The sequence below is a fragment of the Balaenoptera acutorostrata genome, chromosome 13 (genome assembly GCF_949987535.1).
Source record: "Balaenoptera acutorostrata chromosome 13, mBalAcu1.1, whole genome shotgun sequence".
In the NCBI taxonomy this organism is placed as follows: Eukaryota; Metazoa; Chordata; class Mammalia; order Artiodactyla; family Balaenopteridae; genus Balaenoptera; species Balaenoptera acutorostrata.
This window is the reverse complement of record NC_080076.1, coordinates 37,535,043-37,679,221: the sequence shown is the minus strand read 5'-3', so window position 1 is coordinate 37,679,221 and position 144,179 is coordinate 37,535,043. Positions and strand designations below refer to the sequence as shown.

The window sequence follows — 144,179 nt, the reverse complement described above, 5'->3', positions numbered from 1 at the left end:
CTAAAAGTAATGGATGCTCTTCATCCCAGAGGCATGTGCACATGAACCAAGTCTTCTTGGAGGTAGAAACTTTCGTAAGACACACAAAGGTAACATTTAAGTGGTGAAATACTAGATCCCAGACTGTGTATGTGATAGTATTAGCTATTTTCTTAACTTCATAATATATAATTTTCATGAATTTACTTTTTTAGTCATTATCCAAATTAAGTAGACTTACTTAAATTGTGGCATGTGACTGTAGTTCATTTTCACAAATGTATACTATTCCACTGTGTTATTATACTACAAATTGTATTTTCTTGTTGATGAGAATTTGTGTGTGTGTGTGTGTATGTGTGTGTTTCCCGGGTTTTTGCTTTTATAAATGGTGCTGTTATTAACATTCTGTTGTATATGTTCTGATGCATATGTGCAAGCATTTTCTCCTGGGTTATGTATGAAAGAGTCAGATTGCTGGGGTTATATTTTACATGAGTGTTCAATTTTACATGATAATATCAATCTGTGTTTCAAAGCGGTTGTAGTAGTTCTTACTCCCACCAGCACTGTTTAAAAGATCCTATTGATCTTTCAACATTTGGTAATACAGACATTAATTTTTGCCAGTCAAAGGGCACTAAATATCACCCTGCTTTGTGTTTTATTTGCATTACTCTCATTACCAAGGTATTTGAGTACCTCTTTCATGTATTTAATGACCGTATGTGTTTCCTCGCTGTACCTATATTTCAGTGAGTATGCCAAATTATCTTTAGGTCTAGTGCTCCTTCTTAGTGCATTGTCTGGGTTACAAAAGTCTGGAAACTCATTTTCATTTCTTTGGATTTTCCCAAACAGTGTCCACAGAAGTCTTGCCCGCAGCAGTTTCCGCTATAAGATGAATGGCTTCTGTGACTTCCTGTGTCTCCCAATCGGAAAGCCTATAGGAAGAGCTAGAGTTTATATGATGCTGTGCTGGGCACAGCATGCTGTGTTACCTAATTCTTGTTTTTTAGGAACTTGAAATTTTGAACGGACAGTCACATTGACTTAAACCCTCACCATTTCACTTACTACTTGTCAGTATATTTTTTTTCTTCCAGGTTTTGTTTTATTCTGCCCAAAGTTGAAATGTATTGTAATTTTCATTTATAACCCTCAAAAAACTGAGACAATTATTAACACTTATTTTTAAATATATTAATAATACTTTTTGCTTTTAGTAATAAACAAAATGTGGAAAAGATTACTCTGACATATTCAAAGTGGTCATCTCCAGGCAAACTTTTCAACTGCTCATTTGACTTCTCAGATACAGCCTCTGTCTGACCACTTTCCGTATCACAGAGACTGAAGATGTATACCACATTCAAGATTCCTGAATTATACTTCAATTTGAGGCTTTGCAGAATCTAACTTCAAAGCTATTCAAAAGAAGAACTTTGTGAGTTACCCAACTTCAAAGTGTACTTGAGATTATTTGACATCATTAAACAGAGCAATCTAAGAGACATAGACACAGGCTAAAGTCAAAGCAATTTTAAAGACATCACACAGGATTGTCTTTGCTATTACTTTTCCTCTCAAATTACTAAGGCCTATCATCCATCCAAACATATGCTCAAAGAACATGCTACAGGGTGTGTGTGTGGGAGCTAGGGGTTGAATGCACAGTTTGCCCTTATCATTTCCTTAGCTTTCTTTTCTCTTTCTTAAATGTTCCTTGATATATCTACCTCCAGTTCATTGACTAAGCATATGGATTTCTTTTCAAACAAATACAAGAGCCTATTTCCAGAAGTAATACTATGAGACATAGTTGTCACAACATCTGACAGATATTCATAGTCAAGGATATGACCTAGCAGATCTGAATGCACTCTCTCATTTTTCTCATATTTTAACATTTATCTCTCCTTCATTCAGTAGCATTTGTCACCCTGTCTCTATCCATGGCAACCCTTCTTATTTTAACATTCTCACTCTTATCCACAAACTAAATTTACATTTCTTGCAGTTAATAAATTTTGCTTGTTGAGAAACATTACTTCAAGAAGACTGAAGCCCAATGAACTCTCAAAGACAAGACTTTCAGAAGAAAGAGCGCTCCACTTCCTTATAGCCTAGAAAAGACAAGAACAAATAAAAAGAAAAAAGAAAAATAAGGCTCTACATCATTCTGGGAGGTTGCTCTGCTTAATCTTATCTATCTATCAAAGAGCATTGGTAGAGCATTGGAGGGGCAGTAGAGCAATGAGCTCTCTGAGTTGAATCTAATTCTGCAAACGTGTTTGGAGTTGTGAATTTATTGCATATGAAATATAAAAATGTTGGTTCAGTGTGATATTCAAATATATAGTATATATTTAATTGTGTCTCATTTCAGATATGTTTTCTTCAGTTAGTTAAAATTATAGAAATTTATGGAAGCAATAGACTTCATAGATTATTTGTTCATGATCCTTACTTGAAAAGTAGCGACCATACAATTTATTATCAAAATATGGATACTTTTGAGAATAAAAAGGGATACTATTAATAATTAGACATTGACAGCAGGCATAAACAAGCACTATGACAAGCAATAAGGTGCAAATAGTCACCCTAGTCTTAAGGTATAAGGGAGTTAAGTGGCTTAGTCACATGCCTTGTAAGTGCCACACAGCACCAGAAACCAGGCTCCTAGCATCTCATTAGGAATGCACTGGAACTGAGTGAGCTACAATCTGAAAATGTGCATTGATTATTTTACCTAAGGTCTGAAGATGAGTCACATCTAACCACTGGCCTAAGATAAATGGAATTAATGTTGCAACTGCATTCTCCTATCTTCTCACTAGACTTAAGATGGTAAAGGATTCTGACAGCATGTCTTCCCCTTGGGCAAACCAAACCAAGCTGACATGATCCACTCTGCTATGGTCAACTTGTTAATGAGAGGCATGATGACCTTCTGCACATATGTACTCATCTCACCAACTCCCTTGGTGCAGGATAGGTGTGTCCTGGGTCTGATACAGGGAGGAGTAATCAGTTGAGGTGTTCTTCGTCCTTCATTTTTCCTGTTTCCCTATTTAGCACTGTTAATGAAAGGTATGTTTGCTATTCTCAATTCTGTTGTCTTTAGCATATACTGAACACCTACTGGGTACGAGAAATATGCTAGGGGGTTTCACATACATCACTGTTATTTATTATATTTTGAGATTTGAATAATTTTTCTTGCCAGTGATTCATATGAATATGTTTTTGCATCTTATATCCTGCCTGCCTCAGTATGGGTCCTAAGGTCACATGGAAAGCCCTCTACAAGGCTCTTTCTGCCTGTTTTCTCATAGTCAGGGAAAGACTTCCTAAAATTTCTGTTTCAGAAATGACTCCAGTTATATTCCTACCTCCACTCACAAAAATAAAGCAAAAAGTGAAATTACTGCTATTTAAGAACAGTGAAGACACACTTGGATTTTCTTAGATACATTTTGTCAAAGGAAATTTGTAGAGGAGGAGTGCAGGATGAGTCTTTGGTTCATACTGGCAAAATCTATTGAAGAGTTATGGGGGAAAGCCTTCCCTAGACCTCATAGGGAACTTGCGGGAAAGAACATTAAAATCTGTGAGAGGGAATAATTCAAGGACATAAATGACTGTATCATAAGGAGCAGGTATGTTGTAACATAAAGAAATTCAAAGACTGTGTTTTCAAAGTTTCATGTAGCAACAAGGAGACAAATTTTTCATAGAGAAAATTAAATTTAAGGTGGGACTTGAAGAAATGAGTAAAATTCTGACAGACAAATACAAGGCAAGAAACTTTTCAAGCAGAAAAAATAGCATGAATTGCAGCATAGAAACAGGAAAACATACAAAAGATATGATTAGGGAATAGGCAAAATCAAACCTTAGCTGGAATTTGCGGGCAAAAAGCAAATGGTGCAAGATTAATGGTAAGTCAGATCACTTGTAAATCCCTTCTCAGGAGAATTGTAAAAGACACATTCTAGCATATTCAAAACAAACACTATTTTTTTAATACAACTTCTAAGACATGAGGCTTTATTCTTTTAAAATCTGTGTCATGAACATTATTTCATTTAAATTTCATAACATATCTATAGTATAGGTAAGACCATTATTTCCATTTTGTGGGTTGGATAGCTGAGATAAACAGAGGTTTACTGTTACCCTGGTGGGATGGGTAATGTTCTCTCCTTCCTTCCCTCTTCCACTAGAAGCAAAGTGCTTAGTCCAAGAGCAATACCTTTTCACATGCAGAAGACTTGTTTTCCTGTTGAGATTTTATCTGAGTTTTGAAAGTGGGACAATGTATTTGTCAGGAAACTTCATTGGATTAAGCCACTGCTTCAACCATGCTAATAAGGCCACTGCACTCAAAATGTGAGCAGAACTTTGCCAACTCCAAACTGCTGCTGCCCAGCCATCTCATCAGTCCACCTGCCATGCACCTAGCATTTCAGTCCCAGCTCCTAGGGCCAGTAGAATAAATATCAGCTCTGGCTTCAGGCCTTGGCCTCTTCTACACTGATGCTGCTGCCTACAGGCCTCTTTGCCATCTTCAGGCCCATCATTCATCCACCTAATGCCATTGACCAGGTTCTGAGCTCACAGAGACCATTGTGCAGATGGGGTCAGTATGAATGTCAAAGTGGCAAATTAAAGCAAATGCAGATGGGAACACAAGGTGTGGATGAGAACCCTGGACCCAAATATAATGGGGTTCAGAAATATTAAAACTGCTCATTAGTGACATTGGAACCAACCTCATTGGCTAAATAATAAATAAAAATTTATGTGAGTTGGTTTTACTAGTAAATTTAATTCAGGGACTATGGCAAAATGCAATGGATTCAGCTAGTTTTAATCCCTGGTGCTCATAGGCAGGTGTATGAAGTAGCGGGACCATACGTTATTTGCATGTAATTAGCATGTAATTTACACTCTTTAATTTAAACTTCACAGTTTGTTCTCAGTCTCTTTTTAAGTGAAAACTTCTTTAATTTTCTTCTTTGAGGATGATTTTGTTTACTTCTTCCCATGCTTTGTTTTTTTCCCCAAGTCTTAACAGAAATACTCAGGTGGAAGAATGTATCATGGAATCAACATGATATAAAGCAAGCCTCCTAGGCTTAAGTTAGTGAACATCATGAATGTTCTGAGCTCTCTGAATTCCCCCTTCCCCAAATCTATTCAGAGAGCATCCATAAAAGTACATAACAGTCAGCTGGAGTGGGAACTATACTCTTTTGGCATAGGATTATCTAGATTTGCAGTTCTTTATGTTTCAAGCAGATGAGTGAATATCTGAGTTTCAACTGTCCATGGCGATCACATGTGAGTAACAATTACTGTCTTGTGTTCCTCATATCTTGACAGGAGCAAATGAGATAAGACATGCAAATACTTTGATGAATATTGATCCTGTCTTTATTTATTTTTTGATATTTTTTCATATGGAACTTTGCATTGATTTTTACTTTTTAAAATATTACACTGAAATAAATATTTATCTTGATTACTAAATTTTTCCGTGCCCCCTAAATTTTGTTTTTGAGTAAACGCCTTGCTTGCCTCATTCTAGTCCTCAGCCTGGGCAAGTGCTGCTTGGTGGTACAGCCATAAAAAGGTTTCAGCCAACCAGATACTGCTGCAAAAGGATAGCTGAAGAGAGCTATTGAGTGCACCAGATGTCTTGGTCAGTTCAGAAGAAACACTGGCACCCTAGGACATGTCAAAAAAAATATTGACACTGTTAACACAACATTGTTAATCCTGAAGCCCTCTCCAGAAGAAATGACTAAATCTGGCCACTCTTTTCCCTTGAGAATGAAGCCCCAACTTCTTAGTCAAGCTTCCAAAATCCACTGCAGTATAGCTCTCTGCTGCCCTTTTAGCATTAACTCTTAAATCCACAATTGATCTGTCCTTTCAGCTGCTTGTCATTACTGCTCAGATCCCACTCCTAATTGAAATTCTATGTTCTTGACTTCCTTGTTCATTGTTCCTGCTATTTCCTTTTTTTGTCCTATTGAGCAGAGAAAAAATACTAACCAGCTTGCAATTTTGAACTGAATCTTTACTTCTCTGCCAGGCCTTTCCAGATGATTGCAGTCCACGATGCCCTCCCTTCCTAATATACACCTAAGTAATGCCTCCTAGTATAGGAGTTAGGGACATCAGTTTCTACTGCTGCTTAAGTCTTTTTGGCATGTGTTTTATTTTTATTTTTTTTAAGTTTTTTTTTTTAACATTTTTATTGGAGTATAATTGCTTTACAATGTTGTGTTAGTTTCTGCTTTATAGCAAAGTGAATCAGCTATACATATACATATATCCCCATATTTCCTCCCTCTTGCTTCTCCCTCACACCCTCCCTATCCCACTCGTCTAGGTGGTCACAAAGGACTGAGCTGATCTCCCTGTGCTATGTGACTGCTTCCCACTAGCTATCTATATTACATTTGGTAGTGTATATATGTCCATGCCACTCTCTCACTTCGTCCCAGCTTACCTTTCCCCTTCCCTGTGTCCTCAGGTCCGTTCTCTGCATCTGCATCATTATTCCTGTCCTGCCTCTAGGTTTTTCATTTTTATTTTTTAGATTCCATATATATGTGTTAGCATACGGTATTTGTTTTTCTATTTCTGACTTACTTCACTTTGTATGACAGACTCTAGGTCCATTCACCTCACTAAAAATAGCTCAATTTCATTTATTTTTATGGCTGAGTAATATTCCACTGTATATATGTGCCACATCTTCTTTATCCATTCATCTGTCGATGGACACTTAGGTTGCTTCCATGTCCTGGCTATTGTAAATAGAGCTGCAATGAACATTGTGGTAAATGACTCTTTTTTTTTTTTTTTTTTTTTTTTAAATGACTCTTTTTGAATGATGGTTTTCTCAGGGTATATTCCCAGTAGTGGGATTTCTGGGTCGTATGGTAGTTCTATTTTTAGTTTTTTAAGGAACCTCCATATTGTCCTCCACAGTGGCTGTATCAATTTATATTCCCACCAACAGTTCAAGAAGGTTCCCTTTTCTCCACACCCTCTCCAGCATTTATTGTTCATAGATTTTTTGATGATGGCCATTCTGACTGGTGTGAGGTGATACCTCATTGTAAACATGCATGTGTTTTATTTTAATGTTTCTCCAATGAGATAGTAAAGTCCCAAAAGGCAGAGAACATGTCTTAGAATTTAATTCCCCCCTATGAATTTTTACCTATGAATTCTTACACACACACTCATTCACTCACATACACATTTTCTCTCTTTATGAAGATATATATCTATAACACTCTCATATATTTCAAGCTATATCATTCATATCATATAATTTTTATCTTCAAGCATTTAATTTAGGTTATGGTTATACCTTGTTCTAAAATCTTTCCAGTGGTTTCTTATGAATTAGTTGACTTCCTTAACTTGAATACTAGCTCCTCTATGGCAGGAAATATGATTTTCCCTTCTCTTGGGTCATCTTTACTAACCTGCAAAGGCCACTGTATGTTTCTGACAATGTACAGCTCAGACTCCTGAGTAAATAAACAGATACCTCTGGCTGGAGTATGGAAAAAACAAACAAACAAACAAGCAAACTATCATTAACTTTACCATGGGTATTCTACCTAAAGTTGCTCCATATTTGAGGAATTCATTCTTCATAACTTGATTAAATGTTTGCCTTCACTGTGAACTTTCTTGAACTGTGTAGATAGTTACTAAATTAATTTTATAGGCTAAAACAATTTTCTGATGTAGAGACAAAAAAACAAACAAAAAAAACTAACAGGAAACTTTAGAAACATATATCTTTCCTTTATATTCTAATTCTTTTTAATATAGTATTTACAGAGTATAAGCTCTCAAGAACTCTTTTGATGTTTCATAACACTTATAAGAAAAGCCATTTCATAAGTTGTGCCCATTTTCATCAAGAGTTAGCCAAGGCAGAAAAACATGGGATTGGAGGGTGTTGGTAAAGTACATCTATAATCAAACATCAAAAAATGTAAGTTATTCTCAAACTGGAATAGAATCTCAACAACAGAACAATGCATGGGGTTGCAAGAATAGTGGTCAATCTATTAATACTGTCATGGTTGTCAGGCATTATTTGTATCATGTTTATTGCCAACTTTCTTACAAATTGTTTTTCAGACTCGATGAGTTGCTGTGAAACCATTCTTCCAGAAGGAAATATGATTTCCTAAATCCAGTCAAGTGAGCTCATTTTAAAAAGAAATATGAAAGAGCCCTCAAAGATGAATTCTTATGCTGAAATTTTACTTCCAAATTTGCATTGCATCATCTTAAAGTATGCAGCTTTTAACTGGAGCATCACTTTTCTCCCATAGTGGGATTCATCTTTCTTATTAGTGTGCTCCCATTTATTTATATTTTCAACCAAATTATTAAATGAACCAGTGGTGTATGGGATATACTGTCTCATAAGCACCAATTTTAAAATTTTCTGTAATATTGAAAGCCAGTCATTAAAGGCATCTATTCTTAAAAATTAAATTGCATTCTTTTCTGATTTGGATTCCTTTTATTTCTTTTTCTTCTCTGATTGCTGTGGCTAACACTTCCAAAACTATGTTGAATAATAGTGGTGAGAGTGGGCAACCTTGTCTTCTTCCTGATCTTAGTGGCAATGGTTTCAGTTTTTCACCATTGAGGACAATGTTGGCTGTGGGTTTGCCATATATGGTCTTTCTTATGTTGAGGAAAGTTCCCTCTATGCCTACTTTCTGCAGGGCTTTTATCATAAATGGGTGTTGAATTTTGTCAAAAGCTTTCTCTGCATCTATTGAGATGATCATATGGTTTTTCTCCTTCATTTGTTAATATGGTGTATCACGTTGATTGATTTGTGTATATTGAAGAATCCTTGCATTCCTGGGATAAACCCCACTTGATCATGGTGTATGATCCTTTTAATGTGCTGTTGGATTCTGTTTGCTAGTATTTTGTTGAGGATTTTTGCATCTATGTTCATCAGTGATATTGGCCTGTAGTTTTCTTTCTTTGTGACATCTTTGTCTGGTTTTGGTATCAGGGTGATGGTGGCCTCGTAGAATGAGTTGGGGAGTGTTCCTCCCTCTGTAATATTTTGGAAGAGTTTGAGAAGGATAGGTGTTAGCTCTTCTCTAAATGCTTGATAGAATTCGCCTGTGAAGCCATCTGGTCCTGGGCTTTTGTTTGTTGGAAGATTTTTAATCACAGTTTCAATTTCAGTGCTTGTGATTGGTCTGTTCATATTTTCTATTTCTTCCTGGTTCAGTCTTGGCAGGTTGAGCATTTCTAAGAATCTGTCCATTTCTTCCAGGTTGTCCATTTTATTGGCATAGAGTTGCTTGTAGTAATCTCTCATGATCTTTTGTATTTCTGCAGTATCAGTGGTTACTTCTCCTTTTTCATTTCTAATTCTATTGATTTGAGTCTTCTCCCTTTTTCTCTTGATGAGTCTGGCTAATGGTTTATCAATTTTGTTTATCTTCTCAAAGAACCAGCTTTTAGTTTCATTGATTTTTGCTATTGTCTCCTTCATTTTTTTTTTTTTTTTCATTTATTTCTTATCTGATCTTTATGATTTCTTTCCTCCTGCTAGCTTTGGGGATTTTTTGTTCTTCTTTCTCTAGTTGCTTCAGGTGCAAGGTTAGGTTGTTTATTCGAGATGTTTCCTGTTTCTTGAGGTAGGCTTGTATTGTTATAAACTTCCCTCTTAGCACTGCTTTTGCTGCATCCCATAGGTTTTGGGTTGTCGTGTCTCCATTGTCATTTGTTTCTAGGTATTTTTTGATTTCCCCTTTGATTTCTTCAGTGATCACTTCGTTATTAAGTAGTGTATTGTGTAGCCTCCGTGTGTTTGTATTTTTTACATATCTTTTCCTGTAATTGATATCTAGTCTCATAGCGTTGTATTCAGAAAAGATACTTGATACGATTTCAATTTTCTTAAATTTACCAAGGCTTGATTTGTGACCCAAGATATGATCCATCCTGGAGAATGTTCCATGAGCACTTGAGAAAAATGTGTATTCTGTTGTTTTTGGGTGGAATGTCCTATAAATATCAATTAAGTCCATCTTGTTTAATGTATCATTTAAAGCTTGTGTTTCCTTATTTATTTTCATTTTGGGTGATCTGTCCATTGGTGAAAATGGGGTGTTAAAGTCCCCTACTATGATTGTGTTACTGTCGATTTCCCCTTTTATGGCTGTTAGTATTTGCCTTATGTATTGAGGTGCTCCTATCTTGGGTGCATAGATATTTACAATTGTTATACCTTCCTCTTGGATCGATCCCTTGATCATTATATAGTGTCCTTCTTTGTCTCTTGTAGTATTCTTTATTTTAAAGTCTATTTTGTCTGATATGAGAATTGCTACTTCAGCTTTCTTTTGATTTCCATTTGCATGGACTATCTTTTTCCATCCCCTCACTTTCAGTCTGTATGTGTCTCTAGGTCTGAAGTGGGTCTCTTGTAGACAGCATATATATGGGTCTTGTTTTTTCTTAAATATATTACATTAAAAACAAATAAAAGATACACACCACATATCTTCCTGAATATTTTATTGCATGTTACTATTTATGCTTTTGAGGATAGTTATATTTATTTTGTCTGTACACTGGAAAAGCCATATAACAGTGTGCTACTGCTCACCTCTTCCCAACCCCACATTCAGTTGCATCATATCCATAGTTTGAAATTCATAGAAACCAGCAAACACTACAAATTAGGGCTTGATTTATTGCTTGTTGACAGATAGTCTGGAATTAAAAAAGTGATGGAGCAAGCGTTATTAACACAGATTAAACTTTGACATGTATCATGCCAGTAGCCTTTACATTGTGAATACTACAAAAACTGAGGAAATATTTTTCCAGTATTGAAACTATTATCCAAATTAAGTAAAGAATGCCATTTCTGAAGGTGAAGTTTCTGTATGTCTTCATTATTTTTGTTTATTGTTACTTGTAAACAGACACAAAGTATCAACAGTGCAAACCGTATTCATTAATCATTTGTAACCATAGATTGACCTCAGCTAAAAAGATCAGCAAAATCAACACCACAATCACACACCATTCTAAGTGTATCAGTTGCCTATATGGAATATGCAATAATTAGTACATATTTTGTTATAATTTGTAACTTACATGCCATACATATTTATTTTTACTTTTAAATTTTTTAAGATAAATATATATGTGTACACACACACACACACACAAGGTTTGGGTTTTTTGAAGGGAGAGGAGCCAAACCACATGTTTAACATTTGCCAGAACAGCACTGCTGATAACCAAAGTATTATCAGATAATTAAAACTTTTATCTAATAAAGATATAAGACGTGACATCCTCATCAACCCCACAGATATATTTTGATTGGATTAGTGAATTTTGGATGTCTTAAAAAGCTTCATATAATTAAGCTTTATTGGTGAAATCATAGTAGGGAAATTTCCTATTGTTGGATAGTAAAATTGGAGACCTTCTCCAACGCCTTAAATCAAGCCTTATAAAATTTGACTATGCATATGTTACTTAACTAGTAACAGAGGATCAGAAAACAAGTGTATAATTTGGTGTAATTTCTTATACAGCAAGAAAAAGACATGATCTTGACTGCCAGCTCAGTTGTAGTTAAATGTTGTCTGTTGACAACTAATTTTACTTTTCTGCAAATGCAAACTAAAGGAATTACATGATTTTACTAGTTCCCAAACATCATTACATATCAAAATAACCTACAGCATTGTTCAAATCAAATATTCTTTTTCCTCTAACAAGATCTACTGAAATGGAAACTCTAGAAGTGGTGCCAAAAAACTGGATCATTTTAATGATCCCATATGGCTTTTATGCTGGATCTGGAACCCCTCTATCTCCAAAAACCTTTGAAATCACACAGTCATAACAGTAAGCTGACTAATACAGGTGAGGGTGCCAGATATTTATATTTACACATTGTCCTGATCATGTCTGTTTCTTCTCACACATATTTCTTTTATATTTAGCATGCTCTCCAAGTGATTTTTGTATCCTAATAATGCCCCCACAACAGCATACATAATCAGTGCTGTTTGTAAGTAATTATTTAGCTACTTATAAAGAAGCAAAATGTATGTATGTCAATATTTCTAAAATCTTATGCATAAAACTATGAGAAATCATGGCAAATCTTTATTAAAACCAAGATTTGCTATGGCTAAGGCACTCACCAGATCAATAGATTGATAACAATATAAATAAAAGACAATGAGTTTTGATAAATTTGTTAGTGTAACTTGGTTAGCTCTTAATTCTTTTTTTAACATTCAGTGCTGCAATCATTCTAATCATTTAAAAAATATTACTAACAGTGATACTGAAAATATTTCTTCATTTTCCCTTAGGTCTTATGATAGAATTCCTCATATTTATGCATTATCATTATAACAAATATTTAGAAATTACTTTAAAATTTTGCACATCTACCTCCCATAAATTATTATATATATTTAATTTTTATAACAATCTCTAGCCAAAATATTATCTCCTATATTTTTTATGAACGGTAACTAAAGCTCAGATAGTCATTATAGAGAGTCAGTTACAGAGATAAACTAAAAAAAAAACGTAGGTAGCTCCAGATTGTGCCACAGAGTGCCAAAGGGAGGACTAGTAAGATATTGAAGAGGATAGAAAATCCCTTCTAATGGCTCATGAAACTTGTCACAGCCATGTGGCTGACTGGGTCTTGGTGCTCTGGCTGGGTGTTAGGCCTGAGTCTCTGAGGTGGGAGAGCCAAAGTCTGGACATTGGACCACCAGAGACGTCCCAGCCCCATGTAATATCAATCAGCAAGAGGCCTTCCAGAGAGAGAATCCTAAAGACGCTACCAGAAAACTATTAGAGCTAATCAATGCATTTGGTAAAGTAGCAAGATACAAAATTAATGCACAGAAATCTCTTGCATTCCTATACACTAATGATGAAAAATCTGAAAGAGAAATTAAGGAAACACTCCCAATTACCACTGTAACAAAAAGAATAAAATAACTAGGAATAAACCTACCTAAGGTGACAAAAGACCTGTACTCAGAAAACTATAAGACACTGATGAAAGAAATTAAGGGAGATACAAACAGTTGGAGAGATATACCATGCCCTTGGCTTGGAAGAATCAACATTGTGAAAATGACTATACTGCCCAAAGCAATCTACAGATTGAATGCAATCCCTTCAAACTACAAAGAATTTTTCACAGAACTAGAACAAAAAATTGCACAATTTGTATGGAAACACAAAAGACCCCGAATAGCCAAAGCACACTCAAGAAAGAAAAACAGAGCTGGAGAAATCAAGCTTCGTGGCTTCAGTCTATACAACAAAGCTACAGTAATCAAGACAGTATGGTACTGGCACAAAAACAGAAATATTGATCAATGGAACAGGATAGAAAGCCCAAGATAAACCCATGCACATATGGTCACCTTATCTTTTATAAAGGAGGCAAGAATATACAATGGAGAAAAGACAGCCTCTTCAATAAATTGTGTTGGGAAAACTGGACAGCTACATGTAAAAGAATGAAATTAAAGCACTTCCTAACACCATACACAAAAATAAACTCAAAATAGGTTAAAGACCTAAATGTAAGGCCAGACACTATAAAACTCTTAGAGGAAAAAACAGGCAGAATTCTCTTTGACATAAATCACAGCAAGATCCTTTTTGACCCACCTTCTAGAGAAATGGAAATAAAAACAAAAATAAACAAATGGGACCTAATGAAACTTCAAAGCTTTATATGACAAAGGAAACCATAAACCAAAAAGACAACCCACAGAATGGGAGAAAATACTTGCAAAGGAAGCAAGTGACAAAGGATTAATCCCCAAAATATACAAGCAGCTCGTGCAGCTCAGTATCAAGAAAACAATCAAATCCAAAAATGGGGAGACGTCCTAAATAAACATTTCTCCAAAGAAGATATACAGATTGCCATCAAACACATGAAAGGATGCTCAACATCACTAATCATTACAGAAATGCAAATCAAAACCACAAAGAGCCATTACCTCACACCGGTCAGAATGGCCATCATCAACAAATCTACAAACAATAACTGCTGGAGAAGGTGTGGAGAAAAGGGAACCCTTTTGCACTGTTGGTGGGAATGGAAATTAATACAGCCACTTTAGAGAACAGTATGGAAGTTCCTTAAAAACCTAAAAGTAGAACTACCATATGACCCAGCAATCCCACTATTGGGCATATATGGTGAGAAAACCATAATTCAAAAAGAGACATGACCCACAATGTTCACTGCTGCACTATTTACAATAGCCAGGACATGGAAACAACCTAAGTGCCCATTGACAGATGAATGGATAAAGAAGAAGCAGCACATATATACAGTATTACTCATCCATGAAAACAAATGAAATTGAGTTATTTGTAGTGAGGTGGATAGACCTAGAGTCTGTAGTACAGAGTGAAGTAAGTCAGAAAGAGAAAAACAAATACCATATTCTAACACATATATATGGAATCAAAAAAAAAAAAAAAAAAAGAGGTTCTGATGAACGTAGGGGCAGGACAGGAATAAAGATGCACCTCTCTTTGTGGAGGTGTAGTTTCATATGCATCTTGAAGGAGGCTCAGACTGTCCTGTCCTGTAACAAATTTCAGACAGCATATTAGCAAGCATGGTAAAAAATAATGGTGAACTGAATTAGTCCTGCCTCCTTAAATGTGGAATCAGCTTTGATCTTAAGCATTGGGCACTTCTTGACTTCTGTAGCCTTTGCCGTGTTGGCTTTTACCTGAATTTTCTAGGAAGCTCATAGGTTTCCACTGGAGTTGCTTTCCTGTGTTGAAACCCAGTTAATTTGACTCACGCCTTGGCATCTGAGTTGGCTTTCTATAATCCCTGCCCTCGCTGTTTTAACTTTAATATAGACTCATCATCTAGCACTAGAACTTTGCCTACTTATTTAAATATTGTACCATGTGATATATCTCTCCATGACTATGAAATTTCCTGCCTCATGGTACGCCCCTATCAATACAAAATAAATGTGGGTGGACTTTATGTCCTCTACTTTGTCTGAATCAACTGGAACACAGCCCACATATAAAGGGATGTAGAAATTAGGATTTTATATACTGTCACTTAATGTCTATTTCCCCAGTCAGACTATAATTTCTCTAGGGTCAGGGACCATGCCTGTTTCTTGTTCATTACTCTGTTTCAAAATTCTAACATAATGTCTCTACAGTAGGTTTTAAAAATTGTTGAATGTTATCATAATTAGAATAAAGTTTTGTAATGATGTATTTAATTTAGTCTGTGTAGACATGGCAAATTCTAAAACATATATATATATATATATATATATATATATATATATATATACACATCTGTATATCTATGCTTATGGATATACATATAGATATATAAATTTGTTCTCTCTCAGTTATAGGCTATTAGCTAAGCTTACATTTGTATTAATCAGAACCATCTACATCATTACATACCAGCAAACAACACAAATCTCAGTGACTAAAAACACAGATATAATGTTTTTACTTATTATTCATATTACTCAGGTTGGTTAGAAGCTGTGCTGAGTGACATTCCCACTTGGAAGCAGTCTGATGGAGAAGCCACTATTTAAAACATTGCTATCCCTGTGACATAGTGAATGAGTGGTAGCTCTGTAGGGTCTCAGATGTATAATTGAGTTATCTGGCCTTTACTACTCAATGACCAGAGCTAGTTACATGGCCCCAATGAACCATAAAGCCAAAAATACAATTCTACAATGTGCATAGGAAGAAAGAGAACTTCATGCATTTGGAAAATATCCTAATGTCAGCCAAAACATCTGCTCATGCAAAGTAGAGAAAATATGCAACAATTTAAAATACAACTTTACTTTAAGAAATTTTGTCCTGGAATATGCTAATGATGAAATACAACATTTTAAACATCTCAAAAAATAGATATTTACTTTTAACATCTCAACTCTGTAAATATAGATATGAACTGAATCTCAGCTTAGCTTAACATAAGATCATTCAAACACAAGTCTCTTCCATTTTGGGAAAAATGTAATCCAAAAAATAATCATTCAGATGGTTAACCTTCTCACTTAGATCAAGTCCAATCCCAGGGAAATATGAGACTTGGTCTGGAGCAAGAGGAGAAGGTAAAAACATTATCTGTATGCAAAGTATACAAATAAAAGATCTGAAAATACGTTATACAGAAATGCATGAAGGAATTAATGGTTGTAGTCAGAAGTCAGTTAAATACTTATTGAAAAGAAGGCATTATCCTCCACAATCAAAATTTAAATACATTAGGTGTCAGTGTTAATTTCATATTATTTCATAATTCTAACCATTGTTATGATAATTTAATAAAAAGAAAGGTCATTTTGCATGTCTGTGTAAATCAGCAACAGCTCCTACTTGGTTAGAGGGGATGGGGGGTATTGATTCCTATTAAGGAAGTACCAAATGTGGGGGGGTGATTTATCCTTTCTTACATAAAATCCTTTACCATTAAGGAACTCTAGATATCCAAGTTCATCCTTTTTCCCCTTAGTTTTTTTTTTTTTTTTTTTTGATTACTTTGTTGAGGTATGATTGACATACAAAATACTGTACATATTTAATGTGTACAACCTGATGAGCTTGAAGGTAAGTATATATCTGTTAAACCATCACCACAATCTATGCCATGAACAAATCCATCATCTTCAAAAGTTTTCTACTGCCCTCTTTATTCATGATGATGGTAAGAATGCTTAACTTAAGATCTATATTTTTAGCAAACTTTTAAGTATACAGTACAATTTTGTTAACTATGAGCATTTTGTGGCACAGTAGACCTCTAGTTTTTATTCATCTCATATAATTGAAATATTGTAACCTTTAACTAATACCTCCTCATCTTCCCATCCTTCCAGAAATCGCCATTCTACTCGCTGCTTCTGAGTTGGACTATTTTAGATTCCTTATATACATACTATCATGTAGTATTTTTCTTTATGTGTCTGGCTTATTTCTCTTAGCAAAATTTTCTCCAGTTTCATCCATGTTGTTAAAAATGGCAGGATTTCCTTATTTTTTAAGATTGAAAAATATTTTATTGTATGTATATTTTTTATTCATTCTTCCACTAAATATTTAAGTCGTTTCCATGTTCTGGTTATTGTGAATAATGCTGCAATGAACATGAGAATGTGCATATCTCTTTGAGATCCTGATATTAATTCCTTTGGATCTATACTCAGAAGTAGAATTGCTGGATCATATGGTACCTCTATTTTTAATATTCTAAGGGGCTTCCATACTGTTTTCCAAAATGAACACACCAAATTACAACCCCACAAATAATGTGCAAGGTGTCCTTTTCCCTACGTATTTGCCAATGTTTATTTTTTTAACTTTATTTTTTTAGAATAGCCATTCTAACAGATGTGGGGAGGTGGTATCTCATTGTGAGTTTGATTTGCATTTCCCTGATGACTAGTGAAATTGAGCACCTTTTCATGTACCTGCTGGACATTTGTATGTCTTCTTTTGAGAAATCTCTATTTGTTCCCTTGACCCATTTTTAATCAGTGCTTTTTTTGTTTTTTTTTCATTTTGGGGGTTTTTTGCTATTGAATTATATGAGTTCTTTATATATTTTGGACATTAACCTTTTATCAAATATATGTTTTGCAAAAATTTTCTCACATTCTGTAGGTCGTATTTTCATTTTGTTGATTTTTCCTTTGCTGTCCAGGAGTTGTTTAGTTTAGTTCAAAAATCATTGCCAAGGACATTATCAAGAAGCTTTTCTGATATTTTCTTCTAGAAATTTTACAGTTTCAAATTTCATACTTAAGACATTAATCCATTTTGAGTTAACTTTCTTGTATGGTGTAAGATTTTTTTTTTCTTTCTTTCTTTTGCATGTGACTGTGCTATTTTCCCAACACTATATATTGAAGAGGTGGTCATTTCCCATCGTGTATTCTTGGCATGCTTGTTGAAGATCAGTTGACTGTACGTGTGTGACTTTATTTCTATGTTCTCTATTCTATTCCATTGGTGCCTATGTCTGTCCTTAAGCCAATACCTTACTGTTTTGATTACTGTAGCTTTGTAAAAAATTTGAAATCAGGAAGTAAGATAGCTTCAGAATGTTTCTCTTTTTCAAGATTATGTTGACTATTTGGGGTCTTTTTCATATGAATTTGGGGTTTCATATGAATCTTATTGTTTTTCCTAATTTTTGTACTAATTTCCTATGCAATTTTGATAGGAATTCAATTGAATCTGTAAATTGCTTTAGGTAGTAAGGATATTTTAACAATGTTAATTCTTCTAATCCATGAACATGGGATGGATTTCCATTTATTTGTATCTGCTTCATTTATCAGTGTTGTATAGTTTTCAATGTACAAGTTTTTTACTTCCTTGACTAAGTTTGTTTCTAAATGTTTTATTCCTTTTGATGCTACTGTAAATGAGATTGTTTACCTAATTTACTTTACAGATAGTCCATTGTTAGTGTACAAAAATACACTGACTTTTGTATTTTTATTTTGTATCTTTCAATGTTACTGAATGTATTTATTAGTTCTAACAGTTTTGTTGTTGTTGTTGTTATTGTTATGTTTGTGTAGAGTCCTTAGGGTTTTTTACATGTAAGACCATGTCATCTGCAAACATATAATTTTACTTCTTTTTTTTTGACTTTTTATTTATTTTATTTTATTTTATGTTTTTTACATCTTTATTGGAGTATAATTGCTTTACAATGGTGTGTTAGTTTCTACTTTATAACAAAGTGAATCAGCTATACATATATATCACCTTATCTCCTCTCTCTTGCGTCTCCCTCCCACCCTCCTTATCCCACCCCTCTAGGTGGTCACAAAGCACTGAGCTGATCTCCCTCTGCTATGCAGCTGCTTCCCACTAGCTATCTATATTACATTTGGTAGTGTATATATGTCCATGCCACTCTCTCACTTCATAGCAGCTTTCCTTTCCCCCCACCCTGTATCCTCAAGTCCATTCTCTACTTCTGCATCTTTATTCCCATCCTGCCTCTAGGTTCATGAGAACCTTTTTTTTTTTTTTTTTTAATTTCATATATATGTATAAGCATATGGTATTTGTTTTTCTCTTTCTGACTTACTTCACTCTGTATGACAGACTCTAGGTCCATCCACCTCACTACAAATATCTCAATTTCATTTCTTTTTATGGCTAATATTCTGTTGTATATATGTGTCACATCTTCTTTATCTATTCATCTGTCAATGAACACTTAGGTTGCTTCCATGTCCTGGCTATTGTAAATAGTGCTGTAATGAACATTGTGGTACATGTCTCTTTTTAAATTATGGTTTTCTCAGGGTATATGTCCAGTAGTGGGATTACGTCTTCCTTTCTGATTTGGATGCCCTTTCCTTTTTTTTGCCTAATTATTCTGGTTAGGATGTCTAGAATATGATCTATGTGAACAGAAGCAGTGAGACTGGGCATCCTTGCCTTGTTCCAGATATTAGAGGAAATATTTTCAGTTTTTCATAATTAAATATGATGTTTACTGTGGTCTTTTCATACATGGACTTTGCTTTGTTGAGGTAAGTTCCTTCTATACCTAATTTGTGAGAGTTTTTATCATGAAAGGGTGTTGAATGTTACCAAATGTTTTTCATGCATCTATTGAGATGATCATGTGATTTTTATCCTTCATTCTGTTAAAGTGTGCATTATATTGGTTTGCTGATGATGAAGCATTCTTGCTTCCCTAGGGATAAATCTCACTTCATCATGGTGTATGATCCTTTAATGTGCTGTTGAATTTGGTTTGCTAATATTTTGTTGAGAATGAATCCATGTTCATCAGGGACATTGGCCTATAGTTTTCTTTTTTCATGGTGTCTTTATCTTTCTTTGGTATCAGGTTTATGCTGGCCTCATAAAATAAGTTTGGAAGCATTCCCTCTTCTTCTATTTTTTGGAAGAGTTTAAGAAGGTTTGGTATGGGACTTCCTTGGTGGCACAGTGGTTAAGAATCCGCCTGCCAATGCAGGGGACACGGGTCTGATCCCTGGTCAGGGAAGATCCCACATGCTGCAGAGCAACTAAGCCTGTGCACCACAACTACTAAGCCTGTTGGTGAGCCACAACTACTGAGCCCACATGCCACAACTACTGAAGGCTGTGCAACTAGAGTTTGTGCTCCATAACAAGAGAAGCCTCCTCAATGAGAAGTCTGCGCAGCACAGTGAAGAGTAACCTCTGCTCACTGCAACTAGGGAAAGCCCACGCACAACAACGAAGACCCAATGCAGCCAAAAATAAATAAATAAAATAAATATATTTTTTTTTTTAAAGAAGAAAGTTTGGTATGAATAATTCCTTTTTAAATGTTTGGCAGAATTCATCAGTGAAGCATGGCCCTGGACTTTTCTTTTTGGAACATTTTTGATTACTGATCCAATATCTTTATTTGTTATTGGTCTGTTCATGTTTTTTTATTTCTTCTTGAGTCAGTCTTGGCAGATTGTATGTTTCTAGACATCTATTTCTTTTTGATTGTCCAGTTTGTTGGTATATTATTGTTAATAATAGTCTTATGATATTTTAGAAAATTATGTAGCTTCAGTGATAATGTCTACTCTTCCATTTCTGATTTTACTGCAAGCCTGATAACTGTCTTCAATAGGAAAACAAATAAGAGCTGCATTTTTGAAAATGTGTGAGTATGAGATGTAAGGCAGAAAGGTGTGGAATTCAGCCTTGGACAAAGGGATTAAAAAGTTCTAGAAATTTCATCATCAAATTTTGATAAAATTTAACACCAGTTCATGATAAAAATTCTGAGTAAACTAAGAATAGAATGGAACTCCCTCTACCTGATGAAAAACATATTAAAAAATCTACAGCTAATATCACACCTTACCTTAAAATATTGAATGTTTTTCTCCTATAGTCTGGGAAAAAGGCAAGTACATGTCTTCTCAATCCTTCTACTCTTTGTTGCAGTGGAGGTATTAGCTGTTGCAATGAGATAAGAAAAATATATAAAAAGCATAAATATTTAAAAGGAAGAATTAAAATCATTTCTATTTGCATATAACATGCTTATTGGTGCAGATAATCCAAGGAAAATCTACAAAACAATTATTAGAACTAATAAATGGATTTATCAACATTATACAATATAAGATTAATATACAAAAAGCAAATGAAGATTTTTAAATTAGTGTTAAAAACATAAAAATATAAACTTATAAAATTATTCCATTTATAATAGCATCAAAATACTTTAATGGTGTATGTATAAATTTAACAAAAGATGTACAAAACCTTTCTACTGAGAGCTACAATATATTGTTAAATAAATTATGCAGGACTGAATAAATGGTAAGACACATTATAGTCAAGGAACAGAAGACTCAGTATTGTTCAGATAAAAATGCTGTCATATTTGAATGTAGATTTAACACAATTCTGATAAATATTCTAATAGGAACATAAAAATTTACAAACTTATTCCAAAATTGACATGGAAAGGAAAGGAACCAAGAGTTCCCAAAGCAATCTAGAAAGAAAGAAAGAAAGAAAGAAAGAAAGAAAGAAAGAAAGAAAGAAAGAAAGAAAGAAAAAAGAAAGAAAGAAAGAGAACTTACACTACCTGATTCCAGTACATCATATAAAGCAGCAGCCTTCAAGAAACTGTGGTATTGCAATAAAGATTGACTAATAGATAAAAGTACTGAATAGAGAATCCAGTAATAAGTTCACATTTATATGGTCATCTGCTTTGCAATTGAGGAGCCAAAGCATTTCAGTAAGTAATGAAAATCTTTTGTCAAAAAACGATGCTGGTATAGCTAGATATTCTTAATAGAAAATATACAGATAAAATATATATCTATACCTATATATATATATATATATATATATATAGATATAGATAGATAGATACATAGAGAAAAAAATATATATCTATATCTCATACCATATATAATAATTAATTGAGTATGGATTTTAGAGCTAAACACAACAGCTAAAATCACAAAGATTTTAGACAAAAATAGAAGGGACTATTTCCTGACTTGGGAGTAGTCAAAGTTTTCTCAAGCAGGACACATACCAATAACGATAAGATTAAAAAAAATATATATATATATTACTTTTGGTTCATCAAATCTTATAGTACTATTAATCAAAATACACTGTTAAGAAAATGAATCAACAAGTCACAAAGTGGGGTAAAATATTCAATAGAAAGGTATCTGCCAAACTACTGGTATCAAGAAGAGATAAAGAACTTCTACAACCCCAAATTAAAAGACACACAACTTAATTTGTTATACGGCAAAATCTTTGAAAAAAAATGGAAATGGCTCTTAAGCACATGGAAAAGTTCTCAGCACAAATTAGTCATCAGAGAAATTAAAATCATAATGAGACACCAGTACTTACGCACAAACATTAAAGAGATAGTAAACAGGGAGTGCTGACAAAAATGTGGAACAGCTAGAACTCATTGGTTTAGAGTTGGGGACCCTGGGAGGGTTGGGATAGAGGCAGGGATTGACTAAGGAGGGTGTGGGAGTACTTTCTGGAGTGTAGCTGATGTTCCATGTCTTCGTAAGTTAAGGGAATGGATTACAAAGATGTATCCATTCATCAAATCCAGTCAATGTATACTTAAGATCTCTTTAGATGTCTTAGCTCAAAAGGAAAAATCTATTAAAAAAATTGAACTATAATTAACCATTTGAATGATGAAATACTTGGGGAACGTGTATTGATAATTGAAATTTACTTTAAAATGCATCAAAAATCTTGATGGTTGATATAAGGAATTCACTGTAAAGCTCTTTCAACTTTTCTTTATGTTTAAAATATTTACTCTAGAATGTTTTTAAAAAGCTAAATATATAGCTCTAGCTAACAATCAATAGATCACTACATGTCCTTCATTATCTAAATGCTTTACATATATAAGCAATTTTAAACCTTACAAGGGTACTTTAGGATGGAATCTGTCATTATTCACTTTGCAGAGGAAGAAACAGAAACACAAGTGGATTAAATGAAAATTAACAGGGAATTCCCTGGTGATCCAGTGGTTAAGATTCCGTGTTTCCACTGCAGGGGGCACAGGTTCGATCCCTGGTTGGGGAACTAAGATCCTGCATGCCATGTGGTGCGCTCTCCCCTCAAAAAAAAAAAAAAAAAACATAAAAAAAACAAAAAAAAAAAAACAAAAAAATGAACAAAGGTAAGTCTTCATCTTTGTAATAAGGAATCTACATGAAATGGTATAGGATACATAGAAGAGCAACGTGTACATTAAAGAGGTACAGATACTGGAAGGAAAGAAATATAAGCCATTTTCTGTTTTTCCTACATTGAAACTAGGTAACATAAGAGTGGATGATTCTCCCCCCGAGAGCATAATAACGTGGGAAATTCAGACAATGGAGTGTTTGTTAGTTCTGAAATATAGTACCCTTTGACATATTAGGATGGCTCTCTTTTTAGGGATACCACCAACCAATTAATCCCATTAACAATTTTCTTCCCCGTTTCACTGTCTCACTGGGTTACTTGTAACCCAACCTATTACCTGGAAAGTTTTGCAAAAACAGAAGGAGTGCACTGGTTCAGCCTCGATAGAGTGGCCTGCAAAGAAATCTTTCCTAGGTCTCATTCCCCTGCATGACTGTCCATGTGTCCCCAATATCCTAATTATCATCAGAAAAACCACAATAAGCAATAGCATGAATGTGCTTCTCAAATTATGGTATCCAAACCAGCAGCAGCAGCTGGGAAACATGTTAGAAAAGAAACTCTCAGACCCTATTCTAGACCTACTAAATTCTGGGAGTGGGAATCTGTGTATAAGCTCCAGAGATTCTGATGCATGTTAAAATTTGGAAACCACTGATATATAAGAAGCCATTAGAGCTTTCTGTACTCTCTTTTGGCTGTCATTCAGAACCATTCAACTTTACAACAGGAGAAGTTTCTAAATCTGTAAGAAAATGACTGCAAAGTCAATTAGCAAGGCCTGGTCCGGTATAATTTCTCATATCTTTTTTTACTTTTCTTCAACCTGTGCCACTCTCAGGGTATTTACTTCAAATGCCAGTTTCTCATTTTGGGCAATACACTTTTGGGTAACAAAGGTTGTGTCTGTTGAATCATTTAATAAATGAGTGAGTGAGTATGCCTGCATGTGAGTGATGGATTTCTGACTGGGAAATTATTGCCCTCTCAGGATATAAAGAAAACATCCCCCATTGATTGGATCCATCCTGGAGAATAGCTAAGGTGTGAATAAATGCATGACACCTGGTAATATCAGCTTAAGAGCCCTCCTTTATTAGGGATAAATCAGAAAGCATATGCTTTGGACTATTGCTCTGACCCTTCTCTCCAGACAGTATGTCACCTGCATGAGAGGAAGTATAACTGAAGAAGAGGGTATGACCACTTAGAGGTGGATCAGAGATCCAATCGCACTAGGGATTCTGACACCCAAATGCTGTCACATATAACCTGAGCTCTGTTTGTCAAGAAAAATGTTTTTTTATAACTTTCTTCTATTAATATAAAATTTAAATTATTTAATGTAATTTGTTATAGAACCAAAACTACATTTAAAAAATCAAGTTCATACTCTCAATAAGAAAGTATCTATTGATGTTTAAAAAGTAAATTATTCATTTTTAATATAACACATACTTTCTTAAAAGGAAGAATAAAATTAATATTTCTAAGAGAAATTTTACCTCTCAACCATATTATTATCCTAATCTGCCCATACCCTGTTTCTTTTTTCACTTTTAGAAACTAATTGAGTTGTCAGGTTGTGTAAGGAAAGGGAAAAGAGTCACCTTATATTTGCCAGTCAAATCAAAGTAGGTTCCTTTAGTCAACACTCCTTTCTCTTTCTCAGATGCGAAAGGAATATAAGGGCTGGGGAATCACATAATAGTTAATATTTAATGACTTTATAACAATAAATATAAATTTGCTGATACACAACTTGATTTATCTTTCCCAATATTTTTTCAAACATTCTGATCATAAAATAGCCTGCATCACATAGGTCCAGAAAAAGTGGGAGAGAATGACATATTACATTGTATATAAAGCCAGACAAAACTACAATTTAATATAATATACAGAGATTCATTGATTTGTATAAATTCAATTAATTTTTAATTAAATGACATTGTTATCAAGAGCATATACTGTTATATTTTTGACTGATATCTACTAAACATCATAATTCCTATTGTTCTAACTTTAATTTTGAGAAAGAACGTCTGGAAAGGCTTTCTGGAATGTTTTTCCACAAAAAATTGCCCTGTATATAGATGGTTCCAGAGTTTGCTTACTGGTTCACCAATATCTTTGTTAGGATCTTGTTCCATCTTCCCATTTTGTCCTCATAATTGAGTGATAACTTCTCTTGGTCACTAGACAGCTTCTACAGCAACCCTCATCGTGGCTGTGTGAAAATGTCCAAAGAAAGGGTCATGGGTGAGAGTTTTTTTGTGTTTTCAATGGAGGTAAGCTTTTCCAAGAAACTTCCAGTAGACTTTGCTCCATGTCTTGTTGACTAGAATTGGTTCATATGGTCACTACTACAGAAAGAAAGGGCTGGGAACATGAGTATTTGGCATTTTCAGCCTCCATCTTGGGAGGCAGACTTTCAGAAGAAAAGAGAAGGGAATGGTGTCTACAAAACTGGCCAGTAGTAGAAGAATGTGCCACATTTCTTACTTATAAGAATGAAGTAACTACTGGTGCAATTTCAAGGTTAAAGACCATGAAAACATATTTTTTAATAAGGAGGACTTCCTAGTAACCCTAAAATTATCTATTACATTAGTCCTTCAATGGGTCCTTTCCTTTCTATTACTGATTTTCATTTCATTATTTTTTCTGAATTCTCCTTAATTCCTAGAATAAAACTGGAAAAGCAAAGGAGATGAAATGTGACAACGAAACTGCAATAGGCAGTTACAGGTAAATATAGACTTAAAATTATGGCGAAAAGTCCACTCTTGCCTCCCCCAACAGAATAGTCTCTGGATTAAGGCAAGATCCCGATCAGTAACTATAACTGATAAGTGTAACAGAGAGAAACAGAATATGTGAGTTTTCTTCCTTTGAGTTGAGATTTGACCCTCAGTTTTTGAAAATATTTAAATATTCTGTGCTCCCTGAAAGAAGTAAGAAAAAACTTAACTATATGAAAGCAACTATATATATATGTGTATGCACATATCCATAGAGACATAGTCCTGTGTATATATATATATATCAACAAAACGTCACTCCCTTGATGACAGCTTGGTGAATATTTCTTTCCTTTAGCAAAATTCTGATGAACTGACATTTCAGGTTCATGCAAACAAATTCCCCATGGAATTAATTTATTATTTGTATCGTTATTCATATTACTCAGCCTGAGAATGATGCCTTCAAAATATTCCACTGCCCTTTGTTGTGTGCAAGTTATGTGAATTTGATTAGCAAACCTGCACACCTAATCTAAGTTCCCTTCTGAGCTTGTGCAGTTAAAATAATTATAATAAAATCTATTAACTGCTTGTTACTGCAGGGGAAAAAGGCACTGCATCCAAGCTTCCACCTGCAACCATTGATTCTGAAGAGGTGAGTGACAGTTCCCTACTGCCTAAGTAGGTTATAACAAGCTAGCTTCAGGCTGCAACAGCCAGTAGAGTGCAGAGGAGAAATGACTGGCCTCCAAACTTGTCTTAAGCCTCAAGAAAGAAGGAAAGGGTGGGGGGAATCTCTGCCAATAACTGCAGTGCCTATTCTCACATTCAGCAGTGGGAGCTTTGTAATTGCCAACTTGCTTTAATTCCCACTCACACCTTGGGGGGACAAGGCAGAGAACTCTCTCTAACAGATAGTAATAAAACTATTATTCATCTAATCATCCACAAACATATGTGTTTCTTTTGTAACGACTCTGTCGCCCTCATCCCCATAAAACACACTCACACACATCAGCCGACTCATGCAAATGAAAACACAATAATGCAGACAACGTAAACCAAAAATCACGCTGCTTTGCAGACATACAAAAATTCCACCTCACATTCATTCTTTATACATATAATTCCAATGAATTCCTATCTACCCACCCACAATGGATAATGCCCCATATGTAGTGATGAGGAGAATCGACACTTTTATATCTTTCAAATGAAATCACCCCTTTTGCTTTAGTGACCTGGAAGTTAGAGGTGAAAGTGCATTTCCAATTGGAAGCTGACCTCATTTCTCTCTTAGATTTTTCATTGGTCCATCTAGATGAGCTATAAGCCGCACATCATCACTACTTGACTACAACCTTCTTTTTGTGTTTCATTGTGTGTATATATCATCGTACAAAAATTATCTAATTTATCTCTGTCCATTTCTGTCAAACAGACCTTCACACATCTCTCCTTGTACCATGCTCCACAGGAATTGTATGTGTGCACACACATTATTTCTCCAGTATTTCTTATTAAAGAATAATAGGTCAATTCTCTCAACAGTGTGAGAGTATAAAATAATCAGCTTATGATATGGTGTGGGGAGGGTACCAGATACATAAATACAGATGAGTGCTGCCCTCTAGAAAACAATTGGGGAAGATTTGCTTTTGTTACAAAACTAAAGTTTTATATCTTCGGTTTATTTTTTACAAATGTTTTTAAAAATCATATTGACAAAAAAACTGACCAACTAAATTAAATTTGATTCAAAATGATATACCTTGTTAGTTTTAAAACTTGTCTCTTAATAAATGTTCAGCATTTTTAAATGAAATTTATTATTATTATTATTTTTTTTTAAAAAAATATTTATTTATTTATTTATTTATTTATGGCTGTGTTGGGTCTTCGTTTCTGTGCGAGGGCTTTCTCTAGTTGTGGCAAGCGGGGGTCACTCTTCATCGCGGTGCGCGGGCCTCTCACTATCGTGGTCTCTCTTGTTGCGGAGCACAGGCTCCAGATGCGCAGGCTCAGTAATTGTGGCTCACGGGCCTAGTTGCTCCGTGGCATGTGGGATCCTCCCAGACCAGGGCTCGAACCCGTGTCCCCTGCATTGGCAGGCGGATTCTCAACCACTGCGCCACCAGGGAAGCCCATGAAATTTATTTTTAAATAATTTTTTACCATTGTGGTTTCTCAAGGGAATGTGCCATTGACTGTTACATAAATTTAATTGTATGCAACTATAAATATATTCTTATTGGACATTTTAATAGGCACATCTCTATGAGAAGAATATTCTAGAAAATTGGTACAGTTACATGGATAATTCAAACAAATTATAACAACAATCACAATTACAATAATCAGTATTTCAACCAAGAGTAGGTTTGTAACAGAGGTTTGAATGGGCCAGTTAATTTCTGTAAACATGTTATGACTTTTTCACAGGTAAACACACATATTCATACCTTTGGACTATCTTCACTATCTTAGAATTGTTGAAAGTTTTCAATATCCAATACTATTTCCATTGTTGTGCTACTATATTGTATTGAATATCATTTTACAATAGACAGATCAGCAGGATAAATTTACCAGAAATGAGGCTCTCCATTTATTTTCCTGAACTCCAGGAGGTGTCATCAATTTGAACATATCCTGACCTACAAATCTAAGAGAGTTAGCCAGTACACAAAAGGAACTCACAGGTGGTTAAATACTTTTTGTTCACCTTTGATAAGACCAGCATGACATCCCTATTTCCCTCCATAAGCATATGGAAATTTACAGCTCAGAGTTTGGGATACATTGCAGTACTTGTTGCTTCCTATTCAGCCTTGGTCATAGGAAACCAGAGGTTGATACCTTGATCAGTACAGTTGGGTGCACAAAGGAAAATCCTTATCTTAAATATGTCCATTAGACAGTGAGCAGGGATAATATAGGTAATAAATAAACCCTACAAAAACCTGTGGCTATAGACAGTATAGCAATGGTTCATATTTTCATACATACATATATTTTAAAGGTACTTCTGCATTGCCTTAGTAAGATTGTTTTGCCCAATTTCGAATCATGAGAGAAATTATGACAATAATTACCATCCAATCTAATATTCACTGAACTCAGCATGTATTTGCCATTCATTTTGCCAAATACTTCACAAGTGTTATTTTACTAAGTCCTCACAAAATAATCTATGAAGCAGGTATTATTGTCGCTTCCATTTTAAAGATAAATAAATGGAGGTTAAGAGTAAGTAACAATCCCAAGGGCACACTCCAGATAACTGACAAATCCAGACTGTCTTAGTTTGTGTTCCCTTACAAAGAGACCCTAGTCAAAGATTTGAGTAAAAGTAGTCAACTGGGAAGTGCAGGAAATAGTATTAGAGGAGAAGGGAATTGAGAAGATTAAGGGAAGGTGGTCAGTAGTAAGTGCCTTGCCTTATCTAATAGGTCATCACTATCCTTTACTGGAACTTTATCTTGTGGGGGAACTCTTGGAAACAGAAGACTACTTTCCTCAGACTTATCCAGTCGAGGTGGATGTGAACTGGAATGTGTATACATCAATTCTGCTGAGTTATTACTTGAGGGCTGCTGGGAGGAGTGGCAATTCCCCATAACCATAGTCAGAGTAACCTTTCTCTGCTCCAGAGAAAGCCTCCAAACAAATGATGTAGATCCTGGTACTTAGTTGCCAATCTTCCTAACAGCACTGAAATGGCAAGTTTCCAAATAAATGGATCGGGGCATTGCAGCCAATTAAAATATAGATTTCAACAGTGGCTCCATGATTTTATCTAGGACAGAGTTAATCTGGTTGGTGTACTGCAGGGTAAATGTGTCATAAAACTGTATTTGCATAACAAACATACTGTTTTTACTAGTATTTTTATTTGGGTTTGTTTTGATTATGAGAAAAGAACTAATAAAGATTTGGTAATTTTCAAAGCTTCAAATGACCCCTTGAGCCATTGCGGCTTGGTTTGTGCCCAGATCTGTCTACAGAGCTCATGCACTTAACTACCCTACAAATATCTCTGATAAAAGAACATCTCTCAACTGGGGAAAGTTGACTCCAATATCTCCCTTCAGAGGCTCTCAGGCTTCTGAGAGCACGATGCCCTTCAGGCTTCCCTGCATGGATTAAAGATCCTAAAGCACTTTAGGCAGTGACTACAGTAGAAATGTACCCATTTGATCTGTTGGGAGAAGAAGAGGTCAGCGGCCTCAGGGGAAGACACTTGTTAGCAAAACTAACTCCCCTACTGGTCTGACACAATACTTGAAAATTCACCAGCTGGGTTTGGGTTCTTAGGGAAAAACATGTTGTCTGTGGGATTCCCCTCTGCCTGGTTGGTAATACTTTCATTGTAACTTCTCCCATGGGAATTTGCGTTTTATCACTTTATTGTAAATTAGATTTTTAGGTTAGCAAGTTTCTATAATTGTCCTGATGTCAAGAAATAAAAGATGGGGAAATTATGATGGAGGTTACTCAAGAAGGAAAACATGGGAAGTGGCTCAAAGACAGTGAGTCCTGCTTTGATGGTAATATATGGGCTCTTGGGCAGAATTAGAGCAAGCAAGAATTGCATCCAGAACAATGATTTCAGAACAAGAGTCTGGAAAATAAATGGGAAAGGTAGCCCTAAAAATACATTCCACCTAGCTTTCAGGTTTTCCCAAGGGCAAACCTTTCTTTAAGACTTATCCTAGAGGATACTTATACACATGGCAACTTAGACTCATGGACCACTGGGCATAAATATGACATGAGACCACGAAATTCAATTGTAATTACAGAAGAACCTGAAACCTTGAGAGGGTAAGTTAACTGTTCATAAGACTGGCATAGATAAGGATTCCAGAGAAAGGGGACCCTAATATTTCTCTGGCCCTTCTACTCATCCCTGTCCATGAATAGAATTACAAGTATTTTCTTTTTTCTTTCAGATTTTCAACATAAATATAGGGAGAGATAGAAAGAAAAAGTAAGTAGGAGCAATAAAAAGAAGAGAGATGGACAGAGAAAGAAAAGGATAAACAAATAATGCATCATGACATGGTGGCTATTCTGTTTGTAATTAGTAATTAATGTATACTGCCTTTGAAAGAGCCTCAGATGAAAGGACTCTTGATTAAGCACCTTATGATCATAATATTAGAAATCAACTACTGAAAGCTTTCAAGAGCTGGGATCTCCCCTTTGGCTTTCAGTAGTACTCAAGGTTGAAAGATCAGAGGCTGTATATTAGGGAGATGGGGGTCATCAAGTAGGCATTGAATAACTAATATCCTATAAAAGGTCATCTCAGGCAAGTTTCAGAAAAACAAAAGGCTAGATGACTTCTAAATCTCACATATGTACAGATGTTTGAACTAAAGGAGCTTTTCCACTCAATGTAAATATTTTCTCATTTTGCTGTATTTTCTGGCTATGGATTTCTCTAGGGACTTTGATCCTATGGTGAAAGAATCAATTAAAAAATCATACAAAATGCCTACTGGTAGGAAAATCACTTACTCTAGTAATTAAAATCTGGAAAACACAACTTACAAATATTCTGGAAAATAAATGTCTCCATTCAATTCAATTATAGTTCACTCAATTTCATTCAGTTCACTTCTTCAACTATGTATATCATGACATATGACCATATCTGTGTTACGTGCTATGAGGGCCAAAGAACAAGTACTCACCTAATACCTATTTTTGAGGAGGTGCTAATTTAATTAGTGGGATCAGGCACAAACACAGCAACCATCTGCCCGACAATGTGAAGTCAACACCATAGACCAGGGGAGAGATGTCAAGGTCAGAGCAATGAGGAGAATAACATGGAGATGGTGGACCTCAAGTTGACTTTGGAGGATGAATTTGATTTGAAGGATGGAGTGAGGTCTTTCTGGATTGGGAGAACATGGCCAAAGGTAAATAAATCCAAAGAAGGTATAAGAGTGAGATACGGTGAAAGCGAGTTATTAACATTAGGTAAGGTTAAACACCAGTACCACTGCATATGAAGGTCCCATGTATTAATGAAAGCCAAATTAAGCACTTTTTGAAAGATGCACAAAATGAATGTAAAGACCTGAAAAGAAATTCATAAGTTAACAATATAGTGATTCAATATGAACTGTTTCTTAGAATTGTGCAATTAACGGTGGAGTGTGAAAGTTGGATAATTATACCTTTTCAAAAACAGCCTGATGACATGTGGAATCTTCTTAGAGGATTGAAAATATCTCCTGTTTTTTGCTTCATGCACCTCACAATAAACCACTGAGAACTGTGGCATTTTGATTTAGATTCTTAGAAACCTCAGAATTCATTTCCAAATTTTACAGCCTGTGCTAACAATGGATAAACATTAATGAAATATAGCTATTAGGATAAAAATGCCTTTCAGTACAACATCTACCTGTGTTAGGGAAAGAATTGTGTTGTTCTTTTGTTCCTGTATTTCAGAATTGCTCAGCATTTCTGGGCATCTTTTATCTAAGGGCTATATCTACACAAACACTGAAGTGAAAAGTTGGAGCAATTGCCCAGTATTTGAGACAAAACAAAGGACAGCAAACTCAAAATAAAGTTTAAAACAAACATTTTTAGATTGACTGTCCAGTCACCTTGGATGATTTGCCTATTTCACAATGGGCAAGTTCATTTTGTCTCTCTAATTAGGCACAAGTGAAACTTCACCATTATTAGTCAATGGCAGAAGAAAGACATTAAAACCTACTAAAATAAATCCTAAAGAAAAGCAGTATTGAAGCACAAAGTTTATAACAAATCTAAATGCAAAATTTCATGCAAACTCTAGACCTCTCTAATTTTACTTTTGCTAACTATAGTGATTATTAACTAGGAACACTTAACCCCTAAATCAGAAGCAGCCTGCAGAGCTCAACAGCACTGGGCTTTTATTAATTTTGTTTGTTTACTTTTCATTTCTTGCCATAAGTTGTTTTCTCTTAATAACATTAATAAAAATGAAATTGGACATTGTGATTGAAAAATAGTCTCCTGCTTTGAAAATAAATGTGTCCGCTTCACCTTGATACTTATTTTCACCAACCATAGGAGATCATTATCTGGTCAGAGCATTCAGTTCTGTCCTTGTTACACAAGCTATTTTTGGTCTTCGTTTTTAAGAAAAATTATTTGTCAGAAAATCTGTGTTGACCAGGTCTCAGCAGACCATGGAGGGAAGATCAAATATGCCAGTGTGCTTAAGAATCATGAATTAAGCTTTACACAAAGCACATACTTTACAGCTCTTTTCTGAATTCAATTAAATATAGACTTTGAGAGTCTCTCACCAGTAATAGACCTTTATATCATGTGATTAAACCTGTTGAATCTCTACTGTCTCTGATTTGTTTCATTAAATATGTTTCTAATTTTAACACTGTATTTCTGAGTTATTTTGGCTTGCAACAATAGCACAATGTTGAATAGATGTCATATTGGTGGAATTTTTTATTTCATATTTTTCTGTAAACATTCTGTGCATAATTAATTCATAATCTATTCTAATATCTTTAATACATAAAGTCCTTAGAGTTTACATTGGTTCTGTTATTATTTTTGTTATTGTTATTACTCTTACTGCTGGTGACATGTATGTTTGGTGATTTTGAGTTAAGAATTATATTTTCTTAAAATTAATCTGTGGAATTCTGTACCTTTTACTCCAGAGAAGTTTTGATTTGAGTTCTGTTGGGAGCAAGAGTGTGACCCTGGACTTACCATTACTTTTATTCCCTTTGAGTAAACCAGATTAATTTTTCATCTCAAATTCAGCCCCTTAACATCACAGAAACCATACACTTTTTCTGTGACTCCCAGAACTGGTGCCGCTTACCTTGGGGATATAGTCTCCTCTGTGTGCAATTCCTTCTTGCTTCAAGCCACTATCATTTATTTATCTAGTTAGTTTTCAAATTTACTTATTTTTCCTTAGAGATTCCTTTTGTTTTCTTGTGAGCTCAGCAATATTTTCTGAATTATGTTTGCAGTAATTTTTCCAGAATATTTCTTCAAATTTCTTAGTCCTCCATGTTTCTGCCGTACACGTATACAGATTCATTATTCTTCCTTAAAATAAAAAAAAGTCCCTAAATAGTCTTAATCACCTGGTCCTTGGAAGATGCTGAGTCGTTTTCTGTGCCAAATTAGTGATGACTGGGAAAAATGTTTGTTTATTTTGAATTATATTGAGGACAAGTGTGTGCTTTCTGTGTCTTAAGCTAAAGACTCAAACTTAATTTGCATACAAATAAAACAGACAGTACCTTTAGAATTCTGATTTTTGAGTACCCTGAGAGAGACACATTGAATAGTTTTAAGGACAACTTGAAAATGTGCATTTCTCATCAACACAGGTTATTCTGATAAAAAGTTTGTTCAAAGATCACACCTTGAAAGCCAACAGCCTATACCTATCACATACCTGTGCTCTCTTTCACTGTTCCTTTACCTAAAATACCCTCAATTCCACCTCCTCCTTTTCCTATTGTTTTTCTTAACTCATCACTCCATTTTTCATAGTTAATTCTACTTACCTGATACCTCAACTCAAATACCACCACCTCCAGAATGCTTTCTTTCAATCCCTTCTAAAAAGTGATATTAATGTCTGTAGCACCTCATTGATGCACTTCTGCATTGTACAGGTTATTTAGCAATATATGTTTATTCACTTGGTTCATCACCAGGCAAAGTGTTCATAGCGGACTTCATTTTCTTGTATTTAATTTCTTACACCCAGACTTAGCAGATTGCACAATGCATTGCAGACACCCAATAAATATATTGTCATTGTGAATACTTCTTCTGACAAAAAAATAAAACACATAGAGCACATTTCTTTGTTTGAAAACCTAATTCCATCCTAACAAACTGAAGTAATTTTAGTATCAGAGACATAGCTATAGGAGATCCTAATCCTATTTTGCATAGCTCCTGCAAGGAGTACACCGTATCTGTCTATAGTCATCTGATTTTCTTAGAAACTATTGTAATAGGGAAAAAAAGAGACCTCTGTATAACTGGGCTTAATTCTGAATACAGCGAGGACATGTGGGATTTATAACCAACAAGCAAAATGAGGTGGTCAGTGTATGGAAAATTACTAAGAGGAGACATCAAGGGTAGGGAAATTCTTGCTAAACAAATTTAATAAGATTCTTGCTGAAGATAACCCAGGGCTATCAGATATCCAGGGTGGGTGATGAGGAATTGATCAGATATCAAGGGTACGGGATTCCTGCTAAACTGACTTAGCAGGATCCTTGCTAAAACTGTACTCAGCAGGCTGAAGACAGGATCCAAGGATAAGGCCTAGTCAAAAAGAAGACTTAGAGGAGCTTTTCTAAGGTTTGGTGGAAGAGAGACTCTTTTTCAACTTTACTGATTTTTCTTAATGTTGTTTATTATAGCTGCTATCGTATTATATTAAACATCTAGGAGAAAAATTTACAGTTAAAACCATTACGTATTTGTAATGGTTGCATCTATGTGTTCCCAAACACACTTCCAGAAAACTGTAGCCAAAGGCTAATTTTCTATGTCAAAGGTGAATATTAGCTCTTTAAATTAAAGCATTGACAGTATATTCAGCATAGCTGAGGCACACAGTCTTTCATCTCTTTGCTGCTGCTGCATGTAGCGGCTTCCTTTGTGTAGAAAGATGAGTGTCTGACTTCAAAGGACTAGGATTCAGTAGGACTTCAAAGGTGATGTGACAGATGGTACATGAGGAAGCATGGCCCAATGCCTATTCTCACATTAAAAGGTGTTTTTTTAAACATGAACTCTGTTGACATTTATACATGATAATGAGTATGGCATTTCATCTGCCCATGCTTCTCTGTTGTAGTCCCACGTTAGTTATCCACTGAACACGAAAGAATGCTGGGAGCCATCTTGAATAAATAGAAAGTTAGACAAAATGGCATTCAGCAACCTTTCAACAAATATCAGGCTTCATTTATGCTAGTGTCTTCTTGTCAATAAGGCAGACAATTCCAGGATCATAAATAGCAATTCTATTTAATTGATCCAATTCAATATCTCTTTACTGAATGCTGGTCATGCATGAAACATTATATTAACCGCTATTAGAAAGAGATTTATTTGAAAGAAAGATATTACATAGTTCCTACCTAAGGATATCTATGTGAGATTTTAAAGACACATACATGTGAAGAAATTTGGGGACTAGCCAATGTGCTCAAATCCATGATACACTCACTGGGACTTCACCAAGGGGAGGTGCATGGAAAATATATTTTTCAGAGCTTTCAAAGAGAACCCTCTGCTAGAAATCTCATATCAGGAAGCCGCTGAGTTACTCTCTATCCTAGGCAGATAGAATTCATGAGGGAAAGAGAACTGGAGCAGAACCCAATAGAAAGGAAAAGATTCAAATAATGATACTTTAGTTTTCTGCAAAATCACAAAAAGACAATTTAAAATTGTTGACCTTGTTTTTACTTTACATATTACTGAAATCCAAGCTAAAAGTTTTCAAAAGGAAAGAAAACAAAAGAAAATATAACTTTCTATAAAAATACAGTTTTAAAGATTAGAAATTTAAATAAACCTTCCAGTTGTGTATTCTTATTGTGTTCCTGGCCATGGTAGGTTTGTAGGGAAAAGGGTAGCTTCAAAGTCTCAGTGTGCAGTTATTTCCCCTCCTTCCCTCCACACAAACACAGCAACGGTAACTAACACAATCTTCATTTTTTTAAAGCATGAAATGAAAAGATCATTCATGCCACAGAGCTTATGCATATGGACCATTTAAATTGTTTTCAGTTGATATTAAAAAATATCATTCTTAATTCATTTGGCATTTCATTATTTTGGTTCATCTAAATAAATGAATTCTGAAAGGTTACTGTGGCGACACCTATCAAACATCTTATCTGGAAATGAATTGAAGAAAAAAATGGAGGCTGTGTACATTGCAAACTCTAATATAAATGTGTCATAAGACCAAGAAAAAGTTGTTAGTGTCACCCTTGAAGTCAACCTTGTCAGAAAGAACTATAGACAGTGCTCCACAATCTTCAGTCTGAACTATCTTCCAGACACTCCCATCATCCTTCTCCCAATGTGGAAATACATCACTACTCTTAGCTAATGTTCAAAACATACCAAGCACACACAGTTTTTCAAACCAAGGGAATTATTGTGGCTACAATGACCAGGAGGTGACACTGTCTTTAAAGGAGTATTTTGCTCAATGACCAAAATAAACAAACTATCTCCGTCTATGGAAAACTCCTTGAATATATTATAGGATTATATTATGAAGGAAAATATAACCTACATTTATATGTAAAGCCAGCCTGAGGTTAAAGGAAAAAGTTTGCGACAGAAAAAAATTTAAAATGGTCGTCATGTTTGAGCTGAACAGGTGGTCCAGCTGGGAAAGAAAATTGTGTGTAAACTGACTTTTCCTGACTGCCATTGAAGTATTTGGGCAAAACACGTCCTCATACATATTAGAGAAACTGAATCTGAGGCATAATCTATCCAGGATGAAGACTGAATCCTCTCTAAATAGAACTAGTGAGTGTTTTCTTAACATGTTAACTATTTTCAAGTTGCTGTATGTCTAAATACCGATGTACATCTGAATGTATTTATAATTTTAGCTGCTGAAACTTCTTGATGAATGTTTATAAAATTACCTAAAACATTGAAGAAGTAGCCTGCAGATCTGGGTTTTAGAACCTTTTCTAAACTTTAGAACTATATGGATTGAAAAAGTAAATTATACTGTGGCTTCTGTTTAATCACTAAAATTGTGTAGTCATATTAAATCTCCTTAATCCTTTCACTCATTTCTTTAACAAATGTTGTATTGTACACAAAGTACTGAGCATAATTACAAAATAAATATACATAAAATTTGTTTTCATGGAGCTTATAATCTAGTGATGGAGACTAACATTTAACAATCATACCTATAAACATATAAATATGTTATTGCAGAGACTGGCAAACTGTTCATCAAGCAATTTTCTATTCTTACTAGACCACCAGCTAGATCATGTCCATACTACCTTGCAGTTAGGTGGCCAGTATAATATAAATGAAAGCCATATACACAACTTCCTTTCCTGGCCCAAAGAACTTTCCCATGCATAAAATTGTGCACATAATTGTGATTTTTCATGATCTTTCAATATTTACCATATTGACAAAAATGATATAGTGATTTTGGAATAATGTGTAGAAGATAAATGGTCACAAAATGAAATGACCCTGTGTCTTTAAATTACTGCCTGGAGAAAAGACACTTGCAGATAGAAACATCTACTTTGGACTTCATATTACTGGAAATTATGTATTAGTATAAACAATTATAATTTTGAGTTAGATTGATTCTGTAGGTAATATTCAATAATCAGTATATTACCTAGCAAAGCACAGAAGTTTGTACCTTCAAGTCAGTGGCTGCCATAATATAAAAATAATAATAGTAAGATGTGTGACACAGGCTTAGTAGCTGAGCACTTGAGTGCTGAGCAGTGATAAAACATGTTTCACAAGCTAAAAAGATGGAGATCCATTCTGTGCAGTGGCAAAATATTTGGTAAACCTCTCTTTGAAATAACTTGGAAGGAAGATCATGTGTGTATTGAGACTGCAGGTGTAAGGCAAGCTGTTAAAAAGAGCCTGAGAGCTAGTGTGGCATAACAATTATTCCCTGCCTCCAATAAGATGTTATGATAAAGATGAGTTCAGGCAAAAATTCACTGATTTTCCAACAGAATTAGAAAGGAATACAGATATTACCCTCCTTAAAGTGTTGGAAAAGCCAACAACTTCTGGACTCTGAAGAGAAAGAAGGAAGATTGAAAGTGAACAGTGTACCGTAAGACTTTTCAGCTGAAATAAAAGACTCAGCTCTGGATCAAATATGAAAGCAAGAGTATTATTTTCATAATAAGCCTTTTATTTCAGATAGTTTATGTCAAAATTAAACTGAGACAGTGGTAAGGGAATGAGGAAGCAAATAAATTAATCAAGCACGAGAAATGTGTTAGAGAAAAACATGGGCAGAAATATTGTCTACAACTGAAGGGTCTGAAGTTTTATCTTACTTAGAAGTTGACAGGTTGGTCACAGTTTCGTGGATGCTAGCAGAAGATGCAAGAATTCTGAGTCAAAGGCAAAGAAATGTTTACTTATAGCAATAGCTATAGCTAAAGATTTAGCTTTTTTTTTTTACACCAATTCCCTGTGTCTCACTTACCACAAGGCAATGTAAAGACATCTGCATGCAAAGTGGGTTGCATTACAATACAGGAACCCCAAGCTTTGGGAATCCAAATATTTTATAATGGGTCATAAGCATGCCAGACCTGTGCCTGGAAAGAGATATTCTATCCTTAAGGCTATAAATAAGCCTGTTCTTTGGTTCAGATCTAGACACTATCTCCAACTGCCAAGGCTCTTTGCTATGCAAACATCCTTGAAGAGACAGGCCAGGAGCAAAGGCAGTCCATGACTCTGGTGGCAAGATGTGTAGAATCATGACATTCTTATAGAGAATGATTTTCCAACATGTAATGGTACATGAAAGTCTCTAAAAGCAAATAGATCAGAAACCTACCAAATTTTTGAGTGAATTATATTAACAAAGAAGCAACAAACCTAGACTGGAGAGGAAAAAATATTTTTATCCATTAGGAAAAAGCAAACAAAAAATAAATAACAACAACAAACTTTAGACCATCAAACTTTTGGAGTGTGAAATTTCTGTGGAGATCCAAGGAGGACTTTTTGCAAAATTCCTACCTCTGATATGATTATAGGAATTAATGAAGAACAATTTATCTCCCAGAGTACAGACATAAGAGACATGAAGAATATTAAAAAGAGTTCCACCCAAGAAACAAAATCAGTCTAATTAGGAAGTATCTCTACCTTTTGAACTCTTATATTTTGAAGATTTGTTTGTAAAGAAACAGCATTTATTACAACTTTGATAATTATTACATTATAAACATAGAAATTGAAATGATATTATAACTGAGGAAAGCAATTGAAATCAGGGGGTCAGATGCTTCTCCTCTGAAAATTAGCCCTGATCTTAGAAAGGTGAGTAGGAGTTGGCAAGAAGAACAGAGATAAAACTACTTAAGGTGATTAAATATACTGCATTAGAAATAATCACAAATAAAACAGAGATGAAAAATAATCAAAAACAGAAAAAAAGTAACTGAACTCTAGGACATATTCAAGTAGCCTAATATATGTAATTGGAGTCCCCTAAGAAGAGAAAAGGAGGGAATTTAGAAAAATATTTGAAGAAATAATGGCCAGAATTTCCCCCAATTTGTTGAAAAATATAAAGCCACAAATTGAAGAAGTTCAATGAACCCCAAGCAAAAGATATATGAAAAAAATTACATTAAGGAATATGATAATCAAATTGTTCAAAACCACTTATAAAGAGCAAGTCTTAAAAAGCACCTAAAATATGTCACTTATTTCAAGAGGAAAGAGTAAAAGGATGACAAATATTTCTCTTCAGAAAAAAAGCAGTTGAGAAAACAGGGAAAGCATCTTTAAAGTACTAGAAGAAACACTCTCAACCTAGAATTCTATAGTCAGCAAATATATCTTTTAAAAAGGGTGAAAATGTATAGCACTAAAAGAGTATATTAGAGCAAAATCATTTTCTCAAATTAATAAGCTTACCCCTTAAGAAACAAACAAACAAAAAAAAGGAAAACAAATTAAAAATAAACAGAGCAAAGGAAATAATAAAAATCAGAACTGAAATATAAAATAGAAAGCAGAAAAACAATAGAGAAAATCAATGAAACCAAAGGCCAATTCTTTGAAAAGAATCAATAAAAATGATACACCTCTAGTCAGACTAATCAGGAAAAAATTAGAAAAGACACAGATTAACAATATCAGGGATGAGAGATGGAACATCAGTAATCTTTCTAGTGTTTTTTGTAGACAAAAATAAAACAATCATTATACCATTATTAAAAGAATAGAAAATATGATGAGCAAGTTTAAGCCAATATTCAATAATGTGGGTGAACTGAAAACATTTCTTAAGAAACGTATAATACCAAACTAACTCAAAAAACAAAAAGGAAGCTAAAACTGAATACCTCTATTTCCGTAAAATAAATTGAATTTACAGTTTAAAACTATGCCACAAAGACACTCTAAGCTTAGATTTTATTGGCAATCTCTACCAAACATTTAAGGAAGATAGAATATCAATTCTACACAAACTACCAGAAAAATAAAGAGAAGGGAATAATTCTCAACTTATTCTATAAGACTAGCATTACCCTGGTAGCAAAAACAAACAAAGGCATTATAAGTAAAATAAAGTACAGAGCAACATCCCACATGAACACAGATGAAAAACTTCTAAACAAAGTTTTAGCAAATCTAAGCCAAAAATATATAAAAATGATAATATAACATGACCAAGTGAGCTTTATTCCAGAGGTTCAGAATTTAACACTTGAAAAGTAATTCAAGATAATTAATGAAATTAACAAACCAAAAAGAAAAAAGAAAACATATAATTCAACATTCATTAATGATAAAAACTCTGTTTCCTAAGTATTGAAGAAACTATCTTTGACTTGATAATGAAAACCTATATCTAACATTATACTTAATGTTTAAAGACATATATGCCCTTTAAAGAGTAATACTTTTTTAAAGACTAATGTTTCCTCTGATGATCAAAAACAAGAAAAAGATACAAGGACCTACTGTATAGCACGGGGAACTAAACTCAATATTTTATAATAACTTCTAAGGGAAAAGAATCTGAAAAAGAATGTGTATATATATATATATATATATATATATATATATATATACATATGACTGAATCACTTTGCTGTATAAAATTATAAATCAGCTATACTTCAGTAAAAAATGAATTGACTAATTTAAAAAAAAAAAGAAAAAGATGTCTGCTTTCACCACATATATTCAACATGTGGTATAAATTCTAACACGTGCAATAAGGAAAGAAAAAGAAATGAAAGACATCCAGATTAGAAAGGAAGAAATAAAAATGTCTTTATTTGCAGAAAGCTACATATCTACATAGAATATCTGATATTACTACATAAAAGTTACCAGAACTAATAATTTCTGTTAGAAAGATTACAGGAACTAAGATTAATATACAACATTTAATTTTATTTATGCATGATAACAATGAAGAAACAAATTTAAATAAAAATACCATTTACAATAACATTAAACATATGAAATATTAGGAATAAATCTGATCAAATGTGTGTAAAACTATACATGGAAAACTTCAAAACTTTACTAACAAAACGTTGAAAAGTCCAAAATTATTGGAGAGATGCACCTTGTTCATGGATTGTAAGGCTCTATATTGTTTTGATGTCAGTCTTCCCAAATTGAACTATAGGTTCAACACAATGCCAAACAAAATCTCAGCAACCTTTTTTTTTTTCTAAGAAACTGATAAGATGTTTCTAAAATATACAAAAATTAGGGGAGGGCCTTCAAGATGGCAGAGGAGTAAGCCATGGAGATCACCTTCCTCCCCACAAATACATCAAAAATACTTCTCCAAGTGGAACAACTCCTACAGAACACATACTGAATGATGGCAGAAGATCTCAGACTTCCTAAAAGGCAAGAAAATCCCTATGTACCTGGGTAGCGCAAAAAGAAAAAGAAAAAACTGAGACAAAAGAATAGGGACAGGATCTACACCTCTGGGAGGGAGCTGTGAAGGAGGAAAAGTTTCCACACACTAGGAAGCCCTCTCACAGACAAGAGAGACTTGTCTGCTCACCTGCTGGGGTGAATGGGGGCTGGGAGCTGAGGCTCAGGCTTCAGAGGTCAGATCCCAGGGAGAGGACTGGGGTTGGCTGAGTGAACACAGCCTGAGGGTGTTTGTGTGTCACAGCTAGCCAGGAGAGACTCCAGGGAAAAGACTGGAACTGCCTAAGAGGCAAGAGACCATTGTTTTGGTGTGTGAGAGGAGAGGGGGTTCCATTCCCGTGTGCCCAAAGTAGGCAGAGCACTGCCTAAGCGAGCTCCAGAGAAGGGTGCGAGCTGTGGCTATCAGATAGGACCCCAGAGATGGGCATGAAATGCTAAGGCTGCTGTGACTGCCACCAAGAATCCTGTGTGCAAACACAGGTCACTATCCACACAACCCCACCCCTGGGAGCCTGTGCAGCTCCCCACTGCCAGGGTCAAAAGATCCGGGACAACTTCCCTGGGAAAACACAGGGCACGCCTCAGGCTGTTGCAACAGCCTGCTGGCCTCTGCCACTGTAGGCTCGCCCCACATTCCAATTATAACTAACATACCCCTCCCTACCACCAGCCTGAGTGAGCCAGAGCCCCTTAATCAGCCGCTGCTTTAACCCCCTTCTTACTTGGCAGGTAACAGATGCCTGAGGGCAACCTACACACAGAGGTGGGGCAAAACCAAAGCTGAAAGCCAGGAGCTGTGCAAACAAAGAAGAGAAAGGGAAATTTCTCCATGTAGCCTCAGGAGCAGCTGATTAAATCCACACAATCAACTTGATGTAAATGGCATCTGTGGAATACCTGAATAGACAACAAATCGTCCCAAAATTGAGGCGGTAGACTTTAGGAGCAACTGTACACTTGAGGTTTGCTGTCTGCAACTGATTTGTTTCTGATATTTATGTTTATCTTAGTTTACTTTTTAGTGCTTCTTATCATTGGCGGATTTGTTTATTGTTTTGGTTGCTTCTTTTTTTTTAATTATATTTTTTATGTTAAAATTTTTTCTTTATTTAGTATTTTTTTTTTTATTTTTATTTATGTTTTTCTCACTTTTCTTCTGAGCCGTGTGGCTGACAGGGTTTGGGTGCTCCAACCTTGTGTCAGGACTGAGCCTCTAAAGTGGGAGAGCCAAGTTCAGGACCTTGGACCACCAGAGACCTCCCAGACCCACTTAATATCAATCTGCAAGAGCTCTCCCAGAACTCTCCATCTCGACATTAAGACTCAGCTGCACCCAATGGCCAACAAGCTCCAGAGCTGGATGCCCATGCCAAACAACTAGTAAGACAAGAAAAATTCCCACCCATTAACAGAGAGTCTGCCTAAAATCATAACAAGTTCACAGACACCCCAAAACACACCATCAGACAGACAAGATCCAGCTCCACCCACAAGAACACAGGCAGCAGTCCCCTCCACCAGGAAGCCTACACAAGACACTAAACCAACCTCACCCACTGGGGGCAGACACCAAAATAAACAGGAGCTATGAACAGGCAGCCTGTGAAAAGGAGACCCCAAACACAGAAAGTTAAACAAAATGAGAAGACAGAGAAATACACAGCAGATAAAGGAGCAAGGTAAAAACCCACCAGACCAAACAAATGAAGAAGAAATAGGCAGTCTACCTGAAAAAGAATTCAGAGTAATAACATAAAGATGATCCACAGTACTGGAAATAGAACAGAGAAAATACAAGAAACATTTAACAAGGAACTAGAAAAACTAAAGAGCAAACAAACAATGACAAACAACACAATAAATGAAATTAAAAATTATCTAGAAGGAATCAATAGCAGAATAATGGAGGCAGAAGAATGGATAAGTGACCTGAAAGACAAAAGAGTGAAAATAACTACCACAGATCAGAATAAAGAAAACAGAATGAAAAGAATTGAGGACAGTCTCAGAGAATTCTGGGACAACATTAAATGCACCAACATTTGAATTATAGGGCTCCCAGAAGTAGAGAAAAAGAACTGGTATGAGAAAATATTTGAAGAGATTATGGTTGAAAACTTCCCTAACATAGGAAAAGAAATAGCCAATCAAGTCCAGGAAGCACAGATAATCCATTACAGGATAAATCCAAGGAGAAACTAGCCAAGACACATACTAATCAAACTATAAAAAATTAAATACAAGGAAAAAATATTAAAAGCAGCAAGGGAAAAACAACAAAAAACATACAAGGGAATCCCCATAAGGTTAACAGCTGAGCTTTCAGCAGAAACACTGGAAGCCAGAAGGGATTGGCAGGACATATTGAAAGTGATGAAAGGGAAGAACCCACAACCAAGATTACTCTACCAGGCAAGGATCTCATTCAGATTTGATGGAGAAATTAAAACCTTTACAGACAAGCAAAATCTAAGAGAATTCAGCACCATCAAACCAGCTTTACAACAAATGCTAAAGGAACTTCTCTAGGCAAGAAACACAAGAGAAGGAAAACACCTACAATAACAAACCCAAAACATTTAAGAAAATGGGAATAGGAACATGCATATTGATAATTACCTTAAATGTAAATGGATTAAATGCTCCCACCAAAAGACACAGACTGGCTGAATGGATACGAAAACAAGACCCATATATATGCTGTCTACAAGAGACCCACTTCAGACCTAGAGACACATACAGACTGAAAGTGAGGGGATGGAAAAAGATATTCCATGAAACTGGAAACCAAAAGAAAGCTGGAGTAGCAATTCTCATATCAGACAAAATAGACTTTAAAATAAAGACTATTACAAGAGACAAAGAAGGACACTATATAATGATCAAGGGATCGTTCCAAGAGAAAGGTATAACAATTGTAAATATTTATGCACCCAACATAGGAGCACCTCAATACATAAGGCAAATACTAACAGCCATAAAAGGGGAAATTGACAGTAACAAAATCATAATAGGGGACTTTAACACCCCACTTTCACCAATGGACAGATCATCCAAAATGAAAATAAATAAGGAAACACAAGCTTTAAATGATACATTAAACAAGATGGACTTAATTGATATTTATAGGACATTCCACCCAAAAACAACAGAATACACATTTTTCTCAAGTGCTCATGGAACATTCTCCAGGATAGATCATATCTTGGGTCACAAATCAAGCCTTGGTAAATTTAAGAAAACTGAAATTGTACGAAGTATCTTTTGATACACCATATAATGAATTAGAAGGATAAAAAAACATATGATAATCTCAATAGATGCAGAAAAAGCTTTCAACAAAATTCAACACCAATTTATAATAAAAACTCTCCAGAAAGTAAGCATGGAGGGAATTTCCCTCAACTTAAAAAAGGTCATATATGACAAACTCACAGCCAACATCGTTCTTGATGGTGAAAAAGTGAAACCATTTCCTCTAAGATCAGGAACAAGACAAGTTCACCACTGTCACCACTATTATTTAACATAGTTTTGGAAGTTTTAACCACAGAAATCAGAGAAGAAAAAGAAGTAAAAGGAATTCAACTTGGAAAAGAAGTAAAACTGTCACTGTTTGCAGATGGCATGACACCATGTGGCTTACAATAATAGCTGGTAGATACTCTAATATCAGGCTGATGGAGCATCTTCTAGTGTTGTGACAGAAGTAAAAACAGACTATGTGATGTGTACTCTTAAAGCGTCCATTCAGAAGTGGCTTCTGTTCTCATGGTATTTGCCAAAGCAAGTCACCTGATTAAGCCTGACAACAAGGGTAAAGATAAATATAAACTCACAGGTTGGAGCACCACAAGTCAAATGGCCAAATATAATGCCAATGTGACAGGAATATATAAATAATTACAGTGCATGACAGAACATGTGTTTAAACCCAATCATCCTTTTTAATAAAAATTATTTACTTACCCCATCTCAAGAAGAAACCACAACTATCCAATCCAATTACAGTGCCAGATTCAAATCCAGGATCTTAGGATGGTATCTACATTAGACCCAGATATGTTTCTTTTGGCTCCAAAAGTCATCTAGTCCCCTCATATGCATTGTTGAAACAAGAACATAATAACTGCAGTAAACACCCCCATCTGGAGAGGGGGAGTGGAGGCATGCAGTGTCAATGCTCTGTAATAGCTCTGACATTCTGCTGAGCAGAATTATGAGCGGGCTTTGGGAGTATCCTTAAATAGCTGATTTTGCTGTCTGAAAAATCTCTCCCCATTCTACTTTTCTTTGGAGAGTACATACTTATTGCTGGCTGAAAAGCTCTCTCATCCTGCTTCTTGCATTTAGAAGGTCAGAAAACCCAATGGTCATTTTCAGCCTCTAATATTTAATCAGTGTTTCTTTAAGTTGTGACTCTTTTTCAAAAACTTGTTATGTCTCAACTCTTATGTACTAGACAATTCTGTTCACCAACAGTCACACACGCGATTCTTTTTGTAATATTTCTCTCTCTTTTCACTTAGTCATGAGTACATTTTGATTTCCAAAGGCCTCCTTAGCTTTTACTTACTTGTATTGGTGGAAGTTGGCACCCTATTGCAGCTTCATTATTAGAAGCTCTTAAGTTTCTGGACACTTTCTAGTTCCTTTTTCTCTTTTTTGCACTCAGCCCTTTTTGGTTTGTTTGTTTTTTCTTAAGTCATCTCTTTCTTGTAGTCACTTGTCAAATATAGTTCATAGCAACCAAAGCATGCTAATACAATTCTAGCTCCCAGAATCAGCTTATTTCAAAGACCAGGATCATATCTTCCAAGGTGACAATTTTATCATGTTTTACTATTTCATAATCATTTTTATTTCTTCAATAAGTGTTTCCTTAACTTTGCTACCATGTCCTGAGAGCAATAGAATAGCTTTTAGGTATTTGGCTATAGCACAAGAGCTTTCCTCTCCTGTTATCAATTTATACAGCAGTAAGCATAGGCTAAGTGATGCTTCAGTAGCCAACAGCTCCTCTATGCTCAGGAACCTGCAACAAAACAGGTTACTTGTTCACTGTGGGTCCGAGGTGGTTGTGTTTCTCAGTGTCTTCACTCAGATGATGGAGTAATCTCTGTCTATGACATTGCCAGGTTCATGGCTGAGGAAAAGTGAGTATAATGCTGTACATAAATAAATAATTACACACACTACTTTAGTTTCCATTCCTTGGGCAAAAGACAACAAGGACAAATAAGACAAAATATAACCATTATCCTAGGAGAGTTAGCAAATATTGTAAACTATTAAGCAATCTACTGAAGGGTATTATGGAAAGAAAGACCATCCCCGGATTGTAATGATAGAACATAGAATGTAAGTTGGGTAAGAAAGGATGTAAAGCAAGCAAGGGGAGGCATCTTAAATCAATGTATTGAGAACTATACTTGTCCTAAAACCAGCAGGTGTTATAATAGGGCTATTTGAGAAAAGGAGCTAGAAAATACATGAGAATTTGATTAGGAAAAAAAAAAAAAGGTTAACATTTTTTGGAAGAAGTATTCTCTGATTAAATCATAATATCTTTCTCTTGGATTTGGCATTCTATTATTTGTCACTATCTTAGAAATTCTGATGTTTAAAATATGTCAATTTGAGTGCAATTAATGCACATTGGCATGCTGTTATTCCCTTGTGGTTTTCAGAGAATCATAGCAATCAATATAGAGCTCTAAATATCTGTTTGAATGGACTGATAGATATTAATTGTAAGGACAACTGAAATTAGTATATTGATCAGACAGAATTCTTTTTCATTTTTGAGGTACAGTTGGCATCCTGATTGGGTTAATCCTACAGAAATCTCTAGAGTATAATCAGGTTGACAACTCTCCATTTCTTTTTCACTCAATTGTCCCTTTAAAAAATAAATAAAAGTAAAATGTGAAGGTAATGCCCCAGAAATAATCTGATTACTAAATCAAGGGCTAGCTTTAGAATTTTCTTAAGGCATGAGGTTTTGAATCTTATTCAGCAAACATAATACAAGTGTGTTCCAAATTTGCACTTCCTGAAAGACATAGAAAAGCAGCACTGGTTTAAAAAAATTAATCCATAAATGTCAGAATAAAGTCACAAAATAGCTTCTTTTTTCTCTATAGAAAAGATAATTGTGAGAAAGAATAAAGTAACTGAGAGGAATTCATTGTATTTCAAGACCAAGAAAACTTCAATTGTACTATTTATTAGTTTACACTGTGGCAGCTCTGCCCCTATTTAAAAGGACATAGAACTCATTGTGTAGCACCCCAGAAACATGGGACACTGTGAGAAAAAGGCAGACATCGTCTAGAAAACAAACACTGAAATGAATTGCTATTTGTCACCTTTCTAACTGTTCTATTGACCCTTAGTCCCCATCTACTCTGAGTGGTTTCATGCATGATTCTTAATAGAGTACAAAAGAAAAAAGCAATGCCTGCACTTTTAGAATGAGAGAGTCATCCTGCAAAGGTTGCCCCTTAAAGGTAAAGAATTGTAACTGTCATCTTTGTGGTTAAATTATTTTTCCTCTTGGAAATAAAAGAATGCTCTTTGAATGCAATTTTCTTTCTTTCTCATAAGCCATGAGTAATGAAAGACAGATACTAACAAATGGAATTACACTCACTCTGCCTATCCCTAGATCAGAAACTCCAGAGGTAAATCAGTTTGCTAGCCATTTCCCCCTGCTTAGAACAGAGAGCATAAACTTTACATAATTCCTGATAAACTGCCACCTCAGCATAATTAGGGGTATGAATAACCAGCTGATCAGCTCAACAGTGTTGACATGATCTGTAGAACATATCAGTAATCCTGCCTGCATGCTACATCCAATCCATTTATGTAATCCTTTTCAAGAAGGTGAGGACATGGGTAACTGGTGCATGTTATTTGTTTTTCACCAAAATATAGAATTTTTAAAGGTCTATCATGAGCCAAAACTTTTAACAGTTACGTAATTCATCAACCATATTCAGCAAACATTTTTTAAATCCTACTAATGGGCAAATCATCAGGAGACACGTAGATGAAGAAAAACTTTATGGATACTTTTTGTTTCTACCAATTGTCCCATAGAGCCAGGCCTATAAGATAAGTATCTTGTGGATGAAGGATGGTGAAGGTCTCAATTCTGTTCACACAGGTGTAGGGTGCCGGTTAAATACCCACAAAGAACTGAAGGGCATGGGAGACGACATCTTGCGCAAGCAAATTCACGTAGGAGAGATATTTCCTAATGTTATCTATAGTACAAGTAGTGAGAGTTTTTTGTTTGTTTCACATTTATTTGTTTTGGTTTTCCTTCTTTAATGGAAAGAATGACTATATACTGATACCACACTTTCTTCTCTTATTGACCCATACACTTCTGTGAGGTTTCAGACTTGGTTAAAGTTCAGTTTTACAGGCACAATTCATGTTTAAGCTTAGAAATATATTTTGGCTGAAATTAGAATGTAGTCTATAAATGAATTATAGTAACCTGTATGGATATTCAATCCAAGATTCAGAACCCATTTATGTTATCGTATAACCAAACTAGATGCTCAGTCATAGGGATACAAAAAGAAGCCCTGTCAATTGACACAGTGATCACTTTCTAGGGTTAGTCCACAGTGACCTCTTACTTTAGGTGATTTTTTTTCTTCCTTATTTTCCTTTTCTTTATTTCTTTTCTTCTTCTTCTTTTTTTTTTTTTTTTTTTTCTTTTTTTGATGATCAATTTGAAGTGAATATTCCCGCTCCAAATTAATTCTCACTTACTTAACAGACAGGTCAGTTTGTCTGAACCCCTTTTCTTTTAGTAATAACCCACTATTTGTTTGACTACATTAGTGCTAAATCAATTTGCTACTCTTTGGATGTCACATAACTAAGTTTTATTAATAGTTGACCCCTATGAGATGTGGGATTACAAAAGGTTTTGGAAAGTAAAGAACACTGAGATTTTATTGTAAAACAGTTTTGTGAAGGGATAAGTACAGATCCTCATGAAAAATGAGGACTCATGAAAAAATGAAGTCTTTCATGAAAAAATGAAGACTCAATGCTATTGAATTCTCAGTAGTGATACATATGTTTTAGTTTGTTTTATTTTCTTGTATTGATCCTGATTTTAAAATATCTTGACGAATTTGTGTTAAGCAATTCACTCTTTCTGACTAAGGAGCTTGCCCGGATTCAGGAGTTATTCTGTCTGTGTCAGAATGGAAGCTTAATAACGAGGGACACCCAAGAATCAAAGAGGAATTTGGCCTCATCAGACGATTGATGATGAAATTAAAAATGGTTAAAAAAATCTATTCAGCAACAGACCTAGATCATTTTTATTATATTTTAGAGCAGTAATTCTCAATATAAACTCCCATAGAAGGGATACCTATTAAAGGAAGTAATTCAAATAAAGGCCTTCATCTAATTCTCAGAATATTTAATAAATGTAAAATTTTTCTTAATTTTAACATTTCTTTCCATAATTTCCCCCTTAAAACATTAGAGTGGGCTATACCTGAACAAGCCTCTTAAACATATTGTATTTCCTCTCTTGAGGGAAGCATGAGTAATTGGTTGAGATGATAAAGTACATATACTAATATATGACCATATGTATTGTTTTGTTCTTATAAATATACTTAAATTCATATAAAAATTATTGATTTTTTTATTATATTTAATACAAAGCAAAATGAATTTAGGGCTACATGTCTAATCTGAAAGCATTTGTTCCAGTTTTCCAGGTATTTGCTTATCTAAAATATGTCTTCCAATTCCTTTAAATGTGTGGTCCAGGCTAAAACTGAGTATGTTCTTTTTGAAATAGCATTTAAATTAAAAGTGCTACATATAAAGATGGGCATAGTCATACAACTTCTCTACAAAGAATGAAATTTTCAAGATCAAACTGGTAGGATTAATATAATCAACATTACAATACATTTTGAATAGTCATGATTACATTTTCACTCATGAGAGTAACAAATTATGAGCAATTGATTGACCACCCAGAAACTGCCCTTAAAAAGAAGGAGAAAGAGACAGAGAGAAAGAGGGAGAGGAGCTATTTGGAGACATGGTTCATTTCTATTGTCAATAAAATCTATTGCTATAATGTACATAGTCTACAATATTTTCCTTTTTAAGAAAAATTAGCAGCTTACATTAGTATAGTTTTCATATTATTACAGTTACAAAAGCTGTGAAAATACATTATGTGATTACTTAAATATTGATTAAAATAAATAGAGATACACCAACATTTAAAATGTTTCTTCTCTTTTTTTTCTTATAAATCCAAATGCTTTTTTGTGATTTTGTGATGACATTTGTTGTAATGATATATATATACACACAAGAAAATTAAGGTACTTACCAGTTTTTAAAAAGTGTCAAAAGTGAAAATTAGACACTTTTACTTTGCTTGGAGAAGTTGGCAGGAATTGATCTAAATTATTGGAAGCATATATCTTAAAAACAAAAAACATATTAACTGGTTGATGTGGTCTGAAAATATGTACTGGCAGATCAATTTAGCTCAGTAACTAGCCAGAAACCCAAGGTCAATAAAGAGATTATATTTAAGTTTTTATATCTTCTTAAAATTTGATTAAGTAATATAAAAATACACTTTAGAAATAATAGAATATCTGGTATGTCACTCCTCACTTATCCTACAAAGCTAGCAAATTAGTTTGTGATAACTTTATCTCCTGATTACATTACAGTAAGTTTTTGAAGCACATTCCTATAGCACAAAAAACAGAATGATACTTAAAAGGATGTGTAGTATGTAAGACACACATCTATATATATATATATATATATATATATATATATATATATATATGTTTATATATACATATGCACACACACATATATATTTGTGTATATCTCACACGTTTACATGCGCACAATCCTGAAGAAAAATGTTTTACATGTTAACATACATCATCCATGCGTTTTTATCATGACACAGAAAAAGACTGGGCCAAAGCTTTCAGAAATCGAATGTGAACTCATTTTGAAATACCAGCAGTGTTTGAATTTTAAATTAACCTATTTACAATGAAACTATGCCTGCTGATTGCCATCATCTTCAGGAAAATTAACAGTAACGATCATTGGTGTCATAATGCAATTTCCCCGCAAAAATCACATAGGCTTCATTACTGTTTACATAAATTGTCATAAATACCAATTATGGCAGAACATAAAATGTAATGCTCTTTTTTTAATCATAATCAGACAATTGTTCTTCTAATTCATATGCTAAGGGAATAGGATTTTGATTCAACCTTTGTTGTAGAGGCAGAGTTTCGATGGTAGTTAGCTTTGCTCGAAGTGCTGGTTGACTTCTTGTCAAGTCACTCACTCTCCATTTGGATCATGTAGTCCTTGTCCCCGTTCGGTGTGTCCTCTAATACACTGGGAAGAACGTGGAGCTGTGCTAATGGCAGATGAGGGAGATATACACTGAAAGTGGCCTCTAGACTTCAGCCGAGAGGTAGTTTCCTGTGGGATTTATAACAACATTTGGTGTAATTACGCAGAGGCCCCCATAAAGGAATAATGCAATAACAGACCTGTTAAAGGAGCCCATTTGCAGCGCTGATTCCAGCTTCCCCCATAGGTCAGCAGAACAAATAACCAGTAAAGGCAATGCCCTGTTAAATGGCTAATTTTCAAAACAAATAAGTGTTAAGTTGCTGGCAGGGGAGTAGAGGAAAGGCCAGAAGAAAAGATTCAGCATCCTCATCATTTTGGTCTCTAAGAAGGAGATACATCAGCTAGAAAGGTTATTCACACAGAAAGTCAGAGCAGGAGACAATTCTCTATGAGGACAAAAGCCTTGTCTTTGCTTTCCATCATCTGGCAAAGCAAAGGTGAAAATCACGCTGTTTGGATCTATTTTATCTCACCATAGAACACTTCCTACTTGTCTCCTTGGTTATTCTTTGGCCTTTCTTCTTCTCCTCTTGTTTACTCCTAAAGTTTTAAAATAAAGTCTGCATGAAGTTTCCACGCTCTTCTGATTCAGAGCAATCCTTAACAATTAGAATCAGAAGAAAAATCATTCCATTGATTCTGTGAGCAAAGCTGTCCATGTATGTTGATGACCACACACAACTGCACGTGTCTGGGAGTGGTAGTGTTTGATCTGTCCTTCCCCACACCTCAAGATTGGGCCCTCTCTGTTATTTTAATGAAGCCTGGCAATTTGTCCTAGTTCTACCTGATTCTATCCTAGTTGATTAAAGCAGGCTAAAGTGATACATCTAGTCAAGTTTAATGAAACAAAATTACAAATCTTGATCTAAGAAGAAAATACAAAATAAAACTGGTAGGGATTTCATCTGTATGAGAAATCAAAGTGGAACAAATAGAAATCCAATAAAATTAGCTGCTGTTGTTTCACTGTCTAAGCTGGGGAAATGTAAAAGGTAAACAAACAGCATCAGTAGGGAAGAGAAAATGAGACTTCTACTTTTTTTCATCTTTCATAATCTCATGCACTATCAGTAACAGGGTGAGACATTTTAATAAGGTGTGATAATCATTAAAAGGCAGATATTTATCTTATCAAAGTGCATTAAGCTCCCAAAGGAAGCAGGAAAAAAGAGAGAGCAAGTGAGAGACTCTCATGAACTATTTAATGAAACAATATGGTTCTGGCTTTTCTTGATTATTTTTCTTTAAAAAAACAAAAAACCTGATGTTGGACAAAACTGGTTCCAAGCACAGACTGCACCCGGGGCCCATGCATTTTGAGAAGTCTCTACTGTGTTCTGACTTTGTTTAATAATTTCTAATTATGTTCTACAACACAAAATTAAATATTTCTATCTCCATTGTGTGTACTTATTCATGAGCTGGGCATTAATCGTAAAACAATGTATCTTGTTGTTTATTTATACCAGATGTGAGAATTTATGTTGCTCTGTTCAGGGTTCCCATCTAGGTCTTTATTTGTATACTGAGCCACCTGGTTTTGCATGAAAATGGTTTCTGAGCTCTGGAGTTCATCTCCACTCTTGTGTTTAAAACAACAACTTTTTAAAAAAGAAGAATTTATGAATAACTAAGAGATTTCTGCTGTGGCTCCCTTGGTCTCTCACCAGCAGGTCAGTCAGAGTACGTTTTGCGGACCAAGAAAATTCAGTTTGGGATTTGCTTTACAGTTTAGGATGCTTGCTTCTTGCAAAAAAATCTGCCTGGGCCATGGAGAGCTTTTCTTCTGAAATATATTTGCATACTGCTAATTTTCTATTTACTTACTGAGTTTTAGAAGCATATGAGTTTGTTGGGGTTAGAGGGAAAAATACTTCCAGTATGTCTTTCTGTGTCTGCCTTCATGTGATCTAAGTCAGTGATCATAATAATCCATGGCAGATTTTTTTTTTTTATAAAGGATATCTTGTCTTGATCATTTTATTAGTATAAATGACAATATAATAAACCTAACTTATGGGTTAAATTTATACAAATTGTAAAAAGCTTCCTCTTACGATGTCCCTTACCTTCCCAATTCTCCTGTACAGAGAAACAGTTTTATCAATTTGTGTTCTTTAAGTGATTTTTAATGTCTACAAAAACTGAAAATATATATTTCTTTTCCATTTTAATGACAATTCAGCATATTTACATCCTTCACTTTTCCCCACTTGACATTATATCTTGGAGATAGTTCCATATCAGGATATATAAACCTCCTCATTCTTTTTTACAGCCATATAATATTCCACTGTATGGATTTGTATAAAGCACTTAATAAAGAGCCATGTTTTATTTCTAATCTTAAACCTGCTATACAGAGCACGATAATTGTCCCATAAGACTTCTTTAATTACCATTTGCATAGCTACACAGGATGAACAACTGGTTATGAATAGGAAATCTAGTGACAAGATTCTTTGCCAGTGTGATTGCAAATCAGATAAACATGGACCATTCTTAAGTCATGTGCTTAAAGATAAAGGGTTACTGATTTAATTATTTTCAACATGGAGAAATAAATTAGTCTGTAAAAAGCATCAAAGTGGGGAAAGTACCTACATCTTTGCTATAAAATAGAGGAGGCACAATGGGGGCCCCACCAAGGCTTGTACCTGATGATCTAGCAGGAACTGGCCTGACTTCTTTCAAAACAATAACCACCTGGAGCTGAGTAGTACTGCCCTCTTCAGGCAAGAGCATGAGTGCCAGGATTCTCCCAGAGGTACCCGGGATGACTTAAGTCATTATCTGCTTGGACCCAGTATGCATTTAAGTTTTCTATACCTGAACTCAAGTATTTAAACCCACAGAGAGACGTAGAGTCAAAAGTCTAACACCATGTAGGATGAGTGTTCCAATAATGGCAATGATTACTGAGATAGTAATACTAAGATACCTGGAGAACATAAATTCCTCATGTTACATAAGAGCAACATGAGCCCCATTGGGCATCTTCCCTCCTCCCAACAACTTCAAATACATTTGGTTTTACTCAATCATACAGAAACCTGGTATCATTTCCAGGTCATGAGTGAAAACTTCTGGAACTGACAATACAGAAAAAAATGAGGAACAAAATACAAGTGCATCATTATGGAGAGTCTAGTGCCAATCATATATGATGAGAAATTGGAACCATATTAGGCAAAATAATGTAGGAATACCAGAGGACTAAATCAACATGAACGTTGAAAGATGTCATACTTCCAATTTCTATTCCAGCATGTAAGGAGCTTGGAAGTTGTCACTCCATCTAAGAACAAGTAAAAAGCTGAACAAACTGAAAATCAACAACCCTCCTTATATCTGTCAGAGAACTGAGGTCACAGGGCAAGCAGCTTTCCCCAAAATTGTAGAAACAGACAAGCAGATACAGAGAATTACAACTTACTAGAGTAGGAACCCATGAGCCAAAGCTCCATGGGAACTAAGACCAACATAGGAAAGCCTAAACAGGGGCTGCTGTATTCCTGGAAGCTCAGTACAGACAAGTCTGAGAGTTAAAGCTTTCAAGGGGCCTGTCTTGGGCCAGAGGTACACAATTATGAGCCCTCCAGAAGGGCTTTTGTTTACTTCCAGGAAATCTATCAGTTTCTCTCAGTAAAGACTGGAGAAAAAGTCCCTCATTCTGCTTGCAGGGGAAGAGAAAAAGTAACCATTTTGACATTTGCCAGAGCATTCTGTTCTTAACAAGGCCTGCCCTCAAGAGAAACTTTACCTGAGCCTAACGTAAAGGGGTTTTATCAGAGGTTAACCAAACTGGCAGAAGGGAATTACCCAACTCACACTAGCCATCCTGTCCCACTGAAAGGAGTGAAAACCAAACCACACAGAACAAAACGGAGAAGCATTTGTGAAGTTCATAGGCCAGGGGCACAGGTTCACTAAAAGACTGAGACCTGGGTATAAAGAGCATGGCCTCTGGAGCCAGCCTGCCTGGGAGCAGATTCCAACTCTATTTCCTAGATGTATGATATGGGACATCACTATCATTGCTAAACATGTAAAGATTTTTGCATGGACATTCATTTTGGACACAAATGAAATATGGGACATTTAACATTTAAAAATTATTATTGTGGAGGAGACCTTCAAGATGGCGGAGGAATATGACATGGAGGTCACCTTCCTCCCCATAAATACATCAAAAATACATCTACATGTGGAACAACTCCTACAGAACACCTACTGAACCCTGTGGTGCAGAAGACCACAGACTTCCAAAAGGCAAGGAAATACCCCACATACATGGGGAGGGCAAAAGAAAAAAGAAAAAGAGACAAAAGAATAGGGACAGGACCTGTGCCTCTGGGAGGGAGCTGTGAAGGAGGAAAAGTTTCCACACACTAGGAAACCCCTTCACTGGTGGGGACAGGGGTGTGTGGGGGGTGAGCTTTGGAGCCACAGAGGAGAGCATAGCAACAGGGGTGCAGAGGGCAAAGCAGAGAGATTTCCACACAGAGGATAGGTGACGACCAGCACTCACCAGCCTGAGATGCTTGTCTGCTCACCTGCCGGGACAGATGGGGGCTGGGAGCTGAGGCTCAGGCTTCGGAGGTCAGACCCCAAGGAGAGGATGGGGTTGGCTGTGTGAACACAGCCTGAAGGGGGCTAGTTCATCACAGCTAGCTGGGAGGGAGTACAGGAAAAAGTCTGGACCTGCCAGAGAGGCAAGAGACCATTGTCTCAGGGTATGCAAGGAGGGGACCTTCCTGATCCGTGTGCCCACAGATGACAGAGGAACGCCTAAGTGAGCTCCAGAGATGGGCATGAGCTGCGGCTATCATCTCGGACCCCAGAGGAGAGCATGAACCACTACTGCTGCCACCACTGCCACCAAGGATCCTGTGTGCAAGTACAGGTCACTACCCACACCGTCCCGGATCCTGTGCAACACACCACTGCCAGGGTTCTGTGATTCAGGGACAACTTCCTCGGGAGAACACATGGCATGCCTCAAGCTGTTGCAACGTCACACCAGGCTCTGTTGCTGCAGGCTCGCCACACATTCCAATTATGACTACCATACCCCTCCCTCTCCTGAGTGAGCAAGAGAGACCTAATCAGCTGTGGCTTTAACCCTCACCTATCTGGGTGGGGAAGATACATCTGAGGGTGTCTTACACATAGAGGTAGGGCCAAACCAAAGCTGAACCCCAGGAGCTGTGCAAACAAAGAAGATAAAGGGAAATTTCTCCATGTAGCCTCAGGAGCAGTGGACTAAATCCCTGAAATCAACTTGGTAAACCCTGCATGTGTGGAATACCTGAATAGACAACAAATGTTCCCAAAATTGAGGAGGTGGACTTCGGGGGCAACTGTGGACTTGGGGTTTGCTTTCTGCGTTTGATTTGTTTTTAGGTTTATGTTTATCTTAGTTTAGTGTTTAGTGGTTGTTTTCATTTGTGGGTTTCTTTATTGATTGGGTTGCTCTCTTCCATTTGTTTTCCCCTCTTTTTGTGAGTGTGTGTGTATGATTCTTTTTGTAATTTTGTCTGTTTAGTTTTGCTTTTAGCATTTGTTTTGGGGTTCTGTCTCTTCGTTATTTTTTCCTTTTTTTTCTTCTTTTCTCCTGCTTCTTCCGAACCGTGTGGCTGACAGGGCCTTGCTGCTTTGGCCAGGAGTCAGGCCTGAGCATCTGAGGTGGGAAAGCCAAGTCCAGGGTGTTGGACCACTAGACCTACTGGCCCCATGTAATATTAATCAGTGAGAGCTCTCCCAGAAATCTCCATCTCAACACTAAGATCCAGTTCCACCCAATGGCCAGCAAGCTAGAGTGCTGGATGCCCCATTCCAAACAACTAGCAAGACAGGAACACAACCTCACCAATTAGCAGAGAAACTGCCTAAAGTCATACTAAGTTCACAGACACCCCAAAACACACACACGACATGGCTCTGCCCACCAAAGGGACAAGATCCAGCTCCACCCACCAGACACAGGCACCAGTCCCCCCATCAGGAACCTTACACAAGCCACTGAACCAAACTCACTGACTGGGGGCAGACACCAGAAGTAAGAGGAAACTACGAACCTGCAGCCTATGAAAAGGAAACCCCAAACACAGAAAGTTAAACAAAATGAGAAGACAGAGAAATATGCAACAGATGAAGGAGCAAGGTAAAAACGCACCAGACCAAACAAATGAAGAGGAAATAGGCAGTCTACCTGAAAAAGAATTCAGAATAATGATAGTAAAGATTATCCAAAATCTTGGAAATAGAATGGAGAAAATACAAGAAACATTTAAAAAGGACCTAGAAGAACAAAAGAGCAAACAAACAATGATGAACAACACAATAAATGAAATTAAAAATACACTAGAAGGCAGCAATAGCAGAATAACTGAGGCAGAAGAACGGATAAGTGACCTGGAAGATAGAATAGTGGAAATAACTGCTGCAGGGACAAATAAAGAAAAAAGAATGAAAAGTATTGAGGACAGTCTCAGAAACCCCTGGGACAATATTAAATGCACCAACATTCGAATTACAGGGGCCCCAGAAGAAGAAGAGAAAAAGAATGGGTATGAGAAAATATTTGAAGAGATTATAGTTGAAAACTTCCCTAATATGGGAAAGGAAGTAGACAATCAAGTCCAGGAAGAAAAGAGAGTTCCATACAGGATAAACCCAAGGAGAAAAAGCCAAGACACATATTAATCCAACTATCAAAAATTACATACAGGACTTCCTCGGTGGTGCAGTAGTTAAGAATCTGCCTGCTAATGCAGGGGACATGGGTTCGATCCCTGGTCTGGGAAGATCCCATATGCTGCAGAGCAACTAAGCCCATGCACCACAACTACTGAGCCTGTGCTTTAGAGCTCACGAACCACAACTACTGAGCCCATGTGCCACAACTACTGAAGCCCACGTGCCTAGAGCCCGTGCTCCGCAACAAAAGAAGCCACTGCAATGAGAAGACCATGCACCGCAATGAAGACCCAATGCAGCAATAAATAAATAAATTTATTTATTTAAAAAAAATTACATACAAAGAAAAAATATTTTAAAAGCAGCAAGGAAAAAGTAACAAATAACCTACAAGGGAACAGCCATAAGGTTAACAGCAGATCTTTCAATAGAAACTCTGCAAGCCAGAAGGGAGTGGCAGGACATATTTAAAGTGACAAAAGGGAAAAAACTACAACCAGGATTACTCTATGCAGCACGGATCTCATTAAGATTTGACGGAGAAATTAAAACCTTTACAGACAAGCAAAAGTTAAGAGAATTCCATACCACAAAACCAGCTGTAAAACAAATGTTAACTGAACTTCTCTAGGTGGAAAAAACAAGACAAGGAAAAGACCTAAAAAAAAAAAACCAAAACAATTAAGAAAATGGTAATAGGAACATACATATCGATAATTACCTAAATGTAAATGGATGAAATGCTCTAACCAAAAGACATAGACTGGCTGAATGCACACAAAAACAAGATACATATATGCTGTCTACAAGAGACCCACTGCAGACCAAGGGACACATACAGTCTGAAAGTGAGGGGATAGAAAAAGATATTCCATGGAAATGGAAAACAAAACAAAGCTTGAGTAGCAGTTCTCAAATTAGAAAAAGTAGAGATTAAAATAAAGACTATTACAAGAGATAAAGAAGGACACTACATAACGAGCAAGACATCAATCCAAGAAAAAGATATAACAATTGTAAATATTTAAGCACCCAACATAGGAGCACCTCAAAATATAAGTCAAATGCTAACAACCATGAAAGGGGAAATCAACAGTAACACAATAATAGTTGGGGACTTTAACACCCTACTTTCACCAATGGACAGATCAACCAACATGAAAATAAATAAGGAAACACAAGCTTTAAATTACACATTAGACCAGATGGCCTTAATTGATATTTATAAGACATTCCATCCAAAAACAAAAGATTAAACTTTCTTCTCAAGTGCTCAGGGAACATTCTCCAGGATACAAAATATCTTGGGTCACAAATCAAGCCTTGGTAAATTTAAGAAAATTGAAATTGTATCAAGTATCTTTTCTGAAAACAACGTTATGAGACTAGAAGAAAAAAACTGTAAAAAATACAACACATGGAGGCTAAACAATAAGCTACTAAATAATCAAGAGATTACTGAAAAAATGAAAGAGGAAATCAAAAAATACTTAGAAACAAATGACAATGAAAACATGACAACCCAAATCCTGTGGGATGAAGCAAAAGCAGTTCTAAGAGAGAAGTTTATAGCAATACAACCCTACCTCAAGAAACAAAAAAAATCTCAAATAAGCAACTTAACCTTACATCTAAAGCAATTAGAGAAAGAAAAAAAAAAAAAAACCCGAAGTTATCAGAAGGAAAGAAATCATAAACATCAGATCAGAAATAAATGAAAAATAAATGAAAGAAACAATGGCAAAGATCAATAAAACTAAAAGCTGGTTCTTTTAGTTTTATTGAGAAGATAAACAAAATTGACAAACCATTAGCCAGACTCATCAAGAAAAAAAAGGGAGAAGACTCAAATCAACAGAATTGGAAATGAAAAAGGAGAAGTAACAACGGACACTGCAGAAATACAAAGGATCATGAGAGATTACTACAAGCAACTGTATGCCAATAAAAAGGACAACCTGGAAGAAATGGACATATTCTTAGAAAAGCACAACCTTCGGAGACTGAACCAGGAAAAAATAGAAAATATAAACAGACCAATCACAAGCACTGAAATTGAAACTGTGGTTAAAATTCTTCCAACAAACAAAAGCCAAAGACCAGATGGCTTCACAGGCAAATTCTATCAAATATTTAGTGAAGAGCTAACACCTATCCTTCTCAAAATCTTCCAAAATATAGCAGAGGGAAGAACACTCCCAAACTCATTCTATGAGGCCACCATCACCCTGATACCAAAACCAGACAAAAATGTCACAGAAAAGAAAACTACAGGCCAATATCACTGATGAACATAGATGCAAAAATCCTTGACAAAATACTAGCAAAAAGAATCCAACAGCACATTGAAAGGATCATACACCATGATCAAGTAGGGTTTATCTCAGGAATGCAAGGATTCTTCAATACACACAAATCAATCAATGTGATACACCATATTAACAAACTGAAGGAATAAAACCATATGATAATCTCAATACATGCAGAAAAAGCTTTTGACAAAACTCAACACCCATTTTTCATAAAAACTCTCTAGAAAGTGGGCAGAGGGAGAACCTACCTCAACATAATAAAGGCCATATATGACAAACCCAGAGTCAACATGCTTCTCAAAGATGAAAAACTGAAAACATTTCCTCTAAGATCAGGAACAAGAAATGGTTTCCCACTCTCACCACTGTTATTCAACATAGTTTTGGAAGTTTTAGCCATGGCAATCAGAGAAGAAAAAGAAATAAAAGGAATCCAAATTGGAAAAGAAGAAGTAAAATTGTCACTGTTTGCAGAAGACATGATACTTACTATACATAGAGAATCCTAAAGATGCTACCAGAAAACTACTAGAGCTAATAAATGAATTTGGAAAAGTAGCAGGACACAAAGTTAATGCACAGAAATCTCTTGCATTCCTATACACTAATGATGAAACATCTGAAAGAGAAATTATGGAAACACTCCTATTTACCATTGCAACAAAAAGAATAAAATACCTAGGAATAAACCTACCTAAGGAGACAAAAGAACTGTATGAAGAAAATTATAAGACACTGATGAAAGAAATCAAAGATGATACAGACAGATTTAGAGATATAACATGTTCTTGGATTGGAAGAATCAACACTGTGAAAATGACTATACTGCCCAAAGCAATCTACAGATTCAGTGCAATCCCTATCAAAATATGAAGGGCATTTTTCACTGAACTAGAACAAAATATTTTACAATTTATTTGGAAACACAAAAGACTCTGAATAGCCAAAGCAATCTTGAGAAAGAAAAACGGAGCTGGAGGAATCAGGCTCCCGGACTTCAGACTATACTACAAAGCTACATTAATCAAGACAGTATGGTACTGGAAGAAAAACAGAAATATAGATCAATGGAACAGGATAGAAAGCCCAGAGATAAATCCACACAACTATGGTCAACTAATCTATGACAAAGGAGGCAAGGATAAGCAATGGAGAAAAAGCAGTGCTTTCAATAAGTGTTGCTAGGAAAACTGGACAGCTACATGTAAAAGAATGAAATTAGAACACTCCTTAACACCATACACAAATATAAACTCAAAATGGATTAACGACCTAAATGTAAGACCAGACACTATCAAACTCTTAGAGGAAAACATAGGCAGAACACTCTATGACATAAATCACATCAAGATCCATTTTGATGCACCTCCTAGAGAAATGGAAATAAAAACAAAAATAAACAAATGGGACCTAATGAAACTTAGAAGCTTTTGTACAGCAAAGAAAACCATAAACAAGACGAAAAGACAACCCACAGAATGGAAGAAAATATTTGCAAATGAAACAACTGACAAAGGATTAATCTTCAAATTATACAAGCAGCTCATGCAGCTCAATATCAAAAAAACAATAACCTAATCCAAAAATGGGCCAAAGACCTAAACAGACATTTCTCCAAAGAAGATATACAGATTGCCAAAAACCACATGAAAGGATGCTCAGCATCACTAATCATTACAGAATGCAAATCAAAACCACAATTAGGTATCACCTCACACTGGTCAGAATGGCCATCATCAAAAAATCTACAAACAATAAATGCTGTAGAGGATGTGGAGAAAAGGGAACAGTCGTGCACTGTTGGTGGCAATGTAAACTGATACAGCCACTATGGAGAGCATTATGGAGGTTCTTCAAAAAACGAAGAATAGAACTACCATATAACCCAACAATCCCACTATAATAAATGCTGGAGTGGGTGTGGAGAAAAGTGAACCCTCTTGCACTGTTGGTGGGAATGGAAATTAATATAGCCGCTATAGAGAACAATATGGATGTTCCTTAAAAAAGTAAAAAAGGAACTACCATATGACCCAGAAATCCCACTATTGGACATATACCCTGAGAAAACCATAATTCAAAAAGAACACGTACCACAATGTTCATTGCAGCATTATTTATGACAGCTAGGACATGGAAGCAACCTAAATGTCCATCAACAGATGAATAGATAAAAAAGATGTGGTACATATATACAATGGAATATTATTCAGCCATAAAAAGAAATGAAATTGAGTTATTTTTAGTGAGGTGGATGGACCTAGAGTCTGTCGTGCAGAGCGAAGTAAGTCAGAAAGAGAAAAAGAAATACTGTATGCTAACACACATGTATGGAATTAAAAAAAAAAAGGTTCTGATGAACCTAGGGGCAGGACAGGAATAAAGATTCAGACGTAGAGAATGGACTTGAGGACATGAGGGAGGGGGGAAGAGAAGTTGGGATGAAGCAAGAGAGTAGCATTGGCATATATACACTACCAAATGTAAAATAGATAGTGGAAAGTAGCTTCACAGCACAGGGAGATCAGCTCAGTGCTTTGTAATTACCTAGAAGGGTGGGATAGGGAGGGTTGGAGGGAGGCTGAAGAGGGAGGGGATATGGGGATATAAGTATATGTATAGCTGATTCACTTTGTTATACAGCAGAAACTAACACAGCATTGTAAAGCAATTATACTCCAATAAAGATATAAAAAATAAATAAATAAAGTACAGCCAGCATAATTTTACTAATATTTAAAGTAGATTATAATTATAGTGTTAAATCATGTAATATTTTTCTGGTAAGTTTTTTAATTAATGGAAATTAGATGAAAACAAAGCTTGGCATACATTTAAAATTGTTCATCTAGAAATACATAGTACCCTAAAAATAAGGTATTGTGAAAGGAAATTCCAAGCCCCTTGTTTGTTATAGTATAAAAATATAATACATCAGAGTATCATATGATAAACAGTCTATTTCTATTAGAGTTTCTCCTTGAAGTGTACTACCACAGATTGCTATTACTACTATGAAAAGAATGATTCTAAATCATTGTTCAGTTTTTTCCAAGCATTTTCCATTTCAAGTTCTACTATAATTTGTAATTTAAAAAATACTGAGACGTGGACAAAGGACTACAGAATACCTCTGCCCACCACCCCCCGACACCTCACCACCACATCACCGAAGGCCCATTACAGCACTTCCTTTTACCCAGTATATCATGTCCAGCTTTCAACAAAAAATTACAGGGTTTACTGAAAGGCAAAAACACAGTTTGGAGAGAGAGAGCAAGCTACCAGAACCAGACTCAGACATGGCAGGGATGTTGAAATTATTAGCCCAGTCATTTAAAGTAATTATGATTAATATGCTAAGGGAACTAATGAAAGAGGATGTTGCTTGATAATCTGGAATTTATGAATTGGGTAGGTAACCTGTATCTTATTGTCATATACATTTTCCACTGTGCATTTTTGACTGACCTTGGATACCCAAGGTCAAAGAATCCCACTCATTGTGGAGAGAAAGGAAGGTATTCAGATAGGGAAGGAGAAGAGCTATTCAAATGTGGGCACCCACAAAGTCATCTTAGAGTGTGAGTGTTCTGAGGCAGAGATGGCTTCACAGACACCTACTGCTAAAATCATCCTCTTAAATACAGGGTGAGTGTAGAGATGGCCCTGCCACCTGAGAGCCATAAGGGGAGGTACCTGGGAGCTGGGGCACCAACCTACCATTCACAGGAATTGCACTGTGTGTCTCCCCCTCCCTCAATCCATACCTTAGATAGTTCACTTCCTTTCTCTTCATGTAAGCTTCCTAGGTCTTTCTGAAGATCTACTGCCTGGACCCCCTGGAACTAGAATCCTACAGAATACAGGGATTCCACATGCAAAGAAAATCCCTAAATATTTATTTCCACATAACTTAAGTGGTGTGATTTGAATTCTCTAGAAGACAGGTCACCAAAGCAAATCCCTTGTGTTCCTTTCCTCCTGCTACTCACCTCTCAAAGGAAAGGGTGCCCCTTATTGCATGCTGTCTATCACTGTACCCTCATAGCCACACTCCTTCATGGAGGAGGGCAAGGAAAGAACCTCCCTGGGCATGCACCCCTAAGCTGGCTCTGGAATGAGGGGGAAAGCTGTGTAAAGACTCACCACATTTTAAGAGACATATCAGAACACAGACTGTTTTATTTCTGGCATCTTTTACTAGTAACAACTTCAGTAACAGTCAGGCTGTGAAGATGAGAACTATCAAAAAGGAATGCTAATCCCACTTCTGGGAATACACCATGACAAAACTATAATTCAAAAAGATACATGCACCCCTATGCTCATAGCAGCACTGTTCACAATAGCCAGAGCATGGAAACAACCTAAATGTCTATTGACAGAAGAATGGGTAAAAAGATGTGGTGCATATATACAATAGAATATTACTCAGCCATAAAAAGGAATGAAATAATGCCATTTGCAGCAACATGGATGCAACTAGAGATTATCATACTAAGTGAAATAAGTCAGAAAGAGAAAGACAAATACCATATGATATCACTTATATGTGGAATCTAAAATAAGGCACAAATGAACCTATCTACAAAACAGAAATTGATTCATAGACATAGAGAACAGACTAGTGGTTGCCAAGGCGGGGGGGGGGGAGAGGGATGGACGGGGAGTTTGGGGTCGGTAGATGCAAACTATTACATTTAGACTGGATAAACAACAAGGTCCTAACATATAGCACAGGGAACTGTATTCAATATCCTGTGATAAATCATAATGGAAAATAATATAAAAGAAGAATGTCTATATGTGTATGACTGAGTCACTTTGCTGTACAGCAGAGATTGCCACAACATTGTAAATCAACTCTACTTCAATAAAAAAAGGGAATGCTATTCACCCCTACTCAACGAATCAGCTCTGGAAGGGGCTAGATACAGAGGGGCTTTTACCTCCACACCTCTGGTTTGATTACAGATATAAAAAGACTGACCAAACGTCACTCTAATTAGAAGGCAATAAAGTTCCATGGCAAAACAAATTCCCGTTTGAACTCACTTCCAGGGGACATTTGTCTTCATTATGGGATGTGCATACTTGGGGTTTGGCGGGCATTTCTGCTTTAAAGAGGATCGTGCCATAATGAGTATGAAGATGGAAAACTTTTCTCAGTTCTGAATGCCCAGGGCTTGCCCTGAACATGGTGTCTCGGCCTCCAGGTGCCATTCAGCCAGGCCTGACTACCCTTCCAGACTGCTTTCCTATAATTGTTCCAAGAGAAGAAAGGAAAGAAAAACAGTGCTGACAGATTGTGGAGGTGATAAAGTTCTTGAAAATTAGACCTGCTAATAGGGTAAAAGTCTATTATTGCTTGAAATCTCCTAAGGTTTCGTACTTTTTATCCCCCTTCTCTCTCTTTCTCTATTTTTAATTGAAACACAAAATTCTGTAGGGGATATAGCCAATTGAGTCGATAACGATTCAAAAGCTTAGGTGTGCAGCTTATTTTGTTCATAATAGATCTTTTTTTTTTTTTTTCCTGCAGCTTCCTGCAGGGTCCATCCCCTGCCCAGTGGAATGGTTGTCATGGGATGCAGTGGCTTAGCCTTCTAGAATAATTTTTGAGCCACTGAATCACTCAGGTACAATAGCTTCCAGTAAATGCTCCCAATGGCAATAGAAATTTCCTTTTTCCCCATTTTCTCCAATTCTGCCTCACTCAGAGCTACAACTTAAACGAATGCATCCCAGTCCTCTTTCAGATATTCTGCATCTTGAGAGGACCATGTCAGAGCCAGATATAGAGACAGAAGAGAAAGTGAGAAGCACTGAGACGGTGGCATCTCTTAGTAGATTGTGATTCAGCCAACTGACAGTGCATGAGAGGCAGTAAAAATCAGAGAGCAAAGTTGGTACTTCATGACCCCAGGGTATGTCATTTTATTCTACTTTCCATTAAAATAGGAATTGTAGCTGCTTTTTCTGTATTACAGGACTCTAGTAAGAAATAAATTCACTGTAATGTGAATGTGATGGGTAATTTCCTTTTTAATTGGGGTATAGTTGTTTTACAATGTTGTGTTAGTTTCTACTGTACAGCAAAGTGGAGTCCCCTGTGCTATACACCGGGTTCTCATTTGTTATCTATTTTATACATATGAGTATATGTATGTCAGTCCCAATCTCCGAATTCATCCCACCCCCCTTTTCCCCCCTTGGTGTCCATATGTTTTTTCTCTATGTCTGTGTCTCTATTTCTGCCTTGCAAAGCAGAAGTAGATGGACCTAGAGACTGTCATACAGAGTGAAGTAAATCAGAAATAGAAAAACAAATATCATATATTAACGCATATATGTGGAATCTAGAAAAATGGTAGAGATGAACTGGGTAAATGGATTAAAAAGGCAACCAATCACTACCTTACATCAAAAACAATGCAAGTACAGTGAACTAAAAGCCACAAATACATTCAGAAGACAAAAGTAAGAGTATGTAAACTGAGGCTGTGTTCTAGATTTTTTTTCACATGTATACGTATTCCACCTCACCAACGATTGAAGAAGTGGTGTGGCATGGCAGTAGTTGACATGTGCATCAGCTCTGGATCCAGGCTAACTGAATTTAAACCATTGTTCTGTTGTGAAACAGTGAGTAATTGTTTCTTAGATCCCTTATCTGTAGAAAGGTAATCATTCTGGAAGGACTTTTGGGATGCTATCTGGACAGAGTAAGCCTCAATTGACATTAGGTATTCTTTATTCCTCAAGTAAATCTCATATATTCCTGCTTCAATATTTTTATTACACTCTCCTCTCTTCTTTTGAAAAGTCCCCCTGGCTTGTAATATTGGCAACTGATGCTTTATTTGATTTCCTTTGGGTTCAGGAGGCTTTCCCTGACCCTTAAACCTATAGTGGTGTCTCTCTTCTCTGAGCTTGAAGGATTATTGACAGCCCCTGAATTGGAGCTTAATTATAGACTGCCGGTTGTATGATTTTTTGTTATTTATTATTTTCTAAGAAGCAGCATGAACAGTGGAATTAAACTTTGGTATCAACAGAAAAGGGATTGAACTTTTTGTTGGCCCATTATCCTCAAGTACCTCATTTATCCTGAGCTTCATTATATTAACCTGTAATGTAAAGATGATAATAATAACTGCCTCATGATTTTGAAGATCTACAGAGGGAAGATCTATGAGAGTTCTTGATAACCAGGAAAACTGATTTACTGTTCTTTTATGTTCTCTGGTCTATCCAAATTAAACATACAGTCTTGAAGAAATGAAATGTTATATATTTAGAGTCCTATAGTACCCGGCAGAATGTTCTGTGCCTGAGTGATACCCAATTAATATTTCCTGATTGTTAAGTTGATGTATTGAATAAATACATTAATTAACAGAGATGCAGATTGAATAAGGTTTCATGGCATGAATGAGAATAATTAGAAGAGAGACAGAGTAGGAAAGGCAGGTAAAAGGTGCCATAAAGTCATCCCAAAGAAAGAGATCAGGCTTGATTAAAGTAAAAGTATTTGTGTATTTGTGATGTGTGTATGTGTGTGGACAGAGAGAGAGGAAGGAGAGATAGAGACAAAACTTAAGAACTAGGAAACTTAATTTAGAAAGGTATATATATATACATATATATATAAAGGTTCACCATAAGAAAAAGATGCTAAGAGTAAATGTTCTCTCCTAACCATGCCAGGCATAATTCAGAAATAGAACAGGAGAGGAAACAAATATCCTCTTATCCAAGAATAAGATGCTAGAAGAGATGGGATTTAGGTGACTTTCCCAGCCAAGAGGAGAAATGAGGTGAGTAAAATTTATCAGGAACAATGTAGCTTTATTAACTAACTGCTGCAGCCCCCACGGCTGCTTAAAATTCTGACAGGTCCTGAGAGAGAGAGTCCATCAGATTTTGACAAAGAGTGAATCATAACATGCCTTTTTGGGCTATGCTGAAGGCCTCAAGGTAGTTCTGGTTCACAGGACCAGTCTTCTGGGACTCCACCACATAAGATATATGTAAGTTTGAAGCTTCTGCTTATAAGCAGTTTAACCCTAAAGAGAACGGAATATCTGGAAAAGGTTTAATTTTACACCCATTAATTTGCAATCAAGAAATTATTTCCTAATGGTAGGGATTGTAATGATAAAAAAAAAAAAAAGCCTATTGATTCCATTGTGTGATTCCTAGAGTTTCAGTGATTTATTGCTCCCAAGTCACATCCCCAATCCTTTGCTAATGTCTAAACTTTCACACTTTAAAATAAGGCTAGACGACCATGATGTCCTTCAGTAGGTGAATGGATAAATAAACTCTGGTACATCCAGACAATGGAATATTATTCAGCAATAACAAGAAATGAGCTGTAAGGCATGAAAAGACAAGGAGGAAACTTAAATTCATATTACTAAGTAAAAGAAGCCAATCCGACTACATACTGTATGCTTCCAACTATGTGACCTTCTGGAAAAAGCAAAACCATGGATACACTGTAAAGATCTGTGGTTGCCTATCGTGGGGTGCAGGGAAGGACATGGATAGGTACAGCATAGATGACTTTTAGGGCAGTGAAAATACTCTGTATGATATTATGATGATGGATACATTTCTTTATATATTTTCCCAACCCAGAGAGTGTCCAGCACCATTAAGGTAAACTATGGACTTTGGATAATTGCGATGTATCAATGTAGGCTCCTCCTTGGTAAAAGATTTACCACTCTGGTGAATGATGTTGATATTGGGGGATGCTATGCATATGTGGGAGCAGGAGGGATATGAGAAGTCTCTGCACCTTCCTCTCAATTTTATTGTAAACCTAAAACTTCTCTAAAAAATAAAGTCTTAAAAAATAGAGCTAGAAATAGTGTTCCTAACCTCCGTGACAAAGTATGACTAGTATCAGGCAGGTGTTTTGGTGATCAGGGTACATGTTATGGGAAGGAAATAAGAGAGAAAATTACTTTGTGGAGAAGTGAGACTTCACAGAGAAGTTGGGCATTGAGATCAGAGGCAGGGAACCCTCGCACAGTCTCCCTCTGTGGTCTGGACTGGAGGAAGTCATAAACTTGGGACATCTGAATTATTCTCATCAACCTCCTCCACACAGATTTCTACCATGTTCATTACTGTCTGGTAACTCGATGCTTACACATTACACTACCTGAACTCAAGCACAAGCCTTTGCTTATATACTTTGTGATTTTTGGATTTATGCTTTATCTAATGAATTAGATTTCAAGTGAAGCAAGAACAATGCCTTTTATCTTTTAATATTTTCCACACCATAAAGGACACTACTTAAAAAAAAAAAAAAAATCAATGAATGGTTGCTAAATGACTTTCTGATAGAATCAACAAACCCAAACAAAGAATATGAAACCCAGAAGTTGATATTGAGATTTGGAAATTCAGAAAATTAAGCAACTTGCCCAAGGTCACACCAGTAGTTGATAGCCATCCAGGACAAGAACTCAGGTGTTCAAACTCCCAACCCAGTGTCCTCAACTATATCATGAGCTGTCTCACAGAGCCTAACAAATTAGGCCTCAGGAATGTTATCTATTTCCTATTGTCTTCATTTTTCTTCTAAATTTGGCACACAATTTTTGTTCATTGGACCATCTAAACTTCTACTTTTCATTGTTCAAGGGAATTGTCCCTAGAACTATCAACAAAAGTGATAGGGATGTCAATCCATTCACATGCCCCAGTGCAGTTATTTACATAGTGCTGTGACACTGTGAACAAACACATGTGGAGAAAAAGAGAAAGACAAGAGGACAAAAAAGACATCTGGGATGTTTATGGGCCATTTTCCTTACAGTGTGCAATACTCAATCAGCATTATGTATATAGTAGGTGTATCTGTCATGGTCTATATGATGCTTTGGTGATAGTGCATTAGCCATTATCAATAGAGCCATTACAAAAGACACTACCCCAAGTTCTGCTGAGATGTATACATTGGTACATTGCCAAATAGTTGCATGTGGTGTAGAAATCTGCAAGAGTTTATTAGACTTTTTTATACTTACAGAAGCTTCTTGCTAAATAAACACATAGATTTCCAGAACTAAGGCCTCTAACTCTAACCCTTAAACCGATGTCTAGCACAAAGTTGTTAAAGAAAAGAATCCTGCAGTGTGGTTCTGTCTTTGTTTCATTACTACCATTCCGTATATATAAACATACTCACATATACAGACATGATCACACACAAACACAGGAAAATCACGTTTTAAAGGGCTTAGAACTAGAATTTAACCCTGCAAAGCTAGCACTGAACTTAAAACACAGCCCACAGATGACCAGGTCTTTTCTCTCTCTTACATCCTCTCAGGACACCAATTAGATGACTGAACACATAGTCGGTACTCAGCAAATTGACTGAAATATTGATTTTTTTTTAACTGTCACAATCTCTGCAGATTTTGTTTTATAGCCAAGGAGAAATTCTATGGTCATCAAATGATGATCAATTTCTTCAAACAAGTGAGTTACATCCTAAAGAAAAGGAAGGTGATTTGACAGTTACAGGATTTTAGATTGCTATTTTATCTTTTTTTTTTTGCAGACAGTGTGTAAGGTGGTAGAGTTGAAGGAAGTGAGGATTCTATTTTGTTAGTGATAATTGTGTTTTCATCCCATAAATCTGAGAGGGAACATAGCAGCTCTTTACATGCTCCTCCTCCTAATCTCTCCGACAACACTATCCCTCCACCCAAATAAAAATACACGGGGGTCTAAGCTGGACATCAGTCAGAGCAAACCAGAACAAAGACTTTTCAAATCTTCCACCTCTGTATACCTGTGAAGCGATGCCTACGTCTCCCTTTCGTCCAGCTAAAGGAAACTTTTTTTTTTAACCTTCTCTGATCCACTTCCCCTTTTTCCTCCTTCTAAAAAGGAAGAATTCTTTTTTGCTGGAAGGAGGTAGGAGAGAGGGAAAACAAATGCTATCTGTGGCTGGTCTGGAGCAGAAATGTCTGTGGTTTAGGGCATGTGGGATGTTTTTAGTAGTTATGGTGTGTAAAAAGATTGGAGAGAAGGGGAGTGATTTTTACAGTATTTTAAGTGGGTCATAAATTAGATCTCCTTTAACATCCTTCAAGATGTGTAACTAAATAATGGAATTATTTGTTAAACTTCTGGCTGCTGAACTGCTTCTTGAGTACAGTATTGTGGAAAGACTCGGCCGTAAGATTCCTAAGTTCCTAGTATTTATGCAGGAAGACTTAGAGGTGAGTCTTTACAGGTCATCCAATCCTAACTCTCACACAGGATTTGGATCTCAACTGATTATTGGAAGAGCTTTGGCGGGCCTCCGGTTAAGTACTTCCAATGTTGATATTTCATATGCAGCTGAACTTTGCTTTGCTACAACCTCCATGCATTAGTTCTAATGGTATTCTCTGGAGAGACATAGAATAATTTTACTTCCTTCTTCACTATCTGCCAGTAAACTATATTGTCAGTAAGTCTGTTCTCACATCCCTCAGTAAATATGTTCTCCTCCACTCTGAATATCACTGGCTCTTTCAGTAACTCCTATGACATATGTCCAGACCCTCTAAAATGACTTTTCCTCTTGTCTGAACATATTTCATGTTGTAAATATCATACCTAAACTGTGGCTTGTAAGTAAATATAACACTCCAGAGGTAGTCTAATTGTGAGTGCAAGGGCTAAACAGAACTATTATTGTCTTTCATTTTTTGTTTATTTTTTTCTTGGCATTATACCACCTCATTTCTCCTCTCACATGCTGTTAGCCCTGGTTGAATAACTTTCTGTGTCCTAGGATAAAGCTTGCACACATGTGCTAATCTGTACACTTTCAGAGAGAGTTTGCACAGTCGGTGTGATAATTAACTCTGGAGTCAGATCTAAATGGGTTTAGATCCCAGCTGGACCATCCACAGGCTAAGAGACTTTGAGAAAGTTTATTAATCAGTAAGTTTTTTCACTTATGCATTGTTTTTAAGCAATGCACTAAACATTCCTTTATGTATTCTTCTCAATTAAATGTTATCTTTTCAGTTTGAGCACATTATTGCAGATATTTAAGGTGGTTTTGAAATCTTAAAGCCATTCAAACTCTCATAATTGAAATGGTTCAAGAATTCATTCTTCTACTAGTTTTCCATCATCTACCTGTAAGAATAATGTCTTCTATAACCTTTATCCTTAAAGAGTGACCCGTGGACCAGCAATATCAGCATTACCTGGAGACTTGTTAGAAATGCAGACTCTCAGACTCCAGATCTACTGAATCAGAATTTGCTTTTAACAAATTACCCAGGTGATGCAAATTAAAGTTTGAGAATCTCTAAATCTTTATTCACAGAGCTGAGAAAAATAGTAACCAAGACAGTGCATTCGAGAATTACTTCTAAATCAGTAATGACCAGTTAATAAACGTTTTGTATAGGTTCAAGAAATATGAGAACACCTAGTACTACTGTAGTTTAAACAATGTTCCATCACTCTCTCAAAGTAGATTATAAGAATTTTAAACAAATGTTCCTCTTGATTTCCTCCCAGTTTGATTCACTCTTAATCTGAGTGAATGTAGGTCAAGGCTAGGGAGGGTGAATGCACAGCCTGTGTTCAGAAGGTTGGTGCCTGGCTTCAAATCTTGCCTTGGCTGCTTAACTCCCAGGTGACTTGGGCCATTTGCTTACCTTCTAAGTCCCAGTTTCCTGATTTGTAAAATGAAGATAATAACAGTACCTGTCTCCTAGCTTTATTAAGAAGATTAAACAAGGTAACCCAGGTAAATAATTTAGAAAAATGCCTTAAATGTGGTAAGTGTTCCCTTTCTTTCCTGAATCCTTGCAATGCTTTTATTTAGAGTGTTTGCTCTGGGTCATAACGGACTTTTTTGTATGCTGTCTCCATATTTAAACTCTAAGTGCCTTGATGATACTATTTTATGCAAGCATTTCCTAAGACATAACCAGGCAATTTGTCTAATGTCCACACGTGAGACAGTTTGGAAGTTGAAATGCATTTTTCAGTAGAATCTTAACCTAATCCACAAATGCTTATCCAAGCAATGATAAGGATGATAATAGTTATTCTATACTTCTATGACTGCTACTGCTAGTCATACTATAGTGTCTAACTGCCTCTTATAGTGATATGATGTAACTCCTCTTTCTCTAGGGAGTTTGAAAGACAGAGGCTGGAGGGAGGTGAGGGTGGGAGTCATTGCTCCAGAAATCAAGCGCAACAAGTTGGCATGATTTGTGGACCAAGAATGTTACCATATCAGTAAGCAAAGAATGTTGCGGCCATCAAGGCATCAGCCACTGCAGCCACCTGGATGGTGCACCCTGAGGGGATTCAGGATATAGCAAAACAGGACACTGGCCCTAGATAGTTAAGGTGAATATCAGGAGAAAAATTTCATTAAGCCCAGATCCTTGCATCTTCCCATAAATAGAAAAGTGCTAAATTTATTAACTTGAGATGTTTGTTTTTCTTTAATTAGCATTAATCTTTTGATGTTCGACTACCTGGGATTTTTTTTGCAAAAATTTTCTGTATATCCTGCGTCCTTCTTTACCTCTTTGGAACAGTCCTCAGAGCTATCCGAGAGGCTGTATCCCTGGATTAAGTCCTCAGTAAGTCCGCTGAATAAAACACATATTTCAAATTTAGGTTGTGCATTTTTTTTAAGCCAACAGAGAACATATATGTACTGGTTATACCTGGCTTCCACCAAACTCTCTGAGGAGTAAAGATGGTAAATACTTGTATAAACAGATAGAAGCCCCAGCCTTGCAACTAAAAGTCTTCAATTTGAGTCTCAGCTTTCATATTTACTAAATTTCAGACTTTATTCAATTTAAATTATCTAGACCTTCATTTCCCTTTTTGTAACATAGGAAGAATTGCCAACATTCTCACCAGGTGACTAAAAAAATGAGTATTCATTTGAAATATCTTTGTAAACACTTAATTTCTAGGAAAAGCATGAAGAAGAAAAGTGATGTTGATGATAGAAGTATTTCCTTCCTTTGACTCTGGTGGTCTCTCTACTCTTACAAGATGTTATGCAAAATCTGTGCTTTGGATATGCTTTATGATTCTTCATGGAAATCTCTGAGAGAGGTATTAGAAGAAACTAGTGGAATTGATTTCTGTCAGCACCACAATTGCTGTTTATTTCTACAATTGACCCAATATGAAGACAACTATATTATATCAAATATGTTAAAAGCTGCCCTTAAGTAGCTCCCCCACTGGCCTGCCATGGGGTTAAGTTGCTGTAATGGTATTATTCCTTAAGGGCATCTAGTGGAGCTATCGTTCTTTTTTTTTTTTTTTTTTTTTTAAATCTGGGTCAAGGCTAACGTGTTATCCTAGGAGGATTCATATATTAGCTAGTTAACATATTAGCAGGGGCTATTGTCTCTGATTAAGCCATTACCATCCCCTGTCCTGTAGCAAAGAAAAGGACCCAAGGGGAATGGGTCACATGAAAGACTCATTTTAATGAAAGAGAAGCAAAATTAACAGTTTGAGATTAAGTTTGGGGCTAGTTAAAATTTTGGTATCATGGTTTCCAGGCACTTAATCATTGAGACTGGGTCTCCAGAAGAGGCTTCAAGAAAGCTAACCCAATTTATTATCTTTTTCAAGGGTCAGGATGTGTTGTTGACACACAGTGAGGCCAAACAAGCCAAAACATTGGAGTTGGAATTTGGAGCAGAGAAAGGTTTATTACAGGACCAAGCAAGGAGAACAGGGCAGCTCAAGCTCAAAAGAGCCAAAATAGTTGTTAGTTGTTAGTTGATATTTCTGGGGGAAGAATTTTTATAGGCAAAATTGGAGGCAGGGGGAGGTCTTTAGGGTGTGTGACCTTCATTTGATTGGTTCATAGTGAGGTAACAGGGCAGTGTTCTGGGAATCTCACTCATCAGCCTTCTGGTTCCAACCAGTCAGGGATCCATGTGCTTGTGCTCAGCCTGAAGTTACCATCCTCCACCTGGGTGGGGGCCTTAGTTCCCATAGAAGAACTCAGAGATGTGTATCAGATTGTCATGCACTTCTCTTGAGGAGGAACCAGGACCCTGCCCCACTGCTGCACTATTGTTTCTTGATGCCTTTCCTTTGTTTCTGCATTCCCTCACACCTCATGAGTAACTGTTTGAATCTGCCCTTTGGAACTCAAGGAAGGTCTAGGAGGCTGAAACCTTTTTCCTACAAACAAGAAACAAGGGACACAGAAAAAAGCTTTTGTACCTGGGGAGGCCAGGTCCTGCTCAGTTTCAATCCCCCCTTTTCTCTGATACACCTCAATCTTGAAGGAAACAGGTGTTGGACAAGAAAGGGAGTGGCATTTTAGATAGAGAGGTTAATCATAAACTCAGCAGAGGAACTTGGTTTTAGGGGGACTTGGTTTCAGATTTGCTTGCGTGTTGGACTCCATATGTAGTTCAGCATGCAGTTCATATAAAAGTATTACTATTAAAGGCCTTTAGATTCCTTTATATGACATAAAACTAGTGGTTAAACTTCCTCTTTATCAAAGATGTTGTTCCCTTTATCATCAACACATGAAAAGCATTTTGTGAAATTTATTTCAGTTTCCCTTTAAGTTCATATATATATATGTATATATGCATATATACATCCACATGTACATACATCTATTCTGGAATAATTTTTGATTTAAAATGAAACATCAGTTCTTCATGTTTTCTAATATTTTTGGGCCCTGAAAAAGTTTCATCTCATAGACCTAAAGCTGTAAGATGATAATATTGAAATGCAAGTCACAAGCTTCAATTAGGTACAATCAGAAATCATGCGGTGACTTCATTAAGTATCATTAAGAATGATCAAAATATTGCTCTTAGGAAAAATACATCAAAAGCATTGCATTTACACATTGATTAAACAGGATCTGCAATTTCTAAAATCTGGTATGAGAAAAAAGAATGGAGTAAATTAAGTGCTCATATCCCACTTAGCAACAAGGGAGTGCTTAGCAACTGGCAAAGGAAGACATAAAGGGAGATGGTGGAAAACAAAATATGATCAGCTTCTGAAACTGGGGGAGGAATCAAGAAAGGACAATGTAACTAATTGGGGCTGGAGGAGAGGTTGCTGCCCCAGGAGCAGTGGGCAAGTTCATGTTAGCCTGCTTTGTATAAGATTTTTATTTTTATTTTTAGCTTTAGGAAATTAAGCTTATTATTAGGGAATCAAGAATACAGGAAAGACTCTCACCAAAGTCATGAGTGTGGCTAGAGTCATCCCTGATGACATGCATGTACCCATTTACAAATATTTTTCCCTTTTACTCATGTACTAAGGTGCATAGCCGAGTTCTCAGTTCCACAAGATTTCAAGTCTTAAGGAGGTTTAAGGAACACTTGATGTTATATCCCTTTGAGAACTCTTCAATAGTATTAGTTTTCTAATTACTCCCCCTGATCCCCTTGCTTTGTGTTTTATCTGCATTCCTTGGTAGTACCATTCATCCCATGACTTTAGCTCCCATTGTGCACTGATAATTCTCAACCCTTCTTATCCACTTAGAGTGCTTCCCTGTGCTTCAATCTGTACCCATGAATGTTCATGGGCCACTGAAACCTACCATGATAAATCTCATTCTCCCCACCCTCTTGTTCCCCACTTTGATATACCATCTTAGGAAGACCATCACCCATGCAGTCACCCCATCCAGGACCCTCCCTACATCTGTCTCCTCATCACCCACATCCAGTCTGTAGCTAAGTTCATTGATTCTTTCTCTGAAATGTGTGTCAGTCTCACTCTCCTTCACAATAAATCTAAAATAAAAAAAAGAAAAATAAATCATCATCCTTCATCAAAATCCAAATTCGTAGCATCACATGAAGGTTCCTCATCATCTGGCCAAATTGACTTTTTTCTTTTAACCTTGGTTCTGCCATTCCAGTTTGCACATAGCCCATGTTTGGGTCATATCAAATGTGTTCTCATTCCTGGAAGGTGCCATGTTTTCTGACACCTCTTATCCAAAATTGACAGTGTGCTCTTCTTTTACCATGCCCTGACTTTATCTGAACCTTGAAAACTTAGATAGACTTCTCATGATTAGCTCTTTGTATCATTCCTAATACTGGGCTTATGGTAAAGTCTTATATTAATTATTGTTTATCAAATAATTCCCAAAGGAAGAGACATTTACAATCTAATTTCAGATATTACAGTAAGTATCACTGGAAATAGTAGCTATTCAATAAATATCTGTTTAATTGAATTAAATATATGGACAAGAATCCAGCATCCCCAAAAGCAGAACCCACAGATGAGGACTTGAAAACATTTTTTCTGTAAAGAACCAGATAGTAAATATTTTAGGCTTAGCAGGCCATATAGTCTCTGTTGCAACCACTAAATTCTTCCACTGTAGCATAAAAGCAGACCAAAAAAAAAAAAAAAAAAAAAAAAGCATTGCAGTGGTCTAATAAAACTTTATTTATGAACACTGAAATTTAAATTTCATATAATTTTTAGGTGTCACAAGAGTATTCTTTTTTTTTTTTTTTAATCACTTAAAACTATTGAAACAATTTACTCAGAAACTATATAAAACCACTTAGCTAGTTGGATTCAACCCACAGGCTGTGGTTTGCTGATTTCTGCTATAGCTCATCACTGGTTTCAGCTCCTTATTTGGTCAACATTTTATACAAACCTCATTTGGATTGTTGCCACCAACAGTTAACATAAATCATATCCATGTCATTGTTTTATTCTAGCAGTCATTTTAGCTATACCCCAACCTGGAAGTCCCCCAGACTTATGAGACTTCCTCTTAATACTTGTTATGACTGTGCATATTGAACAGGTAAAGAGCTTATCTAATTCTTTCTAGCAATTTTAGAACAAACACAGAGCCTCTGTGTGATCCAGTGTTTGACAACCATTTACTCCTATATTGTCACATCCCATATTGTCACAATTAAGTATTCACTATCAACTTGCTTCCTAAGAATCCATTTTTTTTCCCCTGAATTGCCATCTTCTCCTCTGTCAAGGCAATTTCTTCCCTTATCTAAAACATTTTAATTATTTTTTAACAGAGCATCACTTTTAATCTTACTAATATTACTAAATTGATCTTACTAACCTTGACTTGCCCTTCTGCCCAATAGGAAATCATGAATTCTTATAATTTTCTATGGTAAGTCCTTTTCCTGTACTCCCAGTATTCCATACTTACTAAGATACATTATGATTCTTACTTAGTCTGTTCAAGCTGCTATTATAAAATACCATACATTGGGTCACTTATAAACAACAGAAATTTATTTTTGACAATTCTGAAGGCTGGTAAGTCTAACATCAAGGTGCTGGCAGATTCAGTATCTGGCAAGGGCCTGCTTTCTGGTTCATAGATGGTCATCCTCTTTCTGTGTTCTTACATGGCAGAAGGGGGTGAGGGGACTCTCTGGGATCTCTTATAAGGGCACTAATCCCATTCATGAACGCGCTACCCTCATGGCCTAGTTACTTCCCAAAGGTCCCAACTCCAACCACTATTGTATTGGGAATTATGTTTCAACATATGCATTTTGGGGAGGGACACAAATATTTAATCCAAACCAAATACACAATACTTATATTCAAAACAAGAATGATGACAAGAGGCAGGAAGAAGAGGAGGCAGAGTAAGAGGATGAAGAGAATAAAGAAAGGGAAAAAATAGTAAGAGGGGATAGAGACCAAAAAGAAAGAAACAAATAGGAAGGTTATATTACATACTTAAAATGAGATTGTATGAAACTCTTTCACAAATATTATCTGCTATGAGCTAGGAAACTGGAAAAATTACTTTTGACCTGGAGAAGTTAACTAGTCAAAAAGAGAAAGGAGGCTCAAATCAGATTTTTTTAAACTTTTTTTCCTGAATCACACTCTATTTGAAAGTCTGATAGAAGATACTTCAGGCTGACAGTTTCTCTTTCTCCAGTTCCATCTATGTTCAGGCTCTGGGCATCCTGGGTATTTTTATATGGATAGAAATCAAACCTTAGTACAGCATCAGAATGTTCTAGTCTCTTGCAATGGTATTTACATTCCTCTGCTGCTCTTTCAAAAGATGTCCAGACCTATAAATATTAAGCTACATTTTGGGGCCCTAACCTTGAGTGAGGGCAGTTACCATTTAATATTGCCAAGGGAAGGGAATAGGTACAAGAGTAGGCAAGGGAAAGAAACACAAAACCAAAAATGTCAAATCTGATTGATTTAAAACTAGGTAGGCAAATCAGCAAGGGCTGATCCAGCATCACTGGAGAGTGAGGTCAGACAAGGCTGTTTTAAAATTATTTGGTATTTTCAGAAATTGATTACTTAGGGAGAGCATTAAGAAGTAGCTGTGCACATTCATTTAATGGGCCAGTGACTCTTGTACAGGGCTGGAGTCGTCACATTCAATCTCATCTACTCCTTGTTAACTTGTGCTTTCTTCTGGAGAGTGTTTATTTATTACAGATGCTATAAGCATGAACTACAAACTAGAATAATAAATAATGCCCTAAATGGGATTTTGCAAGCACCACCTTCCCGCCCATCTTTCTACTCCCAGCCCCCAGTGTGACAGGCACCATTGTTTACAGGCCTATGAATGTCTGTAGGGCTGAAGAACAAGTCCTTTTCTGTCCTAAGGTACATTTCAGTGTGGAGACAGCCACTTATATGGAGAGAACTTAAGGACACTGGGATGTCCTCCTGTTCCCCAAAAGTGCTCCTCAGTGGTCGATTCCTTGAAGGGACATTCCACTGGTTCTTTGAGTTAGTAATACCCTTTGCAGATATGAACAGTCTTGGGAAAAGTGTCATGCGTTACTGCAGTCCTAGATATACAACTTGGTATAAATTCATGTTGTTGGTCATTTCCTACCCTATCAGCTGGAAACAGCCCCCAAAGGGAAAATTGATATGATGGAGAAAGAGAGGAATGTTTTGGAATATAGATCATGGACCAATGGGTTGTATTTGGGAGTGGCACTTCAAGAAAATCTGTAGAGTGAGGAGGCGATAAGAGGGCAAGGACTTTGACATGTGCGTGAGCGGGCACACACACGCAGACACACACAGACTTCGCTCAGAATCAAAAACAGAACTTCATCTTTAACTTCCAATCTGATAACTGCCTAAAGGTAAGTCTCCATTTCTCCAGAGATCATTTCAAAACTTCCCTTATGGCTTTGCAGACGCCGCCACCCCGGAACCTCCTGCACTGCTCAATCATGGGCAACCCTACCTTGTTCTTTGACATCGCCGTCAACGGCGAGTCCTTGGGCCGCGTCTCCTTCGAGCTGTTTGCAGACAAAGTTCCAAAGACAGCAGAAAACTTTCGTGCTCTGAGCACTGGGAAGAAAGGCTTTGGTTATAAATGTTCCTGCTTCCACAGAACAATTCCGGGATTTATGTGCCAGGGTGGTGACTTCACACGCCATATTGGCACTGGTGGCAAGTCCATCTATGGGGAGAAATTTGATGATGAGAATTTCCTCCTGAAGCATACGGGTCCTGGCATCTTGTCCATGGCACATGCTGGCCCCAACACAAACGGTTCCCAGTTTTTCATCTGCACTGCCAAGACTGAGTGGTTGGATGGCAAGCATATGGTCTTTGGCAAGGTGAAAGAGGGCATGAATATTGTGGAAGCCATGGAGCGCTTTGGGTCCAGGAATGGCAAGGCCAGCAAGAAGATCACCATTGCTGACTGTGGACAAATCTAATAAATTTAACTTGTGTTTTATCTTACCCACCAGACCACTCCTTCTGTAGCTCAGGAGAGCACCCCTTCATCCCCATCTGCTCAAAATATACTATAATCTTTGTGCTCTCATTGCACTTCTTTGGGTTCCATATTTTCCTTATTCCCCTCCAAGTTTAGCTGAATTGCAAAATTAAGTTTATGGTTATAAAATAAAAACTAAACAACCAAAGGAAAAAAAAAAAAAAAAAAAAAAACACTTCCCTTATGACATAGTGAGAGTCCCTACTAGAAACTGCTGGTTTGTTCCTACACACATTTTCTCTTTCAATTCATTAACACTAAGGACACACCATCCACATCCCTCTCTTTATAACTTTATACAACTTTTAAAGCTGATCTCAAACTGCAATCCTGTGAACGCTGTTGCCTATTTCTTTGACTAAAATTGTCTAACTCTGATTTCCCATTATCTTTTGTAATGCTTAATTCTGTTTTTACAGTTGTGTTCTCAGATGATTTTATTTATCTCACATAAAATACAAACTCTTTTATGGCAAGAACTCCCCTGTGTTTCTTGTATCCCTAACATATGGCTGCATCCAGGACACAAACCCAAGTATAAAATTAAAAAATCACTTATCCTCTCTCTCTTTTTTAAAAAGAGGGCATTTGGGTGAGGTGTGTGTACTAGAATGACTGTCACATTCCCCATACACTGAATGGAGCTGACTAGTATTCCTGAGACTATAGCTTTATGGATTTTGTGTGTTTCCACAAAGTGAATCTTTCAGGTATCTTTCTAAAATGGTAAGAGAATTCCTTTAGGATATTTACTTCATATGAGTAAAGATATAAAGTGCATCAATGCATGCATATCCAATGGTGAAAAATGCAACACTCCTTAGGCTTGTGTTTTTCAGCTGTCCCACAATGCATTTACTGTCATCTAATTAGGCATTCTAAGAACATAAAGTCCTGTTGTGTTTACCCTGCAACAATTATAATCCAGTGTGCCTGACATCACAGTATTTATCCCCAGAAATAATGACTCCATGGCAAAGGCAGCAATATGAGTGCATCACAGGACCAAACAGAGCAGCGAGGGAGACCCTAAAGGAAGTACTCCATATTCAGATACAAACGGGGTTCACAATGAACACATCACCAATTTTAATAAACCTGATGAAAGGGAAGTAGATTGGATATGAAAATCAAATATACTTGAGATCCCCTGCTTGTCTAAGAGCCCCTCTTTAAATTAAGACTTTTCCAGGTGATTAAGAACACCAGCGCTTCAAAGGGAAGCAGAGCCTTGTTCTCTGCAGCTCCACAGGCGACCAGCTCTCTTTCCCTTCATCCAGATGGAGGCTTTGTTCTCCCAAAGTTGGTCAGGTGCTGCGCCTGTCCAAAAAGGGGAAACGAGCGAGGCTTTAGGAGCCTGCACCTGTTTGAAAAGCAATGCCGCTCCCTTGGCTCCAAAGCCCCAAACATCAAATGCCTCCCTTTGCCAAGCAGCTTGGCTATTCCCCAGGCGTTTTCAATCTAGTTGAATAAAACAAAAATTGCATAATTTGTCATTATTTTCAAGGAATGAGATGTGCCTTCTACAATTCCTTTCGAGTTAAATACAATGATGCTGAACTTCCTGTGAATGCCAATGCCTTCTTTCTCAGAAAGAATAGAAATAAAGAATGGAAAAAGAAACACCCAATTGATTGACTGTAATTTGCTCTGGTATTTGTTATTGGTATGTTCTTTGTATGCATTTTTATGGATAGGTAGCAGAAAAATTATTTTCCCAGGTCTTTATTAAAGAGAAGCCAAACCCTCTGGGAAAAGCTGGGACTGGAAGCCAGGACTTCTGAATCAACTACAAGATTCAAAACAAATAAATCACATTAATTTAGGAAAGTCACAAGTCATATAATCATTCAATTTCCTCATCTTTAAAATGCAGATTAAAATGATCTATTCTAAATATATCCCATTTTATTATGAAACTAAAATTTAAAAAATTGATAAGAAAGTGCTTTAAAATGTTGAATATTCTCTGTAAATGTAAAGTAGTTTGAATGAGAAATCAAGGGTTGGGCAGGATTCTTAGACAGGAGTCCTACCGCTCTTTCTATGGTGAAAGCTTCATACCCAGGCAGAGAGGGGAATGAAGAGCAAAGAAAACAACTCAGAACAATCATCGGAAAGCAAGGGCATCCTCAATCTCATCTATTAAAAGCTGAGAAAACCACCTAAAAACCTCCACCATATTTTTTTGTGTACAGTGCCTTTCTGCTGCCATTTGGTTACAACAATAGTGGAGAAAAATAGGCCCATAAAGCAAGATTGATTGCTGGGAAGATGATCAATTGCTGCTGTGAAAGGGGAAAAAAACTGATAATTTTTTTTTTTTTTCCCCTCTCTTCACAACCTTTTGCTAAAGCTGTGCAAAATGTGTCATGCATAAAAAGTATGCAATTTTCATGTAATTAGAGGAACACAAGATGAAAATGAGTTCCATCAGAGCAATCAAGGATGGTAATGTGGTATGTATTTGTCAGTGCCTATTTGTCATGAAAGCAAAACCCAGCAAGTTAGATATTTTATTTCATTTTAACTCTGAAAATCATAAATGCCATTTTGCCATGGCCAAATCTATAAAGTTCAATCATCTTTTTTTTTTTTTTTTTTGAAAAGTGAAGTTTTGGAACTGCAGATTAGATCATTTTACTCTTTTAAAGAATAGAATTCCATCTTATGAAAAACACTTGAGATTATAGGAAAGATTTATTTCATGGAGGGTCAGATTTACAGCGGTGGGTGATAGGTTTACAGCTTGCTACCCAAAAACACAAAATAATTTATTTTCTCTAAAAATAACACTTACGTCTTAAAGTAGCATGTGCTTCTGATCCCATCCCCATACCCCCAAAACCAAGGGTATTAAGTTTTTATATTCTTCTTGAGCAAGAGGACATACAGTTTTCTTTCTTCCTTTTGTACTCTTTCCCTTCCTTTCTCCCTTCTTTCTTTCCTTCCTTCCTTTATATTTATCCATTCACTTATTCATTTATTATGTTTTTTGAAACAGTTTATTGAGCATCAGAATTGTGCCAGGCATCTAAATTCTGATTATGTAAAATTAAAAAAAAAAAGACATGACCCATGTTCTCAAGCTGATTTCACTTAGTGGGAGCAGTGACAAGTAAGGACTTAATGCAGTGGGATAGTGTCACAATAGGGACAGATTCAGGAGTTAATGGGGAGTTGTGTAGGCTTCAGCTGGTAAAGCTTATGGGAAGGTAACTGTCTGGTCAGTCCTGCTTTAGTCACTACGTAGGACAGATGTGGGAAAAGGCAGTCCTGACAGATGAACAAGTAAGGCAAAAGATGTGAGGACATTGAAAACTTAGCCTGCTTGTGAAGGTGCAACTAGTTAATTATTTCCATGGTGGAAAGTGTGAAATGAATTAGAGAAGAAAAATGAGGAAGATCCTCATAGGCCAGGCTAAGGTGTTCGATCTCTGTCTTCAGCGCAATAGGAATACTCTTCATATTTAAAGCAGAAATACTGTATAATCAAATCTGATGGTAGAAGGGACAGTCTAGCAGCAGCATGGAGAATGGATGTGAGTGGGTAGGACCAATTAGGACTCTATAAGAACAACCCAGCTGAGAGATAATGATGATTGGAGCAAGATGGGAAATGGGTGGGTTTGAGATACCTTACAGAAGAATTTACATGATTTAGAAATGGATTACTAATAGGAGATTAGGCAGAGAGAGGACTTTATATATTTAATGCAGGAAATTGGGTGGATAATGATACCTTTTAGTAAGGGAACACAGGAAAAGGAGCAAGTATTACTTGGAAAATAATGAGTTACAACTTGAACCTGTTTAATGTGATATAATGGTGGAATGCTTAAGATAGATAATTATGGTATACACAATCTGCATATTTGGGATCCAGACATTTTCCCTTCCTGAAATATTGTGAGTTTGTAAAGTCATCAGATCTAAGCTAAGACAATATTCATTCATTCATTTAATTTGAAAGTGAATATCAAGCATCTACACTGTCTAGTTAAAGTAGTGGTAAAGCACAAGGGCTGTCTACAATATTAGACATTTTTGTACACCAAACATACCTCTTCCAGTTATGATCTTTTTGACACAGGGTATTTGCAAAAACCCCATTAATCCTCATTTTTCTTATCTGTGAAATTAGAGTTATTATATCCACTCTATAGAGTTAATTATGAGGTTGAAGGGAGATGAAACACACAGAGTAGCTAGCACAGTTCCTGACATGTAGATATATAATTAGCATTATTGAGATCCAAGTCACTAATGTGTATGTGAAGTCAACAAATATGAAAAATATACAAATACCTCCAGGAAATTTGGGCTATCAAATTATTTTACTTTTTAAAATAATTTAGTACCAACTAATGCTAAATAGGTGATAATTACATCTAAAAACACTTAGAAAATTATAATTTGATAGCCCTATATAACAAATAATCCTCATTGAACACTCACTACTGTGAAAATATGGGCAGTGTTTTTGAGTCTGTGAATGTATAGTAATAATAACAATAATAATAATATTAACTCATATTTCTATAGTGCTTTTCCATTTACTGAATACTCTAACATATTGGGTTGGCCAAAAGTTTCATTTGTTTTTTTCCATAAGATGGCTCTAGTAGCACTTAGTTGTCTAAACTTCATTCAAAACAATTTTGTTAGATTGTACATGACAGCTGTCATATCAGTGTGCATTTTTAAAAAGACATCAAAATTGGTGAATTTTTGTGTAGCCATTTCAATATTGAAGATGGAAGAAAAAAAGCAACATTTTCAACATATTGTGCTTTATTATTTCAAGAAAGGTGAAACGCACCCGAAATGCAAAAAAAGATTTGTGTAGTATATGAAGAAGGTGTTGTGACTGATCAAACGTGTCAAAAGTGGTTTGCAAAGTTTTGTGCTGGAAATTTCTTGCTGGACAATGCTCCATGGTCGGGTAGACCATTTGAAGTTGCTAGGGATAAAATCAAGACATTAACTGAGAATAATCAACATTATACCACATGGGAGATAGCCAACATACTCAAAATATACAAATCAAGTGTTGAAAATCATTTGCACCAGCTTGGTTATGTTAATCACTTTGATATTTGGGTTCCACATAAATTAAGTGAAAAAACGTTCTTGACTGTATTTCCGCATGTGATTCTCTACTTAAACATAACAAAAATGTTCCATTTTTAAAATAAATTGTGACAGTCCATGAAAAGTGGATACTGTACAATAATGTGGAACAGAAGAGATCATGTGACAAGCAAAATGAAACACCACCAACCACACCAAAGGCCAGTCTTCATCCAAAGAAGGTGATGTTGTGTATATGGTGGGATTGGAAGGGAGTGCTCTATTATGAGCTCCTTCTGGAAAACCAAACGATTAATTCCAGCAAGTACTGCTCCCAATTAGACCAACTGAAAGTGGCACTTGATGAAAAGTGTCCAGAGTTAGTGAACAGAAAATGCATAGTCTTCAATCAGGATACCACAAGACCATGTGTTTCTTTGATAACCAGGCAAAAACTGTTACAGTTTGGCTGGGAAGTTCCAATTCATCTGCTGTATTCACCAGGCATTACACCTTCAGATTTCCATTTATTTCAGTCTTTACAAAATTATCTTAATGGAAAAAATTTCAATTGCCTGGAAGAACTGTTCCCTGGAACAGTTATTTGCTCAAAAAGATAATAAGTTTTGGGAAGATGGAATTATGAAGTTTCCTGAAAAATGGCAGAAGGTAATGGAACAAGAGGGAGAATACGTTGTTCAATAAAGTTCTCAATGAAAATGAAAAATGTGCCTTTTATTTTTATTTAAACACTGAAGGCACTCTTTGGCCAACCCAATATGTTGGCCTGTCATTTTCTTTCTTATACAAGCATACCTCATTTTATTGTACTTCATCTTATTGTGCTTCACATATATTGTGTTTTTTACAAATTGAAGGTTTGTGCCACTCCTGTATTGAAGGAGTCTATAGGCACCATTTTTCCAACAGTATTTGCTCACATTTGGTAATTTTCATAATATCCCAAACTTTTTATTATTATTATATTTGTTATGGTGATCTGTGATCAATGATCTTTGATGTTACTATTATGACTTGCAGAAGGTTCAGATGATAGTTAGCATTTTTTTGGAATAAAGCATTTTTCAATTAAGCTATGTACATTTTTTTAGACAAAATGCTATTTTTTACTTAATAGATTATAGTATAGTGTAAACATAAATTTTATATCTACTGGGAAACCAAAAAATTCATGTGACTTGCTTTATTACAGTGGTCTGAAACGGAACCCACAATATCACTGAGGTATGCCTATAGTGTAGTTTTCTGGCTTTGGTATCAGGGCAATGCTGCCATTGCAAACTCAGTTTGGAAGTGTTCTATCCCTTTTCTATTATTTGAAAGATTTTGAGAAGGATTGGTATTATTTCTTCTTTAAATATTTGATAGAATTCACCTGTGAAACCATCTGGTCCTGGGCTTTTCTTTTTTGGGAGTTTTTGTTTTCTTTTTATTATTACTCATTCAATTTTTTACTAGTAAATGGCCTGTTTAGATTGTCTATTTCTTCATGGTTTAGTCTCCATAGATAGTATGTTTCAAGGAATTTAACATTTCTTCTAGGTTGTCCAGTTTGTGAATATATAATTGTTCATAATAGTCTCATGATACTTTCTACTTGTGTGGTATCAGCTGTAATGTCTCCTCTTTCATTTATAATTTTATTAATCTGAGTTCTCTCTCTTTCTTTCTTGGTAAGTCTAGAAAAACCACTCAGTTTCATTGATATTTCCTATTATTTTTCTGGTCTTTATATAATTTATTTCTGTTCTGATCTTTGTTATTTCTTTCCTACAAATAATTTTGGGTTTAATTTGTTCTTCTTCTTCTAGTCTCTTGAGATGCAAATTAGGTTGTTTATTTGAGATTTTTCTTTTTTCTTAATGAAGGCATTTATTGTTATAAACTTCCCTTTAGAACTGTTTTTGCAGTTCTCACAAGTTTTTGTTGTGTTGTATTTCCAAATTCAGTTTTCTCAAGATTTTTTTTTTTTTTTTTAATTTCTCTTTTGATTTCTCCTTTGACCCATTGGTTGTTCAGGAGCATGTTGTTTAATAGCCACATATTCAGGAATTTTCCAGTTTTCTTCTTGTAATTAATTTCTAGTTTCATACCACTGTGGTCAGAAAATATGTTTGGTATGATTTCAGTTTTCTTAAATGTATTATGATTTGCTTTGTGTCATAACATATTATTTATCCTGGAAAATGTACCATGTGCACTTGAGAAGAAAGAGTATTCTGTTGTTCAATGGAATGTTCTGTATATGTCTGTTAGGACCATCTCGTCTAATGTGTAGTTTAAGTCCAATGTTTCTTTATGATTTTCCATATGGATGATCTACCCATTGTTGAAAATGGGGTATTAAAGATACCTACTACTGTACTGTTATCTATTTATCCCTTCAAATATGTTAATATTTATATATTTAGGTGCACCTACAGTAAGTGTATAAGTATTTACAAATATTATATCCTCTTGATGGATTGACCCTATTATCATTATATATGACCTTCTTTGACTCTTGATATAGTCTTCAGCTTAAAGTATATTTTCTCTGATATAAGTATAGCTACTTACATGATTTCATTAAAAGTAGGAGGTGACACAACTCTGGCCAATGAGACAGTGGATAATGTCTCATAGGCAACTTCTGGGAAAGTTTTTCTTGATGTTAAAAAGGAAAATACAAGAAAAAGAAGATGGGAAAGGAAAATTCATCCTTAAAAACACAAATATAAATTTTTGAGTGGGCAGGTACCCAGATGTATTACTGGTACTGGAAATCTCATTTGCCCAAACCTTTTATCTGTTCATTATATGAACATCTCTAGCAGACATTTGTTCATGGCTAACTATCTGGGACATTTCAATGATCATCCCTTCAGTAATACAGCACCTCGTGCTTTCTATAATATTTTCTGGCAGTTATTTATTTCTTCCTCATTATTTACTATTTATAATGGGAGACAGATTTGAGGAGTGGTTGTTTATAATAATTTTTTCACCATCTAATAATCCAATAGGTATTTAAGAAGTATCAGTCAGACATACTAGAGTATTATCTCTAATTTAAATTCCATTCCTACTTTCTGTTTTATTCTTTTCTGCAGTGTGTGTAACTCTGATGTTCTATTCCTTGTGAATGCAATTTTGATCACTCTCAAGATAATCTCTTTTTTATTTTGGCATTTATCCATGCCTTTAAAAAAGATCCTAATTCTTTCTTTCTTTCTTTCCTTTTTTTTAAGTTGCATTTTCCTTCACTTCTATAAACTGGGGGAAATGTTCCCTAAATTCTATTATGATGGAGCATCTTGAAACTAGGGGTTTTAGCGTCATATCCCCTCTTCTTCAGGATTAGCGTTAGGTTTCTTGTTTGTTTGCTTGCTTGTCAAATACTTATTGTTTTCATTAGCTACTTGTTCTCTAAAACATCAGGCATAACATTTAATTTCTTTTGTTTTTTTTAGTTATTTGTCCTTAATTTTTAGTCACTTAAAGTAGCTTAGATGACACTTTTTGATATCCTTATTCTTTAACTTAGAGTCAGTTAACTTTCTATGTCAAAAAATCAGTAAACTTTTTGTCAAGGGTCAAACAGCAAATTATTTAGGCCTTGCAGGCTACATACCTCAACTACTTATCTCTGCAATTGTAGCACAGAAATAATTATAGACAGTACATTAAAAATTAGCATGTCTGTGCCCCAATAATACTTTATTTACAAAAAACAGCTGTGGGCTGTATTTGGCCCATAGGCTGTAATTTGTTAACTCCTGTAAATCTAATCTCTCAGTTTCAATATTCCAGGTGGACAGAACACAATTGTGAGCTCCTGGGTGATTTAACTATAAGAAGCTCTGTGTTTCCTATTTGGAAGGATGATTTTGAGGCTCTGAGTAACACCTCTTGTGGTACCTACATTGTCTACTCATTCCTAATGTCAAAAAAAAAAAAAAAAAACTTCCCTAAATATAGACAAGATGATATAAAGTTTTAAATCTTTAGGTTTAGTTCAATCAATGTTTTAATATATTGTATGCAATTTCAAACAATATATATGTCATTGTCTTTCTTTTCTTTTTTCAGTTGAATCTGAATTTTTTTTCTTATTTTCTTTAATCACAGACATATAGAAGTTTTTGACCTTATGAGTTTAACTAGATTCCTGACTTCTTCTGCATAACAGAAAATCATCACCAAAGGGTGGCTGAGTAGATTCTATACAAAATAAAGTCGTGAGAAAAATGGGATATACTGCACTTGACTTTATTCTTTTGTCAAAGTTTAGTTGACTATATATATATGGGTCTATTTCAGAGATCTCTATCCTTTTACAAATACCAACCACCCTGTCTTGATTACTGTAGCTTTACAGTAAGTCTTGAAGTCAGGAAGTGTCAATCCTCTAACTTTGTTCTTCTATTTAATTAATGTGTTGGCTATTGTGAGTATTTTGCCTCTCTATATAAATTTTAGAATCAGTTTGTTGATATCCACAAAATAAATTGTTGGGATTTTGATTGGGATGGCATTGAATCTATTATCAAGTTGGGAAGAACTGATATCTTGAAAATATTGAGTCTTGCTATCCATGAACATGAAATATCTCTCCATTTAATTCTTCTTTCATTTTGTTCATCAGAATTTTGTAGTTTTCCTTACATAGATCTTGTCCATATTTTGTTAGATTTATACCTTAGTATTTCATTTTGGGGGATGCTAATGTAAATAGTATTGCATTTTTTTTTTTTTTTTTTTTTTTTTTTTGGCTGCACTGTGCAGCATGAGGGATCCCGGTTCCCCCAAACAGGGATGGAACCTGTGGCCCCTGCAGTGGAAGCGCACAGCCCTAACCACTGGACCATCAGGGAATTCCCTGGTATTGTATTTTTAACTTCACATTCCACTTATTTTTTAATAAGTGGAAAGTGATTAACTTTTATATAGGAAACTTATATCCTGCAACTTTGCCATAATTGCTTATCAGTTCCAGGAGTCTTTTTGTTGTTGTTGTTGTTGATTCTTTCACATTTTCTACATAGATGGTCATGTCATCTGTGAAAAAATACAGTTTTATTTCTTCCTTCCCAATCTGTATATACCTTTTATTTCCTTTTCTTGTTTTATTTCATTAGCTGGTACCTCAAGTACAAAAAGGAGTAGTGAGAGGGGACATATTACCTTGTTCCTGATCTTAGTGGGAAAGCTTTGAGTTTCTCATCATTTTAGTGTAATGTTAGCTATAGAATTTTTGAGGTGTTTGTAATCAAGTTGAGGAAGTTTTCTTCTATTCTTAATTTACTGAGCCTAGCTTCATTCTTCTGGCTGAATTACAAATTCAGAGCAGTAGAAAGAGACTAGATTATTCTTAAAGCTAACACACTTTGCATGAACTCAGAAACTCCCAGTGATTTGAGACCTGTGACAAACAACCCTTGTTTCTAAGTTCACAGCAAGTTAATGGGCCCCGGATCTGACCTCTTTACCTCACTTTTATTGTAATAAGATAGGACCTGGATTTCTGGCTTCTTGTTTATTCTAAAACACAAGGCCCTCTTCCTCCTTAGAAGCTATCTGATCAAAAGTTTATGGCCACTGACAGTTCCAGTTCCTCCTAACTTACTGAGTTACCTTGACTCCTTGTTCACACTTATTCATAATCTTTAGTGATGGAAAATTCCCTAACCTTAGTTTATACACCCAGAACTCCAGTTCACCGAAGCTCAACCCTAACCTGGTATTCTTTTGCTGCTGTGACTCCAGACCCAGTATAAGGAAAACAGACTTCATTTGAACTGTTCATCTTTCCACCTCTAACCTCTAAAGAAAGAGCAAACATCAAAGCAGCTGAAGAAGTTTTAAACACTGGAGGAAGACTCAGTGAAAAGTAAATAGAAAGATAAAGCATAGACTCTATATGCATGTGGGGTGTGTGTGTGTGTGTGTGTGTGTGTGTGTGTGTGTGTATGTATGAGTGTTTGAACTTGAATTTTCAGATTAGAAGATCAGTGAATGCGACAGTCTTTTTTGTGGTGAAGCATCGGTGAATAATTTCTCTTGATAAGTGTTGGAAAATGGCGTATTCCCAAAAGGGAAAATGTGAGGGGCTCTGAGGAAATTGGAAAGTAAGACACAGTTTGGTAGGTAAGGTTTGGACTTCTGCCAGCAAGTCTTTACTAGGACAAGCTTATCTCTTTTGAGGTCAATGACACTCAAATATATGTCCATCATCTACCATCTAATGTTTATATCAAACTGAATGGAGTTAGGTGCGATTTGGAAAGGAGTGTAAATAAAATAGTGTAATGTGGTATTTTGGAGGCTATAGGTGTACCCAGATATAGACAAAAGGGCTCTCATTAGAGTTCTCTTATTAACTCAGAGACAGTATTCCAAGCTCTGGCCTCTGGTCCATGCAAAATTTTTAGGACTGTGTAAAGCTTATTTTAAAAGAAATATTCCAATTTTGAGATAGCAGGGTTTTTTTTTTCCCCCAAGACCCAGATGGAAATTGTCAAGAATATACACTTATTCCCCACCTCTATCCTTACCCCCTATGGATAAACAAACCTATACCACTGGGTTTGTTTATTCCAAAGTGAATAAGCATGTGCTCACCACCAACAAAACACTGCTGGTTTCACACGCCAATGACTCTTGGGCCATCTGTCCAGGTATTAAGTATTTTGATTCTTTCCTCAGCTCACATAAGATGGTGATCAAGGATGAGCTCTTCAATCTCTAGCCACAGAGACTCCTGACTGAGGTAATGAAGAAAGGCTTAAGGCTCCATGCAGGAGAATCTGAGAACCAGAAATGACAGGAGACAATAAGAACACTTAGAAGGTCCACTATATAGACTAGAGGCAGAAAATTTGAGTTCTACTGAAAGTGTACTGCCAAAATATATAAACCAAGGTACCTCTCTTAGTTTTGAAACTAGTTAAAAGAGGTGATTGAATGCAAATAAACAGAATCCCTGATTGTTCAATGCACTGTGCTAGATATCCCAGTAGACTTAAAGACAGGTAAAGGTAGCCCATCACTTAGGAGGGTTTTCAATAAAGCTGGGGGTGTCAGACAAGTACACAGGGTGGGATATAAACCAAGTCATCACAAAAAGGGAAACTATGCAGAATGGATGAGAGACAGGGTAAAAACAATTGACATTATAAAAGTGGGACTCAAATGCCAGTTGCACTTAATAAAGTACACCCACGATTTCCAGGTTTTTGCCAGGACTTTATAATTGATTTTCATGTGGGTTCTGCACTCCTATAGACCATCACATAAGTAAGAGGCTTTGGATTTTATGTGGCAAACAATACTAACTCCATTCCTTTCTTTCCTACTCAAGAAATCATATGAGAATTGCAAATGAGTAAAAATTATAAAAATGCATTTACGAGAGAGGTAAATGATTTAAATATTTTGTGATTGAATTATTATTATTATTTACCATTTGTGGCACACCTCAAAGTTAAAGCATCCACACTGATTTAAAACATTGAGGCAAAGTTTTGAATCTCTGAAGTTTTTCAGGTTAAAAATAGAAAACTAAGACACTGAATAATCATGAAATAATGCTACTGGCATTTTTTTAAAAAGAAGGTAGAAGATATAATCAGCTATAATATTCAGAAATTGATTCAGAATTCAGAATTGCAAAAAATCTAGACATCTGGGTATAATCTGAAATGTAGTTTTAAGTATTCATACAAAAATGGATTTATAATATAATGGAATAAGCAGTTTGCTATCTACCTGATATGATTATAAATCAATATTTATTCTCTCTCTTATCTTCTTTATCTTCTTAATGACATTTTTCTCAGCTACACATCAAGGAAATAGAAAGCAAACAAATTCTAGTTCATTGCTTGCAAAGAGAGATGCAGATAGTCAATATCACAACTTGAATATATTGAATCATATTGGGGCAATTGGACATATCTGAGATTCTCTCTACTGAATCCCACTCACCTGTCCCAATTTGGCCTCAATGCCTGGGAAGAAACTTGGAAATGAAAAGTGCATGAATTTGTGAGACAAACAGATCTGAGTTAAAACATGTTTCATTCCTGGGTCATCTTGACAAGTTAATTATCTTCTCTGAGTCTCACTTTTTGCTTTGAAGGGTAATAGCACTCACTGTTTTGGTGAGTATTACATATTTTGACCTATATGTGTCTATTGAAGCTATATGTTAACTCACTGCATCCTGGCAACACTGCTTGGAAATTAAATGAGATGGTATATAAATATCTATATTAAAAACACCCCATGCATTTTTCGTTCCTTAATTTTATACCTACTTGACATTAACCCATCAATTTGATATGTTCCAGTTAGAGAGCAATGGGGGCATTATATATATAAAAATAAAACCTTTTGTCTAGGACTATAAAGAGTGACTTCATGATCAATGTATCTATGGGACAATAGCAAAGGTTTAGATTCTCTTCTCCTTTACTTTGCTTAATGCACTTAAAACTCTCTTCACCCATAACTTCTATGATAAACAGGCCTCCAGTGCTGTTCACAGATAAATAAATATGTAAATAAATAAATAAGTAGATTCCCAGAGCCAGCTTGGAAGAATGTTTGATAATCTGAACCATTACGAGGTGAAATTTCATTACACAGATGGTGACATCCTGATGTCTATCATCAAAACACAGCAGGTAGAAACTATCAGCCAGGCCCATTCCCTTCTATAAAATTACACTTATATTAATGTCACTCCAAATTTTATTATGCGGAAAATGATATTGCACAGGTCTCCAGCACCAGGAGGACAGCAGGGGGTAGGGGTGTAGGGGTGGTGAGGGAAGAATAAGGATGTAGTGATGGGAGGGTTTGTAAAGAGACTGTCTGTGGAAAGACCATGAAAACAAATTCAGATGAAGCCTGCTTAGGACTGGCAGATAGACAACAAAGTATATAAATATATACTTTATATATTTTAACACTTTAAATATATATAAATATATAATTTTTAAAAAAATCTTTGTAGATTTTGCTGCCAGTTCATGCTGTTTCTTGATTAACTCATTGCCAAATGTCCTCTGCAAGCCCCTGATGGAACGTTTAAAAGGCCCTCCTGTGGGAGGCAAGGGGATTTACAGTTAATTTTTATTAATGAAGGATGACAGGCATCTCCGTTTAGCCAACAAGATGTTACACCAGTTTGAGAAAACACTCCTGTGTTTGGAGCAGGCATCCCCACCCCCACTCCACCTCTCTCTCCTCTCTCTCTGTCTCTCTCTCTCCCTTTCTCAAGTGTACACACACGCACATTCACACATACATATTTAAGCATACACATGGGAATTAATAGTACAATAAATTAAGAAGGAAAGGGGAACATCTACTTATTTAGTTGCCTATACTCTGCTACCAAAAGTGGGAGGAATGGGGATTATGTGAGAGTCTCACTGGGTGAGGTGCAGGTGGATGACAATAAATGCTACTCATTTCCACTGCTGTTTCCCACTGCTCCCTCTCCCATTCCTATATCCCCCCAACTTTCTATTTACTACCACCTTAGAGAAGCTACTGCCATTTCTTACATGAATTACAATGACACATCACTTTTCCAACTGGCCCAGCTACCTCTACTTGGGCTTCTAATTTACTTCCCACACTATAACAAGATTGGGCTTTACATAATACAAATCTATTGTATTTAGTTTCTGATGAAAAACCTTCAGGACGTCTTCTGACTTTCCAGAGAAATGGAGAATCTTCAATGTGACACCTGGGACACCTTATAATAGAGACCCTGCCCATATCTCCAGGCTTTGGTTTCTTTCAGTGTCTGTTTGGTTTGTCCTACAGTTTTGAGGGGTTTTCCTACTCACACAGATTTCTCATTTTTCTAAGATAAGCTCCAGCCTTGATACTTTAAGGATCTCCTCCTTAAGGTGATGTTCTTCCTTCCACAGATGATTGTTGATCATTCACCAGTGTTATCTCCACCACAAAATAACAATTTTGGCTGTTAAATTCCATATCTTATTTAACCCCTTTGTGCTGGCCCATTGACTTAATACCACCCTTCACCTTTCTAATCCCACTGAAGAGGTACTGTATCCTGCCTTCATGACTTGCCTATATTGTCCCTTTCCTAGTAATAACCATCACGCATATTTTGGTTTGAATCCTACCCAACCGTAAAGAATGGGCTTTCTGTCATCTTCTCTATGGAAATTTCTCCTCAAGTATTTTGAACTCTACTCATTTCTTCTCTATTTGTATTATATTTATATAGAGTTCTATAGACATTTACATGTAACTTTTATTGTTTTCTAAGAGATGTATACCAGTCTGGTCTCATCAATGAAGTGTAATCTCCATTGGTTATGGCATCTTTCTTAAAATTTTGTACAATATTAATATCAGAGTTTTAGAGTAGTCAGTAAATATATAATGAGGAATGGCTGAAACAAGGAATGAATTTAACTAATCGTTCTGTTCATTAAGTAATCATTGGGCGAGTTTTATTTTTTAGTTTTAATGAACATAAGTATGTTGTATTTAAAATGTGATATATATATATATGTACATATATGACATACAGTGTTATATATAGATGCAGGATAAGGTACATCCTCAGTTGGCTTATAAGGAACAAATTAAGTTTCTAGTTTCCCATTCATATTGTTTTGCAGTTTTAAGAATCACAATACTCTCAGTTACCCCTTTCTTGAGGTCATTTTATGCCTCAAGATTAAACAATTATAATGCCATTCCTTCACTGTATGGACCCCTCAGGTATTCTTCATGGAGTTCCTTCATCTTTTTCACACCTCCTTTACAGGAAATTGGATGAATTAGATGACCAAAACTAGGACTTAACTTTTATAATATGGGCTGCAGAACTTTAAAATTTCCTTAATACTTAAATGGGTACAATCAAAACTGGGGTTTTCAAACTTTGGGGTACCTGTGAATCAATGCCTGGGATGCTTGTTGACTCTCAGACAGAAAACTTAAAAATACCTCAGTTGAGTATGCTTGAAGGAATCTCAGAAATCACAATTTTAATACACATGATTCTCTGCAGGTGTGGTGCAGAGTGCATTTTAAGAAATATTAGTTAGAGATCAATTAAATAGAAGAGTATGAGTACATAAGTGTAGTTATTAATCAGCAAAACTAAACACAAGCAAGTTGATGATCCCATTTCTCCTACTGCTGTCTATAACTCTATTTTACCTTAACTCATCAAGAAATTCTGAGTTTCAAAATATGTGCCATTCCATTCATATTGGCGCTGTCCAACAATAAACCACAGTTACAAAATTACCCACTACTCTAATCAGAATTTTCATTCACCAAGTCATATAACATCCAGACTTTGATTTCATTAGTTGATTTGAACATTGGTAATACAATCTGAATGGCTACAGAGTGAGTAAAATTGGCAACTTCAAATTGTGCTCTTAATCCAAATTAAGAGCATACTTGTATTTTTTGTTATTTTCTTTTTCTAGCACTAGCTTTTTTCTAGCTTTTAATTCCCATAACCCCCTTTTCATTACCCAATTTCTGATATGACTAGTAGACACACCACAGACACACGCACACACACACACACACACACACACACATACACACACCCCTGAATTCCAAGGACAAATTTATTGTACTATATCCTAGCTTTAAGTCTTACCAAACCCCTGTTCTTGACTATCTTCATAAATGGTGTTGAACTTTCCTTAAGGTCGGTATCATGTAGTCATTGAGTAGAATATTGAATTGACACATTGTGTGCTTTTTGAAAAACATGGAGTTACAGTTAATTCCATTAATTTGAATTATACTCCTCATTCACAGGAAATCCAATTTAAAATTGAGGTGAAATGTATGCACAATAAAATTTCATTCATGTTAAGTGTACATTTTGGTGAATTTTGAAAACTGTACACATGTATTTAATTAGCAACACAATTAATAAAATATTTCCATCAACCCCCAAATTTTCCTGTGTAACTTCAAATTCATTCATTCCTCTTTCTTGAACACTCTGTGCCAGGAAAATACAGATATAATTGCACTCAGTTTGCATTTTATAGAAATTCATATTAATGTAATCATGTAATGTATACATATTCATACCTGGCTTTTTAAAATCAGTGTTAAACTTTAAAGATACAGCCGTGTTGTTTTATGTCAGTGGTTTGTTGTGTTATTGCTAAGTAGCATTCCATTGTGTGGATGTACGACATTTTATTTATGTGTTCACATGTTGATGGATATTTAAGTTGGGAGCTTATTATAAATAAAACTACTATGAACATTTGAGAACAAGTCTTTGGAGATGTTTTTATTTCTCTTAGGGAGATAACCTAAGAATGAGATTACTGGGCTATATACTAAATGTATACTTAACTTTATGGAAAACTGCTAATTTTCCTATGTGATTGTACTATTTTACATTCCTACCAACAAATGTAAATGATTCATTAGCTCCAGTCCCTGATTCTTTTTAATTTTAGCAATTCTAATGGTTATATAATGGAATCTCATTGTAGTTTTAATTTGTATTTCTCTGATGACTAATGATGATGAGATCTTAGTGCTTATTGATCTTTTGCCTATTTTTTTTATGGATTTATTTGTCCTATTTTGGGGTTGGAAGAGTGTTACTGACACAACTCTACAGCTTTTTATTTTATTTTAATAATTGAGTTTTTCAAAGAACAGAAGTATTTAATTTGGAGGAAGTTCAATTTATTCACTTTCTCTTTTATGGTTCATGTTTTTTATATCCTAAAAAATACTTGCTTATCCAAAAATTGCAGTCATTTTCTCTTACATTTTATTTCAGAAATTTTATAGTTTTTAACTTTTACATTTATACTTTTCATCCATTTTAATTTGAATTTTGCATGTCTTGTGAGATAAGGGTCAAGGTTTGATTTCTTCCTTATGGATACCCAAATGTTCCAGTACCATACGTTAAATAGTGCCATCACTACTTATTGCATTACTTTGTCAGCTGTGTATATGGTCAAATGTGACCATATATGAATTGGCCTACTTTTGGACTCTCAATTCTGATTTGTTGATCTATATGTCTATCAATCACATTGTCTTAATGGTTTGCTTGAATCAAGATCCAAACTAGGTCAATAATTTGCATTAGGTTGTTGCATCTTTTTAAATCTATTTCATAGGACTTCTTAGTGCTATGGAACATATGCATATGCCCTACATATGTTAAGTAAACTAACAGTGACACATGGGGAATTTATTGGATTCAGGTTCAACTTTTTAGACCAGAAAACTTATAGTGTTGCTATAAACGTCAACAATTAATCTTCAAGAGAAAGTTGACAATTTAATTTTTTTAATTTCCTACTTCATTATTGGTATAATCTTATATTTGATAATTTGAGTTGAAGAGTTTACAGTTATTTTGATTTTAGGAATCAAGGGAATAAAATGTTCTGAAAGTCTCAAAGCAGAAATAAATACTTTTCAGTGCAAAAACTAGTACAAGAAACCCGTTCTGAAGGCAGAGACTAGTCAGCAGATTTAACCCTGGGTCCTGGAGAACTTGACCCACAGTTGGATGTGTCCAGTCTCTTCACAGAAGTTAGAAATGCTTCTGGGGCAATACTGGAGAGCAGTTGGGTTGAATATTGTTCATTACTCAGCATTTTCTTTCTTTGAACATACATAAAGCAACATTTTTAATCAAGGCTAGCCTCAACAAGATCCAAGTTAGAATATGCAGTCATGTAAGAAGAAGAACAACTAAATATGTGCTAATGACAGTTCAATACCCAAATTATCTCTTTTGATATATACAGGACCAGCTACATTACTTGCAAGGCCTAGTGCAAAATTAAAATGCAGATTCCCTTGTTCAAAATTCATTAAGAATTTCAAGATTGCAAAAGTAGAGCATTAAACTAGGTGTGGGCCCTTCCAAGTGTGAGGTCATATGTGACCTCTTAGGTTACATTTCCATGGACCTTGCACTGAATTCATATGACAACCTTAATTAACCCTATTTTACAAATGAAGAAACTGCAGAAGTGTAAGTTGGCTTCCATAAGGTGATGAAACTAAAGTTATGAAGCTGGAGAGGCTTTCAGATTCTAAAGAATGTTTGACACTAAGACATGGGTTCTAAACACCACACCTTGTGATATAATAAAATAAGTTGAGAAAAGTAACTAGGGAATAGGGAGAAAGAGCGGGTAGAAGAATAGCTTTGAACGTCTTTGGTATACTTTGAAATTTTGAGAACTAACCTTTCATTCAACAGCCAATTATGAAGGACCTTGGATGACTCACTAATGAATTTGAGCATTATACTCTAGAACAGCATTCTTGATGTATGTATCACCTACATCAGAATTACTTTAGGGTGCATGTTAAAATTCAGATTCCTGAGTCCTCAGATAGGCATACAGGACCAGAGTCCCAGGGATGTATCCTGGGAGTGGGTACAATTAATGGACTTCTTGAGTGATAATTGTGTAGTTTATATATCATTGGCAAGTCTAGACTCAAAGTCTGCCTCCACTACTTCAGACATCCAGAGTTCTACATCTTAGCTCCAACCTCCTTCCAGATCATGCAAAGAGCCCAGAGTGTGGAAAACAGTAAAGACCATGACATTTTATTGAATGGTTAATATTACAAATACATAAAACCAAAGTAAACATTGAGGGAATAGCAACAGCGGAAAAATAAAGAGAAAGAAAACCAATAAAAGAGAACTCAAAATTTTCTGAGAGTGTATCTGGCCAAAAGTCACTTGTAGGATAAACAGACTTTGGTATAAATACTTAGATAAAAATGAAGGGAACAAAACGCTACTGAAAGTGATATCTGCAGGGACGAATTTTACTCCACTGAATTTTGCAGAATTTCCTCTGCAACAATGCTTCAAGTAGTAAATATTTCTTTCATCATTTTCTTAAAAATATATTCATTTTGTATTCAACTTTCTTAAAAGGGAAGATAAAGGTAGAAAAGGAAAAACAAAACAAAATAGATAAATAAAATCACAATCACAACAGACCCTTTGGCTTTGTTGCCACAGAACCTTTTGCTCTATCACTGCGCCTGTCTTTGCAGTCTCCCACACTCACTGGGGAGAACACAGGAGAGCATGTTTGTCTGCCCAATGTGGAATCAAACACTCAGCCTCTCCTTGGAGAGGCTTGGTGGGCAGTCACACGTGGATCTGCTCCAGTACCGGCAGATTTCAGGCCCCTGGAGAGATGCGAGATTGCAAAGGGCAGGGAAGATTGGCAAAAATATTGACTTTGATATTTCATCTTTTCACATTTCTAAAGAGTAGAAATGCACTGACAACTGTACCTTTCTAATCAAATGCTACCAGAGGTTCCCAGCACAGTACACACACTGAAGACAGCAATACCAACGAAGTCCCCAACAGAATGATTTATATTAGAGCAAAATAATCAGCAGCATTGTTGCTTCTCTCTCTGCTTGATTTCTCTGTTCCTCTATTTGGGTAACGTTTTACTGCTTCCTTAATTAATATTATGGGACTTCTAAACTTCTGGCTATTTGCAGATGTTTTTTTGGCCTCATTTGTCCTTTCAGGGTGTATACAGCTTCCCTGACTGTTGAGATCTGAATGGTAACAAGCAACACCTCAACTTTTTTCTTTCCCGTCACTTGTTCTGATAACAGAGATTTCACTTAGGGAAAAATACTGAATATTATTCAGTGCTTGGCGGAATGCGTTTATCTGGGAATGGTATCACCTTGCTTGGGGTTGTATAATCTGAGGGAAGAAGGTTGTGAAGAGCAAGAAAGTCATTTAAAGGGGTAGTTGGAGAAAACCAAAATCAAGCTTCCTCTGCTTCTTATTCTTAAATTTTGTTTTAATTGTGAGAGAGTTTGACTCATAAAATACCATAGGTGATAGATTGAAAACTAAATATTTTTCTATTAAAAAGTATGATATGTAAGAACAATTTAATTTTTGTTGACTCATTTACTAGTATAAGTTTTCTCTCCTGTTTTAGCTAGATATTGTAAAAGCTCTTTTTTTTAAATTGTGACTTATCCCATCAATAATTTCTGTAATGGCATGTAACCATTATCCTATGCACCCCTCAGAATCTAGACCCATTGTCACCTCTCCTGTGAGGCCACTCCCATCCCCATGTGCTGAGTTATTCGGTCCCTCCTCTTGAGACTGTGCATCCCCCTTTTGGGCATTTACTATACCATGTTAGAATTTGTATTTGAACATCTGCCTCTCACATAAGAAGTTTGAATTGTTTTTACTTCATATTTTGACCTCCTGTGAAGGCCTTAGGCTTTGGCTTAGCACAGGTTAAGTATTCACTGTTCTGTTGTTTTAGTTGTTGCTGCTGTTATTTTTTCACTTAGAAATGATTCTTGGTTGCAATTGAAACAGCACACTTTGGCTTTGGCAGTTTGCTTTGCTGACATCTTTGCTAACATCATCCCCAGCTACTTATTCCTCATGTAGGCATTACTTCTAAATCCATTTTGTCTCTCCACATCAAAATCTCTCTTGGACTCTGTTTTCCTGCCTAATTCTTACTGATATATGAGAACAGAAATTTTACCTAATTCTTAGTATTGTTATGAGGTTAAAACAAGATAATGCTTTGTTTAATACATGCCTGGCACATGGTAAGCCCTCAATATATGCTACCTAATATAACATACAGAATAAGCATTCAACTGTGGTATTTAGTATAAGCATTATTTGTAATATTATCTGATTTCAAAATCATTTTAAATTAGACAAAATGCAGCACTTCATGGGTAACAACCCTTATCTTCCAATCATCTCAGAGAGACATTCTACCCCCAAAATCCACTGTGGCCTTGAAACCATCCATCACCGTGGAGCTGTATGCAACCTCCAGCTTGTCAGAGAAGTATGATCAAGGATTTGGCTTTTGATGAGTTTTTTAACTCCTGTTTCTGTGAAGAATCCCCTTGGGAATGGTGGTAGTGGGCCTGAGGCCCCCTTCTTGAGTCAATCCATGGTAATTACAGCAACTGCCATCTACTGGTTTGTAGTGTTCATTCTCTTTGCCATCATTAGAATTCCAAGGTTGTCTCACAAAAGAAATACACACACACACACACAAACATTACAATAGTGAGAAAAGCAAGTCCAAGACAGGCACACAAGAATGTTAATTGACTACTCATGCACATTTTCTTTCAAAGAACCTTTTAAATTCATTCTTATCTGAGTTTCATAAAAACAAACAAACAAAAAACAGATCAAACCAATCAGAAAATACTTTACGAGTGAGGTTTTTCAGGAAACACTACCTGCACCCTAGAGAAGAGAAATGGGAGGCAGAGAGCTATGTTTCTAAGGCCATGATACCTGACAGTGCAAAGATACATTGACTGCAGTACTTTTTGTACCATCTGTTTCACCTCACTGTGAATCCAAGAAAAGCCCTAGCTTTGGACCAGGCCCTCAGAAGAATGTGGCAAAATGCACATGGGATCCAATGGTCAGGGAAATTGAACTTGACAAGCTTTGGAGAACCATTATTTTCTCTACAGTTTCCCCTTACTTTTTCTCAGACCCATATAATTATTGTTTGTTTTCATAGAATTTTCACTTATTAAAATCTGTTCTCCAAACCCACCATCTGGAGAGAATTTGGAAATGCCAATCCCACAGAAGTGAAACCTTCAGATGAACTCACATTTGAGCAAGGAGAAATGATGGTGGGATTTTAGGGATAAGAACTGGCTATAGAGGAATGTCTAAAACAAGAAAACTACCTAGGATCTATCAAATCATCTGTTCTTCCTAACGTGTGTAGTTCCTGGGGCAAGAATACAAATGGAGACCTGTAAAATACATGTTTAAATGTTTAAATTTTCATAAGTCAAGCCAAAAACTGTTAAATTATATTTGATCCTCCTACTTTGAAAAATATATCTTCATAACAACCTGGAATGGCCCATTTGGATTTAGAATTCTTTGGTTCTCCAGTGTTGTGGGCCAGAAACTTGACAGTGTGGGGAGAGCTGACCATCCCATTTTCTTCCCATCACTGGTTCTGTCCAGCAATGCAGTTATACACATGTGTGGACACTCAAGACTATATATCAAACTCCATTTACACCTGTTGCAAATAGTCTCCCTTTGGCTGTCCCTTGGCCCTAGGGATGAGTAAACTGGCTACTTTCTCAAAGGCAAGGCTTGGGAAGAGGTCTACACAATCCTTAGAAGAGAGCTGGGGCGGTTTGGGCAGAGAATTCCAAGGTCCCACGTACTTGATGCGTGGTCTAGAAGAGAAATTGGAGCTCCAAGTGAGCACATACACACAGTTTCATGGATGCCTCCCACTGTGCAGAGGCACAGGCTAGAGAAGGGTCAGAAAGGTATTTTCCAATGCTGGGGTCCCGGTTCAGGATTCCTCCCGCCTGAGACTAATATGACACTGTTCATCAACACCTACTGGGTTAGTCTAGGTAGAAAGCAGATTTCATGCAAGTTTCAGGAAAGAGAAGATATGATGAATATTTTGAGAGTCTAAAAAACTAGGTTATACCAAACTCGAAAGAAATACTGATGTGATGAGAAGTCCTTTCCATCCACCAACTCTAAATCTCCCCCCTCTATTGGGGGAATTTAGAAGCAACCTTGACTGCTGGAGAGGGAGAGAAATGCTTTAGCGGTCTTCAGGGATGGTAGCACTTCTGCAACAGATGGGATGACTGACTTTTTTAAAATTATGGTTCTATGCTTTTGGCAGAAGTTTTCAATGTAATTTAGGAAAGAGAGAAAACAGCATGAAGACAATTGATGCTGTTCTTTAAGACTGAGGAAAGGACATCAAAAATTAGAGTTGTTAGATGTCTTTAGCTGAAAACACAAAATATTTGTGAAATTTTTATGAAAAGACTTGCCATAGAAATTGGTGGAATAAAGTCATGTTTCAAATCCACCTTATATTGGGTCAGCTGCAGAATATGAAATTCCCTGAAAAGGAAATGGTCAGTAAATTAAGTGAGACCAATGTATTTTATTAGCCCTGTCACTTCTCTCACTTATTTGACTACTTTCCCTGCTTGCTGATGGTTTTCCCTGCTTCCTAAATCTACAATTTCCTTTGCATTCTCTCAAAAATCTTTCTAAAAGTGAATTTGACATGTAATTGTAAAGCATTTTTAGCTGCTCCTCGTCGGTTGCATTTGAATTTCATACTCCTTAAAGCAACTCATAAAATGACACCTAGTATCTGGCCTTGATCAATTTTTCTAGTTTCATTTCCCAACTCCCTCCTCTAAATAATCCACAGAAAATTTTCCTATAAAATAACATGCTCCTTTAAGCCTTTGTGCCTCTGCATATTCTATCCCTCCTACCTGGATTACCTCTTCCTGCCATACTTGTCCTTGATGTACTTCTCTTTATCTATCAATTCTTATTTTAAAAAACTCACCTTTTCTGGAGCATTTCATAACTCCCCAAGGACAGTTGGTTATTTCTTCCTCTGTGTTTGCCCACATCTTGGGTACCTCCCCAGTAGGGCAGTATATTTGCTGGATAGGTCTGCTGGTTCACCCTCATCATTTTCCTCTAAGTAAAGCCAGCAACTTCCTTTACATTTCAAATGACTGCCGAAGTTACATATATCCCAAGATAACAAAATAACATCTAGTAGAAGAAAACCTCATATGTTTCTTGTCTCTCTTTTTAAGAATGAGAATTTGTTTTCCTCAGAAGCTCCTCAACTGATCTACCTATTAGGTCATATGCTCACTGGTTTTAAAATGTACTGGAATTAAAATGCTTAAAGAGCTTGGAACAATGTTATCTTCTATGAGGGGCATATAGCTGAAGAAAAGTGCGATTCTTTTGAGAAAGTAGAATAGAAAATGAGGATTGAGATTGGCAATATCAACAATATTTACTTCAGAAATAAAGTGGCTTGATTCAAATGGGTTTCACTAATATTGTAGCCTATATAGGTATTATAATTGTATCATATATAGGTACTATAATTATAAAATTAAAACAGCAAAAGAAAATAAAGGCTACTAGAGACTTCTATAATGAGAAGATGGGCACTTCCTCCCAGATGAGCTTGTCTTACAAGATGTGGTCTTAGCTCTGAAGAAAGACATCATCTAATATTTGCGACTGTGTTTCCCCTGTAACAACACTTGAACCTGAGACCATGTTTTGGAGGCTTGGATCTCTCATGATTATTCTTAAAAGATAACTCTCAAAATCTTTGATTTCTGTTCCTCTATATTAATAAAAGCCAAAGGAAGGATAATTCAACTCATGGCAAAGACAAGTGTTTGATAAAATTGGAAATTGAAACTTCATGTTAATCATCTCAAAACTCCTTAATTTCATGAAACAGGTGAAAACATGTGTGTGGTGCTATGCAGAAATATTAGGAAGGGAATTAATTAGTACCAGGTAAATTAGAATTTCAGGAATTCCTTGTGAAGCTTCTTATATACCCAGGATCAATGATGAACATTAACAAACTTCTCCCACCACATTCACGGACTTTACCACCCAGGCCTTGGATTCCTAATGACCAAGCATTTGTCTCATAGCATTGGACTAAGAGTACTGGACAAAGACCAAAGACTATGGAATATGTCTTGGGGAAAAAAACAAAAAAAATACCTGCTAAGGTGCTGTAATATGCAGTATAAATGAGGACTGTTGCTTTAATCTGTGTCCAGTTATTATTGCTGCTGTTCATATGTCTTCTACTAATTCCCTCTTTTTTACACAAAAAATGTGTTAGTAACTAAATTTGCTATGGAATCCATAACTTATAGATGATCTGGTAACATCTGGGTGAGATTATGATGGAATTAGAAGATAAACATAAAACATATGGAGAGTGTGGATTCCAAGACAAACAGCATTTAAAGGAGCCTGTGATATTCCCTGTGGATAAAGTAAACGGAGATGTCTTTGAATTGCCTCCCTGCTGGAAGGCAATGATTGTGTTTATGTTTGTTCTCATGGATCATGTTAAGACAGGAGCATCCTTGAAACTATACATGTAAGAAGATGACAGCCCATGAGATAAAGAATAGAGTATCTGCAGCAGAACAGCAGAAGCAAACTGGAAAGATCTCAGGCAGATTAGCACCTATGGTCAGCCAAGCTATGCCCCAAATCTCTTTCTTTATGAACCCACCTTATCCACAGACAAGTGCTTGTGAAATAAATATTGAAGTGTTCTTCAAGCAGAAATTTTTACCAATTGAATCAGAATCAGACGCCCTTGTGATTCAAAGGTAACTGGACCAGATTCTGCATGATAAACCATACTGTGTTCAGGCATAAATGTCTCTAACCAGCAGGGTTAAAGGTAATTCAATAGATCAATCAGACCAGTTTCTTCTGTAACTTGGCCCAGAAGTATGGAGAATTTTAAATAGGCAAGAAATGGGCAAAGTCACAAGAGAAATGAATGCACAATGAGAAAAGTGAAATTCCTCTGCTCACCTTGTTTCAGGGATGGGAATTGTGTTGGAGCTGGGATCAAAAATGGATTCATAATCAGAGATTTCATTATGTGTTCTCTTTGGTAAATAAAAACAAAGAGATACAGAAGAGTGAATTTACATTTTGATGGAGCCAAAAAAAAGAGCTTTGCAAATAATCCCCTGAATAAAAATGGTCGCTTTAAAACAGCTATATTAAATTGTGCATGTCAAAATGCCCTGGATGATACTTCACTCCATATGTTAGCAAGAGACTTCTTGGGATAAGGAACTGAATCTAGAACAAAACATAAAACATTGTTGAGATGCTGACCCTTCATTTAGAGGATGCATGTAGTTATGGATATCTGTTTGTGTGTATGTTTATGTACATATGCATATTTATCTCATTTAGCAAGTAGTTATGGGAGAAAATTACTTGCTCTCACAGCATGTTGCCAGGAGTTTTAGGAGATATACAAAGAGAAAATTTGTTCTCTGACTTCTTTTTGTAAGGCTGTTTGGATAACTTATATCACAAAGAAAGAAAAATAATCAAGGGAAACCTAGGCCAGAGCATGGATTTGAAGTCATCAAATTATACAATCAGAGATTCTTAAGTATGGAAGGGAATCCAGGGGTCATCTCAATAGGTATTAATGGAATGAATAATTAGACTAGTGAATGAAAGAACCAGTGAATATAATAAGAGCCCTATTGAATGGATACATACTATTATTGGCTTGAATCCTTATTTACTTTTCACACATGTTAATATACACATCTGTATCTTCCTCTCAGTGTTTGCATCATGCTTTGTTTATGGGACATAGGTAAGAAGTCCTCGGTACATCTTTATGAAATTTACATTGTCAGAAGATACTTGTGCCAAATGGTTAGAAATGGGTATTTATTTTGTTTTTATCAATCAATTAGTAAAGGTGTTTTGTTCAATGAATGATAAAAGTGCAAGATAGTATAGGATAAAATATGTGTTCGTGGATAAACATCAAGGGAATTCAGAAAAAAATTATCTGTAAATTCAGAAAAAATAATCTGTACTAAACTATCTTTCAGAGAATTGTGATGTCTTATGGACAGCTGTTTTTGTTATTAATAGGGTCCTAGCATAGACAAAGAATTGTATTTCCACTAAACAAAAATATGTCTTCCTAATTTCACTGACTTCAATATCTTCCTCTTAATATTCACCTTCCTAAAACACCTTATCAAAGGTAGATACAGTTGAAAAATTATTTATTCATCATATGTCCTTCCATGAATTCCATGCTACTTTTCTCTTTTTTCTGTCCACCTGACTTCTTCTTCAGCTCCCTCCATCGGGACTTTTAAAATTCTCTTACCTGTGTTACCCAACCTAAACTCCCTAAGGTCAAGAACCATTTTTGTTTGTTTGTTTTCACTATTGTGTTCTCCAGGCTCACGACAAAGTGGCCTGCATTTAAGAGATTGATGCCTAGGTTTTAGTAAAAATTAGGGAAAGACTGTGCTTTTAGTCTTGAGCTCCAGATTTGGTAATGCATGGACCAATGCTCAGCATAGATTTCATCAGAATCCTCAGTCAAGATTTTTAAAACACGTGTCATCTTCCATTCAAAATAAATCCAAACATCTTTCAATACTACAAGTACCCTGATAAACTAAGTCTCTGGACTGCTTATACTTCTGACCAGAGGCCCAGAATGTCAGAGAAAAATCATACAAATAGAACTCCAGTGACCTATCATAACACTACAGAGTTTCCTAAGAGGAGAAGTAATATTTACAGGATCTACCTAGACTAATTGTAGTTCCTTCTTTCTACTTCATAACGGCCTTCTGGAAAATGTTGTCTTGCAAATGTTCTACAAACTCTTAATTTTTTAAAGCAAAATCTGTTGCAACTTAATGCAGTGTGTGCAAGCAAGAAAACATGCATTATTTTTTTCTGAAATAGCAGGGGACATCACAAAATAGTTTTGAACAGAACTTTGAATGTTTTGGTCCAAAGAAGACAAAACACCCTAGAAACAAATAAGATGTTTCACAATAATCCATGATTTACAATCCCTTTCCCAGATCGCCTGTTGCCCTTAGTGATCCCTAGAGCAGAAACAAACAAAACAAATCCTTTCAGCATATCTTCATGAAACTGTCTGGGATGTGACAAAACTTTGAGAAACAGTTTTGTGATAATGGTTTTGCACTTATTGGTGCTTCTCCAGAGAAGGTGGTGAATGGCTGTTTTCAAATACATAGAGCTTTCAAAGGCTAACGTCAATAAACACTTCTGTAAAATAATTGGGGAGGGAAGAAAAAGGGGGGGGGCATAAAAGGAATGAAAAGGAAAGAAGGGCCTATAAATATAAAAGCGTAAGGAGTATATTTTGGGGGAATAGATGATGTAAAACAAAATTGGGAATAGTTATTGGAGGACCAAGGATGACAAATAAAGCAATGAAATATATGAGGCCTGTCCTCCTGACTCAGGTCTAGCTCATCAAACAGTTTTTCATTCCACTTGTATATACAGGTTTCATCTGATTACTGCCAACAGAAAATGCTCAGATTTTCTGACTTTTCTTTTACTGTCAAAGGAAATAATAGATTGATGAGACTAAAAGGCAACTAATATAACATACTCTTCAAGAATGAGAAAAAATACAAATTCACCTGTGTTAATGAATAAATCATTTCTATTTTTCATGTCCTTGAAAATAATAGTAGCACTAATGATAATAAACAATAAAATAGAGTATTATGTTAAAAAAACTTTTCTATGAGTCAGAAGGCCAGAGTTTATTGAAAAAAGTGTACTTAATTGTGCTGCTTAGAATACCACTGACTATAATATGCAAGGAAAAGAACTTGGAATTAATCTTGCATCTCTGGGAATACCTGAGTGATAACTTACTGAAGAATAGCCCAGAGAATTGGCAGGGCTGATGATATGAGCTAACTTGGGCCGTGGTGACTGAAGTACAAGAATGACCTGTGCTGTATAAATGCACACAGAGCTGGGAGGCACCTTCTGTCTGGAAAGAATAACTCACATGAAGTGGGAGGGCAGGTTATTAAATCAGAAAATTCAAGGAGCCTGTTTATGATTTTCAAAGCAAGTTGGCTTAGTATAGACAGGCCAAAGCAAGAAGATGCCAGCCAACATGGGCATGTAGCCACTCAGAGACCTGGCCGGGACACAAGTTTAAAGTCAAATTTTAGAATCCTAGAATTACTGAAGAGTGAAGAGAGCCTACACAATTGCCAGACACTGTGCTTCTGACCTCTTCAAGGGATCAGAGAAGGATAATAATGAGTCAAAGAAAGTGAATGCATTGAGAATGTGAAGATAGAAACAATTTGATAATCTGGAGACATCAGGTGAGTTGGAGATCTGGGAGTAGAATTTTAGGAGAAATAGAAATGGGTGATTCAATCTTTGGATTCATTTTTTGGCTCTGGCATCAACCAGTTTTGTGATTTTGAACAAGTTCTGTAGCCTTATAATACCCAGTTTATTCATCAGTAACCTAAGAGGACAGGACTAAATATTTTCAAAGTGCTATCCTACTCAGAGACACTATTATTTTCTATTCATGATAGTGTTTACAATTATATGGTGCTCTGCAACTCCAAAATGTATTTATGTAATAGTGTTTATTCTTTCAAACAGTCCTGTGTAGTAGCTCATATAGAAAACACTATAGCTCATTTTAAAGATAAGAAAATGAAGGCTTAGAAAAGTAAGATGACTTTCTCAAGGTTGCCTAGCTAATTAGCATCAGAGCAAAGAGTAGGAATGTTGGTCTGCGGTATATGTAACTACTTCACATTATTCCTTTCAGAAAAAAATTTTAAAGCTTTATGAAAGAAAAATAATTTTCTTACTTGCATTTTTTTCAATTGTCTTATATAAACAGGAGTTAAGAACTTCCTGAGAAAAATAGAAACAAACAAACAAAAAAAGGTTAAAAGAGGAAAAAAGAGGAAGCCCGTACATTTGTATATTGAAAGAAAATGTAAACAGTTAAACAAGCAATTATTTAGCAAATTTGTATTGAGGATGGGCAATGTGCACAGTCCCATGCTCGGAATTGTGAGAGGCACAGAGATTTTGAAAGGCAACATATTTACCCAGATAGGGCTTCTAGAATTTAACAGGAATATCAAACATGTCTAAGAGGAATACTGTTATAAAGCATAAAATATGATGAATGGTTTAAGATTGTATATATAATCTTAAGATGCATGATATATGATTTATATATATATATATATATATATATATATATATATATATATATATATATATATATAAGAAATTTCAGAAAAGTGTCAAATCGAGTTGAGTTCAAGACAAGTCAGGGAAAATCTGAAAATTTGGTATATGAGTTTGGAAATAAAGTGGAACATCTTGAGCATTGTTAAAGATTAGAAATCTGCCAAATTAAGCAATGCATGTTGGTTAATGTAGGAAAACACAAATGAGTAAAAAGATAATTAGAGCTCTTTGCAGCTAATTGTAAAAGTGGTGGGCACACAAGAACACATCACATCACATTGTTCACATCTTTTCTTGCCTCTCTTTCTCTTTTTCTTCACCTTTATTCTTTGTCTTAGTTCTGCTTTCAATGAACCCAAGATGAGATAATAATAACCTGTGTTTAATGATCCAGGACATCATAAAGGAAAAAGTGTGAGAGCAGAAGTTTTAGTGAAATAAGGTACACACTACTATAAAAAGAAATTCTTAAAAGATTCTTATATTAATATAAAATACTATGGGTTCATATAACTAGGTAAATCCATCAGCATAAGTATAATTCTTCCTCAATTGATAGTGTGTAAGAAAGCCTCAACAAAACTACAGATGTTTAGGCATGCATAAATGTGTTAACACATATTCGTTAACCTAGTTGTAAACCTATTTAAATATTATAGGAGAAAAAATCATGTAATAACCCATAAGGAAAAGATTCTGGAAAAAATAGCTATATAGATATGTATAACTGAATCAATTTGCTGTACACCTGAAACTAGCACAACATTTTAAACCAACTATACTTCAATAAAAAATAAATTTTTAAAAATCATGAAGAGGGCAGTGTAGTTATTTGTGCTAATGTATGTATATTTTGACTTTAAAGAAACAATTGAATTAAATGGAAAAGCTTACAATATAACAATGCACTGAAATCAACATGTCATTTTATTATCCAACATGTACTGAAAAGAACAGTAAATTAGGGTCTGCACTCTTAGATTAAGATTCCAGCTCTGGCAAGAGTTACCCCTTTAAACTAGAATAAGTCATTTCACTTTCTGGACCTCAGTCAAATATGCAACTTGGAAGAGTCACAATTTGCAAGTTATGTACTACAGAGAAGAGTCCAGAAAGAGACTCTTTGAAAAAAAAGTTCTGCAACAAAATTTATAGAAGAAACACTTGTACCTCATTTCCAACTTGTTGATTCTCAAGACGTAATGCATATTAAAAGTTCAGAAGAGCCCCATAGTAAAAAAATCTGTTTAATTTCATCATAGCCTTTTCCAAATGTAAGATATTATCAAATGTGTTTTTCCATTGAAGATGAATATCTTACATAGCTTTCTGTGGATGTAATTTTTGGAAATACATTAATAACAGTAGAGACTTAAAATCCTCAGATTCTAATGTATAATATGGTCTTACCAGAAGGATTGAACTGGAATTTGAGATCCCATGCAGCACCCTCTACCCAGAAGAGAGATAAGCAGGGAACCCCCTGAGACTGAGGATTCAGGAAAAAAGAATCAAAGAAGTGTTACCTCCTAATGTAGAAGAGAGAAAAGATGTATGCCAGGGTTTTCCAGATTCAGACCTGAAGGAGATGAGCTGGTGATGAGTCTACTGATTATTGAGAACAGGGTTTTTCCATTTCAGTACTATTGCCATTTGAGGCTGGTTATTGCCTTGTTGCAGGGAGGCTGCCCTGTGCATTCTGAGGTATTTAGTAGCATTCTGGGCCCCTACCTACAGGAGGTTGTAGCAATGAGGAGGCAAACTTGAGGAAGATCCAATGCCCCCTACGTGAGCATGAAAAAAATGTGCAATAGATATCTGGAGAAAACGAGAAGGCAGAAAATAGGAAAGGAGAAATGGAGTAAGAGAGAGAAGAACTGAAGGACAGCAAAGAGAGAGAGGTGAAGAGAAAGAAGAAATGGGAAAGAAAAAATACAGGAAAATAAAGGAGAGAGGGAAAAAAGAAAAGTGGCTTATAAACTATTTCAACTCTATAGTCGAGGAGTTGAAGGATAAGGCTGTCTGGGATCCTTTTCAGCCTTTCTGTAGGGTGTGAGCTTTGGAGACAAAAAGACCAGATTTTATTTCATCATTCTGTATCCTCCTAAATGTTATCTTAAGTAGTTCAGTTAACCTCTTTGAGCTTCTGTTTCTTGTCTGTAAAATGTGGATGACAATTTTATAGTTTTATATACTAGAGAAAATGTATGTAATGAACTTAGTACATTGCTAAGAATTTAATAAATGGTAACTGCTTTTATTATTGCTATATTTCATTGGAACTTAATCATGTGCTATCTTTTTTTTGTCAATTAACTTCATATGTCCACTATTTTTACTCTTACCTTTTGTTAGCCAGTCTATGCTAGCTTATGTTTCCATAATAAACAACTTTAAAATCTCAGAGGCTTAAATGACATTTTACTTCATGTCTCTTTTATGTCATCAAGGTCCCTTCTCTCATTCATCCTGGCTCACAGGCCAAGGGTGACAGATTTTCCATCATCAGGAAAGTCAGTGGGTACCATGCTACAGGTGAATTGTGCAGCAGCTCTTCAACTTTTCCCAAAAGAAGTGACAAGTATCTTTGCTGCTCACATTTCTTTGGCTAAAGCAAGACACATGGCCACATGGTTAACTTCAAGGTGGCAATGAAATGCAAGTCTGTCATATGTCCATAAAAGGAGACATTATGAAAACTAGCAAAAGCACCAGACCTCACCAACCAAGTTTCCTCAATGATAAAATAAGGAAATCAGGGCACCGATCTCACAGAGTCATTATGAACATTACAATGGTTAATACATGTTGAACATATAGAACAATGTCTAGCATATGGTAATCATGCAATTATTGCTAGATATCGAGAACTATTGCTATTGGAAACCCTTCTAAGACCCAAGCCATGATTTGTGCAACCTTGTCTAATCATCAACACTTTGGTGCTTTGTACCATCTAGTTATTCAATAAATATTTGTTGAATTGAATAGTGTTCCAGGGACATGGCTGGGACCACCCACCAGCTGGCAGACCAAGCACATGTAGGTTTATCTGTTCCATTTCCTCTGCCAAACACCAGTGCACTCCACTGAGCATTCCTCAGCAGTGATTCTCCATTTAAGCAACCAAATTGACCTTAATGTAAATGTTCCCAGCCACATAAAACATGTTGTGAAATGCACAGCAGCAGTCGCAGTTGACTGCCAGCTGCCCTCTTTGTGTAAAAGATTATGAAATAAATTGATAGAATAAGATATTAAAATTCTATGAATAGATAAAAATTTTTATGCAAATATTAGGGAATATCAGTAAAAATATTTTCTTTTGAGTTTTGGTATCCTCTTTATTTCTTGACTTTTCCATGTTTGATTTCAATCAATGTTCTCCTGTAGGGTTGCCCACTCTTCACTAAAGTTCATGTGTAATGAGTAGCAGTAAAAGCAGAATAAGGGCATCTTGATCTCAGCCTCATCCTGGAGAGGTGCTCTCCACTGGGTTTGTACTTAACCCCAAGATCCTGATGACAATACTCAGATAAGATTGTCTCAATCCATTAGATTTCTCTAACTTGGAATTCATGAAAACTATAAAACTTGATTGAGAACCAGTGAACCCAACAGCTGAGGACTAAACAGGATGTTGGGTATTAAGAAGTATGTTCATCTAAACGCAAATGCTCTGCAGTGAATTCTGAGGTAGGTGCTAGTTATGCTCTACTAGTAACTTTGGGGAGAACCTTTAAACCTGTGGGGCATGGAAAACAGTCTTTTCTCTGAGCCATCTGGGATCATCTTGTCCTTGAGTTTCTGACTCTTTTCTGTCTGTCACACCCTGCTTTTACCTCATGCTAATCTACACAATTAAGAAATTCTCTTGTTTCAGGGCCTTTGCTACTATTCACATAAATACCTTAATTATTCTTTAAAGTGTGATCCACTTGTCTGAAGCTCTTGCATTTACATGAGGGTGCCTGACTTATTCAATTTATTTGTAAAGAAGTATTCTCTCCTAAACTTTTGCAAAATGCTGGCTGTTTTGCTTCTTATGTTGGGGTTCCTTTTCTCTATCTACAGGTGCTCAATCTAAATTGTCAATCATGTTTAAAGTTAGGTTGTAAAGTTAGTGACTTCACTAACTCCAAGAGGTATTTGCACCACCAAGTTTATTGCAGCATTATTTACAATAGCCAAGACATGGAAACAGCTTAAGTATCCATTGATGGATGAATGGATAAAGAAACTGGGACATATATACACAATGAAATTTTATTCAGCCTTAAAAAAAAAAGGAAATCTTGCCATTTGCGACAACATGGATAGACCTTGAGTGTGTTATGCTAAAGGATATAAGCCAGATAGAGAAAGACAAATACTATATGATCTTACTTATATGTGAAATCTGAAAAAACAAACTTAAAGAGACAGAAAATAGATTGGTGGTTGCCAGAGGCAGGGCATGAGGGTGTAGAGGAAATGACTGAAGGTGGTCAAAAGGTACAAGCTTCCAGTTATAAGATAAAAAGTTCTGAGATGTAATGTACAGCATGGTGACTGTAGTTAACAATACTGTATTGTGTATTTGAAAGTTGCTAGAAGAGTGAATCTTAAATGTCCTCATCACGAGAAAGAAAAAGAAAAAAAAAGTTTGTAATTATGTGAGGTGATGGATGTTAATTAAATTTATTGTGGTAATTATTTTGCAATATATACATATATCAAATAATTATGTTGTAAACCTTAAACTGATACAGTGTTGTAGGTCAATTATATCTCAATAAAACGGGGAAAAAATAGAATGAACTACATAAGCATAAACTGAAAAAAATATTATGGTGTTTTTGCTTCAGTGCTAAGTGTTTAACTTATAATAATAAAGGCTCATTTTGTCCTAGACCTTTGGACATAACAATAACATAATTTTGACCTTACTACTTCTCATGTATCCAAGGGAAACATTCATTCTGTGGGGGTTATTCTGATAGTGAGGAGTGTAGGTTCATTCCTTTGTTCTTCTGCTTGTTAGAAATGAAAATTTATCCAGAGAGAGTCAAGAAACTCTGTAGATAGTTGAGAAAGGCATGGCTACATGGACAGATGGATGAGTGAATACAAAGAAAATCATTAAAAAATCTTTGTCTACAAAAGGGAACGATGTCCCCATAAGACAACCCCATCAAGTATTTGTCGAAGACATGACAATAGCTTCTTCCAAGAAATTATTGCACATTCATAAAATAGATTAATATTTTAAAAACTTAGATGATTTATTATTAATATAAAGTATATATTATATTATATTGCTATATTATAGTATAGTATATATAATAATATTAATATATTATACACTAATATATTATTAAAATGTGTTAATTAATATATTATATTAGTTTCAATAAAATATTTATATTATAAATTATAATATATATTTTATTATATAATATATTATATATATTTTATATATCAAGAATATTATAGTATATATAATATATATACTTTATTAAATATTATATATTATATTATATTGTATATTTATTATTATAAATATTATTATTATAAATATTATTATTATAAATATTATTATATATATTTTATATTTAGTTGTATACATAATATATATGTATATATATTATACAATATATATCATAAATTTTATATATATTATATATTTTATGTTATACATATATGCATTATATTATATGTATTATACATTATATTATATATATAATATAATGTATTATATTATACATATAGTAAAATCTACATATTATTGATATAAATATTTTAAACAATATAATATATAAATATATATATTTGTATACAATATAATATATATTTTTATATATAAATATATTTATATATAAATATAATTTAACATCTATAATATATATTATTTTTATATATTATTAATATTTATATATATTATTAATACTTATATATTTCTATAAATATATATTGATATACATTTGTGTACAATATGATATATAAATATTATTCATATAATATTTATATATTATATAAAAATATATTCATATAATATATAATATAATATAATATATTAATGTACATTATATATAAATATGTTAATTATATTAATTAATGTGTTAATATAATATTTTATAAATAATATTTATATATTATATATTTATATATATTTATATATTTGTATATTATATATTTATATATTATACATTTATGTATTACATAATAGTATGTAATGTATTATATATAATAATGTATATTATATATAGTAATATATAATATATAAATATATAATATATAAATATATCTACATTATTTATAAAATATTATACTAATACATTAATTAATTACAACAATATAATTAATATGTTTATATATTGATATAATAGTATTTTTAATATATAATGATATATTAATTATATACATAAGTATATATTATATATAAACATATATTTTATTATTTTGAATATACTATAAATGTATATTATAAAAATATTATTTGTATAATATTTATAAATATATACTTATGTGTCTAGTATTTATATATTTATATGTATAGTACAGTATACTACCTCTTTGGGTATAATGAATCAGGTTGCTAGGAACTTTCAGTATTCACTTAGTTAATGGAGGGCTCAGCTGCGTCTGGAAACACAGGAATGGAGCTAATAATATATGTGCCCAGCTGAGCTCCCTCCAAGCCTTGGCAGCTCCGATTCCAGACCTGTGGGCTGCACCAGCTCTGGGAGCCTCTGTGCCAAGGCAACTTCAGGAGACAAGAGCAGGTTTCCACAGAAATGAACCTCAGGCCCTGGATTTTACCAAGTTTATTTCTGATATTATGCATGACTTTTCCCCAACTTTGAGAAACACTTTCCATTAGGGTAACACAGTCCTCAAAAAGAGGCATTATCTTGTTATTGTTAATAGTCATTTGCAAACAAACAGGCCAATCTTGGTTTTTTTTTGGCTTTTAGTTACATAACATTTCAATTATTTATTTTCCCATGGATTCATAATTAAAGCAAAAACTTATGTACAAAACAACCACTTAAGTTTTTCTCTCAACACCTGCCAAGTGCTAAATAGGAATTTCTAAACCAAGTCACCAAACTATGTTGACCATACCCAGGAAAATGCCTCAAGAAAATAGAGCAGCCAAATAAGCAAGCAAACATAAAAGAGTGAAATAAAAGAAAAGATACATGTACATAGAGGACAAAGAGAGAGAAAAGAAGTAACACATGGTGGGAAGAGGGGTGGCCATTATAAAGAAGAAACCAAATAATCCAAACCAGATAATCCAGCCCCTGGTAGATGTGTCTTCTTTCAAAGTAACAGGGAAACAAGAAGGAGAGTACAGGAGGACAGGAGAGCTGAGCAGTTTTCATTGTGCCATTTGAATGCCATTTAATTCTTTCATTTGAACATATAAGTTCTTAAACATTGCGAACTAAAGTTTTCTAACATTTATTAAGTATAATGAGATTAAGAGGGTAAAAATCATACCATAATTTAAAACACGCTGCATTGAATTATGCTCCATTTTGTCCCCTTCTCTCTTTTTGGCTTTTAATCCTGCCATTTCCTCTGTCTACACTTTCTCTTCCAGGTCCAATGACAATTATTTTTGTATCACAGAGCCTTCAAATAACTTCTCTTTTTATCATAATTTCAATACAAATTTTAAAATCTACAAGAGATATTATCACAGTTTATTGGCTGTGTTGTGTACTGTTTCCTGATTGTTGAGTGTGGGTTAGACCAGATGGAAGCAACTTTTATGCAAAATTCTGCTTTAAAACAATGCACTCAATGAAGCAACAAGTATAACAATAATCCTTATCAAGGATCCTTTCAATTTGCTGCTTTTTTTGGTTCTTCTTTCATATTTAATAAGGGAAGAAAAGAAGGAAGGTAAGAAGGGAGAAAAGAAAGAAAGGATGGAAAGACAAAAGAAGAAAGTTACAAAAAACACTGATTACAGACCTTCTTTGTTTCTGGTAAGAAAGAAAGTAATTCATACATCATACATTTTACCACCCAGCAATACTGGAAGAACCATTATTATTAGTATTTACCAGAATAAAAGACAGCCTTATACAGGTTAGCTTGTATAGCTATCACATGGCTATTGAGCAGCAGGTTTCTGATTACAGACAACCATTTGTTAATTTACTGACATATCAACACCATGAATGATTTTAATTGTGTTGTTCAATATGGTATCCACTCATATGCCTACTCCAATTTAAACTAGTTAAAATTAAATAAAATTAAGAGTGCAGTCCCAACAGTTGCATTAGCCACATTTCAAGTCTTCAAACTACTACATGGGCCGAGTAGATATTGGAACGGACAGTGAGATATAGAAAAATCCTATCATTGCAAAGAATTCTGAAGTCCAGAGCTGGTTTAGAATGTAGTAACATTTCCTGGGTCAGAAATCATCTATTTCTATTGACTTTTGTGAGTATTACCACTGTAAATGTGTTGTGATTTCCTACGCTTCTTTGAGGAAAATATCTTACTGGACAAAAAATGTCAATCAATCTTTGATTATTTTAATGCAGAAGAAAATAAATTCCATGACATTCAAGTCTAAATTCTTGGTAGACCTCTGCAAAGTGATTGGTGAAATTGATGGGCACAAGTGGTTTACATTTGTAAAACCCTATATTTTTTAATGCAAAATGGCATCTGTGCCTGCTAATTGGATACTTAGACACACACACATAAATTGCCTGGGAACTAGAAAGGTGTATTTCTTAAGTCCTACCCACATCTTGCCATTTTGAGAATCATTCCTGGGATTCATTTTTCCTCCTTGTAATTCTTGTAGAGGGGGTAGAAAAATGCCTTCTCCTTGTTATAAATATCACCCACTGGGAATACATCCTTCCTCCTCCTAATCCAGGTTTAATCCTTTAAAGCACTGAACTAAGTAAGAAACCAATGTCTGTTGTGGTAGCTGTCATTCTAAATAAGTTTGAGCTTTGTGATCATTGCTACCTGTCTAGTGAGAAAGGAAAAATCAAACCTGTAAATGCCACAGGCAACCCTGTTTTAGGAACTGGATTCGAGTGTTACACCATGGCCATAGAAAAGCAGTGAGGACTAAGCCTTGCCTAGCCTGTGTTTGAACATTTTAGTCTTTTGCTGTTATTCTCTACTTTGCAGTGCAATGGCAACAAAAAAATCTAGGGATGTTCTGTTACAAGTTTCATGCAAAAGTTTATTAAATTTGCTCTCATAATTATTATGAGCCCTAGAAAAGATGACTTGAGCTCCAGAGTCTATACTTCTCCCACCTGAGCAGATTGATTTATCATTCTTCCGTGCACTGGTAATTTCCATTAGAAAGCTTGCTAACCTGGTATTGACAATTATAAACCATAATCAGAAGGAGAGAAAGGCTCACCCACTCTGATCTGTGGTAAAGCCGATACCAGCTATCTGGGAAGAAAAGAAACATAAGAAAGTAAACACTGAACTGCTGATACATCTGCCCTTTTTATGTGAGCACTACAAAGTGTGAAACATGAATTCAAAGGAAGAGGATGATTTTCAGAGATTGAATCCCTTTAGAATAGAAAGCTTTGGTTGCAGTTTAAGGAGCCTTTTCACCTCAAGGTCATAGCTTGAATATCATCTGGATTTATGTACAGCATTTGCATTCAATTATTTTTGAGCTCTTTCTGCTGTGTTGCCTCCTTGCGTTGCATAAATTGTTTATGTCCACTGGTCCTTTTGCACATTTGTCCTGCTCATTCTTGTCTGTTTTTCTGGTTAATATGCCCTGATCTTTTAAATTGGCTGATTGGTTATAATGGATGGGTTTATCCTCCTTCCTCCTTTCTTCACCTAGATATAATCTACTTGGAATCAGGCCTCCTAGCCCTTGATACTCAATAGAAAACAAAAATGAAAAAACCCAAAATAACCACCGCTCCTGGAGTAAGGTGGTGCTTTATGGACCTTGGCATTTGGAAATACATTTTCTGTCTTTCAGCTATTTTCATCCAGTGTAGAAGGAGAATCAACTGATTTTCTTTTTATCCTTTTATTGAATATTTAAAATATAAATATATGGAAAAATATGGAATCTATACAGATGACCTACATATACTTATTTTAAGATAACAGTAATTTTTATTAACAAATATTAATTATGAACTTATTATGTAATAAAAAATGCTAGACTTCCCCTTAATGAATTTATTTAATAGGAAGAAACATCTATTTGTGAAAAATAAAAAGTAAAGTGCAGAGTAATGGTGACAAAAAAGCAATATATAATAAATCTTTCAGAGACCTATAGTGACAGAAAGACTGTTGTGGTCTGGGTTGCTTAAGGAAGACTTCATACAGGAAGTAGGGTGTGAAGAATATACATCAGGATAATGAGACAGGCAGATAAATTAACTTGTAAGGCATTCCAGAAAGTTACAAGTTGAAAATACGTTTAAGGTGGGCTGTGGAGAAGGTGAGATGATTGGTGTGGAGCACAATGCCTTGGAGGCAATATCTGAGAGGTTTGGAGACAAACTGAGCCATCATTTGTTTCTTTCATAAACAACTAGTCAATCCTTCCCCTCTTTGTCCTCATTCCCTTGCTCCCTCAACTAATAAAAGGTAGCAGACTTAGGTTTGCAGCCCTGTCCTGCAGAATCCACCATACCTTGGCCCTGACATGCTGAGATGACCTTTGAAGTCTGCGAGATGAGGAGTCCAGATGAAGGTTCCAACAGGAGGAGAGAACCAAGCCTAACAGCACTCAAACTGTGGTTTGGGGCTTTAACATTTTTCTTTCCTTTTCTCTTACAGCAATCAATTACCTTCTACAGACACTGAATTCACTTACAAAATTAAAACAGAGAAATAAAGTGGAATGCAATGATAAGGAAATTCCTTTTTTTTTTTTTTTTCACCCTTCCTTTCATCATTTTGTTGAATGTGTGCAGAACTATACGAGGTTATTCATTTGTACCCAAACAGGAATATACAATTTGCCATACTGGATCAGCCCATTGGTCCATCAATGTTGTATTCTCTCTTCCTCCGGCACCAGATGATACATGAAGCACTGGAGGAGAATGAACTCCTCCCTACATACACACACACAAGGAAGTGAGTCAATTGTGCAGTGCAATATATGGGGTGAAAGTCTTAGCTGCTCAGGATTGGACTGTTTAAGTGGAATACGGATTTAAAGACGTCTAAATAGGGCAGAAGCTGCATCATTTGACTATCAATATAAACAGTTCTTACCTTTAGAAATTGTGTCCAATGTCTTTCTTATCACTCTCAATTATAAGAACTATTATTTATCTCACAATAGTAATTGAACTAGTGAAATCAAAATGCCCCATTGCAGGAAGATAAAGGCAATATGCTATGATAACTGACACATTGCTCCTTTCTCTCTGGTGAAAGCATAAATGCAGTCAAACTAAAATTTAACATAATACCTCAGGATCTGACCTCCCCCCCTTAATTTGGTAATTATTAAAATGTGTTCAGTCAGTTCAGTTACTTAACCTATTCACTTATTCACTCATCAGGAAAAGACTTCTATCCAATCTGTGTTGAAATCTTCTATCCGATCTGAAGAGTGCTACAAGAAAGGACCCCAAGGCTCAGGATAGCTGGGGACTTGAGGCACCACGATGCATGTAAGAACATGGACTGTCATAGGTATGGCCAGATGAAATAAAACATGCATTCAGAGAACAGAGGGACCAATTCTAGATGAAATGAAATGGAACAAACCCTATGCTTATATTTTCATTTTGGAGGAGAATTTGAACAAAACAAGATAATTAATCAGACATTCCTCAGAATCCAATAATTGTACAATTTAAAAAACATTCTCAGTTTTAACAACAAATTACAAAATGGGAATTGTGCTCAACTCTAAATAAGATATAGTTTCCTGATCTGAATAATAACTTTGCAAAGTTATTTCTAGTTTCATCAGAGATTTTTCAACCTGAAGCCCCAGCCCAGACCTGTTGATAATGATTATAATAATGATGGCAGAGCCAGCTACATAATCTGTGGAACTCAGTGTAAAATGAAACTTCAGGGCCCCCAGTTCAAAAAGCAGTGGAAAAGTGTTCATTAAAAATATTAAAATATAAAGCTTTTTCCTTTAGAGTCCATGGTCTTTCATTCAGCTTGTCGTAGTGTGTTTTATTTGCTATTTAATGTCATTCTAACTAGTGAAAAATTAAATGTAAATTACTGGCTAGATTTTTATCATTTATCTTTAGATTGTACAATGTCAGTTTTAAATGGAAATATGAAATCATTTAACTTGTATATGGAATCACCAAAATTGTAAAATTTGTATTCCAAGCTTGTGTATTTATATATATTTTGTTCCTACCAGAACAGTGGAAACACTACACAAAACTAATTCAACTGTTTGCATTTTACTTTTTGATGGATGTACATTCTACCAATACTGTCTACCTTCAGCTTAATGACAAGCAAGAAAGAATTGAAAAGAAAAGGACTATGGGTTTCCCTATCTTTCCCTTTTCCTTCTAAGTGTAAAGTGTTAGCTAATACAAAGGGAGTAACTTGATTAAGAAAGGATATAGTGGGGATCCTGGATTTGTCATGGTTCTTAGACTGCAATTGTCTTCATTCTGCATTCAAAGCAAGTTCTGGGTCAGATGGAAAGTGTGGTCTCTTGGGGAAGTGTGGCCTCACTTACTTAGTTGTAGATGTAACACATTTCCCTTGTACTTTTAAGTCTTACTGAACTCCATTTCACTTTGTGTCCATCAGAATTCTATGCTCTTGGTACCTTGTAAATTTTAAATGGAAGTAGTTGGCAAGGAATGTTGGTAATGATGAATAGTTCCAGTATCTCCTCTGCTCACATGCATGCTCCAGTTTTCCACTTATAAAACGCAAGCTCCAAGGTAAAACTAATTATTTAAGTTGGTGACAATGGAGCATTAAACCAAATATTAAGCACCTTAAAACTGAGCTCTGTGTAATGCACAGGTCCAAGCCCATAAAGCTGAGCTTAATAATGATATTAATAAAATGTCTAACACTTGCTGTGCCTGGCTGTGTGATGAAGCCACTTTCTATGCATTATATCTTTAATTTTCACAATTGTTCTATTTTACATGTGAGGGAATTGAAATTTTAAGATATTAAGCAATGGGTTTCTAAGGCCTTAAGACTCAAAGTATGGTTATCTATACAGCATCATCATCAGCTGAAGTTTTTTGGAAATGTAGAATCCTGAGCCCTACAACAGAGCTACTGAATCAGAATCTGCACTTTCAAGAGATCCCCAGGTGATTTGTGTGCACATTAAAATTTGAGAAATACTGTCTGGGTCACTCTGATGACAAGTGAAAGGGACCATGATTTATATTGTAGGGGAGGGGAAATTTTCTCCTCTACCCCTCTTGGTTCTTTGGCTGGTTTAATAATTAAATTGACACATGACAGATTAACAGGAGAAAAATAAATTTAATTTTGTACATAGGGAGGCTCCATAAGTATGAAACCTGAGAAGTGACTGAAACAGGCTGCTTACATACATTTTTAGACAAATAATCAATTATTTGTGAAGATTTGACAAAACAAAAGGGTTTGGGCTTGGAGTAAGCCATTACTGAAGAAGTAACAAAGTGTGTTTATATGTCTTCCTCTGCCTCAAATTCCTTTTCTCCGGTAATAAGGATGTCCTCCATCCTCCCGGCTAGGGAGGATACCTTGCCCTGGGGATTTTGTTTCCTGCTTTCAGAAAAACAAAACAGGGTCAGACTGTTCTTCTTGTACCAGATGTTTCTCAGGTAACTTTAATTCAAAATAATCAGTATATCACCTTGGCATATTTTGAGGTGGCCTGCCCCGAGACCCATTAATATCAAGCTTCAGAACTCAGACATGAAACCACTCCCTTACTGCCCTATATAATCCATATTTATGATGATGGGCCCAGTCATATGTTTTCAAAGACAAACCTAAATTCCATGTTGACTGTAATGTACAACACTGACACTAACCACAGGCTCAGAAAATCCTACTATGCCTTCCAGTTTTATAAACTATGGTAACATTTATGAATCATATCCTTATAGGACACAAAAGTAAAGTTGAGGGACACATAGGAAGAAATTTATTTCTGAGGTTAATGGAAAAGTCCTTAAGAGAAGATGGGTTTTGAAGTGGACTATTTAGCTTGTTCAAGAGAAGTTGGGAAAGATACTTGCAAGAAACTTTTTCAAAATGTGAACTTCTATGCTCAATGAGCACTGATCAGTTAGTTTCCTGTCCTGGCAGCACCATAAACCTCTAGGAGAGATAAACATCCCTCTTCCTCCTGGATAAAATCAATTCATATTCAGAGAAAGGAATTTTGCTGGGGGAAGTTAATTCACATCAATGCAATTATATTTTATGCAAATAAACATTGCAGTGCATATATGTTAAGTGAAGAGCACTGTGTTTGGTGCTGTAGAGAATGATGGGGATGCAACATACTAGACCCACCATCAGTAAGCCTCTGTTCTAGCAGATGTTTAGTTATTTAACAAATATTCTATAAGTGAGAGCTTTAGAGATATTAAGTTATTTCTTCCGTACAACATTCCTATGAGGAATATATTATTTTCGTTATCTCAATCTTACAAATAAGGAAACTAGGCCCAAAGAGGTCAAGTACCTAGTCCATATTCACACATAGGTGGGGCCTGGATTTAATTGCATGCCATCTGCTTCCAGAATCAATGCTCTTATTGCTACTCTAGGCTGCCTCTAAGCCATATTCACACAATATTTTGTTGTAATTTGTGACAAGATAAAACTACAAAGCAAGGTGGGGTGGAAGAAAGGACAGGTTTGACACAAAATTTTAATTAGATTGACTGAAAACCTGTTATGACAAGAATCTGAGATGCAAAGACCAAAAAAGTTAGTGAGTTTGTTTTCTAAACAGGTACGAAACTATGTAATTTGAATATGAAATATATTCTCTTGAAATAAAATAGTACAGACTATGGGGATTACCCTATTTCCTGTTTTTTGTTTTTATAAGTGTGTTTGTGTGCACATGCATGCATACGTGCATGTGTGCATGTGTTTAATATCTATATCTTTATAGTTTACCACCAAGTAGAATGAATTTTTTTCAATAATTTCAATTGATATGAACCTTATATTCAACTCCTAGTTCTTTGCTAGGAGTTTTACAAAGCAGATCTAGGTAAGAGATATTTAGTTCTCTAAAATCCACTTTAGAAGTTATTCTACCTAGTTATGTGAGTTCTAAATACATAGCTTTAAATCAAAACAAAGAGTGCATTTTATTATCAGAACCCTAGGCAATGGTCATATGACTCTGACTTCTTGTGCTTACTTTCAAGGAAGGGTCCGGAGATTGATAAAGTAACCATCAATGGTGTGACTTGCTGTACCCTGAAAGTACGTGTAAACCTAACTATTCTGCAGAAGAATAAAATTGAGAGTAAGTGGATAGGGGAATAAAATACCCAAGGACACCTTCTTGTTTTAGTTTGCATTTCCTGTAAGTAGAAGGACCCTCATTTAACATCTATTGTGGGTTGAATTGTGTACCAGAAAAATCATGCCCACCTGAAACCTCAGAATGTGATCTTAATTGGAAATGTAATTAGTTAAGATGTAAATGTAGTTAAGATGAGGTCACACTGGATTAGTGTTGTGTCCTAAGTCCAATGGTTGATGCGCTTGCTAATGTAACACACACACAGAGGGAGGAAAATATCATGTTCTAATGTGTACTAATGTGACACATATACTAATATGACACAGAAATACATAAAAAAGGAGAAACCATGTGAAGACAGAGGCAGAGATTGGAGTGATGCATCTTCAAACTATGGAATTCAAAGGATTGCCAGCAACCCCAAGAAGTTAGGAAATAGGCATGGAAAATATTTTCCATCTGAACTCCCAAGAATGAACCAACCCTGCTGACACCTTGATTCCAAATGTCTATCCTCCAGAAATGTAGAGAATAAATTTCTGTTGTTTCAATTAAGCCACCCAGTTTTAGTGTTTTCTCATGGCAGTCCTAGGAAATTAATACACCACCGTTTAGTTGATTACCATTGAGCATTGTCGATGTTGCTTTACTGAATATAATTGAATTTGTCTTTGCTTCTCTGTCTACAGAAAGGATTTTTCATGACCTTAGTAGTTAATTTTAACTACTCAATCTATTTCATATGGTAAAATGTATTGTGCCTATTTGTAGTTTAAAAAGTAAACAAAACAAAACAAAATTCTAAATTATGGGCTGATTTGTTAATTGAACTATAGAGCTCAAGACTAATGAAATATTTATGAGAAAATCCAAATGATTCCACTAGGACCATGACATATTTTATAAAAATGTCATCTAAGAGTATAATTTAGTTGCATGAATGAATAAATTTCAGAGGATTTTATAAAATGCACACTAGGGAACCTGATCATACATAAAATCCTAAAATGTTTGTAACTGCTTGGAGATTATTATTGTTATTATATGTCTGTTTATCTATCATGATTAACATTGAAATTCTCAAAATGTAAAGTATCTCTATGCATTTTTCAGCAAGAGTAGGGCGAGGGGACAAGAGGAGGGTAGGTGGCTGGAAAGGTTGTTGTCCACCCCTGAGTTACTCAAGAAGAAGGAGCTCAAGAGGGTATGTGTGTGCTTGCAATGAGGGATAGAGATAATGTTCCTAGGATCATTGGTACCAAAAAAAAAAAAAAAAAGTGTGTGTGTGTTGTAGACCTGACAAAGCACCCAAGGTCTTAATATTAAATTTCATTGGAATTCTCTCATACCCAGTTTACCAAATGGTATGTTGCTTGCCTAGGAAGGAATAATTTTTCTATCTACCATGTCTTTACCTTCTCTTCACTTCCTTTCCTATGCACCATCTTATTGTGAATTTTTTATTTCTCTTTCTCTATCTGAATTTCTCTAGCTTTATCTGAATTCCTGGTAGGTAAATTCATAAATCTTGTCTTTGGATAATAAAAAGATCAGAGTTCTCAGGACAGAGACTAAGTTGATTGCTAAATTTGGCGGAAAAGATGCAGACTTCATTTGTTTACGAGTTTGCCTTGATGTAATGTGTGTGTGTGTGTGTGTGTTTGTGTAGAAACTGAGTGAGAGAGAGGTGTGGAGAGAGAGGAAAGAGAGACAGAGAGAGAGGGAGAAGCCAAGAGCTATAGAAAGTTAGAGTCAAAGGTATAGAATGAGCCACAAATATTCAGAGCTGTGTTATAGACCTAAATTTCCCAGGAAACATCATCTACTGGATATCTTTGTAAATGTATAAGGAAGGTTCTCTGCTTTAAACTGATCTACTGAAACATTTTTATATTCTTATTCCTATGAAGAAAGAAAATAAAAACTTAATCATAAAGTGTCTCTCGTTTCTTTTGGCAAAAATAATTGTAAATGCATAACAAAATATCTAACTCTTCTAGAAAAATCATGAAACCCCACCACGACAGAAAATCCACCTGTGTAAACAATCTTCTTCTCTCTTCTTGTTACACAGAGGTCAGCAGTCAGCCTCCCAGCTGTAATTCTCTCCAACACCAGAGATATTAAGAATGTGAAGAAAATGCTCGAGTAGGTTATAAATAATAGTGAGACATAGTGAATTATATTTTCTAATAATTGGCATTACATTATAAGACCGAGAGGGGGAAAAAAAAAGAATGAAACAAAGAGAATGTGAATGCAGAGAATCAATGATTTCTCATCTCTTCTTAGAAGTGGGGGTGGGAGCAAAGAAACTAAACAAATAGGGAAAGAAAGTAGAGAAATAGAGAGAAAAAGAGAGGGAAAGAGGGAGGGAGGAAAGAAGGAAGGAAGGAAGGAAGGAAGGAAGGAAGGAAGGAGGAAGGAAGGAAAAAAGAAACCAAAGCTCATTTTTGGGTCAGTGTTGATGTCCTGTCAAGCATCTGAGTAAAATGGACTAAAGGACAAAGAAATGCAACTGGAGCAGTGGTGATAATGGTGTGTCTGCCATGCAGGGGAAGCAATTCCAGTTTCCATGGGCTAATTGCAAATGTTACTTCTTCTTGAATATAAAGAAGAAAATCATGTGTTTATTGTATATTCACTGTCTCTATATCTGCTTATTTTATGTAAAATTACTATAATGCAAACTCATAGATATCAGTACTGTAAAGACTGAGAGAGATCTAGGTTCTGCCCTTAATTAGCCTATTATATTGTTGTCCATACTTCTCTGAAACAGTTTTGTCTCCCTGCCTACTTGACAGGATTTGGGGGATTATCTAACAAGATAATACATGGGAAAGCATTTTTTTTCTTTTTTTCTTTTTTTCTTTTTTTTTAATTTTAGCATCTTTATTGGACTATAATTGCCTTACAATGGTGTGTTAGTTTCTGCTTTATAACAAAGTGAATCAGCTATGCATATACATATATCCCCATATCTCCTCCCTCTTGCATCTCTCTCCCACCCTCCCTATTCCACCCTTCTTCTAGGTGGTCACAAAGCACCAAGCTGATCTCCCTGTGCTATGCGGCTGCTTCCCACTAGCTATCTATTGTACATTTGGTAGTATATATAAGTCCATGCCACTCTCTCACTTCGTCCCAGCTTACTCTTCCCTCTCCCAGTGTCCTCAAGTCCATTCTCTATGTCTACGTATTTGGAAAGCATTTTTTAAAATGTAAAACATGATTCCTCTTGGGATTTCAACACTTCTTGAGAGACAGCGGCTTTGGAGGATATTCCTCTTTTAACGAAAGAGAAAATACATTACGTTTTTAGGGAGCCATCGTGAAGTGAGTGTTAAAGCAGGAATATAAAAAATGTAAGGCCCGAAACACAGTACAAAAGAGAAAAAGGGTATTTTTGTGAGTGGAGGTTAGGAATTATTTATCTAGATTGTCTACATAGTCAAACTTGACCAAACAAGGACTCTGTTTATTGTGTTTACCTTGGTACTACCAGAAGATGAAGTGCAGACTAGAGAGGGACAGGACCATAAAAGTCTAATAGTGTCCAACAGGGACAAATATTCACTCCAATTGACTCCGAAGGTTAAAGGGAACTGGGAGAGAAGAAGCAAAGGAAAGAACAGGAGTCAAAGAGAGAATGAAAGGAAAAGAAACAAGTCTGGATGTGAGGAAAAGGAGGACAACAAGAAAAAATGAATGGAGAAGCCAAGAGGGAGTGGGAAGATGAAGTTATACTAGAACAGAACATGAAATATGGAAAGAGTGAGGGAAAACCAAGACATTGATTCAGCAGTCCTATGCAAACATGTTCTCAAAATAGTTAAGCATCAAACTTGACTTATCTTCAAATTTGCCTCTAGCAGAGACTATTGTTCACTATGAGATCCCTCTTCAATTTTCCAGTGGTTCATAATATCCTTGAAAAATCATTTTAGGTCCTTAGCCAGAAAGAACTCAGGTATGAATAGAGAGCCATGCCTGTACTTTGTTAAAATCATTCCTTTAGAGTCACAGCAGTGTGTAACTCAACAGGACTCTGAATTAGAGTAATATAATGCTTATTCCAGCCTGAATTCCAAACTGATTCTTCTGCTCTCATTTCTTCTATTTCTGGACCAATAGACAGATGGCTATTTAAATGGTAGATTTCCCAACATACATAAGAAGCAGTCAAGTGTTATAAATAATTAAGAGTTCAGTTCAGTAACGTAGTCATGAATTTATGAGTTTTATTGAATTTTCTCTACTCTTCTCACTTCCCCTCCTCAATCTGCAAACGTATACATACTTATTTTCTCTTTAATACCTACTTATTTTCTCTTTAATCCAAAGGTCAATTAACAAAAAAATAACAAAACATCCAGTTAGAGGTGACCACAGATCCGAGGCTGTGTAAGCAGAAAGAGCAAAGCCACAACAGTAATGTTCAGCCCTGGCATCCTGATTAATTGAATATGTAGTTTAAAGAACACTTTGGCACCCTAGCCCCCATCCTTGCTTCTTTCTTTCTTCCAGAATTCTAATTTAGTTTGGATATCAAGTGGCCATGTGCTTTAGGGTATCCAGGTCACTACTCAGCCCCAGGGCATCCTGAATCACAATGGTGATCTAGATCTGGTCCCTTACTCAGCCCCAGAGGATCCTGATTACAGTGTGATCCTGGCCAATGAGACATGAAGAGAAACATGCTGTTGGGCTTCTGTGAATGTTTTTAATGAGACCCAGAAAAGCTAATGTCCTTTCCTTATCTTCTAGCCTTGGATGTAGTTGTCTAAGGCCTTCTAGGAACCGAGAGGGACAAGCCTAAGGACAAAACTGATATCCTGGAAATGGAAGAGGGAATCTGTATGCTTGATGATTAGGCCTGGAACTTCTAATTTCCAAGCTTCCAGAATTCTAAGAATGTAAGACTATAAAATATCTTTATGTTTCTGTTCTAATCTTAGCTGTGTTTCTGTTATTGCATCTAAGAATACTACAATACAAACATCTACCATAAAATATAAATATATATATATATATATAGAGAGAGAGAGAGAGAGAGAGAGAGAGATCTATATCTATATATCAATATCACATGGGTTCAAAGGCAGAATGAGGATGGGATACTCTTGAAAAGAGGCATAGATGGAAAAAAATTAGAAGAACGATAGACAGGTAAATTACTGACTGAGTGATTCTATTGAGAAAATTTATGGGGATGAGATTGAGTACAGAGAAGAGGAATTGGCACTGAAGAAGAGGAAGGATATTTTATACTTTGAAACTGAAAAAAAGCAGATAAGAATTGCTACTGAGTAATATTCACAGTTGTGGAGGCCAGAAGCTGATGGGTTTTATCAATAACTGTGCGGATTTTCTTTTTGAAGTATAGTTTTTTGATGATGGGGATTGAAGTAAGGTTTGGTAGTTTGGGTACTTGTTAGGTGGGTGCTTTTTGAGGAAAATTGCTAAGAGGAATGAGAAAAGTGCATCAAAAGGATTGGTAAAGTAGAGCTGAAGCTCCAGTTAGAGAGCATGGTTTGTTGGTGACCCTGCACACTATAGCAATGGGATTTCTCAGAGGCCATTCAGTAATTTGAGCAGAGGGGCTGAGAAGATAGACTTTGATTGACTTGGTTTGGAGGGTTCCCCAGGAAGAGTTGCTGAAAATGTGTGAGAAGATGCTGGCTTAAGACTTAGTGTCTTTTTACACTGAAAGTAAGATAGGTTCACCCAAGAATGATTTTCAGCCCAATTTGTTTTAGTGTGACAGGTCTTGAGCTAAAGACTGATACACCTGGAAGAGGTCTTTAGAAGTCACCAAGTTCATTTCTATGTTTATAAAGAACATTAAGTACTCTCCCATATATAAACCTCTACACTATTTTCTCTAAATGAAAACTTTCATATTGGGAAGAGAAGAGCATTTTAAAGGAAGGAAAATATCATGCAAAATTCCCTTATCCAAAACAAATGAAAGTCAAGCTCCTTTGAATAAGAAGAAGGTAGAGGTCATGATGACCCACCCCACCTGACTAGCATTTACATTTCTCTTCTTTATCTTTATTGGCCCCCAGCCACCTCCTTTGAACACTAGTGCTCCAATAAACACAGCTTCAACTGAAACTAAAGAATAAACTTAAATTAATTTGCTTGGTCAAGCTAGCAATATAACTTAAGATCATTTCTAACAAGATCACTCATAAATAGAATGGATGACTGTTTATCTGTTATAAATCAGGAACTACTGTCATCCACTGCTCATGCTGTTCCATTGTTTAACATCATTTCTAACCTTGTAATGGTGGATCCCATGGGTAGTTACTGTTCACCATCTATGCTGACCTTGGATTATAACTTTTCATTTTTCCTCATTCTTTAAAAAAAAAAAAAAAAACTCTTTAAAAACTAGTAAAGATGGGTATTTTACTAAATATTTAAAATTAAAATGTGGAGGAATTTAGTCTGCCCATGACATAAAGCTTGTTGGAATGGAGGACTCTTCTGTAAAGAGTAATCTGTATTTTGTCAAAATCTGTATTTTGATTTTTTAGGAGGTTATTTTTTTTTTAAATCCTGAGGTATTGTATCTACTTTATTTGCAACAATCAGTTTCAGTGCCAGCTGAGAGTAAGATATCCAGAAATGAAGAGTCTATGTAGGTATACTTAGGTTTAAATATTTTGATTGTCATTGTCAGATCATAGGGTCAAATCTGGGGTTTGGAAAATATGGTCACAAAAGTAATGAGTATATTATAGCACCAAAGATCTAGAGGAGCAGCCAAGATAGAAAATGTGGGAATTTAACCTCCTTCCATAAAAACACAACAAAAAAATTTCCTTCTTTCTAATGTTTTTCACGGTCCCCTTTACAAACTGCTTACATATACACCCACCCGTACATTTTAATAACTCAAAGCCACAAATTTTGGTCACATCTCCATATGTATTTTTTTCATTATCTGTGACTACATTCACTACAGTTTATCTGTACTTCCTTTTCATTTCTCTCTCTTGTGATAAAACTGTTTTTCAAGGTTCTACCATTAGGCAATAGCAGAAGCATCATTAAATATGGTCAAACATGTTCACCAAAGCTTTCTAACCACTTCTGTTAATGCTCAGTATTCTTTGACAAAAGAGCACTCGTTTCCAATGGGAGGCCCACCATTTTCTGGAAGTTCTGGTGCTACCAGGTAACACAATGCCATGAACTGGGCTTCATCAATTCCTTCCCACCATTATTGGAACCTCTAGCAAGGGACCCAATCTGTGTTTCAATTCCAAATCTCAACAATATCCATACTCACTTGAGTATGAGTATGAACAACCAACCAACATCATCTTACCTTCATCTGTTCTAAATCTTCTCAGGAATTTGACCTGGCTTCCCTTTAAATTTTTCACATCTCTGTGTCCCTGGAATATTGTCCTAACCAGGAATATTCTACATTAGAAAATAAAATCCCAAGTTCCCCTCCTCTGAACAAACCTTCACAGAAAGACTGAAATTCCTGAAAGGTCTAAAGAAGGAGAAAAGGGGATACTGTTTGACACTCTGTAAACAGAGCAAATACCACAGAAAGTCATTCGTTCCCTGAGGACAAAAGGAAAGGGCATCTCTTGCAAATTCTGCCCATCAACTCTTGATAAGGGAAGCAGTGATGGCATGCCTTTCAAGATAGACAGTTGACAACAGTCAAGTCTTCCTCTGTCAGCTGCAGAGACTTCAGTGGCATGGACTTAAATGTTACCAGTGTCAGAGAAAGCAGCATCCAGAAAATGGCAAAAGGTACAGGATATGGTAAAGAGGCTCGACTGAACAATCACTTTTCTAATCAGTGAAATTGGTGGAGATTCCAAGATGGAAGGAATTTTGGATGTGGCCTATTTTGGTTCTGTCAGGACACCAATGTTGCCTTTCTCTGGTGGTGATTTGGAAGAAATACCTATCAAGTGGTGTTCTTTTGGCTCCTGAAGTTCCATAAAAGGGTATAAAATCATTTGCATTATTGTTTCCCAGCTCTGAGTTCTTCTATGGTTCCACACTGGGGTCAATGCCCCACTTCTGTTTCTTCTCAGCCTCTGGAATTCATCCAGTTTTTAGACTGAGGGACCCTAAGAAGCTTAACATCAGTAGCTAATGAGCTCAGCAGCTCACAACCAAGTACTCCAATTCCTGACCCCTCCTACCCATAAGAACTGAACTTTTGCAACCTAACTGTAAGTAAATTGTTACATTATAACTTAGTTCCCCTAGCACAAACCTTTGTTTACTTATTAGAAAAGCATCTTGTTTGTGAACCTCACTCTTCCTAATTGGGAATGGGTTATTTGCAACTATGCATTCCTATTTATAAATGCTAGTCTTCTTAGACCTCCTTCTGTTGTCCACAGTCTGCATTCATTCATTTATCCATTCAGAAATATCTACTGAGATTCTACTATTTGCCAGACACTGGTGGGGCTGAGCAAAGATAGGGCAAAACAGAAATCCGCCAGATCTTACAGAGCCTCCGCCTTCTCCACTGGTTTGATCTCCAACCCGGAGACTGTTTTTGGTAGGTAACTTGAGTACCCCCTTCCCTGAAGTCTCTGACCCAACTTCCCTCAACTTAATGGATCATAAAATGAACTTAGTAGCACTGGCATTGTTGCCAATCTTGCTGACTCCTCACTGATTTTGTCAACCCACAGAATCATTTATTCCACTGCATCTTGCCTACACACAATTGTTTTGTTTTGCTTTTCAACCTAACAAAGCCCCAGTCAAACCTCTGCCTTATTCAAAACAAACCATTTGTGAGCAAGCTCATGGTAAAACATTTCCCATTATTTTCCTTACAGATTTTGGCATTTAACAGAGAGGGGAGAAAAAAAAAAAAAACAAACAAACTTTGTTACTAGGCAGTAAAACTCTCCACAACTTAATATTCACGTTGTTCATGGATCAGCAAACACCCCAGTTTGTAATTTAAGAAAATATTTGGCACGTTTCTATTAAAAAACCTTTCCCTTCATGAGTGTTTAAACAAATTAACCTGAACAAGAGGCAGTGAAATGCATACCAAAAACAATTCTTAAACCTGAAGTCAACTAAAGCATGGGGAAATCAGTGTGCTGGTAGGTATTTCTGAATTTCACACTAACAATTTCCTTAGTCCCACTTTTCCACTTTCAAGCAAGCACTTTGGCATTTATCTTGCGTGCTCTTAGAGCTCTGGTCATCACTAAAGCTTTGTTGGTTTACTAAAAACCAAGGCTGACTTTGCATGACCATAGTCAGATGAAGCTGGGACATTCTGTTCCACTAATCAGCCTACAGCTCTCTCACTGGTACTTAATAGTGTTCCATAGATATCTATTAGAGGACTCATTTGATGTATGTATCCAATGAGATCAGTTCTATTTGCATAATTGTAGTGGTACTCATCCTGGTCTGTGGGAAAGAAAGTATCAGTCTTGTATCCAACTAAATCTGTGGTTTTGGGCAAGTTGCCCCATCTGTAAAATGGAGCAAGATGGCATCCAGATTCAATTATCCTAAAAAGTAGTCATGTCTTTTGCTTTCATCCTAAATAATGCCACATCTGTGGACATGGCTTAAAAGACCCAGAGGTCACACATCAAATTAAGATATATGTGCAAGGTATAGGATTTCCTCAGATACTTTACTAATAGAAGAAATTTATATATTCTCAGTTCCAGGGCCTGCACATCCTCTGGGATCACAGTTAGAGACTCTCCATTTGTATTTTCTTTAAACACCAGGAAAAATCCTCCCATCCCGCGAGATTTGGATGCTGGAGACAGCATCTTACCATATTGAAACCTGGGTCTCATTAGTCTGGTACCTCCATACTCAAAGGGATCTACTTTCCAGAAAATGTATGCTGAGGTAATTGCTCTCTGATAAGTCTCATCAAATCCAGTTTAGATAAAAAGGGGGAAAAAAAGGAAGGAAGGAAGGAAGGAGAAGGGAAAAGAGAAAGAGAGATGGGAGAGGTGAAAGGAAATAAAGTGGAAAAGAATGTTAGAAAGAAAGGTGGAAAAAAAAGAATGTCAAAAACAATCCTTACCTCTGAGTTTGGGGGGAAGGTGTATGAATTAATAGTTTACACAACCACAGTTGCAGCAAAAATTATCCCCACCTTATAAATAGAATAAAACAATTTTGGACACCCTTTACATTTCTTCCTCTATTTCTCCCCCTTGCCTAGATTTCTTGCTTGTTATGATTTTGTCTTGTTATTAATTAAAATTATTTTCCCTAATACCTCTTGAATACCTTCTTACTAAGTGAGGGAAAGACTTCTGACTCACTTTGATGTACAAATAGTCCTTAGAGATGGCTACGTCTGTCCCTAAAACAGACAGATGAGGAAATGAAAATAGCTGGTAACTGGCAGAGTCAGAATTCATTTCTTCTCCCCCAACACACATATCACTACCCCTACCACACAACATTGCACCATCTTCCCATATTTAAATGTTTGCTGTCTCCCATAAAATGTAAGGAAAGGTCAAGTCATAGTGTAGTTTCAGAGAGAAAGAATGGTGTTCAGGTAAAAGGAGGATCAATCTTATGTTAGCATTGAGTCAGAGGAGAAGAATATTAAAAAGTTGGAGCAGAGGCAAAGGAATGGAGAAGTTATGACATAAACATTTCAAGCCTACAGGAAATGAGCTAAGGGCTTTTTCCTTAAAATTCTCACAAACTCAATGTCTTTAAGGTTAGCTGACTAAAGAAACTTTTGTATTAATGTAGACGTTTCTGGATGAAGCTGTCTTCTCTCTAGAAAATTCCATTTCTGCTTTGAAATCCTTTCTCTCCCTCCCTCCTCCGTTCCCCAACCTCTTTCTCTCCTTCTTTCCCCATATTGTACAAAGTGCACAATTTCAGAGAGAAAAATCAACCTGACTCTTTTGATTTCATTAAAAACATGACAGTGAAGGGCAAATTCTAATACTGTTAACTTTTAAAAGTTATAAAAATTGATTGCTTGTTTTACTCTTCATTTCTGTTTGATTATCCCTTTCTCTGAGAGATAAGTATTATAAATAAATACAGATTTAATCTCTGGAATCCACCACCAAGGGGAAATGTGTAGTTCATGTGAATGGAAGAAAAGATAGACATAAAAAAAGACCTCTCTGTTGATCAAACCTTTCATGTCCACGCAGAAATAATTACAGAGATGGTCAATGGGGAGATTTGAGCAATTTACAGAGGTATAACAGTGGTTCCTATCAACACAGTTTTATATTCAGGGCAAGGCATAGAACTCTAGGTCCTGAAGCATTGCCTATAATCTTTATTTCATTTTCAGATGTTATGCTGTAATAAAATGTAAAAAGGGAATACATAAAAAGTTATAGAGGTGGGAAAAAACATGGTTTGAAGTTGTATGGCATTTCTTGACAGGGCATGTTCCTAAGGATATGCAGAGAATAATAAATGCCATTTGAAATAAGTACACTAGAGATCTGAAACTAGATTGAAAACCCAAGTCAATTTTCCTGAGTGTCATTTGATTAGCTTTCTTATATAGAATGGAGGTTTAAACAATGCTGGGATTCTGAGTGCAGAGGTGCTTGGGAAAAAAAGTGAGAAATGGGTTCCTCCCACCAATTTCATTCAGATGGTTTTACAACATTATCTTTTCACATTCCTCCTGTGTTTTTGCAATAATCCATAAATGAAGCAATGTCAGAGAAAATGTGATTGATTGTGGTGAAGCACGCATGCACATTCACGTGCAGTAAGTTATTTTTCTATTCCCTTTCCAATTTGTCCCAGACTTGCTCCAGGCAAATACCTATAGCCCTATTGCAGGTTTTTGGTAGGAAGACAGAAACAAAGTTCTCAGCCTTGAGGGGGAAGCTTTGCACAGGTAACAAACAAATGAATTGTACCTCGTGGCTGTTTTCATATAGAGAGGATTTTCTCTTATTTTTGCCAAGATGTTTATTCTGGTTTCTCAAGACACTAAAGAAAGGAGGCCTAGATAGTGTCTAACAATTAGGTTTAGGATATATTTCCTGTATCATTTCCCAACCCTTTCTGTTCACTCTGTTATGTCTACATTGAACAGAACAGAAAATTTGTGCATTATCATGACCACACTAGCCTCTAATCCAGGTGTAAACTGTTGATTTCATCACTAATTTAATGGGTTCTACCTTCTGTAATATGTGTATACTAAGAAAGTATTATTCCTGTTGCTCTGGTTTCCCCCCAAGAATAATCTACTTTAATCTTTTGCACCCTAAAGTTACTCGTGTCTCCTTGTCTTGTAGCAATTATATTCCGCTCCTGCCTTCAAAAGCTCTTCCACCATTTGATTAATTTGTTCCTGTCCCTAGGAATCCTGTTCTGAAGGGACTGCTCTTGGGTTCCTAATCTTGCAGAATGCACAAACTGACAGTGTGTGTCCAAATCTCAGTACTTGTGTTCTGACAGTCTGGGAATATAAATTGTAAACCAAATTTAAGTATTTACTGACCAAGAGCCTATCTGCTATCTCAGCCTTCTCTAAGGCATTTCAACAGCCAACAGTTCCGGGCAATCTTTAGTGAGACAGATACTTTCTGAAGCATTTGGTTTTAGTACAATGAATGGCTGGATATGTTTTTCAGGCTAAGGGACTTTAATGTTTGTCCTAGTGTCATTGCCCCTTACGAAGCACCTAATAAAGCCTGAGGATGTCATGTCTGTGTTTAGAACACCCAAGTTTTTCTTAGACTGTGTCAGATCTTAGACACTCCCTTGCCCTTCTTTCCCTCTTTTGCATTGGGTATGGCAGATGCTCTTGAACTCTGACAAGTAATAGTACTCTTGATACTCTTGACCAAAATGCTATCACCTCACTAACACTGAACAAACATTTCAAAAGGATGTGGGATGTCAGTCCAATGTATGGAGGGAAAACAAATGATATCATATTAACACAGATGTCTATTTGAAAATGACTGAGTTATGAACTCAAACACAGCCTTTGTGGGGAAGAGTGGACTTTTGAATCTAAACTGGTAAATTAAAGTAAGTGAATAATAGAGTGTTTGTTTGGATTATCTTGGAGAAAAACCTCCACAGTAAAATAATTTATTTGATGAATTTGGCTCTTTCTCCTGAATTGATTCCAAAATAATCTTTCAATTTTCCATTTTATTTTGATTATGTACAAAACTAAAATGTAGTGAGAGGGCATGTATCCAGCTATTCAATAAAGTTGCCATGAATACTCTTCATAATTAGCACAGCCTGCTTTATTTATGTGAACCGTGACGTGATTACCAATCAAACTCTGACGATACCAGTCAAGTGCCCATACTGCTTGCTTAGGAATGCTTAACTCTCTTGATATTTCTTTTAAATACAGTATCTCCATTTCCTTGTTTTCTTTCTTATGATACCTGGATTTCATTTCATTGATGCAACTCCTTAGATTAATCTCTCCATTACCACCGTTAGATTATAGTTTATGACTCCCAGAGAGAAAAAGAAACACATGCATGCACACAGTGCTCCAACGCCCACTGATAGCATTTCAGACACACATTTTTTTTTTTTTTTTAAATCATTCTCAGGCTGGGCTCGCTAAGCTACACTTTAGCTTATACCTCTCAGTCTATTGTCCAATATAGATTATAAGGCCCTAGGGAAGTGAATGTTGCTGAGTTCAAGAGATTTCTGGAGTTTAGTTAAACTATAGATAAACTACTTATAGATTGTCTCAAGCCCATAGACAATCCCTCTTGCTTTTGTTGTTTTGTTTATAACAAAATATTACCTTCTTCAGTTTCAGCCTTGCAGGCAAGAAGGACATGAATTATTAAGAATTTCTTCACTAATCATTCTGTCTTTTGGCAACAATTCTGAATTATTCTTCTGGAGCGTAAATCCACTGGGCTGGCCCCTGACCCATTGCCTGAGAGTGTGCAATGAAACCAGAATCAGAGATAGTGTTACATGGCAGCTTAGAAAAGGAAATGACATCTCTAGTAACAAACAGAAATGGCTAGTAATTAGCTGAAATGACAATAATTAAAATAAATGACAAGTCTAATAAATTTTCACTTAGTGTTGTCATACGGCACTTTGGGTTTTTAGCTTTCCATTTTAAATATTAATCTCAATGGAGTTAACTTTAGATGAAAAGTCATATCAAGTATGGAGATGGAAGTAATTCTGTACACACACTCCATCAAATTCTGTTTTATCAATGTCACTTACGGTACGATCAGTAGAGATAGAGCTGGATTAAGACCTCATATTGTTTCCCTAAAATATATAGTATTTTAGTGTATACCTTATTTATGCAGCTCAAAAACATTCAGTCACAGGGATCAGAGGGAAAGTGGTTGTTTTTAATTTTCTTTGATATCTTCAAAGATAAGAAGGTCTCACCCCTCCCTTCATTCCCCCTCTTCAGCAACAGACAAAGAAGGTTAAATCATATTAGCATGTCCTATATAGCTGGCTGTAACCTAAGTGACCTGTCATGGCACTAAATGCCTACTAGAACTTCCTCTGTACTTGCAAGATGGAAATTTTACGCATCAACACTTTTATGCATGAATCTGATTTGGGAAGTTCACTGCTTTATGGATATGAACATTGTGATCATGTAAATTGATCTACATAATGGGATTCTGTGTGTGTGCATGCATATATCTATATGGATATGGATGTATGCAAGTGTATTCTAAAAGGAAATGTAATA

At 35.7% G+C, this 144,179-nt stretch overlaps 1 protein-coding gene across 1 annotated transcript; it reads left to right on the top strand.

Moving 5' to 3' along the window:
- Nucleotides 1-82,578: 82,578 nt before the first annotated feature.
- LOC103004100 (peptidyl-prolyl cis-trans isomerase A-like) lies at nucleotides 82,579-83,073 on the top strand. The gene has a single exon (XM_057526928.1). It carries the CDS (start codon nucleotides 82,579-82,581, stop codon nucleotides 83,071-83,073), a length of 495 nt encoding a protein of 164 aa, XP_057382911.1.
- Nucleotides 83,074-144,179: the final 61,106 nt, after the last annotated feature.

Coding starts and splice junctions, on each gene's coding strand:
- LOC103004100 (XM_057526928.1), top strand. CDS start 82,579: ATGGGCAACCCTACCTTGTTCTTTGACATCGCCGTCAACGGCGAGTCC.